At 39.8% G+C, this 121,494-nt stretch overlaps 4 protein-coding genes and 1 pseudogene across 16 annotated transcripts; 3 read left to right on the top strand and 2 right to left on the bottom strand.

Annotated features, from left to right (window-relative positions):
• The first annotated feature begins 31,201 nt into the window (after window positions 1–31,201).
• LOC140505471 (prostate and testis expressed protein 2-like) lies at window positions 31,202–32,928 on the top strand. The gene is made up of 4 exons (XM_072611493.1): window positions 31,202–31,310; window positions 31,424–31,444; window positions 32,158–32,286; window positions 32,587–32,928. The coding sequence occupies exons 1-4, from the start codon at window positions 31,214–31,216 to the stop codon at window positions 32,751–32,753; spliced, it is 414 nt and encodes a 137-aa protein (XP_072467594.1). The 5' UTR covers window positions 31,202–31,213; the 3' UTR covers window positions 32,754–32,928.
• Window positions 32,929–44,371: 11,443 nt separating this feature from the next.
• On the bottom strand, window positions 44,372–64,989 carry LOC140507759 (uncharacterized). Its single transcript, XM_072615695.1, has 2 exons — window positions 63,665–64,989; window positions 44,372–57,776 (listed from the first exon to the last, which is right to left on the bottom strand). Exon 1 carries the CDS (start codon window positions 64,987–64,989, stop codon window positions 64,240–64,242), a length of 750 nt encoding a protein of 249 aa, XP_072471796.1. The 3' UTR covers window positions 44,372–57,776; window positions 63,665–64,239.
• LOC140505470 (transmembrane protein 218-like) lies at window positions 64,736–73,085 on the top strand. 10 transcript variants are annotated; one of them, XM_072611484.1, is made up of 6 exons: window positions 65,251–65,410; window positions 65,687–66,200; window positions 67,035–67,105; window positions 68,444–68,554; window positions 69,337–69,439; window positions 72,288–73,085. In XM_072611484.1, the coding sequence occupies exons 4-6, from the start codon at window positions 68,445–68,447 to the stop codon at window positions 72,420–72,422; spliced, it is 348 nt and encodes a 115-aa protein (XP_072467585.1). In that variant the 5' UTR covers window positions 65,251–65,410; window positions 65,687–66,200; window positions 67,035–67,105; window position 68,444; the 3' UTR covers window positions 72,423–73,085. The 10 variants fall into 10 exon arrangements, with proteins under 10 accessions (XP_072467586.1, XP_072467587.1, XP_072467585.1 ...); XM_072611485.1 differs by lacking the exons at window positions 65,251–65,410; window positions 65,687–66,200 and adding an exon at window positions 64,736–64,786; XM_072611486.1 differs by lacking the exon at window positions 65,687–66,200 and having other exon boundaries at window positions 65,222–65,410.
• A 5,741-nt stretch (window positions 73,086–78,826) lies between these two features.
• On the bottom strand, window positions 78,827–116,058 carry LOC140505469 (glucose-6-phosphate exchanger SLC37A2-like). Of its 4 annotated transcripts, XM_072611478.1 has the most exons (20): window positions 115,627–116,044; window positions 114,574–114,662; window positions 92,951–93,032; window positions 92,056–92,137; window positions 88,538–88,616; window positions 87,847–87,982; window positions 87,464–87,540; window positions 86,923–87,089; window positions 85,841–85,878; window positions 85,271–85,420; window positions 85,013–85,103; window positions 83,696–83,758; window positions 83,275–83,360; window positions 82,691–82,739; window positions 82,329–82,402; window positions 81,815–81,893; window positions 81,501–81,598; window positions 81,063–81,127; window positions 80,698–80,753; window positions 78,827–79,500 (listed from the first exon to the last, which is right to left on the bottom strand). In XM_072611478.1, the coding sequence occupies exons 1-19, from the start codon at window positions 115,747–115,749 to the stop codon at window positions 80,723–80,725; spliced, it is 1,659 nt and encodes a 552-aa protein (XP_072467579.1). In that variant the 5' UTR covers window positions 115,750–116,044; the 3' UTR covers window positions 78,827–79,500; window positions 80,698–80,722. The 4 variants fall into 4 exon arrangements, with proteins under 4 accessions (XP_072467579.1, XP_072467580.1, XP_072467581.1 ...); XM_072611479.1 differs by lacking the exon at window positions 80,698–80,753 and having other exon boundaries at window positions 115,627–116,058; XM_072611480.1 differs by lacking the exon at window positions 115,627–116,044 and having other exon boundaries at window positions 114,574–114,718.
• Window positions 116,059–116,474: 416 nt separating this feature from the next.
• LOC140507758 (reticulon-4-like) lies at window positions 116,475–121,138 on the top strand (annotated as a pseudogene).
• Window positions 121,139–121,494: the final 356 nt, after the last annotated feature.

Below are 121,494 nucleotides of genomic sequence, written 5' to 3'. Positions count from 1 at the left end.
TGTAACACTACATAACTGCTGTTGGTCTCAAGGAAGGCTGCACACCATCTGTTGACCTGAAAACTTGATTAAAGAAAAGGCAACAGGCTAAATGCATGTATTTTATGATTTAATTAATTAATTGATCAATTCCCTATTAAAGAAAACGGTAACATAATGCATTATGCAGCCAGAAAAATGTTCTGGCTACCCAGTACAGAAATCTTTTGGCTTATATACATTTTGCCATGAGAAAGGAACTCTCTTACTTGAACAAATCATAAATTTAGTAAGACAAGACAATTAACAAAGTAGTGTCTCTTGGGCCTTGCGATTCCAGGCTATGTAAACATATGTCTTTGTGACATACAATAAGAAAATCCCACCAGGCTTCCTGTCCTAAACAGGCCTTTGAAGTTGTGGTATCTTAACAGAGTTGACAAAGCTGAAGTTACAACCCAGGCCTTATCACTAAGATGCCAGAAGAAGGGTCAGGTAAAGAAGTCCTTTTTGCTTGCTTGACATCAAAAGGCATTCTCTAAGTTAAACAAAGGAGACTATTAGCTCCAGGCTCATCTTAATTCAAACTTTGGCCCTTATTAAAGTCTAAAATTTATATTGAATATTATCACATCACATGGACCAAAGTGAGTCCAGAGGAAGCCTAGACTCTAATGAGAAAGATTAGAATTCTTTTCTCACTCTTCATTCCTTCTACCTCTCACAACACAGCCCTGAGGAAAGCTATTTCATTGTTTACATTTGGGCTCAGATCTAAGGAATCCTCAAAATGAGAAGTAAAAAGGTAACCAAGATAAAAGATAAATCAGGCATAAGGTAGACATTCATTTCTCCTAAACAAAAGAAATGCTTAATACACATAGAGAACTCTGACCAAGGGATCCAGGGTCTGACAATCTCTCTCATTCAAAATAGAGTCTATCTTTGTATCCATCAAAGCTACAGAGAAGGAGAAGATTCTGGGAAAATAGCAGAATAGGTCAGAAAAGTCCAAACTCTCCAGATTTCCTATACAAATAAGACAAAATGCACCTCAGGGGGAACTTAGAGCAATAAAAATAAACTAGAGTTGGGGTAGAATAGTGGTCCTCCTGGGACACCTGGAGAAGATACCCCTGTGAAATGTAAACACCTCCAGGCTAATTCTGTGGAAACAGCAAGCCCTAGGGCTACCTGGGTTGGGAGTTAACCTTGGCCCCAGCTACAGGAATTTTCACCTTGTGAGATGTGAGGAGTCAGGCAAGCATCTGAATGTGTATGTCTATATATGAATATACTTATAGATATCTAAGTATATGTATAGGTATGTAAGTGTATGTGTGTATGCCTATATGTATGAATATATGTTTGTACGTATGCATATTTACTTGTTTGTATGTGCATATATATGCATATATACATATATATCCACCCATAACTGTAGTCTTCTTGGGGGAGGGGAAAAAAGGGGAGGTAATAACAAAGTAAAAAGTGCAGAATAGAGAACAAAATAAAACCCACAAACAAGCAAAGAAAAAATGGATAGTTCAGAATACAATGTGCAGTATTTATTATCTAGACTTTCCTGAAATGGAAATTTATTACTCTATATTTTGAATTCTCTCTTACGTTCCACTATGCACATGACAATGCTTGTTTTTCTTTTCTTATTTTGTATTTAAGCTTTAGTATTTAAGTTTATAATGTTTCTTTTCTTATTACATATTTGTTTAAAATAAATTAATAAGAATTTTTTAAAGCTACAAAGGAAATGTTATGATCTAGAATGGCTTCTAGTCATCTAGAATCTATCACCTTCCCTAACCACCCTTCACATAGGCCCCTGGAAGTCCTTCCCAGTCATCTATCCTCAACCCTGGCCTCTATACTCCTATCTTTAGGACTTCTTTCTCAGCCAGGCAACATAACACCGGGAGCTGGCCAAGGTATCCTGTCTTCCCAATAACCACATCTCAATAAAAGGTTAAGACTGAGCCTCTTCAATACTAAGAAAGACGTAGTGCCCTAGGGAGAGGGTGATGAAGACTATAGGTTCCCCCTTCACAAGACTTCCACCTTGCCCCTAGACTAAAGTTTTTCAGTGATATATACCTTCCTTACTAAGAAAAAGTCTGGGAAAAACAAAAAGGGATGAGAAGGAAAAGGGTTTTATAAACTTATTAGCAAGAGCCTGGGAGAGGTAAGTCTACAAAATGTCTTCATTGTCCCCAGCCACCTCAACTCTCCATTCCCTACCACTCCTCCCTGACTTCTCTGGTTGTTCTGTAATGCCACCCATCTCATGAGCCAGGATTGACAAAATGCTCCTCACTAGACCCTCTCTGGTCTTCTGTGCGAAGGATGTGTCAAAGGACAGATTGCAAGGGTCATAGAATTTGGAGGTGGAAGGGATCTTTGAGGTGCTCTCATTTTGCAAGTAAAGAAAGGGAACCATAAGAAGTAACTTGCCCAAGTTTCCACAGATAGCAATTAAGTAGCACTGCTAACCACTATACTGATCCAGTCAGCAGGAACCATCAGAGTTGAGTGGTCCCATGTTCACCTGGTGTTCATACACATCTACCTCACTGAGGGAAGTTGCTGAGAAAGTACCTTCTATGGTTTTCAGAAAATGCAAAACCTTCTATCCCTCAGCTCTCTCTACAAGTCAGTGTCAACTCATTTTCTAAGGGTTTGGGAACTTGTGAATTTACCTAATCAGAAATAAGTTCTGATCCTCTATGTATTGGCCAAACTCTACCTCCTTTTTGGACAGGTTATTTTTCCAGAAGCCTAACTGTGTAACCTTAACAAAATGTAGTCAACTCTCCACAGAAGCAAAGAATATGCTTATATGCTACATTCCATTGGAATAATAAAAACATCAAACAATATATAATAATAATAATAAAACAGTGCAATTAAAGCATTTACCTAGTAATTGTGAACTTGGAACTGTCTTTGACCATGTAAGTGCCCACTCATTCAATCAGTCCGAAGCAAGAAATTTAAGGAAATGCACAGTCAGAATTTTCCATGCCCCCTGCCTGGAGAGCAAACAAAGAAATGCACACTTCGTGCTTAACTCATTCTTCCAGTAGGACTAGTCTTCAAATGAAGACTCAAACCCTGGACTTGGAATCTCTGCCCCAAATTAGGGCATGAAATTCCAGATCTGGCTCAAAGTCAAAATCATAATGAATGGTGCTTTCCCTGGTTTGCCCACACTTGGCTTGAATTGGCCTATTTCAGAGCAGAGTAAGTAGACTTAGAAGCTAGCCCTAGCAAGAAGCATAGGACACTCTGACATTGTTCTCCCTGGTCTTGAGTTCAAGATAAACTAAATCCTACAACACTAGGACACACTGCCACCACTCCTTGAAGACATGTTGTAGTTCACTCACTTCAGTTGTGTCCAGCTCTTCATGACTCCATTTGGGGTTTTATTGGCAAAAATATTGGAGTGGTTTGCCATTTCCTTCGCCTGCTCATTTTACAGATGAGAAGACTGAAGCAAACAAGGGTTACACGACTGCCCAGGATCAAACAGCTACTAAGTATCTGAGGTTAGATTTGAACTCAGGAAAATAAGTCTTCCTGACTTGCAGAGATAGGTAGGAGCTAAAGATGGGAAAGATCAGACAAAGTAAGAGGAACATTATAGCAAAGTAGCAGAATTAGGATTTGAACTCAGATCCTCTGACTACAAAACCAGAGTTATTTCCTTCGTATAATCCTGCCTCATTCAGGTCTTGAAGATTGTCATGGCACTAAATATAGTCATAAACACAATGGGAGTCATGAAGGCCTGGAGATTTCTGGACCCAAGAGGCTTTGCATTACTGTAACTACTTTCCCACACTACCTCTCCAGGCTCTTTCTGTTAAAAAGGAGTCTAGGGCTTATATCCCAAAGAATAAAAGGGAAAAGGATGTATTTGTACAAAAATATTTATTGCAATTTTTTCAATGCCAGTCAAAAATTGGAAACTAAGAGGGTGTCTCAGAGGGAATGGCTAAATAAATTATTATATATGAATGTAATGAAATATTATTGTGCCACAAAAAATGATCAAATGCACAATTTCAGAGGAAACTGGAAAAATCTTTTTGAGTTGATGCACAATGGAGTGAGTAGAACTAGAATAATTTACAGGAAGATGACATACACAACTTTCAAAGATTTTAGAACTCTGATAACACAATAAGCCAGGAGTCCAAAAGAATGAAAATAAAACACACCACTCACCTCCTGAGAGGTGACAAACTTAAAATGAAAAAAACAAAGGCATTTTTTGGACACGGCTAACATGGGAATTTGTTTTGCTATTCGATGTGGATAGGCATTGAGAACTTTGTATTTCAGGTTCAATAGTTTGTTTTAATTTGTTCAATGACATTGGGGAACATACTAGAATGAACATATTTAAATTATTACTTTAAAAAATTATAAATGTTTTTAAAAGTTTGTTTGGTTTTTTAAAGGACCTGTGCTGCATCTTATGACAAGTAAAGAAACTTTGCTCCTACCAGCAAGCCCTGAGGCTTAATTATATAGATGTCCCTAGGTTACTAAATTATTTATACCCTTTGGCACACTATCCTTGTTCTTCTGGGCTCCACCAACCTGATTCTCCTCAAAGTACAGTATAGGACAGTAGAGTCAAATCCAAAAAGGAACAGGGACCACTAAACCATTTATAAGGGTACCTGTGGGTTGCACAGTGACTTAGAAAACCATATATTAATATTATCTATATTTTATTGTATTTTGACTTGTTTTGCTCTTTCCCAATTATATTTTAATCTGTCTCAGGTCACACTCAGGAGTATTGTAGACTGTCTGTGGCTTGTGTATTACCATGTTTCACATCTCTGAGTAGGATATGATAACTATATACAATATAAAGACGTCTTGTTCTGTGTATGGATAGACTAGATTTGTGATCTGGCCTGTCGTCTTCAAGGAAGATAGCATTTTCTCTCCACCTCTGGAAGATCTATGAACACCAATAGACCAGTTTGGTAGCATCAATATGTAATGTACAATTAGTCTGTGTGGCACAAAATGTCAATAACATGGAAAATGAAGCACACTTATTTATAGGCAAGTTAATAGTTTATTAACAGTGACACGTCGATAAAGTGGGTCACTCTGGCAACCTCAGTAAATCCAGGGACCCAGATAGTACAGGAAAAGTTGTAAGTGGCATGACAAGTTTAAATAATTATTCTCACTTATTGGACACTGAATCAAGTAATTTTCTATCTGCTGACGGAGTACTATCAGGCCCTCTGAATTTTATTTTTTTTAACTGAGTTATTTTATTTGTTTTCAGTAACCACTTACATATATCTTGGATTTTTTTCCACTCCCTCCCCCTCACTCCCCCCTCCTTCCTCACTCCCTCCCTGAAACGGCGTGCAATCTTATATAGGTTCTACATATACATTCCTATTAAATGCATGTTGCATAGAAGAACTAAAATGAATGGGGAAAACCATAAAACAAAACAAAACATAATACAAAGGAAAATGATCTGTTTCTCTCTGCAATCCAATTCCATAGTTCTTTCTCTGGATGTGGAAGGCATTTTCCCTCAAGAGTCCACTGGAAATTTTTTAAGTCCATGCATTTCAATGAAGTACTAAGTCTACCAGAAAAATTCCTCGCATACTGTGGTTGTTGTTGTGTACAAAGTTCTCCTGGTTCTGCTCCTTTCACGCAGCATCAGATCATATAAGTCTTTCCAGGCTTCTCTGAAGTCTTTCTGTTCATCGTTTCTCACAGCACAATAATATTCCATTACATTCATATACCACAACTTGTTCAGCCATTCTCCAAATGATGCGCATCCCCTTGATTTCCAGTTCTTGGCCACCACAAAGAGAGCTATCGTAAATATTTTTGTACATGTGGGACCCTTTCCCATTTCTATGATCTCTTTGGGATAGAAGCAATATTACTGGGTCAAAGGGTATGCACATTTTTGTAGCCCTTTGGGCATAGCTCCAAATTGCTCTCCAGAATGGGTGGATCAGCTCACAGCTCCACCAACAATGAATTGGTGTTCCAAATCTCCCACATCTTCTCCAACATTTATCATCTTCCTGTTTTGTCATGATAGATGCCCTTCAATTGAGGAACGGCTAAACAAGTTGTGATATATGATTGTAATGAAGTGCTATTGTGCTAATGCTTGGGGCTGTCCCCAAGCCATTGCCTGGTCGCTTACCGTTCCTGTAAGACTACTGATTTCCCAGTCTTCGGGCATCTCCGGACCCTCCTGTGGGGGAGGGGAATGACCAAACAGTGCACCCGAGGAGGCAGCTTAACTTCACTTTATTGCCTACATCACTCCTCCCGACCTTCCCTTGTATCCCCCTTATATACCCTGCTGGAGCTCCTCCCGTTACTTCACCATCTCATGACTTATCTTGTTCCTGCAGCTAGTTCCTGGGTTCCCAGGCTCACTTGTAACTTTACTGTATGGGACATCAGTATCTGCAGGGACATCAGGTTCCAGGGTCACACAGAGCTTCTGCCAGGGTGTGCGTCAGCACCTTTCCCACGGGAACAGGCTTTGCCTCTGACTTGCACCCCCTGGGGCCCTCTGGGCCCCTTACATGCTAATAATAATATAATATAACAATAATAGTGCTAATAAATGATGAGCTGGTTGATTTTAGAAAAACATGGAAAGATTTGCATGATATAATAAAGAGTGAAATGAGCAGAAACAAGAGAATTTTGTATACAGTAACAGCAATATTGTTCAAAGAATAACTTTGAGTGACTAAGTCATTTTGAGTATTACAAATACTCAAACCAACCACTATGGACTAATGAAGGAAGATACCAACATCCAGAGAAGGAACTGATAATTAGAAGTATGGATAATATCATTTTGCATATTTATATCCAATGATAGCTTTCTCTAAGGAGGTATGGGGAGGAAGGGAGAAAAAAATAAAAAGTGCACAGCAGAAAAGAAAAAGAAAACTTAGAAGGAAGCACTGAAAAGCAGGGTAACTTTGAAAATTATGGTTAGTGTTTATTACATTTTTTTTAAAGTAAATAATGTGAAATGAAAATTTATGGTTTTATATTGACTCCTTTTATGTTGTGCTACATACATGGGAATATTCTCCTTTTATTTTGCCTTTTTGTATTTTAGTTCCAAATAAATAGAAATTGAATTAAGTAAATAAATAGAGGGAAGGGCAGGGAAAAGGGAAGAAACGAGTAAGAAATAATCATTTATTAAGCTCTTACTAGACACCAGGTATTGTGCTAAGTGTTGTACAAGTATTGTCTCATTTGATCTTCACAATAACCTTTTTGGAAAGGTACTGCTGTTAGTGAATTTTTATGTTTTTAGATACTTTTCTGTTTCTTGTATCACCATAGTATCCTATGTATCCCTCCTCCTACTCTCCCCAGAAAATCATCCCATATGATATTCAGTATTTTTTAAAAGGAAAAAATAATCTGCACAACTGATTAATACATTGAAAAAGTCTGAGAACATGTGAAATGTGTAACATCTGTGGACCTCCAATGTCCACAAAAGGGTAGATTTGAAGTATTATAGGAGAAATGTCTCCTCTCCAATTAATTTCATATGGCAGGAAACCACTGCCAAACATGTATTTACCACAATGAAGAAATTATGGGAAAGAAATTAAAAACCTAGGTTTTATTATTATGGTCAAGCATAGGTTCAGGGCTCAGAGAAAATCTCAGCCATTATTAAGATTCTAACAAGGTTAGAATAATTCATTTACATATTGCAATCTTATACATTCCTCTTAGGTCATGTTGTTAGTCTTTCATTTTCAAAGAGGACCATGGGTGATGTCTTTACTTGCTCACGAATTAGATTTAAGTGAGGCAGAGGGGCACAAAGTCGTCAGCCTCACTCTCTCTACTACAGTCATCTAAGTCCAAAGGTAGAGCAAAAGTCAAGATAACTGGAGATGGCCTAGAATGTAGTGGATGACCTTGGTGTCTCCAGGGTCTGACCAAGCTCTAAGCATGCCACTGCTTCATCTGCCTTCATGACCATTGGAACAAATTGTTCTCATCTGCCCATTTCCCATGTGGAATGAGAAAATGAGAACATGTAGGATATGCACAGGGCAAAAGGATAGCACAGTTTCTGGTTACTGGAAATTGTTTACCCCCCCTCACAAAGTTTTCTTTAGGTGTAGTTCCATATTAGGATCTGAAGGTCAGTGCCCTAGTAGAATTCTAAAACTGCCTTTTCTCTGTGTGAGTGTGTGCATGTATGTGTGTATTTATCCTGTGTGTCCTTCAACTTCTGATATAGGGACTATCTACTGATGTTTCTCAGAGGCTTCTTCCAGCTGTAGTAAATACTCCTCCTGATATCCATGGGATCTCTCCATTTTCCAGCCTTTTGAAGTTCACATGGTTGTAATCTGACCAGTTCTGACTGAATAATCAGTGGGAGTTTCAAGAGGGACTTTCTATTTACCCTCAGCAAGCCTCTCACTATTCCCACATAGTTCATTTATCCTACTAGTCCAGTCTCTCTGGTAATGTGGTCAATGGAATGGGGAGAAGAAGCGGGGAGAAATTCCTCTCCTACTCTCCTAAGAATGATTTCCTCCCAGGGGAATGAAATCCAGAAGGCCAAACCTTCTCCTACTTGACTGACAGGCTTCAAACTAGCAGGCTGTTTTTTAGACATAGCCCAAGTGTGTCACCTCATACCTCCAGTCCCAGTGACATTATGTATATGACATTATCTTTCCAATGATCAGTGTACTTTTCCCCATCTCAAATTGATGAAGGAATTGTTTGGACTACAGCAGGGGTGGGGAACCTGCAGCCTCAAGGCTACATGTGGCCTTCTAGGTCCTTGGGTACAGCCTTTTGATTGAGTCAAAACAAATCCTATTATTAAGGGGATTTGTTCTGTGAAGTTTATCTTCAGTCAAAGGGCTGCACTTAAGGACCTAGAGGGCCACATATGGCCTCGAGGCCACAGATTCCTCACCCCTGGACTAAACATTTTTGGTTGATTGATTCATTCGAGCCATTTGGGTCTCCTGTAATTAATTGGGGTGGGGTTGGGCCCCCACCTTTCACATCTGTAAAGTTCTCTGCAAAATTATTTTTTAAAAAAAAGAATTTTAGAAAGACCTGGAATCTCATTGCTATTAGGAATTCTCAAGTGAGGAAACTAGCTTTCCCAATGTAAATGTTTTGCATCTTAAGTTGTGGGGAGTTATCCAGGCAACTAAGAGGTTAAGTGACTTGCCCACATTCACACAGCTAAGATGTATCAGAGGTGGGATTCAACTCAGGCCTTACAAAATCCATGCCAAACCCTCAATCCACTCTCCCAAACTTCCTCTGTTGTATATAATATAACTTGCATTATTCACAACAGTCATACGACATAGGTGGTACAAGTATTAGTGTCTCAGTTTACAGAAGAAACTGAGGTCCAGAGTGTGACTGCTTGTAGCCATCATTAAGCCCAAATCTCTTTTCATTACTTCAAGTTATGTTCTTTAAGCAAATATGGCAATGTCTCTCTTCCCTCTGCTCCCCCCACCCAAGGTCCATAACAGCAACTCACAAGTAATTTGGCAGTATAAGTGCTGCAAAATGTTTTCCAGATACTATCTCATTTGATCCTTATGAGAACTTCAAGAGGTAGCTGCTGTTTGTACCCCTATTTTATAAATGGAGGCTCGGAGTGATGGATAACAAGCCCAGGGACCCAGAGCTGATGAGTTCTGGAGCTGAGACTCACACTCAGGTTCCTCCAATTTCAGATTACCTTCCTTTGTAAAAGAAGAGACTAGACTTTGACTTCCTAAGGCAAAATGATGAAGACAAAATCTTTTCATTCAAGATACTGAAGTATGAAAGAAAGAGCCCTGGGTCTGAGAATCAGGGGATATCACTGAGAATCCTTGTGTTATTTATGACCATTGGGACTTTGGGTAAATCATTTAATCTTCCTGGAACTCAGTTTCTTCTTCTGCAAAATTGAGCATGATGACCTAGTTGGCTCCTAAGGTTCCTTACAATTCTAAATCTATAATCTTATCAATTTATAATGAATCATGTCTAATTACATGCTGGACAATTGAACAAGCATTTATGGAACTCCATCTGAGCATGAAGTACTATGCTAAATGTTATGGATACAAAACCCAACCCAGTCTTTTTCCTCAAGAAATTACCTTCTACTGGAAGGGACATACACATCCCCAGATGAGTAAATTCAAGATTCTCTACCAACCTCCGCTCATACTGCCTTTCCAAGAACTCAGACAATGGCTCCTCTGTATCCCCCTCAAGGTTCTTGCTCTAAGTGGGTAAGGGTGGATTTCATTACCCTAATAGTGTGATTATTATTTTATGTTTTTATATAATATAAATATAACCTGTTTATATTATACATAAATATAAATAAATAAGTTATATATATATATAATATAAAATATATTTTATATTAATTAATCAGTCATATTTAATTAGCTTTTATTACAGGGGCATAGCTGGCACACATCTCTCCAAAAGTCTGTAAGAAACCTTCTCCCCACCACTGCATACAAAATTCAGAGAAAAGAAGGCTCAAGTAAGAGTGAAGATGGGCAAAAGACAAGTCACAATTCTGCTTGCTGGAAGTCCTTTTCTCCCCTTTGTAAGGTACTCCTGAAGTTCCCTTCAGTCATGACGTAGTTTTTCCTTTTGGCTCCTTATAGAGCCTCAAAGTATCTTTTTTTATCACTATGTTCATTCTATCACTGCCAGGCCAAACTCTTCTGGACCCAGAAAATTTACAGCATCCTGAAGAGTGGAGCAAAGATGTCAAAGAAAAGAACTCACAATTTGACAAAAGCTACTGGGAAAATTGGAAAATTATATAGCAGAAACTAGGCATTGACCAACATCTCACACCATATACCAAGATAAGGTCAAAACGAGGACATGATTTAAACATAAAGGGTGATACCATAAGCAAATTAGGACAGCAAGAACAGTTTACCTGTCAGTTCTATGGAGAAGGAAAAGTTTTTATAACCAGACAAGAAATAGAGAACATTATGAAATGCAAAATGGATAATTTTGGTTGCATTAAATTTAAAAGGTTCTTCACAAACAAACCTCATGCAACCAAGATTAGAAGAAAAGCAGAAAGCTGGGGGAAAAGTTTTATAGTCAGTGTTTCTGATAAATGTAGAGAGAACTGAGTCAAATTTATAAGAATACAAGTCATTCTCCCAACTGACAAACAGTCCAACAACACAAATAGGCAGTTTTCAGATGAAGAAATTAAAGCTATCTATAGTCATTTGAACAAAATACTCTAAATCATCAGAGAGATGCAAATCAAAACAACTCTGAGGTACCACATCACACCTATCAGATTGGCTAACATGACAAAACAGGGAAGATGATAAATGTTGGAGAAGATGTAGGAGAGTTAGAACACTAATTCATTGTTGGTGGAGCTGTGAGCTGATCCAACCATTCTGGAAAGCAATTTGAAACTATGCCCAAAGGGCTACAAAAATGTGCATAGCCTTTGACCCAGCAATATCACTTCTAGGGTTGTATTCCAAAGAGATCATAAAAATGGGAAAAGGTCCCACATATTCTAAAACATTTATAGCATCTCTTTTTGTGGTAGCCAAGAACTGGAAATCAAAGGAATGCTCATCAATTGGGGAATAGCTGAACAAGTTGTGGTATATGAATGTAATGGAATAATATTGTGCTATAAGAAATGACAAATAAGAGGACTTCAGAAAAACCTGGGAAGACATATATGAACTGATGCTGAGTGAAATGAGCAGAACCTGGAGACCAATATACACAGTAATAGCCACAGTCTTCGAGGACTGCTTCTGGTAGACTAACCCCTTCACAGCAATGCAAGGACCTAAAACATTCCCAAAGGACTCTTGGGGCAAAATGTCATCCACATCCAGAGAAAGAACTGTGGAATAAGAACAGAAAATGAAACAGACTATTTTCTCTTCTGTTATGTTTTGGTTTGGTTTGGTTTTTCTCATGGTTTCTCCAATTCATTTTAATTCTTCTATTCAACATGACTATTGTAAAAATGTATTTAATAAGAATGTATGGTAGAACCCATTTAAGACTGCAAGCCATCTCAGGGAGGAAGAGGAGAGGAAGAGGGAGAAGAATTAAATCTTATGAAAGTGATTGTTGAAAACAAATTAATTAATTACATTTTTAAAATAAATAAAAAGGGAGAAGGACCCCATGTACAAAAATATCTGTAGCAGCAATTTTTGTGGTGGCAAATAATTGGAAATCAAGGGTAAGCCCATCAATTGGAGAATGGTTGAACAAGTTGTGGTATATGAATGTAATGGAATACTATTGTTCCATAAGAAATAATGGATTTCAGAAAAACCTGGAAAGATTTACATAAACTGATGCTGAGCAATGTGAGCAAAACCAGGAGAACATTATGCTCAATAACAGTAACATTGTGCAATGATCAGCTATGATTGACTTAGCTCTTACATGCAATACAATGATCCATGACTTGTGATGGAAAATGCTATCCACATCTAGAGAAAGAACTGTGGAGTCTGAATGCAGATAAAAGCATTCTGTTTTCACTTTTTTTTTTCTTTCTCTTAGTCTTTCCCTTTTGTTCTGATTCCCCTTTTACAACATGACTAACGTGGAAATATGATTGACATGATTGTACATGTATAACCTATATTAGATTGCTTGCTATCTTGGGGAGGGTGTAGGCAAGAGAGGGAAAGAGAAAAATTCGGAACTCAAAATCTTACAAAAATGAATGCTGAAAATTATCTTTACGTATGATTGGAAAAAATACTATTAAGTGCAAAAAAAAAAATACAAAAAAAATGACTAGGCCAAAAGAGGCACAAAAATCCAATGAAGAGGATACCTTGTAAAACAGAATTGGCCAACTTGAATAAAAGGTACAAAAATTCACCAAAGAACTCCTTAAAGAGCAGGATTGGTCAAGTGGAAAAGGAGGTACAAAAGCTCAATGAAGAAAATTATTCCTTAAAAATTAAAATTGGAGACTGTTGATGCCAAAATGGCAGAGCAAGGAAAGAATCCTTGAAACCCTCCCAAATTCTCCTCCAAACAACTAGAAAACCACCTCAGAATTGGTCTAGGAGCAGGGAAGCAGCTTACCAGCATGACAGAAAAAGTCTGTTTCACTTAAATGGGAGGGGAACAAGGTCCAAAAGTAGCAGCAACAGCAGCCAGTCTCACATCAGGGAGCTTGCAGCAAGGCTCCAACCCTGAGGCAATCCACCAGCAAGGCCCCACCCTCTTTCAAATGAGCAGACAAGTAGGCAAGTGATCAGTCTGTGCAGGGCAGCAAGGTTGCACCCCAGTGATCCACCCCCACCACAAGCCACCAGTGAGGCCTTGACCCCATTGATGACCAGTAGTTAGGCCCCATCCCAGGGCTGGCCAACAAACAGTGAGATCCCCTGCCTGGGGTCTACGAGCAGAGAGACTGTGTTTCCATAGCAACCCAGCAGCCCAACACTCCTGGGGCAGACCAGCATCTAAACCCCATACCCAAGGGAGGCCAACAGGGAGACCCCATCCCCCAGTACAAGCCAGAAGGGAAGCTTACCCTTCCAGAGAAAATAAGCAGCTAAACCTTGAAGCCCAGTGAAAGCCAGAAATAAGACCCAGAGCCTCAGGACAAAAAGCCTGGGACAGTGCAGGACCAGAGCACAACTCTCGCATAAAAACATCAAGTCACACACAAAAAAAAAAATTGAAGGAAAAATGAGGGAAAAAAGATAAGAAAATCCTCCAAAAAACGCTTGACTATAGAAAGTTATTATGGTAATAGGGAGGATCAAAGCATAAACTTAGAAGAGTACAACAGTGTCAACATGGCTACATGTGAAGCCTCAAAGAAAGATGCTATTTGGTCTCAGACCCAAAAAGAATTCCTGAAAGAGCTTTAAAAGTATTTTTTTAAAAGCAAAGTAGAAGAAAAATTAGGAAAAGAAATGAGATTAATACAAGAGAATCATGAAAAAAGAATCAATAACATGGGAAAAGATATACAAAAATCCCTAAAAAATAGAATTGGCCAAATGGAAAAGGAAGTACAAAAACCAACTAAAGAAAGTAATTCCTTAAAAAATTAGAATTGAACAAGAAGAAAATAATGACTCTGAGACATCAAGATACAATAAAACAAAATCAAAAAAGAAGAATAAAATGTGAAATTTCTCATTGGAAAACCAATGACCTAGAAAATAGATCCAGGAAAAATAATGTAAAAAATTATGGAACTATCTAAAAGTCATTATTTTTTTAAAAAGCCTAGACAACATCTTCCAAGAAATTATCAATGAAAACTTCTCTGATATATTAGAACCAGAGGGCAAAGTTGAAATTGAAAGAAATTGAAAGAATCACTGCTTGAAGAAGATCCCAAACTGAAAACTCCCAGAACATTATAGCCAGATTCCAGAGCTCACAGATCAAGGAGAAAGTATTGCAAGCAGCCAAAAGGAAACAACTCAAATATTGTGGAGCTATGGTCAGGATTACATAGAATTTGGCAGTTTCCACATTAAAGAACTAGGGAACTTTAAATATGATATACAAGAAGGCAAAGGAGTTAGGGTTCCAACCAAGAACCAGCAAAATTGAATGCAATCTTTCAGGGGAAAAAATGGACATTTAACAAAATAAAGAAATTTTAAGCATTTCTAATAAAAATACTACAGCTGAATAAAAAATTTGACCTCCAAATACAAGACTCAAAGGAAACATAAAAAGGTAAAAAAGAAACAAGAGAAATCATAAGAAATTCAGTAAGGTTAAACTGTTTATATTTCTATGTGGCAAGTTAATATTTGTAACTCAAGTTTCTTACTATAAGATCAATCAGAAGGAGTATATGTAGACAGTGGATATGGATATAAGGTGGAATGATACCCCCCCCCAAAAAAAATAAAGGGGTGAGAAAGAAAAATGCATTGGAAGAAGAAAGAAGAGGAAAAATTGAATGGGGTAAATTATCTCACATAAAAGAGGCATGATAAAGCTATTATAATGGAGGGGAAGATGAGGAGTGGGGCAAAGCTTAAACCTTATTCTCATCAAAATTGGCTCAAAGAGGAAGTAACATACACATTCAGTTGAATATAGAAAAAAGAAAAGCAGAAAACTAGGGAAAGTTTTTTGCAACAAACATCTCTGATAAAGACTTCATTTCTCATTTGAGAAATATAAAGAACTGAGTCAAATTTATAAAAATACAAATCATTCTCCAATTAATAAATGGCCAAAGCATATGAACATGTAGTTTTCAGACAAAGAAATCAAAGCTGTCTATATAGTCATATAAAAATGCTCTAAATCACTATTGATTAGAGAAATGCAAATTAAAACAACTCCAAGATACTATCTCACACCTAACAGAATGTCTAATATAACAGTAAAGAAAAATGTTAAATATTGGAGGAGAGTGGGAAAACTGGGACACTAATGCACTGTTGTTGGAGTTGTGAACTGATCCAACCATTCAGAAGAACAATTTTTAACTATGCCCAAAGGGCTATAAAACAGTGCATACCCTTTGATCCAGCAATATCACTACTAGGTCTATATCCCAAAGACATCCAAAAAAGGGAAAAATTTGCACAAAAATATTTATAGCAGCTCTGTTTGAGGTGACTAAGAATTGGAAATCAAAGGAATACCCATCAATTGAGGAATGGCTAAATAAGCTGTGGAATATCACTGTAATAGAACATTATTGTGCTATAAGAAATGACAAGCACAATGATTTCAGAAAAACCTGGAAAGACTAATATGAACTGATGCATTGTGAAGTGAACAGAACCAGGAGAACATTGTATACAGTAATAACAACATTGTTCAATGAAGAACTGAGAATGGCTTAGTTATTCTTGGCAATATAATGATCCAAGACAATCCCAAAGGACTAATAATGAAGCATACTATCCACCTCCTGCAAAAGCATTGATATGGATTAAATACAGACTGAAGCATGCTATTTTTCACTTTCATTTTTTTCTTTTAATCGACTAATGACTAATATGGAAATGTTCTACATAATTGCACACATATAACCTATATCTAATTGCTTACTGTCTCAGGAAAGGGGTAGGGGAGGGAGGGATAGAATTTGGAACTTAAAACTTTAAATAAAAATGTTTTTTAAAAAATTTGAATTGAGCTAGTAAAAGTTAATGACTGAGACATCAAAAAAAATCAGAAGATTAAATCAAAGGAAATGGGAAATATCTCACTGAAAAAACAACTAACCTGGAAAATAGATCCAGGAGAAATCATTTTAAAATTATTCAATTACCTGAAAACCATGATCCAAAAAGAAAGCTTGTTATCTTTCAAGAAATGATCAAGGAAAACTGCCCTCATATTCTCAAACCAGAGGGTAAAATGGAAATTGAAAAATCCATCAATCACCTCCTGAAAGAAATACCAAAATAAAAACTCCCAGGAATATTACAGCCAAATTCCCAAGTTCCCAAGTCAAGGAGAAAATATTGCAAGCAAGCAGAAAGAAACAATTCAAGTATTGTGGAACCACAGTCACGGTAACACAAGACTTATCAGTTTCTACACAAAAGCATTGGAAGACTTGTAATATGGTATTCCAGAGGGTAAAAGAACTAGGATTACAACCAGGAATCACCTACCCACCAAAGCTGAGCATAATTCTTCAGGAGGGGAAATGGATATTTAAAGAAATAGAGGACTTTTAGGTATTGTTGTGTTTGTTCATGTCCTTTAGGAAGCAAAACAGAACAAAAGTGTTTTGTTCTGTGCCAGCAGGAGTAAGGAACAGGCAGAGGAGAGAAAGGGAGATGAAGAGGAAGAGAAGATGTGGTGATCAATGGCAATATATCCTAGACAGAGGGACAGCTGGGTGGTGCAGTGGGTAGAACACCAGTGCAGGAGTCAGGAGGACCTGAGTTCAAATCTCACCTCAGACACTTGACATTCACTACCTATGTGACCTTGGGCAAGTCACTTAACCCCAATTGCCTCATCCTAGGTCATCTCCAGCCATCCTGATGAATATCTGGTCACTGGATTCAGATGGCTTTGGAGGAGAAGTGAGGCTGGTGACCTGCACAGCCCTCCCTCATTCAAAACAAAGTCAAGTGCAAGTCATGTCATCATTTCTCTGATGGCATGGTCTTCTTTGGCAATGAAGGACAAACACACACACGTCCTAAATAGATGAATGGATGGATGGATGAGAGGTGAAATCTGATGTTTCGGGCCAGATTGGAGATTAACTGGATTGAGCCCTAGGATGGGAGCTTCAAAGATAAATTGATAACTTTCCCTCTATTGTTATGTTTCTCAGCTCTATTGTTGCTAGTGTTCAGTCTTATTTTAGAATCTAAAATAAAAAATGAATAAAAATAAAATAAATCTAAAATTTAAATGTTTTTCTTTTTGATAAAGTCAAAAGCTCTTTATGAGTCTCAATTATGAACATAAATACTTATAATATTTAATGACTGATGAAATACAAATTGAATAATAAGACTTCTAGAACACATGCTAAGATTTCTTTTGTGAAATTGTTTGGAACAATGTTGATTGAATTGCCAAATCCATTGATTTTTCATTAATCTTTCTGGACTTCTATTCTGCATATCACACCTCCTCCTACTGAAAATTCTCTTTTCCACTAGTATCCATAACACTGTGTTCTAGTGGTTCACTCAAACTGCTTTTTTCTCCAACTCTATTACTAGTATGTGTTCTTCCTCCTACCTCAAAACATTGGCATTGTCTAGGGTTTTTCCTCTTCTTTCTTTCAATTCTGGTGATCTCAACCATTGTCACAGCTTCTATTATGATCTCAAAGGGAATTACTCTAAAATATCTGTCTCCTCTCTCTCCTCAACTCCAGAAATGCTGGCACTTTCACCTGGATGTCTTACTGGCACTTTAAATTCATTATGTAGAAAAGCAAACTAATTGTGAAGCAAGCAAGACCAGAACAATTTCCACAATAACACATGATAAAGGCAACTTTGAAAGACCTAAGAAGACTTATCAATGCAGTGACCAACAACGATTCCCAAGAACCGATGAACTATCTAGTGCACATCCTGACAGAAAGATGATGATAACTCAAAATGAAGAATGAGCCATACATGTGGGGACAGTGATAAGGTGGTCATTTGTTTCATTTGACTATGCATACTTACATACATACAAAGCTTTTGTTTGTTTTATTTTGTTTTCATGGAATGAGTAGGATGGAAATATTGAGGTTTGGTGTAACACTAAATCTACAAATTAATTTAGGTAATGCCATTTGTATTATATTGGTACAACCCAGCTACAAAAACTGACTATATTGCTAGTTATTTAAGTTGTTCTTCCCTTCTTTAAATATTGTTTTGTAGTTTTATCTATACAGGTCTTTTGTATGCTGTGCTAGATTGGCTCCTGGGTAGTTTATGTGCTTCATAATTATTTAAATGAACTTTTCTCTCATTTCTTCTGGATGTGCTACAAAGAAATGTTTTTCGTTTCTGTGGATTTTTTTGCAGGCTGCTACTTTACTAAAAACCATTGTTTGAATTATTTCTTTGCCATTTCCCTGGAGCTTTCAGTGTAAACTATCACAACCTCAACAAACAGGAGCAGTTTTGTCTTCTCTTTGGCTGTGTAAGGTATGTGTGTGTCATCTATGTAGGCTATGCATGTCTACGTGGGTTTTTCTAGAGGTGACTCCCAGGAAGGCACAAGTAGATACCTCTAGATCTTCTATCCACCCTTCACTAAAGGAGACTTAGGAACTCCTGCCAGGAGATGAATAGGAAATTGGGGCCTTAAAATTGGTTGCTCTGCTCTCCTCAGAAAGGAGGTTCCAGGCTAGAATTCTATCTATCTACCCTCCAAAATATTGCTAGTCTAGGGGGATTCTAGAAAATTTTTAGGTTCAAGCTCTGATGCTATCCCTTTAAAGGTAAAAGTGTTTCAAGCTCTATTTCCAAAGAGCTGACTCTCTACCAAATGCTAGTTACACAAGATTCCATCAGCGTAATAAATAATTCATTCATGCAAGACAATAGCAAACAGAAATGAAAGAAGTTACATAGATTAGAACCTATCAAGCAATATACAGAGTAAATGAGATCTTCCACTGGGATCAAGATAGTTGAGTTAAACCGTAGAAAGGGAGGAAAGGGGATAGATAGTAGGGGGGAAGAGAGAGAGAGAGAGAGATCACTGGGACCTTCATAGCTGAGGTCTGGGATAAACAAACCAGATTTTATTGTTTCATATTTTATATCTTTCTAAAAGCAGACAAAGAACACGACTCTAAACCAATTCCTAGGCACATATCAGCCTAACAGTTTGGGAGGGTTGTAGGATGAGCTTTTTTCTGAGATAAAGTCCAGGGAGGGTTGTCTGTAAGGTGGCACAACTGGCATTTTTTCCTTTCACATTGTTCCTATGAAAGGAAATATTTTCCAAGAGGCAGATTAGAAAGTCATAACTCCAGAGTTTGCAAAGCACAAAAATCCTGTTAGATAGGGTTTTTATTTACCCCATTTTATAGTTAAGGAAACTGAGGTAAACAGAGTTTAAGTAACTTGCTCAGGGTCATACAGCTAATAATTGTCTAAGGATGAAGTCTTCCTGACTCTAGGCCCAGCACTCTATCCACTGTGCCAACAGCTGCCTCTGAAATCCATGATACAAATTAAATTAAGAATCCCTGGACTAAATGTTCTCAGAAGTAATTTCCAGCGCTTGATCTATAATCCTATTATCCCTTAGGGCAATAATAAAAATCCTATCGCTTTCTGCATCCTTGGCTAGTTTGATTCTTCTCCATATAACTCTAAATCTTAAAAAAAAAAAAAAAGTTGTACTACATTAAGATTACAACCCCCTAAGGGCAATAGCTGGTGCAGAGAGCTTGTGTGGGAGGGAAAAGGTTGAGAAAGGGGAGACACACCCTTCAGCTTTCCAAAGGCTCCAAAGATCTGATGTACAACTCCATGGGCTTTTAGAAGCACCACAGTACTCTTTCCTTAGTTTCCATTCAAAAGTCCCTCCTTCCTGGGGGTCCTTATGGTGACATGATGAGGTAAGGAAGTTTTATCCCTTCAAAACACCTGCCCTTTCTCATTTCAAAGGGCAGGCTCTTCTTATGCCTGTGGTTTACCCCAAATTGAGCCCAATTATCCTGTTAAAGAAAACATTTCATCCTTACTGAATTTTTGTGTGTGTCTGATGTCAGGGTCACAGGATCAACAAACTCTCAGAAAAAAGGGAATTCAGAGGCCATTTAGTCTAGCCTATTCCTGAACATGAATGTCTTTTACGACGCAACCAAGTTGTCAGCTTTTCTCTAAAAATTTACACTGATGAGAAACCCATTATCTCTTAAGGCAGCCCAATCTACTTTTGGATAATTCCAATCATTTGAACACTTTCCCTATTTCAAGCCCAGATCTTACTCTCTGCAATTTCCACCCTTTGGTCTTGGTTCTTGGCTCTTTGAGGGCTAATCACACAAATCTAATTTCTCTTCCATTTGACAAGACTTTCAAATGCTTAAATACAAATATCATCCTCTCCTCAGGCTAAATGTTCCTACTTCCTTCAATCAGTCTTCATATAGAAAATGTAAAATATTTTATGATCTTGATATTCCATCACCCTGTTCACCCTTTTCCTTGTCCTCCATAAAAATGTGATGACCAGATCTCTATATATAGTATGATATGAACAGAATACACTCAAATAATCATCTCCTCTCTCATTCAGCTAGCATTCTGGAAATAATGTTTTTCTTAATGTAGACTAATATTTTATTAGGGGTTTTTTTGGTTTCCATATCACTCTGTTAACTCATATTGATCTTACAATCTGAAAAAACCCTCAGATCTTTTTTTCAGAGAAATTGCTATCTAACCATCTATTTCCTTTGCTGTGCTTGGAAAGTTCATTTTTTTAATCCAAATGTCAAACTTTACATCTATCCTTATTAAAGTACATCTTATTAGAGTTCTAGCCTATCAAAAAAATTTTTTGGATTCTGATTGTCATACAAAATGCAATCTGTATTATTTGAAAACTCATATTACTGAGAGAAAAAATTGTTAAGCACCAGAGTCTGGTCAAGTCTACAAGTATTCACTAAACATCTACTATTTTTTAGGCACTGTGCTTAGCACTGGGGATACAAACTCGTAAAAAAGAAATATAGTCCCTGCCCTCAAGGCACTTACATTCTAATAGGGAAAAGAAAACACAAAAGGAAGCTGAAAAAGGAGGGGTAAAACTGGGGGAAGGAGAATTTACGCCATACGGGGCATGGTGAAGTCACTCAAAGAAGTCTCCAAGTAATACATCCAGTTTCAAAATGAGTAGATATCTAAGCTAAGCTCCTCCTCTTAAATGGATGTTGGAGTACAAAATCCCACCCTCCAATCAGAGAGGCAGAGGCGAGTGATGAGTTGGAATATCTAGGTTGAAGGGATCTTACTGAAGCCATTCCAATAATGAGATTTGATAGAGAAGTCAGTCAGACAAGTCCCAAAGTAGTACAGTCATGTGAGGAAAATGAAAGTTTCTTAAATCTAGGCAGTCAACAAAACAATAAATTAAATGTTGATTTGTAGTTTTGCTGATTTCTAAGGTATAAATGCTCATACAGAAAATTTAACTATCAGGTCACCCAAGATGATTAGATTTGGCCCCAGAATATCCCTACAAACAATTATATGAAGACAAGATAAATACAAAATAAATTAGAGATAATCAACAGAGGAAAGATTCTAGCATCAACAAGGATTGGGAAAGGCTTATTGCAGAAGGTAGGATTTTAACTAGGACCTGAAGGGAATCAGAGAAGCCAGGTGACAGAGATGAGGAAGGAAAGAATTCCAGGCAGTTATTTTGTTTGAGGAACAACAAGGAAATTGGTGATTGTTGTCCTTCATTCTCGAAGAGGACCAAAATGGCATCACTGTTAGAGCCAAGTTACACTGAGTCTAACTGTGAATGATCAAACCAATATGAACTCAGAATGTCCTATAACAGGTTGGGCACAAATAGTCCATGTGGATTTGGGGGTGGATTCTCTAAATTTGCACATCTCACATTTCTTTTTAGCTATTTCAGTTCTGCTTTGCTTTTAGAGCATAATGCCTTCTTTGATGTGGGTACAACATGCGGGGCAGTCTTTTGGCAGCATCTCCCATATCATGCAATCAATTCCAAAGTTCTTCAGAAAGACCTTGAGAGTGTCTTTGTATTACTTCTTCTTACCAGGTTTCAAAGCCACACAAGTGTGAGTTGTCTGTTAAATATTTTTTTAGGCAAGCATACATTTAGCATTCAAACAGCTGGCAGCCTATCAGAGTTGTACTCTCTGCAGTGGAGTTTTAATGATTGTCAGTTTAGTTTGAGAATAGACCTCAGTTTCTAGTACCTTATCCAGCCAGGTGAGCTTCAGAATCTTCTTAAGACAATTCAAATGGAAGTGATTCAGCTTCCTGGCATGGTGCTGATATAACTATGCAGGTTTCACAAGTACGCAACAATGAGGTCAGTACAATGGTTCTGTAGACGTTCAGTTTGGTAGTCAGTCTAATACCTCTTCTCTCCCACACTTTTCTTTGGAGCCTCCAAAACACTGAGCTAGCTCTGGCAACATGTACATCAATCTCACTATCAATCTGTACATCCCTGGAAAGTATATTACTAAGTTAAATGAATTAATTCACAGTATTAAAAACTCCATTTGCTGTAACTGATGGTTCCATATGGATGGTTGGTGGAGCACCTTTGTTTTCTTGGTATTAATTGTTGAAACTAAATTAGCACAAGCAGTAGAGATTCAATCCATACTTTGTTACATCTCAGCTTCAGTGGCTTCATTGAATGCAAAATCATCTGTGAGTAAAAAGTCACATAACACCTCTCCCTCCATTTTAGTCTTGGTTTGTAACCTTTTCAAGTTAAATAATTTACCATCCTTATGACAGCTGATCTTGATGCCCATGTTCCTCCTCATGGAAGGCATCTGTCAACACTACTGGAAATATCATACTAAAAAGCATGGTAACAAGCACACAGCCTAGCTTCACTCCATTGGTGACTGGGAAAGCATGAGAGTATTTTCCATTATGGAGAACCAGGGCAAGAATGCCATCATGAAATTGATGTACAATACTAATGAAATTCTCTGGGCAACCAAATTTTGACGTAATTTTCCATAAATCATCATAACTGACAGTATCAAAGTCCTAGATCACATAATGAACACTATACACAGACCTCTGTTCTGCTCCTGGCATTTCTCCTGGATTTGTCAGGCAGCAAACACCATATACACTGTTCTTTGGTCCTTTCTGAAATCACACTGGCTCTCAGGTAGATGACTATCTTCCAGGTAAAGGACCAGCCTATTAAGGAGGGCTCTGGCAAGAATCTTGCCAGAAATGACCAAGAGAGGGGAGCCCCCCTTCCATGATTGTCACAGAATAATCTATTTCCTTTACCTTTATAGAGATGGACAATAGAGGCATCCTTGAACTCCCAGGGTTCCTATAACCCAGAAAATTTCAGTCAGATTTTGTATGAGCAATGTACCCCTCACCTTATAAATCTCAGCTGAAATAGGATCAACACCAGGTGCTTTGCCACATGAGAGGATCTTAATAGCATTCAAAACCTCTTCTTTAGTTGGATATTTGTCTACAGAAGGATTGACTTCAACCTGAGGTAAATGATCAATGGCTTCGGCATTGACTGATGGCAGTCTATTGAGTATACTATGAAAGTGTTCAGAACATCTCTCTAGGATCATGTCCTTATCATTAATCAAAGTGGCACTGAGTAGTTGAGAAGCACTATATGTCTTTGTCCCATAAATAGCCTTCAAGGCAACATAAAAGCACTTTGGATTGTTACTATCAGTGTAAAACTGAATTTCATCTGCCTTTTTACTGAACCAAGAATCCTATATCTCTCAAAGCTTCACCTATACTTTACTTTTGATGGAGTTAAATGCTGCCTTCTTAGAGATGGATGAACTATCCTGCTGGTAAACCCTGTAGAGTTTTCATTTTCATTTAGCAGCTTCTGAATTTCCCCACCATTTCCATCAACTCAGTTTTAATGTTCATGAGTGTTCTGGTCCAGATGAGTAAATGCAGTGTCTGAAAGCTGTCCACTCCTTTTCTGCTCCATTGTTGCCAACCATGTGTTAGCTCAAGTCTCCCTTCAAGTTAGCAATGAACTGTTCCCATTTAAGGTAGTACTCTTATCTGTTGACATTAAATCTTCTTAGAATTAAATCAACCACTTTTGTTGAATGTGAATAGTCAGCTTGGAGAGGATAAGTCTATGATCAGTCCAGCACTCTGCACCACTCATTGCCTTAGTCATTTTCATATACTGTCTGTCTCTTCTCCTTACAATGACATAGTCTATTAAATGCCAATGTTTGCTGTGTACATCCACAAAGTTTTATTGCCTTTAGGTAAATGGAAGACAGTGTTGGTGATGAGAGGGTTATGAGATGTGCCAGTCTTCAGTAGTAAGTGACTATTGCTGTTGCTATTTTCAACTCCATTGTCCCAAGGACTCCCTGCCATGTCTGGTAGTCTATGCCTACTCTAGTATTGTCACCCAGAATTATAAGCTTGGTCTCTTTTGGCATTTTGATGATAAGGGTCTCCAGGTCTTCATGATAGTTTATTTGCCTCATCAGGGATCATTATGGTGGGAGCTTGGTCACTGATGATGGTGACATGGCACTTTCCTACCAGTGCCATCACATTGTCATGAGCCTGTCATTCACTCTTTTTGGTAGGCATATAAGCTTATTGACTAGATTAATTTTGATTGCAAAACCTACACAAGCTTCATGACGATCCACTTCATTCCAGAAAAACATATATACAGCTCCAACTTCTGTAAGCTGACCTTCATTTGCCAGCCTTACTTCACTTGGGACTGGTATTTGGATGTGATACCTGCTGAGTTCTCTCACAAGAGCTGTTCATCTTTCAGTTCCACTGGATTTCATGTTGTCCATAAGTGTAAGCATATTCCATATACCAATGGTGAGTGGAATCCTCTTTGCAGATATTTTGGTACATTTTTTTTGTGTGTTTCACCTGCAGGGTAGGTTCCCTGCCTGCCATGGTAAACAGGCCAGGGTTGGGTAAAGCAGAATAATTTTAGGGCACCTTTTCTAGCCCACGCTCCCACTTGGAGGTGAGCAGTACAGTCCTTAAAAGGCTTCTCAGATATCCATAGGGCTTCTGAATCTCAATGCTACTTCAAGTGAGAAGACAACCTATGGCCTGGGCCATCTGTGTGCAAGGTTGTGGCTACAGCTCCTAGTGTATCTGCACCGCTGCTTCATCACTTGCCTATCACCACAGAAATCTGAGATAGGTAAAAATGGTAAAATGGTATGGGTAATGTCTTTAGATTTGTGCATAAACTGGATTTAAGTGAGGCAAAGTTGCACAAAGTCATCAGCCTCACTCTCTTCCAGAGTCATCACAGCCCAATGGCAGGACAGTGTCGAGATGACTGGGGATAGCTTGGGATGCAGTGAATGACCTTGGTGTCTTCAAAGTCCAACCAAGCTCTAATCACTCCACAGTACCTACTTCAACCTCCTTCTCGGCCACTAGAACAAACTGTTCTCTTCTTCCCACTCCACCAGGGGAAGTCTTCACGTTTGGGGTAGACACCACTCCTGACTCATCAAAAGATTTGAGAGTCCTCAATTACCCTCAATCTGGTTTAGCCCATCTGCTAAAATAGTTTACCATGCCGTAGCTGCTTCACATGTTACAGCTTCTTGGAGTCACAGATGAAAGTCAGATGGATCAAAGGTGGAAAGCAGGCCTGAAAAGGGTTCAGCAACTCTCACACCCAAAGTATACACCCAACACCCCAACAGCAAGGAGACCAGTAGCACTGAGTCACAGAGTAAGTGGAAAGTGTAAGAAGACTGGAAAGGTAGGAAAGTGCCAAGTTATGAATCACTTAAAAAGCCAAACAAGATTTTGTATTTGATTCTGGAGGTAATAGAGTGCCCTTGCAATTTACTGAATATAAAGTGGAAGGGGGTGACATGGTTAAACCTACCTACACATGAGGAAGATGAATTTGACAGTTGCAGTGGAAGATGGATTGGACTGAGGAGAGATCTGAGGCAGGGAGACTAATGAACAGGCTATTGAAACCATCCAGGCAGGAGTTAATAAGGACTTGCACCAGAGTAGTGGCAGTGACAGAGGAGAGAAATAATATATGAAAAATGTTACAAAGGTAGAATTGACAGGACTTGGTAACAGATTAGATATGAAAGGTGGAAGTGAAGTGTCAAGGATACCTATCTTGCCAGCCTGAATGACTGGGAAGATGATGGTACCCTTGAAAGTAATAGGGAAGTTAGGAAGAGGGGAGGTTTGGGGATTAAAGATAATGAGTTCAGTTTTAAACAAGTTGGGTTTAAAATGCCTACAGGACATTAAAGATGCAAGGTTATAGATAAGGAGAGGAGTTAGGTCTGAGAACCATCAGCATAGAGATAATTGAGTCTATGGGAGCTGATGAGCTTACCAAACTCAATGGAATAACAGGAGAAGAGAGCCCAGGACAGATCCTTGGGGGATACCCACCATAAGCAGGGACTCAAAAAGATCCAGCAGAGACTTTCTCCCAACCAGGCATCAACCCCAAAACTATATTTTGGTCCTCTCATTAAACCAGCCCTAAATCAACCTAATTATACTCTTGTCTAGCCCACATCTTTCCATCTTCCAAAAGAATACAATGAGAGACTGTGTTATATGTTTCACTAAAACCTAAGTTCTACAGCAGTGATGTCAAATTCAAAAAGAAATGGGGGTCACTAAATTATTCAGAAATATCCCTGTGGTTTAAATATTGACCTGAAAAAGCACATATTAACATTACCTATATTTTACTGTATTTTTATTTATCTTGCTAAATAGTTGACAATTACATTTTTAATCTCGTTTGAGCAGCACTCATGAATGTTGTGAACTGAATGCAGCTAGGCACAACTGTGGTGTCATAGTAATCCCTTCAAAAAACAAAAAGGAAATGATAGTTTCACATGAATTGTTCATGATGAAATCCTTCATGATTGCTATTTTCTTCTCTAGATGTTCACTAGCCATCCCTTTAATAAAAACATTCTACTATTTCATGGTTAGGCTACTTGATGCTGTTTGACAGAATGTCTAATAGTTCCTAAAAACTAGAACATTCTGATAGGAAGTATCTGCCCCTTCTCCAAATGGAGACACTCACTCCCAGAGAAAGGGGAGGGAGGAGAGCATAATTTGAATGCCCTAGGATTTTTCCTCTACTCTAAAACACCTAACAGGACAAATTTCATACAAGCACTATTTCTTACTAGAGAGATATTTCATGGAGATATTAGGATATGGATCTAGAAAGGAATTCCAAGATAGTTGGAAGTTAGACAATCTAGTCCAAGTCCAATTTACAAATGGGAAGACTGAGGCCTAGAGAAGTAATCTGAGTTTCCCATCAGACCCTGTGGCAATGGCATTTGCCAGGAACACAGAGGGGAAGGATGAACATTGAGGGGACTTGACAATTTCCCTAGTAGAGTATGAGGAAGTCCTAGCATAGAGGATGTTCTAGGGTTTGTGACCAAGGACTGAGAGCTCCACAATGGAAGGGCCTCAGAGCTGGGGGCAGCCACAGTGACAAGAAGAAAGGTCTAAGTGATATTTTACCATTCACAAGTTTACTACCTCTGGTTGAAGGTTAGTTGCAATGTTTTCTGTGACTACCATTAGTAAGATACTCTGGATGGTTAAGAAGCCTCCAACTCCTATTTTCATCTGAGAGAGATGGTGGGAGTAGACATCAGACCTGGAGACCCTTATCATCAAAATGCCAAAAGAGACCAAGCTTATAATTCTGAGTGACAATGCTAGAGTAGGCACAGACTACCAGACACGGCAATGAGTCCTTGGGACAATGGAGTTGGAAATAGCAACAGCAATAGTCACTTACAACTGAAGACTGGCACATCTCATAACCCTCTCATCACCAACACTATCTTCTATTTACCTAAAGGCAATAAAACTTTGTGGATGCACCCTCACAGCAAACATTGGCATTTAATAGACTATGTCATTGTAAGGAGAAGAGACAGACAGTATATGAGAATGACTAAGGCAATGAGTGGTGCAGAGTGCTGGACTGATCACAGACTTATCCTCTCCAAGCTGACTATTCACATTCAACAAAAGTGGTTGTCCCAAGGCAAGATGACTCCAAGAAGATTTAACGTCAACAGACAAGAGTGCTACCTTAAGATTGCTAATTTGAAGGGAGAGTTGAGCAACACATGGTTGGCAACAATGGAGCAAAAAAGGAGTGGACAGCTTTCAGACATTGCATTTACTCATTTTTTTGAATAAAAAGTTGTGAGAACAAGAACCTGTTACACTATTCACTGTGGACCAAAGTAATTTACCTCTTATTTAACAGGACAATGACAGAATAAAAGTACCAATTTGGGGGTCAAGATCCAAGATAAGTAAGGAATTCCTATCTTGCTGTCCTGGATGAATTCAGATCACCTCACTGAAATTTCCCTCATGCTTTTGCCTCCCACAGAGAAGGCAAGCAAGCCAGGCATCCAAGCAGAAGAGGCAAGAGGCAAGCAGCAGGTGCAGGGTAGGGCAGACCACCACCACTACCTTAGCCACCATCTCCCCTCAGATACTGATGAGAACAGCACAGGATCCTGAACCCAAGAGTCTTCAGTGCTTCCAACCCAGTTCACCCAGACATCATCCTGGGAAGCAGCCCCTGTGAGTATGAGTAGTTCCTGCAAGTGTTGCAACCACAGCTTTTGATGACCCACAAAAGAAAGTTCTTACCACCAAAGTCCTTGGCAATGTCAGATGGCTCAACATCAGAAACTGAAATTATTTTATCAGTGAAAATGATGTTAAAGAAGAGACAATAAGACCAATATTTTATGGCATTTACCAAGATAAGGTCAAAATGGATACATGACCTAGATATAAAGAGATACAGGAAAATTTAAAGAACATAGAATATATTACCTATCAGACTTATAGATATGCAAACAAAAGAGAGTAGTGTGAGATGTAAAATGGCTAATTTCAATTATATCAAACTAAAAAGGTTTTGTACAAATATAACAAATGTTGCGAAGATCAGAAGAAAAGCAGAAAATGGGGAGGGGGGGTTTATAAACAGTTGCTCAGATAAAGGTCTCATATCTCAAATATATAAAGAACTTTGTCAAATCTATAAGAACATGTCATTCTCCAATTGATAAATACTCAAAGGATATGAACAGATAGTTTTCCAATGAAGAAATCAAAATAATTTATAGTCATATAAAAAATGCTCTAATCATTATAAGTTAGAGAAATGCAAATTAAAACAACCTTGAGATATCATTTTACACTTACAAGATTGGCTAAAATGATTGAAGGAGAAAGTGACAAATATTGGAGAGAATGTGAAAAAATTGGGACATTGATTCATTGTTGGTGGGATTATAAAAGTGATCCAACCATTTTAGAGAGCAATCTGGAATTATGCCCAAAGAGTTATAAAACTGTGTATATACCCTTTGACCCAGCAATACCACCACTTGATCTGTTTCCCAAAGTGATAAGGAGAAAAAAGAAAAGAAGTTCTATGTTCTAAAATATTTATAGCAGTTCTGTTTGTGGTGGCAAAGAACTGGAAATTGTGGGGATGCCCATCAATAGGGGAATGGCTAAACAAGTTGAGGTATGTGATCATGATGGAATACTACTGTGCTAAAAGAAATAATGAACTTGATGATCTTAGGAAAACATGAAAAGACTTGCACAAAATAATGAAGAGTAAAATGAGCAGAACCTAGAGAATGTTGTACAATATTGTTTTAAGGACTTTTAGCGATTAAGTCATTTTGACTATTATAAATACCCAAACTAATACCTGAACAAAGGACATATGAAGGAAGATGCTATCCACATGCAGAGAAAGAACTGATAAATAGACATATATATATATATAGGATGGTTTTACATATTTGTGTCTAATGGTAGCCATCTGTAAGGTAGAGGGGATGAAGGAAAAAAGAAAAAGGTTACATGATTACTTTACTATATATTTAAAAGGAATAGCAAGTTATACATAATAGATCTGCAATTTCATGTGCAACTATCTTTTTTTCTGTTCTACTGCATAAGGAAATGCTTGTTTTATTCCTTACGTTCAGAATAAAATTTTAAAAAAGAGGAGACATTATCATTTGCTTTACTGCTGTATTCTAAGGATCATGAGACCTTTCTATCTACCTTGCAGGTGAAACCTTTCATTTATTGTTGTCTCCTCTATTAGAATGTCAGCTCCTTGAGAGCAGGGACTGTCCTGTATCCTTGTATCTTCAGTGTTTTGTACGTAGCAAGGATTTAGTAAGCACTTCATTCATTCAGATGAGAGAGGGAGAGAGAGAGACAGAGAGAGAGAGAGAAAGAGACAGAGAGAGTAATTTGCCTGAGATTTCATAGATAGTAAGTAGCAAATCTGAGTCACCTGGAACCCTTCAAGACCTGTTCCAAAGATCTTTGAAAGGACAAAAATATTTCTCTGCTGCCTCTAAAGCATAGACATTCCTATTCTTAGTGGGATAATACCCCAGTACATTTCTTTTCCAGAACTTCAGTAATTAGGTCTGCTGAAGAGGTAGGTTCTATAGCACTGTCAGGGGCAGTAGACAGGTCACATTTCCTGAAAGGCTACTTCCCTAGATGATAGCTGCAGGAGTAGGCTAGAAGCTGTGATATGGGAGAAAAGAAGGATATGGGTTTACCTGCCCATTCATAGCACTTGATGTTTATTGGTGGTGGCAGGATTGCAGACCCTTCTCTATAGAAATTGCTTCACTGGATGATGGATGGTGTGATACATAGTAGTCATTTAATAAATGATTGATTGTTGATTCACCTGACTCATAATTCTACTGGTGCCTAGCCCTGCCTTTACCTTGGACTGCTGCTGGTTTCCTCCCAATCCTTGGCTTAGGCTACATTCCAGCAGATAGGTTCTCAGATGGCTACAACAGGAAGTATACAAAATGAAAACCTCCCACACACTAGTGCTCTGGTCATTGAGACCCAGGATGGACAAGTTACTGCTACTCAACCTATTTACCTTTGTTTGCCTGGCTGAGGGTAAGTCCCCAGGAAAAAGAAAGATTTGAGGGCTCCAGTCTTGGTACTTGTGGCATCAAGGAAGAGTTCAAGAGCAGGATATTCCAGAGAGATTCTTTTCTCTTTTTCTACAGGAGGACTTGTATCTAGAGAAGGTAATGCCAGCATCCTCATCTGCAATGTCTTAGGGGGAAAGGGTCACTTAATGATACCTATGAGGTAACAAAGGAACCCATTTTCTCACTTATCCATTCTTAATGTTCAACAAGGGTAGGTAGGTGAGGCAGTGAACAGAGCCTTAAGCCAGGAAGACTCATCTTCATGAGTTCAAATCCAGCCTCAGACATTTACTAACTGTGCGACCTTGGGCAAATCACTTAACCCTGTTTGCCTCAGTTCCTCATCTGTCAAACGAGCTGGAGGAGGAAATGGCAAACCACTTCAGTATCTTTGCCAAGAAAACCCCAAATGGGGTCATGAAGAATCAGACGCGAGTGAAAAGACTGAACTACATGTTCAACAAATATTTAAGTGCCTATTTTATGAAAGGCACTGAGCTATGCCCACAAATGGCCCCTTCTTACTCCTTTGCCATTATAGCTTCCTCCTCAAACCTACAAAGCCCTGGGTGAACTCTCTTGTAAAAGTTTCCCTCACTTTTAGAGAAAAAGATCCCCTTGGACGAGACCCAGGCAAAAGCTAAAAGTGTCCTATGCTTTCCTGTTTGGCCCCCTTCATTATTACCTCAAACCCACAGCCTTTTTCTGGGCACAAGGCATCCAGAACAGTGTATGTTTTGAAGGGGAGGAATTAAAAGCAGCCTTCCATGGAAGCACAGTCTCAAAGCCCTGCTCTCTGTGACTGATAGACTCAGAAAAGAATTGCAACCTATGTGCACTTTTCCACTTTGGGTTTTGCTACTCTGGCATGAAGAGCTGCACAGCGGCGATTGGACAGCACTGTGTTACAAAGAACTACTTTGTAATCGAAAATTCAGGTATGTGGGGGATGGGGAGGGGAAGAGAAATAATCATGCACTTCCTCCCCAAGGCTGATCCCATTCTCCATCCACCAGACGCACTGGCAAGTGTCCTGTAGGATTACATAGAGGGAATTATAAATGTGTATTTCTGTGTATCCCAAGTTTCCTGAAGGGGAAGCATTCATGGAGTCACCCATAATGATCAGGCAGAGTTCACCTCTGGGTTACAAAGACAGAGGTTCTGGGTGAGATGCTATTCGAAGGGAGGTATTGGGAGGAGGCTACACCCCTGAATCTTTTTCTCTCACTCCTCAGGCTTGTCTCTGTATCATTATTCAAAACTGACATGTAAGACAGACTGTATGAATGAGGACACAACCTCGAAGAGACAGAGGCTTGAAGTTCTCTGCTGCCGTGACAGAAATTACTGCAACGTGCCTTTTGGGACCAAGATCCCTCCTTCCTCGGAGCCTGGACCCTAGAAAGGACCTCTTCCAGAGCCTTTTATCCTGCTCTCTTCTTCTCCAAACTCAGGAATTCTCTAACTTGTTCCTGTTTTTAGCAGATATGGGAGCTGATATTGTTAATACCTCCTCTCCTCTCAGGCCATTCTGAAGCTAAATAGTTTATCAGCATTAAAATCATTGTTCTATCGAACACATTCTTGCCCTAAACCCTGATTCCCTTCTTGGGATTTTTCTTGCCAAGTGGGACACATGACACCCTCTACTGATCATCCATGGAGGCTAACCTCACAGTCCTCTGAAAATAGAAGGGAAATCCTCCTGTGAAGGGTGCAATGGAACCAAGATTAGAAACAAACAAAAGATTATTTAAGTTAGGACAGGACATTACAAAATTCACAGAATTTGAGTCAGAGGAGAACTCAGATGTCATCTAAACCAACTTATATCTTAACAGGAGTCCCTTCCACCACACCCCTAATAAGTGGTTATGCAGACTTTTCTTGGAGATCTCCAGTGAAGTGACCTGATTCTCTGCTGAACCAACCCATCCTCCTTTTGTACATAAGGAAAATTTTCCTCATAGAATCTAAACCTATATGTCTTCAATCTATATCCATTGTTCCTTGTTTGGGGGAGAGGGGGGCAGTAATTGTTTGTGATGATTGAAGAGGAGAAGGTGGGGAGAGGGTGTATGGCATCTGATATCTGTAAAGGGAAGCTACTTAAAATGGTTGAAAATGGTTCTGACAGAGGGAATTAGAAAATCTGACCTGAGTAAAGCAAAGGAAACATTGATAAAAACCAAATGAAAATGGAAAAGAATGAACAAGATCCACATTATTTCAGATTATAAAGTCAATACAGTATTTTCTAATTAGAGTTTAGATTGCTCTTTTCACAGTAGACTTTTCCCCTGCAGTTTTGGAGGAATAAAATATAAACTTTCCTATTAAAACCAAAATTTTCCAATATCTACCAGAAGAGGTCACTGTTGAAGCAAACATTCACTTTTCTTGTCTTGTGGACTGCTTGCTTTTTCATGACAGTGGAGGAATTCTAGTTGTCAGATAGGATGATACAAATAGTACTGAAGTCCCTTAAAGTTACCTAAGGTCTGGATGAGAAACTCAGATTCTTCCTACTCCTCAACTTTACATGAAGATAGGGGTAATTACCAGAATCCTCTGTTTCACTGGTTCTTCCCCTCCACCTACCACCTTAGCCAGACTCATTGTCCACTAATGACCCCTTTCCTTCTCCTTCTTCTCTACAATCATGCTCAAGAGCAATGCATTACCCCCAAGCTCTGATTTGGAGGATAGTGAGGGTTAGCAAAGGTTTCTCCCACATCACAAATTCTTATCCCCTTTCCTACAACAAACAAATCTTTCCTGAATACTGCTTACTTCTATTTTATTCTAGCAGGACGTGGTTGGAAAATTTGATATTCTTTAAAGAAAAAATTTTGCAGCCTAACTACCTCCTTAGCTCAACAAAACCTTAACCTCCATGAACCAGGACAAATCCAAGAGGGCCAACAATATTTTATTTATCAGCAGCCCACACCAATTCAGCCTGTGTCCAAGGTCAGGAGAGAGAAAAGTCAATACTCTGCTTGTAGGTTTGCCTGCCTTTTGTCTCTTCCCACTCCAGCTCATCCTCCATTTAGCCACCAAAGTGATTTTCTTAAAGCACGGCTCCAGCCATGTCACCTCCCCTACTCAATAAACTCCAGTGGTTCCCTATCATCTCCAGGATCAAAGATAAAATCCTGTTCAGCAGTCAAAGCCTGTCATTGCCTATCCTCCTCCTACCTTTTCACTCTTCTTACATCTTACACCCTGCAATATACTTCAGTTCAGTGACCCTGGTTACCTTCATTGTTCCATGAACAAGACACTCCATCTCTCAGTTCTGGGCACTTTCTCTGGCTGTTCTCCATCCATGGAATATTCTCCCTCCTCATCTCTGCCTACTGATTTCCCTGGTTTCCTTGAAGTCTCAATCAAAATCCCATCTTCTATGGGAAGACTTCTCCAATCCTTCTTAATCCTAGTGCCTTCTCTCTCTTAAAGATAATTTCCTATTTATCCCGTATCTAAGATGTTCGTACATATTTGTTTGCTTGTTTCTTCTCCATTAGATTGGGAGCTCTGAGAAGGCAGGGATCATCTTTTGCTTCTTTTTGTATCTTCAGTTCTTAGCAGAGTGCCTAAAACATAATAGGTGATTAATAAATGTTTATTAGTTATCTGACTGACAGATTTATTGGTTTATTGGTTATCTGAATAATGGAGTGGGCTGAGAAGGTCACAAACTAGGAATTTCAGTTGAATCCCAGAGTATAAGAGACTCAAAGGCCACATATTACATCCCATAACTGAACAAGAATCTTATCTGCGATATAAAGATGTCTTTATCTTTATAAAGCCATCAAGTCTTTGTTTGAAGACTTCCTGTCAGAAGAAAACCATCACTTCCAAACAATTCATTTTCATATTGTTCTAGTTAATTTTTAGGAAAGTTTTTCTTTATATATCAAACCTAAATGTCTCTGAAATGTCTACTCAGTGCTTTCTCTGTGTTATATAGACTGTTGAATGCAGCCATCAGAGGGGCTACCTAACCCCATGGTTGAAGCAGGTTTGAACCAGTTGGAGCCAGTCTTGTGGTTTCTCTGGAAATTCCTCATTCCTGCAACTGGAGCCCTCTGTTCTCAGAAGATATTACCCCTCTCTGAGCCTCACGAGCCTTCTCTATGGACTTGGTTATCTTGTAAACCAACTTAAATAATAGCTTCTCAAGGCTGTGCTTTCCATAGGATTGCCTCCTTGTTGAAGTATATTTAAACCTTACCCTTTCTATCCCTCTCAGGCACTCTAGTACTTTGGTGCTGCATAGTATCCTGAATTGCAATTCCCTTGCCTTGATTAAAGACCCTTGTTGTTGATGCTTTGGTATTCCTCTTTATTTCAGGTTGAAAAATAAAGATAACTATCATTCCCTTTCCCAAGTTTTCTCTTCTGCAGGCTAACAATCCTCATATGGCATGATCCTTGCAATTTCAATTGCTCTTCTGCTCATCAATAACATTCTTAAAATACAATACCCAGAACTGAATATAATATTCCAGATGTGGTCTGATCAAGACAGAGTACATACAAAACAGAACTAGATCCCTAGGCCTGGGCAATATTTCTCTCCTGGGGTGGAGCCAAGATGGCGGGAGTAGAAGGACGGACTTGCTCTAGTTCTACCCCCATAGCCCATAAAATACCTATTAAAAAATGACTCTAAACAAATTCTAGAGCAACAGAAGCCACAGTGAAAGAGATTTCCAGCCCAAGAAAACCTGGAAGGCTCACAGGAAAGGTCTATTGCACTGGGCCCAGAGCAGAGCACAGTGCAGCCTGAGCCCCAGGGCAGTGGCAGCCACTGCAGCAGCAGCATCCATTTTTGGGGCCCTCCACCTAAAGACGCTGGGGGAATCAAGCTGGCAATTTGAGTCACAGTTCTGAGTGGCAGTCCTGGGGTGAGGAGAAGTGTTGGCTTGGTGGAGCGGGTGGTGACTGTGGAGAGGGAATCCTACTCCCAGATCCTGGACAGAAAAGCTTGTGTTTGCTCCCAGACCAGAGCACAGGTCAGGAGAAGAGTAAACTCCTCTTCCTTGATTGTATCACCTTGAAGGAACTGAGAACTTACAGGTCCGTAGAGTATACCCTCCACTTGACAAAGTACTGAAAAGCCAAATAACTGGCTGGGAAAATATCCAAAATAGGGAAAAAAATAAGACTATAGAGTGGTACTTTCTTGGCAAAAAGAAAGCCTTCCGGATGAGAAAGAACAAAGCATACCATCAGACGAAGACATAAAAGTCAAGGCTTCTACATCTAAAACCACCAAAAAAAAAAAACATGCAATGGTCTCAGACCATGGAAACACTCAAAAAGGATTTTGAAAATCAAGTAATAGAAGTGGAGAAAAAATTTGGAAAGAGAAATGAGAGTGATGCAAGAAAATCATGAAAAGTAAGTCAACAGCTTGCTAAAGGAGACCCCAAAAAATGCTGAAGAAAATAACACCTTTAAATGTGGAATATTTCTCTCTTGATGTAGTCTAAGACTACACTAGCCTTTGAGCTCTTGTGTGGGATGGCTCGGATCCCTACTTAAATTAATTACTCAGAGGCCTCTCAAAGTGATGACAGAAAGTTTATTTATTCGATTCTTGAGAAGTGGGACAATCCTATACCAGTTCACCTGGAGTAGGAAAGCCGAAGACGAAGAAAAGGCAGTGATTTACATAGACCCTAATGCAAGTCCTTCCCCCCCCCCACTGACCATTATTCTCATTAGCTGAGAATATGATCTTACATTCTAGACAAAAAATCTAACCAATCCCTTTTGAAATGAAGACATTGAAGAATTATGTAAGTTTTATCCAATCATTGAGACCCTAATGCACTACACAGTTGTATATCCTTATATGGAATTATTCCACTCTAAAAACATTGTAACCTTGAGCCTCTCAGTCTTACCTCACCCTTGGGAGAAGAATTACAATCTGAGAAGTCTTCACTAAACCTATTCCACTCACTCTCATACTACACTCTTGATTCACTGGACTTGTGGTACCTAAGCACTTCCTAAATATGTCTTACATAAACAGCTGCCTAGCCATACCTCCCCTACTTTGTACTTTAAATTCAGTTTTTTTAATTTAACTATAATCAGAGAGGTGAAGAGCCTCATGTTCATGCCATATGAGGATAATTGGAATAAACTGGGTATTTGTGTGTGTGTGTTGGTCCTTCGTTGCCAAAGAAGATCATGCCATCAGAGAAATGATGACATGACTTGCACTTGACTTTGTTTTTTGGGTTTTTTTGTTTTTTGGTTTTTGGTTTTTTTGGGTGAAGTAGAAAAATTTTTTTGTATTTATTTATTTTTTTAAATTAAATTTATTTATTTAACTTTTAACATTCATTTTCACAAAATTTTGGGTTACAAATTTTCTCCCCTTTTATCCCCTCCTCCCCCCAAACACCAAGCATTCTAATTGCCCCTATGACCAATCTGCTCTCTCTTCTATCATCCCTCTCTGCCCTTGTCTCCGTCTTCTCTTTTGTCCTGTAGGGCCAGATAGCTTCCTATACTCCTTTACCTGTATTTCTTATTTCCTAGTGGCAAGAACATTACTCGACAGTTGATCCTAACACTTTGAGTTCCAACTTCTTTACCTCCCTCCCTCTCTTTTTGGGTTTTTTTTTTTGAGTGAAGGAGGGCTGTGCAGGTCACCAGCCTCACTTCTCCTCCAGAGCCATCTGAATCCAGTGACCAGATACTCATCAGGATGACTGGAGATGACCCAGGATGAGACAATTGGAGTTAAGTGACTTGCCCAAGGTCACACAGCTAGTGAGTGTCAAGTGTCTGAAGTGAGATTTGAACTCAGGTTCTCCTGATTCCTGCACTGGTGCTCTATCCACTGCACCACCTAGCTGCCCCGAACTGAGTATTTATAAGCTAAAAGAAAGAAGACTCAGGTGGAACAGGTTATCTGTTTTCAAAGTATTTGAAGGACTGTCCCATGGAAGAGACATTAGAATCATGGTGTTTGACCTCAAAAGACAGTACTAGAAGCAATAAGAAAAAGTTGCTAAGGAAATTTAGGCTTGATATAAGGAAAAATTTTCCTAATAATTAGAGCTATCTTAAAGTGGAATGGGTTGCATTGGAGGTCATGAAAGGCCTCTCAAAAGAGGTTTTCAAGCAAAGGCTGGATGAGAACTTTAGGATATATTGTATACAGGATTCTATTTCTGTTACAAATTGGACTAGATGGTCCCTGAGGTCCCTTCTAACTCTCAAATACCATGACTTGATTTTTTTTTGCTTTTTCTCCAAACCTGTAATTTTAAGTAATAGATAAATTTATTTTATTTCATTTTTAATTTATGGAATAAAACCACCATTTCCATAGCATAGCCTGATAAAAATATGATTGTACATGAAACTGCAAAATTATCACATAAATTTCCTTCTTTTCTTTATCATTGTCTTCCCTCTTCCTCCCCCCACTTTAGAAAGAGCTACCCATTAGATACAAATGTACATGTGTATGTGTATACACATATATCCATATATACACATGCATACACATACATATACACATATATATATGTAAAATTATTCTATACATACTTCTAGTTATCAGTTCTTTCTCTGGATTCTGATAGTGTTTTCCTTCATATGTCCTCAATAGCTAATTTGGGTGTTTAATAATGGACAAAGTAATTTATTCACTCAAAGTCATTCTTTAAAAAATTTTTGCGGTTACTCTTCATTCTGCTCATTTCACTCTTCAATATTTTGTGCAGGTCTTTTCATGTTTTTCTAAAAATTATTGCGCTTCTCATTTCTTACAGCACAGTAGCATTCCATCACAATCATATACCACAACTTGTTTAGCCATTCCCTATAGGTTGCCCCTATTTGGGCAACCCCACAATTTCCAGTTCTTTGCCACCATAAACAGAGCTGCTATAAATATTTTAGAACACAGAGTTTCTTTTCCTTTTTCCCTAATCATCTTGGGAAACATACCAAGTAGTGGTATTGCTGGGTCAAAGGGTATATACAGTTTTATAACTCTTTGGGCATAATTCCAGATTGCTCTCCAAAATGATTGGATCATTTTACAATTCCACCAACAATGAATCAATGTTCCAATTTTTCCACATTCTCTCCAACATTTATCACTTTACCCTTCTATCATTTTAGCCAATCTGGTAAGCATAAAATGATACTTCAAGGTTGTTTTAATTTTCATTTCTCTAATTTATAATGATTAGATCATTTTTATGATACAAATTGGTTTTTATTTCTTCATTGGAAAACTGCCTGTTCATATCCTTTGACCATTTATCAATTGGAGAATCATTCATATTGTTATAGATAGGATGAAATTCTTTATATATTTGAGGTATGAGATCTTTATCTGAGAAACTGTCTATAAAAATTTTTCCCCAATTTTCTGCTTTTCTTCTAATCTTGACTACATATGTTTTATTTGTATAAAACCTTTTTAATTTAATATAATCAAAATTATCCATTTTACACCTAATTTTACTCTCTATCTCTTGTTCAGTCATAAACTATTCCCCTATCCATTAGTATGGTCAGCAATATGTTCCATGGTGTTCTAATTTTCTTGTAAAATCTCTCTACATTTCTAGATCATGTATTCATTTTGACCTTATCTTGGTAAATGGTGTGAGATATTGGTCCATGCTCAGTATCTGCCATACTGCTTTCCAGTTTTCCCAACAATTTTTACCAATAATGAATTCTTATCCCAAAATCTCAAGTATTTACATTGGTCAAATATATGTTTATTTGCTGCTATAAATTATATGTCTATTCTAAGCAGACAAAGCAGGCTTTAACTTGGTGGTAGCATGCAAGAGTTGATTCTTAGGAGCAAGCCCATCATCTCAAGGAAAGGCAACTAATGAGCCACTTAAAGCCACTTGGATTTTGCTTAAATTAAATCTAAAGGATTGTCTTTGCTGCCTCACCCTCACCCTCAATATATCTGACATCAGGGCAATGTGTTTAAAACTGTAAAAAAAAAAAAAAAAAAAAAAAAAGCTGTTGAATCATTCTAACAGTATAATTCTTAATCTAACATCTAGATTGTAAGAGAAATTACTTTTCTAACACAGCTAATACAATTGCTTATCAAATTACACAACATAAGAAAACTTAGAAATACAATACTATAAACAATATTATGATATTTGAAATTTGAAAATCTGAAATACTATTATTTAAAAGGAAGTTCACCTAAAATTATTTGGCTATGACGAAAATTATGAGATTGTTAACTAAGCTATTTAGAGTTATCATTTTAATCAAGTATACCCATAAGTGTTTTAAAAGGAAAATTGGTAATTATGCCCAAAAAAAGTCCTTGTAAAATCTCCTTTGTAAACCTACAAAGATTCTTAGAATCATTTAACCATAAATTCTTATCAACCCTATTGTAACAGTAAGCACACCAACCATGCACGGGGTGGGGGGGGGGGGGGGGGCCTGCTACCAAAGGTTCTTAGATCTGCATTCAGAAAAGGAAAACAACTTTCAAGGGGTTAACAATCACTTTAATCAAGCACATGTATCAATCCTTTAACCAAATACCTATATCATTAGTTAGTTCTGGGAGTTAGCACCCTGAATTTCAAAGAAAAAAACAGAGAAATCAAAAGATCAACAGACATACCTTCCTTTGCCTGAATTCAACAGACAATTGGACCCCAAACTGTCTGACCACAGTTACCAGAGGGGGAAGCACGACATCTGGGTTCTCAAAACCAGGGGGGATCCTTAGAGGCTTCCCAGAGTCATCAGCTGGCACTCAAACCTTCTTACCAAAAGAAGGGAAGATCTTTAATCATATTAACAATACAAATTCATATACTGTTTCTAGGTAAAGAAACTCTTGTTTCTGTACTTTACTTCTAGTAAAAGACTCTCTTGATTGATAAAGGCAAGATTCAATCAGGCACTTGATTATACTAAAACAAAAATAGCAAAAGATCCTATTTTGATTGCCATTATACCTGTGCAAGAGCTTGCTGTGTTGTGAAATTCCTAATTAGTAAGTGGGATACAAAATAGGAATCCTTACACAAAATGGGAGTGAAATTTTCAAGCCTATTTATAATATAGAGTGAGTTTCATCTAAGGTTATTTATCTATCATTTGTGGAAGTTAAGTATACGTTGAAACAATTTAGTCTTAACAAACTCTACTCATAAAGATTAATTTTGCTTTAATGGGTGAATGCAAAATATCTTTAGAGAGAATTATATGTATCTATGTTAATTTGGAAGTTTACAACAATTAGCCAGGATTGTTTTTCTAGGGAGTTTAAGTGAACTCTCTATAGGGAATTCCAGAAGTAATTACTTTCTTATTTCTAGTGACATATTTTATGGCAAAAAGAAGAAGAAGATATTGAGTAAATTTTTAAAGACGGTATACTTTGTTATTGCAATAAAGCTAATTTAATTGGGTATTGACTTAGAAAAAACAATCTCCTCCCTATTAAAAATATCTTTTGACTAGAGGAGGGTACTTGGGAATCTGTGGTAGTTAAGAATATATTTGATTTTATGGCACTTTAGGAATTTATGTATGTTATTTAAAGATATTTTATACCAACTTAGTCTTGAAAAATTCCAATTTTGCTTTAAGTTTGAATAATAAAGATATATGTCATTTTAGATATTTCCAATTAATATTTTTTATGAAAGGTTGGTGATTATCCTTTTAATATCAGGATAAATTTTAAGCTGTTATTAAGAAAGGGAAATGCTTTTAGGAAGGAATGTTTAAGCAAAAAACTTTTGTAAAAATCTTTTATGTGATTTTCAGAAAACCTACTAATTTTTATTTGTAAGTCAATTTATTGCAATAATAATAGTTATGTCTAAACCTACCATGAATTTCTGGGTTTTATTCTTAGGTTTGTTGTATCCTTTGACTGACCTTAAATGGGCACTTTTAGAGAAATTTAAGAAATCAACAACTCAATGAGAGCAACATCTGAGATCTAAGGTTAATGAATATCTGTCCCTGGGAATAAGGTATGGAGGTTACCTTGGGAAAGTTAAGATTGGAGTCTTAATTCATTTTCACGTACAAGAAATATATTTAGAGTGGTGTAGGCCTTAAGGATCAACTTTGATGCTGTTATAACCATATCCCTGCTTATAGCTCTCATAACAAATTTCTATTATTAGAGTAGATGAAGTGGAAGTTTGTCATTGTAATACTGGATCTATTAATTATATTAATACTAAAGCATCTAAATTACTGTAATAAGCTGTAATTGGGGGGGAAAATCTTGCTGTTTTTATCTGAATTTGTAGTCATTCCATGGTCTAAGCAAGAACTTGTCACATGTATAAGATTCAATTCCTGAAGTAACTCATTCTTTCAAAATGATATGGACATAATTAGACACAAGTAAACAAGCTTGTGAAACAAAGACAAACCTATTGAACTATGAGGTTAAAGTCAGGAACCTCTTTTAAGGAATAGGATTTCAGATGAGCTATCTTGTGTCACCTTTACCAGAAATCTGATTTTGTTTATGTTTGTCATTTAATCTGGGATTAGACCTGTAGAAATGCATGCAAACTACTTAAGAATCACCTTAAAGGTGTTCCCATTGTTTTAAAGAATTCAGAATAGTCTATGTTTATGTTCATTTAAACATAGTAATAACTGAACATGTTTTCCCAATCTGTAAACATGCATAAGACAGCAGTGATTTGTTCCAGACCATCTGAAAGTCATAACCAAAAAATAGCCTGGACATAATATTTTAAGAAATCATAAAAGAAAACTACACAGATCTCTCAAAACCAAAGGGCAAAGCAGAAATAGAAAGAATCAGCTAGTCACCTCCTGAAAGAAATACCGAAATGAAAACTCCCATGAACATAATATTGTCAAAATTCTGAAGTTCTAGGTGAAAGAAAAAGTCCACCAAGGAACCAAGAAGAAAGAATTCAAGTACCTAGGAGCTATACTCATCTAAGTCCAGTGCAAGACAATTGTCAGATCAGCTGACATGCAGTATCTTGGTATCTTCAGTGCCTGATCAAACTCTAAGCATTCCATAGCACCTGCTTCAGTCACCTTCCTGGCTATTGGAACAAATTAATCTCACCCACCATTCTTTTAAGGGAATGTCTTCACATGGTTGTTTTAGAAACCCTGCTAACTCACTGATGGGTTTGAAGCCCATTAATTACCCTCAACCTGGCCTTGGCATATCTGCCAAGACATTTTTACTGGGGCATGGCTGCTGTGCATGCTACAGCATCTTGGAGCTACAGATGAGAGTTGGTGAATTGAGTAGACACCAAAGGTGGATAAACAGCTCTGAAAATAACTCAGCAAGCCTTAACACCAGAGGTGTTAGTCCTCCCTGAATACCCCATATACTCCATTAGGGCATAAAAACCTCACAAAGGGAGAAAAACAGAAATACTAAACACCTCTTTTACTGACCATCATGCAATAAAATAATGTTCAATAAAGAGTCAGAGAAATAATTAAAAATTAATTGGAGACTTTGCATATGTTGGCTTTAACTCCACGAACAAGTTGCCTCTCACAGGATAAGTCTCTCATTTCTAATTTCATCACCATGCTGCTAACTCAAGCCTTGAATGACACCACTTCCCTCAGCTTCCTCTCTCTCTGATTGGAGGGCTGAAGGGTAGAGGGCCAAATCCTCTTAATGTCTTCCTTTATAGAAGGCAGAAACCAGACACTCAGTTCAGTCCATTTCCTATCTATCTGGTTTCAACTCCATTAAACAACATGCCCCTGCCCTGGGTACCCCCTGTTAATTTGTCCTTTCTTCCCACCCTCACTACCTTCCTGACTCCTTTTGTGTGTTGTCTCCCTTCATTACATTAAAAGGTCCTTGAGGGCAAGGACTATCTTTCTTTTTATTAATTATATTCCCAGTGCATAGTACCTGCCACATAATAAATGTGGATTGGATTGGAAATAACTTAATCCTAAAGAATGGAAAAGTCAAACAACAAATCACAGGAAAAAAATCTACAGTTTATTTAAACATAATGAAAACAATGAAACAACATACCAAAAATCTAGGAGATATGTCTACAGCAGTAGGACAGCTGGACCTATCTTCCTGAGTTCAAATATGACTTCAGAAACTTACTAGCTGTGTAATACTGGGTAAGTCAACTAACCCTGTTTACCTCAACTTCCTCATCTGTAAAATGAGGTAAGGAAGGAAATGGCAAGTTACGCCAGTATTTTTGCCAAGAAAATCCTAAATGGGGGTCACAAAGAATATGACTGAAATGACGAAACAACACTCCAAAACAGTTCTTAGGGGAAAATTCATTTCTGTAAATACATCTATCAATAAAGGAAGAAAGATCAGATAATTGGGCAATCAATAACAACAACCAAAAATAAAACAACTATAAAATCAACAAATAAGTGCCCCCTCAAAAAAAAACACCAAAAGAGAAACTGGGAAAATCAAAGACAGAAAAAATTGAACACAAAAAATTAGTGAAATAATAAGTAAAACTAGATTTATTTTAAAGATCATAACCTGGAAAAATCATTAGTTAATTTGACTTTTTAGGAAAGATTAAAAGCAAATTACTGGTATCAAGAATGAAAAAGTGAATTCACAATAAATTAAAGGTAGATAAAGGAAATTATTAGGAAATATTTGCCCAATTATATGTCAATTATACTGACAATCTAAATGAAATCGAGGAATACTTGTAAAAATATAAAATACCCAGATTAACAGAAAAAGAAATAGAGGATTGGAATAATCCTATATGGAAAAAATAAATTGGACAAGCCTTAAAATGAGTCCTTACGGGGAGAAATTCCAGAACCAGATAGATTTGCTAATGAAAGCTATCAAACATTTAAACAATTAATTCCAAGACTATAAAAAGCTGTTTGGGAAAAAAAGTGAAAAGAATTCTACCAAATTCTTTCTATAGTACTAATAAACTCAAAAAAATACTAATAAACTCTTGATATCTGCACTAGGGACATTCAAAATAAAGAAAACTTTTGACTAATATCTCTAATCATATTTATGCAAAAATTTCAAAAAAAAAAAACCTATTGTGAGTACTACAGCAACATATCACAAAGATTATATAAATTCTGACCATGATTGTTTTATGCCAGGAATGTAGGGCTGATTCAGTATTAGGAAAACTATACACATAATTAACTATGTTAACAATAAAAATAACATGTAAAATCATCTAATGGTATCAATAGAAAAAGAAACAGCTTTTGACAAAATAAAACATCTATTCCTATTTTTTAAAAAGTACACTAGAAAATGCAGGAATAAATGGAATTTTTTAACTTGATATAGTAGATATCTAAAAGCAAGAATCAGCTTTATCTACAATGGGAATAAATTAGAGGCATTCCTAAGAAAATCAGGAATAAAGTAAGGATGTCAATTATCAACATTCCTATTCAAAATAGTGCTAGAAATCTCAGCTATAAAGATATGAAAAGAAAAAGCAATTCAAGAAATAAGCATGAAGCAAACAAAATGACCACATTTTGTAGAAGATATGATGGTTTACTTAAACTATTGCATGACCAAATGAAAGAAACAGGATCACAGAAGATAAGATGGATAATTGTGATTCCATAAAATTTAAAGTTTTGTACAAACAAATAGCTAAACAAATAGCAGCTAAAATTATTAAAGAATTTGGTAAATGGGAGAAGAAGGGAATTTTTGCAGCATGTTTCTCTGTTAAAGGCATCATTTCCAAGATATGTAAGGAAATGATTCAGATTTACAAGAATCATTCTCCAGTTGATAATCAGTCAAAAGATAGTGTAAGCATAAGCAAAGTGGGATTTTTTTAATTTTTTTTTCTGGAGTTCAGTTTCCTAGGCTCAGGCTAAACTCCAAATATCTGAAGGATTAATCTCCTTTGAACCCTGATAATTCACAGCTGTGCTGAGTCATGTAGGTTTCATGCCTTCTTACTCTAAGCCAGTCAGGGGGAGTTGACATTTTGCTTTGGGGGCTCACTCATGAGAAGGACCTTTTGATTCCCTAGACAGGACTCTGAGTAGCCATTTGTTAAAAGCCCCCCAACTACTCAGATGTTAGTGCTCTCCCAGTCTGATGGTGTATATAGGTAGTTGTATTTTTCTGTTTAGACAGCTAGAGCCCTAAACAGATTCTTTTTTGGACTACTTAGCTATACTTATCTGTGTGTTAATTAAAGTAAGATTATTAACCACTTTAAAGCTGTCTTTCCTTTAGAAAAACTGATCAAGGAATCTGTGCTAGCAGCCTACCCTGTATACTAGTATGGTTGCTACTCCAGATAGGAACAGTCCTTTTTCAAAGGGAGAAATCAAAGGTATCAATAGTCACATTAAAATGTTCTAAATCAATTTTTCCAGCTAATGTAGGTGATAAAGAATTCATTTCTAGAATATATAGAGAACTGAGTCAAATGTACAAAAATACAAGTCATTCACGAATTGATAAATGGTCAAAGGACATTAACAGGGAATTTTCAGAGGAAGAAATTAAAGATATCTATAGTCATATGAAAAAATGCTCTAAATTACTTTTGATTAGAGAGATGCAAATCAAAACAACTCTGAGGTACCACATCACATCTATCAGATTGGCAAACATGACAGAAAAGGAAGATGATAAATGTTGGAGAGGATGTGGGAGAGTTGGAACACTAATATATTGTTAGTGGAGCTGTGAGCTGATCCAATCACTCTGGAGAGCAATTTAGAACTATGCCCAAATGGCTACAAAAATATGCATACCCTTTGACCCAGAAATATCACTTCTAGGACTGTATCCCCAAGAGATCACAAAAATGAGAAAGGGTCCCACATGTACAAAAATATTTATAGCAGCACTCTTTGTGGTGGCCAAAAACTGGAAATCAAGGGGATGCCCATCAACTGGGGAATGACTGAATAAATTATGGTATATGAATGTAACGGAATACTATTGCACTATAAGAAATGATGAACAGGAAGACTTCAGAGAGGCCTGGAAAGACTTATATGATCTGATGCTGAGTGAAAGGAGCAGAACCAAGAGAACTTTGTGCACAGCAATGACCCCAGTGTGTGAGAGTTTTTTCTGGTAGACTTGGAACTTCATTGCAATGCAAGGACTTAAAAAAAATTCCCAATGGTTTTCTAAGGCAAAATACCTTCCACATCCAGAGAAAAAACTATGGAATTCAATTGCAGAATGTAGCAGATGATTTTTTCTTTGTGTATTACGTTTTGGTTTGTTATATGATTTCTCCCATTCATTTTAATTCTTCTACACAGCATGACTATAGTGAAAGTGTATTTAATAGGAATGCATGTGTAGAAGCTATATAAAATTGTATGCCATCTCAGGGAGGGAGTGGAGAAGGAGGGAAAAATAATCATCTAAGTTTATATGGTAGTGATTGTAGAACACTGAAAATAAATAAATTTAATTTTAAAAAAATAAAATGTTCTAAATCGCTACTGATTAAAGAAATGCAAATTAAAACACTGAGGTACTACCTCACAGCTATCAGATTGGCTAACATGACAGAAAAGGAAAATGACAGTTGCTGGAGGGAATGTGGAAAAACAGGAACACTAATGTATTGTTTGTGGAGTTATGAACTGATTCAAACATTCTGGAGAACAATTTGGAACTATATACAAAGGCCTATAAAACTGTGCCACACCCCTACTAGGTCTGTATCCCAAAGAGACTAAAGAAAAGAGGAAAGGACCTATCTGTACAAAAATATTTATGTCACCTCTTTTTGCAGTTGCAAGGAACTGGAAATTTAAGAGATGTTCATCAATTGAGGAATGACTAAATAAGTTGTGATATATGACTTTGATGGAATACTATTGTGCTATAAAAAATGACAGTCTGATTTCAGATAAACCTGGAAAGACTTATATGAATTGATACAAAGTGAAGTGAGCAGAGCCAAGACAACATTGTACAGAGTAACAGCAACATTATAATGGTGATCAACTATGAATAACTCTGAGTAAAACAATTCCAAAGGACCCATGATGAAAAAAGCTATCCACCTCCAGAGAGAGATCTGATCATCTCAGTGCAGACTGAAGCATACTTTCTTCATGTTCATTATGTTTCTTACTTTTTATTGTTTTTTTTTAATATATCTAATATGGAAATATGTTTTGTATGACTTCACAGGTATTACTGATATCACATTGCTTGCCTTCTCAAAAGGTAGGGAAAGAACAGTAGGGATAGAGACATTTTGGAATTTAAAATATTTTTAAATAAATGTTTAAAAAGAAGAAAAAAGAAAAATTCTTATCTCACTAATACAGAAATGCAAATTAAAACAACTCTAAGAAAAAGAAAAATGACAATTATTGGCAGGGCTATAGGAAAACAGGTACATTAATACAAACTGTTCCCCAAAGAGATAAAAGACAGAGGGAAAGAACTCATATATACAAAAATCTTTGTATGTATGTATATACATATATATATAAAATCTCTTTTTGTGGTGGCAAAAAAAATAGAAACTGAAGGGGTGCCTATCAACTGGGGACCAGATAAAAAATACTTTACTGTATATGAAAGAAACAGGATACTATTGTGCCTTATGAAAATATGAAAGAGATGGTTTCAGAGAAATCTGGGAGGACTTGTATGAACTGATACAACAGGAAATGAGAAGAACCAGGAGAATAATGTATGTAACAGCAACAACATTGTAAAGATAACTTTGGAAGACTTAAGCACTTTGATCAATACAATTATGAGCCATGATTCCAGAGGACCAGTGATGAAGATATCCACCTTTCACGAGGAAGGTGATGGACTCAGAGTACAGATTAAGACTCTTTTACATCACCAATCAGATAATTAGTTTTGCTTAACTAACTTAATCTATACATATTTGTAACAGAGGCTTTGTTTTTTCTTTCATTGGAATTAGGGCAAAAGTGGGAGGGAGAGAAAATAGATTTTCATTGATTGAAGAAATTAAATTTTAATTTTTTTTTTAAATTAATGAATATTGCAAAATTACAAAGAACAATTTTAGCACCATTGAACAGATATGAGAAGGTACCTTCCTTGACTCTTTTACAGACATTCCACAAGGGTGGAATGCTTTATATAATATTGTATTTTTTTTCAACGTATTGATGATTTTGCTGAACTTTTTTCCTTTCTCTTTTTTCTTTTTCTTTTTCAATTCTTTCTGAGAAGATTCTGGGAAGATGGAAGAGTAGGTCAGAAAATTCCAAGCTCTCAAGATTTTCCTCCACAAAAGAGATAAAATAGCGCATCTGGGCAAACATAGGGGTGTGAAAACAAATAAGAGTTAGGGGCAGAACAGGGGTCCCTTTGGGACAATCGAAGGAAACCTGAAGAAAAATCCCAGCACGATTCAACTGTACACTGTCCTTGACTCTAAAATTCCTTGATCCCTTGTTATATTGCTACTTACACCCTGACCAAACCCTGTGACTATAAATAGCTAATCTATGGATACACTATCTCTATCACACTCTTCACAATAGCTATTCCAAACATTCTCTCTTCAAGCCTCCCACCTCATCTCCTTTCTTCTCCTTAGCACAGGAGTCTTCCTGTGACAGGAGCATCACCTGTTCTTTTTGTAACTCAGGCTGGTTCTCCTTTAATGGGCAGGGAGGCAGTTCTTGGGATCATCATTTGTTTGGCTTCTTTGCTGCAGGAAGCGTAAAAGACTCAGCCTATAGGGAGTTGGTGTCAGAGGTTTTAGTGGAATTTCCATTGCCCTTCAAGGAATGACTTCCTGACCTTAGCATGGTCAGTTGCTGCAATGAACTTGGAGGCAGATTGGAGTAGCCATCTTTTCACATTTCAATTTATTTACTTAGTTTTCAACATTTACTTCACAAGATTTTGAATTCCAAATTTTCTCTTCATCTCTCCCCTCCTCCCCACTCCATGATGGCATGCATTCTGATTACCACTTCCTTCTCATATTCCCTTCCCCTTCTATTTTCCTGTAGGGTAAGCTAGATTTCTATGCCCCATTGCCTGTGTATCTTATTTCTCAGTTACATGTAAAAACAATTTTTAACATTTGTCTTTTAAAACTTTGAGTTCCAAATGGAGTAGCCATTTTAAATGAATTGCTTTATTTTTAATCTTAGAGTTTTATTTTTTTATCTACTGTTATTAGTAAAGCAATTGTTATTGCATTTTATGGTCAGTACTTTGTTGCATTCTAACAGTGAGCCTCAATCACTGAACTGACCTGAATAGACTGCCTTAGAATATTTTTGGCATGACTGGCAGAGATTACTTTGCAATGGCTCTTTGGTTAAATTCATTGTTGAAGCAGGGAAAAGGGGCTGTGAGGGGAAAAGCGGCCTTGGAAGACTGGATGGCTAGATATGGAACTTTTGTATCCTATGGACCAAGAACTGTTTGGATCACATGGGGAGATTTTTCAGGGTAATAAAGAAGAAGATCCTGTTCATCTCAGTTAGCTTTATGAATACTTAAGGAGCTTGAATGGAAACATACAAAAATAACAAAAGTGAGTATTCTTTGGTTCATATTTGTGGCTTTAGAAAAGCTGGTTGTCAAAAAAAATTAAGATAAATTATCCTTACACATTAAAGGATTAGAAGCTGAATTGACTTTTGATATTAAAGGATCATCTGCCTTTAAGGCAGAAGAGTGACTTATAGATTTAGTATTGGACAGGCGAAAAGGGCAATGCTAATATGGTTGAAGATTAATATGCTATATATGGGAAGTATAATCTCTGATCCAGAGGTATCACTGGAGAATGTGTTAAACCCTGCTGATATTAAATCTATAAGGGAGGAGAATAGGAGAAGGAATGAGGGGGAAGATTAGGAAATGGAACTGGTGTTGAATGTTTTCTTATTCCATTACTACTTCCCAGGGAATGATTTCCTCCAAACCAGTATCTGAAGATGGGAACACTTTTATAACCAAGAAACTTGACAGTTTCAAGAGAAATTTAAACAGCAAGTTAATGTGTCATTTGAATCTAGTTAAGGAGGGTCTGGGCTAATAGGGATAACTTAAAATTTTTGTTAGTTGAAGAGTTTCAAGAGCTTGAAGAGATTACAAAAGGATTTGCTCTTGTAAAGTTAGCTGAACTAGTTAAAGACCCAAGACAGCGACTGCTCTTTGTCTATTTTTAGGTGGCTAAAATGTGGAGTTCTGTATATCAGATTCCACATAAATGAAAAGGAGAAAAAATTTTTTAAAAGATGGGTTTAGTGAACTGAATTTATGGCTCCTCTCTATCATTCCACACTTCTCAAGACCAGCCTGCTTTCTTTTACATGAAATGCCTGTATGACATCAGATATTTAGCTGTGGACCTTCCCTGTCAGACTATCATTAAGAAGGCTAGACAATTAACTGATGAAATTTGAAGATGAAATTGGGGATGCCTAGATGCTGAGCATGTAAGGCTATCCACACAATGGTGACTCTGTGAATAATGGCAGGAAGCAGGGTCTTGTCACTATGTTAATTAAATAGGAGGAGAGTAATGGTGCTTTTTCCTGAAAGAAGCATTAGTATGACTCTTAGAACATTGGTAGGCAAGAAGGTGCCTGGTGATCAGCCTGTGGGAGTATTATTAGTAATATTGTATTGGGGTATATACAATCAGTATACTCAGGGTCCTACCCCAGCAAAATTTAGGACATCCTTGAAATTCTCCCAGTGGTTGATCAGAGCCACTCATCTTTGTATCCAGATTGAGGAGACTGTTGAGATGAATAAAGGCCAAGATTCCTTTAAGGTTTGTACTTTTCTAACTTTAGGGCTGCAGAGGGACTGGAGGTCATATACCAGAACCACTGTGGCCTAGAAAGTAGTGGGGAGGGAGGGGGTGCAGAGCTAAAATGGTGGAGTAGAAAGGCATATATACTTTAACTCTTCCCCCAGAGACAATAAAATACCTGTAAAGAAAGACTCTCAACAAATTCTAGAGCAGCAGAAGCCACAGAAAGACAAAGTGGAGATTTCCAGCCCAAGGTGACCTAGAAGGCAAAAGGGAAAGGTCTGTCACACCAGATGTGGAACAGAGCCCAGTCCAGCCTCAGCCACGTGACTCTGGGAGGAGCAGGAACAGAACAGGCTTTGGGGACAAAATCCCCGGAAGCAACAGCAGTTTGCAGATCCCTGAACCCATAGGCACCAAAGGTCAGTGAGAGGGCTTTTTCAGCCTAGCAAGAAGGGAACAGAGTCCACTCCTGGACCCGGCCCAAGGTGGTAGGAGGAGCTGGGCAGCAGAGGCTTCTGGAGGCTGTGGCAGGCAGGCAGCAGCCAGTGTCCATTGTTCCATTGTTGCAGCACTGAGCATAAAGCCTCTGGGGGAACTGAGCAGCTGATCTGAATCTCGGCCCTGAGTAGAGACCCCACCCCCACCTAAAGCCCCTGGGGGAATTGAGCATCTACCTTTAAGAGCACAGTCCTGGGGTAAGCAGGAGCACTAGGACCCTCCTCTTGACAAAGGATTCAGAAGTCAAGTAACTGGCTGGGAAAATGCCCAAAAAAAGGAAAAAAAAAATAAGACCATAGAAGGTTACTTTCTTGGTGAACAGGTATTTCCTTCCATCCTTTTGGATGAGGAAGAACAAAGCATACTGTCAGAGGAAGTCAAGGTTTCTGCATCCAGTACCTCCAAAATGAATATGCAATGGGGCCAGGCCATGGAAGAGCTTGAAAAGTGAGACAGCAGCTTGCTAAAGGAGATCCAAAAAAATGCTGAGGAAAATAACACCTTTAAAAATAAGCTAACTCAATTGGAAAAAGAGATCCAAAAAGCCAATGAGGAGAAGGCTTTCAAAAGCAGAATTAGCCTAATGGAAAAGGAGGTTCAAAAGCTCACTGAAGAAAATAGTTCTTTAAAAATGAGAGTGGAGTTCAGGGAAGCTAATAACTATATGATAAACCAAGAAGTTGCAAAACAAAACCAAAGGAATGAAAAAATGGAAGATAATGTGAAATATTTCATTGAAAAAACAACTGACCTGGAAAATAGATCCAGGAAAGTCAATTTAAAATTTATGGGACTACCTCAAAGCCATAATCAAAAAAAGAACCTAGACATTATCTTTCATGAAATTATCAAGGAAAACTGCTCTGATATTCTAGAACCAGAGGGCAAAATAAATTTTGAAAGAATCCATCAATCACCTCATGAAAAAGATCCGAAAAGAGAAACTCCTAGGAATATTGTGGCCAAATTTTAGAGTTCTCAGGTCAAGAAGAAAATATTGCAGGCAGCTAGAAAGAAACAATAAGAGTATTACGGAAAATACAATCAGGATAACACAGGATCTGGCAGCTTCTACATTAAGGGATGGAAGGGCTTGGAATAGGATATTCCAGAAGTCAAAGGAACTGGGATTAAAACCAAGAATCACCTACCCAGCAAAATTGAGTATAATACTTCAGGGGAAAAAAATAGTCATTCAATGATTCAAGCATTCTTGATGAAAAGACCAGAACTGAAGAGAAAATTTGACTTTCAAACACAAGAATCAAGAGAAGCATGATAAGGTAAACAGGAAAGAGAAATCATAAAGGACTTTCTAAAGCTGAAATGTTTACATTCCTACATGGAAATATATGTGTAACTCTTGAGACTTTTCTCACTATTTGGGTAGGTGGAGGGATTATACACACACACACACATACACATACACACACACACACACATATAGACAGACTGCACAGGTTGAGTTGAATCAGAAGGAATGATATCTATAAAAAATAAAATTAAGGGGTGAGAGGAATATATTGGGAGGAGAAAGGGAGAAATTGAATGGGGCAAACTATCACTCATAAAAGAGATAAGAAAAATTTTTTTCAATGGAGGAGTAAAGGGAGGAGATGAGAGGGGAAAAGTGAAGCTTACTCTCATCACATATGGCTTAAGGAGGGAATAACATGCTCATTCAATTTGGTATGAAAATCTAGCTTACACTACAGGAAAGTAGGGGAGAAGGAGACAAGTGGGGTGAGGGGGATGGGAGAAGGGAGTAATTAGAAGTAAACACTTTGGGGAAGGGACGAGGTCAAATGAGAGAATAGAATAAATGGGGGACAGGGTAGGAGGGAGGGAAATATAGCGAGTCTTACACAACATGGTTATTATGGAAGTCTTGTGCAAAATGACACATACATAGCCTGTATTGAATTGCTTGCCTTCTCAGTGGGGATGGGTGGGGAGGGAGGAAGGGAGAGAAGTTGGAATTCAAAGTATTAGAAATGAATGTTGAGAATTGTTATTGCGTATAACTGGGAAATAAGAAATTCAGGTAATGGGGTATAGAAATCTATCTTGCCCTTCAAGAAAAGAGAGAAGATGGGGATAAGGGAAGGGTGGAGTGTGATAGAAGGAAGGGCACATTGAGGGAAGGGGTAATCAGAATGCAAAGTGTTATGGGGTGGGGGGAGGGGAGACATGGGGAGAAAAATTGAAACTCAAAATTTTGTGGAAATGAGTGTCAAAATCTAAAAATTAATAAATAAAACTATAAAAAAAAGCAGTAAGAGGGCATCAAAAACTAAGGGTCTGCTTGATACTGGCAGCCAAGTTACTGTTATACCAAAGCATATATACCTTACCAGGTATATAGAGATGTTCGTTTCTATCAGGAGTTAGGAAATGACAACCAAGAGAAGGAATGTCATTACTCAAGTGGATATGGGTGATGTCTCCCTGTTTGGGTCTCAATTATGGTGGCTAATCAAGGAGAGTCTATCATGGATATAGATATTAGAGTTCTGGGGAATCAATATTTGTATGGAAGCTTACCATAGTTTTTATGCTGGTTTTTGTGGGTAGGACTAAATGGAAGTCCTTGGAGTTGCCTAAATGATCCTATGTAGTTGATATTAAACAGTGTCAGACCCCTGAGGGTGAGTGGAGTGTTAAACATATTTCCTCCCTAATGAGGTAGATAGAGAAGACTATAGTACTTAAATATACAAATTATTCCAGAGAAAGAACTGATGGAGTCTGAATGTAGATCAAAGAATATTTTGGGGGCATGGGGGGGGGGTTAATCTGTATTTCCTTTCACAATTTGATTAACATAGAAATATGTTTTGCATTACTACACATGTATAACCTATATCAAATTACTTACTGTCTCAAATTGGAACTCACAATTTAAAAAAAATATAAAAATTGTTTTTACATGTAATTGGAAAAAAACATTTTTAAAAAGTCAATTAACCAAACTCCCCCCAAAAACTTATACATATCAGAGGACCTACAGAGAAGCATGCCCCTTGCCTCTCATCAGAGAAGTGACAGGATATAGGTACAAAGTGAAGCATATATTACTAATGTATTGATTTGTTTGTCATGTATGTGTAGGAGGTAGAATCATCGAAAAGTGACTGTGATATTAAAAGAGAACATCAATAAAATATTAAGAAACAGAGAAAGAAAAAAGGTTTCCAGGAGAAAAGTAACAGCAGGCCAAAGCTGCTTCAGGGAAACTCTAGGAACCCCTAAGCTGGACTGAGAGCTGCAGGAACTGGACTGAAATTATGTTAGTAGCAATGACAGACAGGAAGGAATTCAAGGCCTATACCTGTCATAGAACTGGCAATCACAGTTCTTTCAAGCTTCTGGAAATTCAGACAGATCCCAATTGTTTTGAAAGGAAAGGATAAGAACTCACTCACCTAGCAAGCCCCTAGAGCTGAAATTTATTTCTTATTAGTTTACTGAAGGATTTGACTTACTAACCCCTGTTATGTTCATTACTAATATCTAAATACACATTCTATGATAAAATGCTATTTGGAAGTCTCAAGTTGTTGGTAAGAATGCAATCTAATACCTGTTGTTGTTTGTTCTTCATTTTCAGAGGACCAGTGACATCACAGAGTGATGTCTTGACTAATGGGTGAGTTGAATTTAAGTGAGACAGAGTTACGCAAAGTTGTCAGCCTGACTCTCTCTACCAGTGTCATCAAAGTCCAGTGGTAAGACAAAAGTCAGGACAACTGATGATGGGGATGACACACAGGATGCAGTGGATGAAACTTGGCATCTTGTCTTCAATGTCTGACCAAGCTCTAAGCATAGTCTTCATGGTCATTGAAACATATTGCCCATTCCCACTGGGAAAGTCTTCATGTGCTTGGGGTAGACCCTCCTAGCTCACTGACAGGTGTGATGCTTGTCAGTTGTCCTTAATCTGGTTTAGCCTGTCTGCCCAGACAGTTTACCAGGGTGTGGGGCTGCTGGACATGCTACAAATACTTGGAGCCACAAGTGAGAGTTGAATGCAAGGTAGACAACAAAGGTGGATAAGCAGCCCTGAAAAGGGCTCAGCAAGTCTTCACACCAGAGGTGCTAGTCCTCCTTGAACACCCCAGATATACCAATGCCCCTAGAGGATACCTAAAAACCAATAAGATTATTATTTTTTCTAAAAGAGAATCTGACTGAAGGCAAAAGTCACGATATTATTATTATTACAATATCTCCAAAACTAAAACACCTCTCCTCAATTCATAAATGAGTAAGAACCAATCAATCAGCAGATTTTAGGTAGATTCCAAGTTTGATTATACCTGTGGAGAGATGAGGAGTTTTGAGTACAGCAGGAAACTGAGTTGCTCCCATTCCATCTTGAATAATGTTCCTCAAATGGTTCAAGATGAATAGAAGAATAGAAACAGAAAGAAACCAAGTCCAATAAAGAAAACTATGAAATCCAAGGTACCTGTAAAAGGTGATTAGTGTGTACTGCACAGTGCATGAGATACAAGAGCAAAGAATTATACATTTGGTAGGAATTTTTAAAAGTTTTTACTCTATCCTCTTGTCTTCTGGCAAGATTACATCTTATTAGATAGAAGAAAAAGGAAAAGGGCCCATGTGTACAAAAATATCTATAGCAATTCTTTTTGTAATGAAAAAGAACTGGAAACTAAAAGTGTAAGACAATCTATTGAGGAATAACTGGGCAAACGAAGATACATGGATGTAATGGAATATTATTGCACTGTCGTTGTGTTGTTACTGTTCATCCTTTATTTTTGTCTTGACCTGTGACTGAATTAGATTTGAGGGAGGCAGAGTTGCACACTTCATTCATCACTTCATTCTCTCTTCCAGAGTCATAGAGGTCCCGTGGCAAGACAAAAGTCAAGACAACCAATGATGGCCTGGGATGCAGTGGTTGACTTGGTGTCTTTGATATCTGACCAAGTTCTAAGTGCTCCACAGCATCTGCTTCAGCCACCTTCATGGCTGTTGGAACAAACTATTCTCATCCATCCATTCCACTGGAGAAGTCTTCATATACTTGGGGCAGACATCTCCCCAACTCATTAATGGGTTTGAGGTCTTTCAGTTACCCTCATGCACTGTAGAAATGACAAAAGGAACAGTTTCAGTGAGGTCTGGGAAGACTTCCATGGACTAATGCAGAATGATGTGACATAATATGAAGATCAATTTATACAATAACAGTAGTGTAAAAAAAAACACCTTTGAAAGACTTAAGAGCTCTGATGAATGTAATTATTACTCGATTCCAGAGTATTGATGATGAAGCATTCTACTCACTTCCTGACAATGAAATGACTGACTCAAGATGACAAATAAGACATACATTTTTGGATATGGTTAATGTGAAAATTTGTTTTACTTGATTATGCTTATTTGATGACAGGTGGGTTTTGTTTGTTTTCTTTTGTTTCATTTTGGATTAGAGATAGAGGGAGCTAGGAAGAAGAGAGAGGCCAGGGATAGATTGGGGAAAAAAGAACAAAAGAAAGAGAAGTGAGTCATAAAGCAGGTTTTAATGCACAAAGGAAAAATAAGAAATGTCAGGAGGAATCACAAGCAGGATAGCTTTGAAAATTTTAGATTGAATTTATTATATACTTTAGAAAGAAAAGTATAAAGCCACAAAAATCAGTAGCATTTTGATACAACGATAAAATCCAAGTGGCAATGGTAGAAAGGGAAAGCATGTATAGATTCAATCACAAAATACTTTTTAAAGAAATAAGGAATAACTTAAAGAGCTGGAGTAATATTCAGTGATCATGGCAGGACTCTGCCAATATAGTAAAAATGCAAATACTACTAAATTTAGTTTATAGTTTTAATACTATTCCAATTAAATTGTCAAAGGGATACAGATAGTTCTTGCTTTGCATGAGTAGACTGCCCAGGGAATTTGTCCAGGCATAGAGAAGGAAGGAATAAAAGAAGGCAATAAGGTTGTCGTGTACCAGTGGAGAGAGGGGCCAGCACATGGTTCAAAGATACTTTGGGGCAGGGACAGAGAAAGAAACACAGGAGGAGGAACACACAGATGTGATAGCCAATCTTGGACTGACAGAAGGCAGACACATGGGCCTTGGAACTAGATGTCTCAAGCTAACACAAGCAGGGTAGCAGTCTTTCTGGCAGTGTCTCCATGCATCTGTTCCTCTGCTTTCACTTGGGAGGGTTTTTTTTTTTGGAGGGAGGGGGGCGAGATAAGACAGCCGTAGAGCGCTGAGAGAAAGAGAGAGTAGAGAGCTATACAGTAAGTTAACCTAAGTGGTTTTTTGGAATGCAGATTTCTTTCAGAATTCTTAAAGTAAAATTTGTATAATGTGAATTTATATAAAGTGAGAGTTGTCTTTATAAGACTTTATAAAATAATAAAATTCCTTCAGAAGAACAAAAACCTAGAATATGAAAGAAAATATTTCTCCCATTGGTAAGTTCCTTCTAGGCCTCCATTTTAGGAACAGAACCAGACCTGCCATTCTTCACTCCCCTATTGGTTGTGTTTCTGACTCTACGGACTTTGTTCCTAAAGCACTATGTAAGTACCTTCTTCCAAGCCCTTAATAAATGTGTTGCCTGTTCCAAAATATGTACACACATACACACACACACACACACACACACACACACACACACGAGGATAAAGGTGGAAGAGCACTACCAGACCTTAATTTATATTATAAAGTGGCAGTTATCAAAACCATTTGGCAGCAATTTTAAAATGGAGTACATCAATGAAACAAACTAGAAAAGGGGTCAAAAATTATGGAACTCAACAATCCAGTCTTCAACAAACCAGAAAACATCAATTACTTAGTAAAAAACTCCCTATTGGATTAAAAATTGCTGGGAAAAAAAATGTAAAGGAGTCTAGAAGAAAGTAGGCTTAGACCAGCATCTTGCACCATATTCTACAATAAATTCTAAATAAATATATGACCTGAATATTGAAGATAATAGATAAAAGAGAAGCAGATCATGTACTTTTCACAGCTATGTGAAAAGTATAGAAGACATACTCTAAACAAAGGACACAGGCAAATACAAAAGGTGAACTAGATCATTTTGATTATACAAATTTGAAAGGCTTCTGTACAAACAAAATTCACATTATCTAGGATAAAGAAGGAAGACTTATGGGGAAAAATCAAATTTTTTGAATAAAGTTTGATATCCAAGCTCTATAGACAATAATAGTTATTAAGCTTAAAACTACACTAAGGCTCTTAGGATACCCTGTATAAGACTAAAAGCCACTCCCTAATAGAAAAGTGGTCAAAAGCTATAAGCAAACATTTCTCAAAAGAAGAACTGCAAATAATTAACAACCACATGAAAGAGTGTTCTAAATCACTAATAAAAGGAGAAATGCAAATCAGAACAAGTCAGATTTTACCTCACACTCAGCAAATCTGTAAAGATAACAAAAGAAAAGAATAATTAATTTACAGAAGTTCTGGAAAAATAGGTATATCAATATATCTGTAGATTTGTGGATTACTACAACCATTCTGGATACAATGTTGTAATTATGAAAATAAATTGACTAAAATATGCACACCCTTTGAACCAGAGATTCAACTAGCAAGCTTATACCCCAAAGAGATCATTGATAAAAATAAAACATAAAACACATAAAACAAAGTTGCAGCACTTTTTGAAGTAGTAAAGAAGTGAGAAAAAGGAGATGATCATTACCTAGGTCATGGCTAAACAAATTGTGGTGATGTTACTGTGCTACAGAAATGATAAAGATGATAGATACAGAGAAGCATGGAAAGACATATAAAGTGATGCAAAATGAAGTAGGGTCAAGAAAATGACGACAAGAATGTAAACGGAAAGAACAACCACAAAAAAAGAATGCTGCAAAGCTGCAAACAAGAATAACCCCAAAGAAGAGCTATGAGAAGGCACTTTCTCCTACTATTCTGCAGACATATGTCCTCAAGCGTAGAATATTGTATATATTTCCAGTTTCTCTAGACGTATTTCGTCGGCTTTGTTGACTCTTTTCTCTTCTTCCTCTTTTTCATAAAAACAACATATATGTAAATGTTGACTTTATTTGGTATTTGTTAAGTTCAAAATTTTTAAAAATACTCTTAATGACTATGTGTGTGTGTGTGTGTGTGTGTGTGTGTGTGTGTGTGTGAGTGTGTGTGTGTATATATATATATCTATATAGTCAGCTATATAGTCAGTCCCAGAGCAGCTAGGTGACTCAGTGGATAGAGTGCCAGTCAGGAAGACTCATCTTCCTGAGTTCAAATTTGGATTATCTTAGATTCTTACTAGCTGTGTGACCCTGGGCAAGTCACTTAACCCTGGCTGCTTCAGCTTCTCAGATGTAAGACGAGTGGGAGAAGGAGATGACAAACCATTCCAGTATCTCTGCCAAGAAAGCCCCAAATGGGGTCACAAAGAGTCAGACATAATTGAAATAACTAAACAAACAAAAAATAAAACCCTTTCCATCATCATAATCTCCCATAGCCAACTGTTTCAGTGTTTAACAGTTCTAAAGGTAAGAACGACTTACATTTAATTAACTTCAAAGTCTTAGAATTGAAAGAAATAAAACTATACATTATACATTGTATGAGTACTAAACTGTTGACTAAATGGTAAACTCCACCAAGATAGCTATTGGGAATGACCACTTGACAACTTAGCATTCTTGATTTTTCAGGACACTGTGATATAATAAAAGTTTACTTTGTCTTAGTTTCTCAATCATAAGAAAGGAAGAGCACAAGTTATTATTTGCCTAACACCCCAGAATGCCATGACAACTAATAACTAATGCTTATCGAAGTATTTGATACCTTTCAATGCTATGGAAATGTTAAATAGTCATTCATCAGAAAATGTCTACAAAATGCTCAGGTTGTCTTGCAAAGTTTTTGATAAATACTAAGTATTATAATTATCTACATACAGATAAATATTTGAGATTATTTTTGAAATCATTCCATGTTCTTATTCCCACCACTACTGAGTGCACTTTTGTTTCTCCATCCTTAACAAGCACAACAAATTATTTTACCCATTTGCAAAGAAAGAGACTATTTGGGGATTTTGTTTTAAGAAGAAAAGTTGTGGGTTTTTTTAAGGCAAAACCCAACCAAGTATAAGAGAATGGGATATATGAGTATAGTGTTATATGCACGTGTGAAAGATATTTGACAGGTTACTTTAGAGAACAAAGACACTGTCTACAGAACCTAGCATACTGAGGTCACTGAAACAATCAAACAGGAGGGATGGGCAAGGATTTAGCCCTTTGTAGAGTAGATGCCACGCTGAAGTTCCCCTTTACTGGAACCTAATCTAGAGTTGTCTATAAATTAGTATTATTATAGCTTTGAACTCTCCCCAAGTACAACCTGATAGAATCAGAAAACTGGCAATTCCTTTTAGCAAAAGTTAGGAAGGAAAATCTAAGAAACACATTCATTCCGGAAGACAAAGAAAATGAAATGAGCCTAACTCTTCCACACTAAGTTTAAAATTGATTACTGTTCAGAACAGTATGTAGGGTGATTATTCTAACCAAGAACTTTTAGATGCCTCACTCCTAATACTAAACTGAGCTTGGGACTTTAAATTGACTGCACCCTATATATCCAAGTCATATTCCTCCAAACCAAGTTAATCACCTCACTAATTCCTCCCAAACCATACTGACTGGTATTGTTGGCACCATTCTCTCCATCTGAATGCCCTCCCCACATCTTTCCAAATCATAATCCCTATATCTAGGCCTAGTTTAAGCTCTACCTCATCTATCAAGTTTTCTTCTCTAATGTTGTCTAACACTGATCTCCTGCCAAATGACTTGAGTGTAGCTTGGGCTCCCTTAAATATAAATCTCTAAAAGCTACACTCAGGTTCAAGACCTACATTAGGATAGGAGCAACTCAAAACCACAACTCATGAGCCCCTATCTAGTGATTCTTTTTTATCAGAACTAATCAAAGGAGATATCTGCTGAAGAAAAAAAAGTTATTCCATTTAATAAAAAAGGTAAATACCAAGGAAAATAATGCTCCATATACATGCAAAGGCACACTCTCCCACAGATTCTCACATGTCTGGTAGGAAAGGAAATCCTCCTACAGTTGCAGGCCAACTAGAAAACCTCTGTGCCTTCAAATCTGCCACCTGCAATTTCCATATACAACTGCTGGTGTCATTTTCTGTATTGCTTCCTCCATTGTGCTGCCATTTGCTGGTTCTCTGCTAAGAAACTATGTAAATTATAGATTTTCTGATGGACTGTATGGAGCTGCTATGAAGACTTTTTTTTTGAGACAACTCAAAGTTTCAGTGTTATTTCAGCCATTTTGTGAGTCATATTCCCAACTGCACCCATAGCACAGTCACTCAGGCCAATTCAATACTTTCTTCATTGTTTGAACTTCCCTTGCTGCTCCTTCAGGAAAATTCTTTTGTGCTGGAGTAAATTCCTTTCAACTTTCAACATGCCACTGGCAGCCAGCATTAGAGTCATGCAGATTACCCTAGAGTTAATGTTTCCAGGCCCACATATAGGTGGAGACTGTTGTGTGGTTGAAAGGGAGGTAGAATAAATATCTCTTACCTCTTCTCCCTCTACCCTTTCTCCAAGAGAGACTAATTCCTGCCAAGAGAGTCAATAGGACCTTGGAGCCAAAGACCACTCTTTTCTCCTGAGAGAAGGGATAACCAGGCTAGAATTGTATCTATTTGCTCCCTTAAGTATTGTTTGCCTAGAGGATATAAATTTCAGGTTCAATCCATTCTGATCACAGTTCACTGTTGGGGGAAGGGAGGATCCCAAGCACTACATCTGAGTCTTGAACCCTTTCCCTCCAAATACTAGCTCCACAATAAACATGCATATCAATTATCAATGAAAACCATTTATTCAAATTGGCAGCAAAATAGAAATCAGAGAAAGTATCCATAGAAGAATACCTACCAAATAATGCAGAGTAAAGGAGCTCTGCTTTCTGGAGTGAGGTAACAGCTCAACCAAGTCCTAGATCTCATGCAAGGTAGAGTTCCCTAGTCTCTCAAACTGGGGATAGGGACATGATGAAAATTGCCAGCTCCTCTCATGTCTTCCCAGCATCCTGAAGTGGGGTTGGCCTTTTGCATGTTCCCCATGGAAACTGGAAGTCAGAAACAACTGGGGAGTCCACAGCAACTTGAAGCTTGAAGAGAACTGAAGAGCTTTGCTCTCTCACACTCCTACCAGCTGTGCTCCACCCTTGATGCAAGCTCAGAGTATGCTCTCCAGCAGCAAGGAGAGAATCCCATCCCAATGGGCATGAGGACTGGGATTACCACTACTACCACTACCACTACCACTACTACCACTACTAGTACTACTACTACTACTACTACCACCACTTATAAACCACTTTAATTACACAGGTTATCCCATCCGATCCTCAGAACAACCCTGGAAGTGGGAGGTGGGTGCCATTACTATCCCATTTTACAGATGAGGAAACTGAGGCACGGAGGTTACCTGACTACCCAAACTGCCCCCTACAAATGAGGCCCGTCCCCCCCAGACTGAGCACTTTCCTCTGGGGTCTTAATCCCAAACCCAGCTGAAGCCCAGACGGTGAATGTCCCTCTTAACACTTGGGGTTTCCTTGCTTTCGCCTCCGCCACAAGCTGAGCACAACATTCCCGCCTCCTTTCCGGAGATCCAAGGGCTCCCTTGCTCCTATTCCCGCCCCGCTTATAGAGCGACGTGCGCATGCTCAGCCGGGAGCACGCGCGGGGCGGACGTTTCTCAACCCGCGCTCTCGGCAGCCCCGCCCCCGCCCCCGCCCCCCGAGGTCTGCTTTCCCGGATCCGCCGGGTGTCCGCCCCTCGTCCTCGAAAAGGCGGCTGCTGGGCGTGAGGCCGCGCAGGGAGCAGGGGGCAGGGAAGCCGCAGAAATGGGCTCGAGGCCTCGGTTCCACCGCCGTGGATGTGATCGTATAACAATGGAAGAATGATCCCTTCTCCGTCCTCCACCGGACGGATCGTGGGTAAAACGAGCGGAAGATAATGTCCTCGCCCTCCATTTACCAGAGACCTCGAGATAGGCCCCCTGGGGGGAGGAGGGGGGAGGGGGGTCTGTCTCTGTCCGAGTGTAGGGATGTGCATGGACGCCCCGTCTCGGAGGATCCCCCAGAACTGAAACAATGAGTGATCAGTCTGAAACAGAATCCAGGGAGCCGCGCAGAGGTGGGACGACATACACTTCCGCCTCCCAGGAATGGAAGCTGCTTGGGGAGTCTCCATGGAAACAAAGAAAAGGGGCAAATCACCCCCTTACGCCCAGGGGCCCGCCCACCCTCAAGACAAACTAACCAATGATTCCGAGCAAGCTACCAAAGAGAAGGTGTCATTGACTGAGACGAGGGAACCCGGGTCCGCCGCTGTCCAATCCATTTTGAGATTGGGCCCGGGACTCTTTCCAGGATTAACCAATAGTAAGGCACAGTGAAGTAACCGCCCACCGCTATTGGAGGACGGAACGAGGTAGAATAAGCTTTTGGGCGGCAGCCTCCGATTGGTGGGCAGGGAAGGTTGCGGCTGAAAGGCCACTTATGATTCGCTGTCTCCAGAACCCGGCAGCTACCGGGAGGGTCTAGACCAGAGCTGGAGGTTGTGTGGAAAGGAGGCGGCCTGGGGGTCAGCTCTTGGGGAGAGGGCTAGCCAGGTGAGGGAAGGGGGAAGGAGGCGAGGGTGGACGCTGGACCCGAGGAGAGCGGGCCTGGGGGAAGAGGTTGATGGGGAAGGGAGCAGGAAGTGGCCCGGGATCCAGTGGCTTTTCCTCACAGCCCCCCCCTCCCCCCCCCCCCCCCCCCCCCCGTGCCGGGTGCCGCCCCCCGGACGGTAACAGAGCAGGGCCGGGCCTTGTACGCGGGGCTGGTCTGGGAAGCACGAAGACCGATTCCAGTCTTTGACCCCGAGCCCATCTCTGAACCTCCGTTAGAGCCTGCCCTGCGGACAGTGTGGCCTGCCTGGGCGGAGGGCAGTGTCTATGCGGTCACAGCTCCAGCCCCGTGTCCTAAGGGACTTTGGCATCTCCCAGCCTCGTTTCCTGCCGCCTGGATCCCCTCCGCAGGTGTGCCGGGAGGAATGGAGGAAGTGCTGATTCGGCCCCAGAATAGAAGCTAAGCTCCGGGGGCGCTCGTGGGTGTAGCGGTGGAGACGGACCCCCCGCTGCGGATTGAAATCGGGCTCGGACCTCTAGTCCAGGAGGGGCCCGGAAAGATGCTGACCACTGAGTCCGCAGACCAGAGACAGTCTCCCAGACCTGGCTCTATTCTGTCCCTGCGGAACTTGGGCAGCCTTACCCAGTGATTTTCTAAGGAAATACCTAGGAGGGAAGTCGGGAGGAGCCGCAGCCCCCAAAGGGTGATCCCCATTAATGGCATGGACGTCTTCCTCCTCCGAGGCATACTCATCCTGTAATAAGCATTTACAAAGTGCCTGCTGTATGCCAGGTACTAGAAATATAATACAAGGGCAAAACAGTTCTGCCCTCAGGGCCCTTTCGTTGTATTGGGGGAGTGGGGAGGGGACGCACGGAAAGTAAAATGGAACTATATTTTTTTAACTATAACTGTGATTTCATTAATGAAAGGAGTTTCAGGTGAGAGAACTCCCTGTAACAATGCAGATTTGCAGCTGTTCCGCAATTTATAATCTATAATTTGTAACCTTGCCCAGGGTTACAGTCAGTATATATCGGGCTTGTCTGCCTGACTCCAAAGACTTCTATCTCTGCGCAACACCATTCTCTGTAGTTACAAGTACAATTTGGGTAGGTAAGGGAGGCAAAGACACTAGTAACTGAAGAGACAGGCTTATAAATGTAAACGCTTGAACTTTGAAGAAATTGGACAAAGTAGAGAAGCACGCAGTGGATAGGAATAGGAGACAACACATTACAAAGGAAACTCAATTTAAAATTGCCACCAAAGTAATATACGAAGAAAAAGATTGACTGTTCAAGTGGTGAGAGCGAGGGGAAATAATAATTGAAGGTCTAGCCCACACATTCCATCATGATATTACAGAAAAATGAGAAAGGGCTCCAGCATGCTCGGTGGCAAACTTATCAACAGAAGATAGAGGGGCATGGATGGATTATGATCTGTATTGTTGGAAGGGAATCCCATCAATAGGGTTCACAGATCTGCTGGAGTATTGTATAAAATGACCTAAATTGCTTAGATCAAGTATCATGTTTTATGAGCCTTTCCTGATTACTCTAATTGCTAATGTATTTCTTTTAGATATAATTTTATCTATGTATGTTTTTTTCCCTGTAATAGGATATTGGCTCCTTGAAGACACAGACTGTTGTGGTTCTATGTTTGTACATTCAGAGCCAGGTACTTAGCAGGTACTTAATAAATGCTTGTTCAGTTATATTTACTTAAGGGAGTATATTCTAAGCCTGAGACAGCCTGTGAAAAAGCGTAGAGGATATGAATTGCCATGTTTGAGGAACAGTATATGGGACAGTTTGCCTGGTATAGACAGTAGCCATAGGCAAGTAGTGTGTAATTAGCCTGGAAAGATAAGCTAAAGTCAGATTTTGAAATGCTTTAAATATCTACAGACAAAGGAGCCACTGAAGTTTCTTGAGCAGGAGAATGACCCCATTGGGAACTATGTGGAGGATGATATAGGGAAAGCCTGAGGCACATGTGCCTATAAGTAACATAGTCCTACAGCTGATCAGTGCTTCTTCTAGAGATGTGGTTCAGTTTGGAGAATAGTGGGAAAATAGTCCTAAAATCTTGACTTTAAACTTGGAAGGGACCCCAGAGATCATCTAATCTAGGCCCCTCATTTTATAGATGAGGAAACTGAGGCTCAGAGAAAGGTTGTCCAAGGTCACACAGGTGGTATCAGAACTGGGAATTAAATCCAGGTCCTGACTCCAAATCCAGGGTTCTATCATTGTGCCACCTTACCCTCCAGTATTCTAGTATTTCTTACCCACTGGGGGATCAGCACAGTTCTACCTACCTCACAGGTTTGCAATGAGAAAGGTAGTATGTAGTTAATTTTTTTATGCCCACATGTAGTTTGCCCCATAAACTTAGTTCATCCAATAAGATGGTGACATAGCATCAGTACAAGACTTACTCATATCACTTCACAAAATGCTTTCACCACTTTGTGTTGCTATGAAGAAATTACTTTATGCTTTTCCATTTAGTGAGGTGAGACTTGGACAAGTCAAGAGACTTGCCCATGGTTGCACAGCTAGTAATATTCAAAGCCAGAGTTTGATGTTAGATCGTTTCCAAGTACACCACACTAGAGTCCAGCTGTTACATACTAGTGATGACAACAAGCTGGTACACATGTGCCAGACTCTAAGCAATAAACACAGAACAGAAAAAGCCTTGTGTCCTGAATTCCCCATATTAAGAAGTCCAAGGACAAGACATTTTCTGGAAATTCATAACCTGCCCTAATTTTCCTCACATACTAATCAGAAAATCCCCTCAATCCACCACCACCTCACACACACATGCATGCACACGCACACACACACACACTGCGGTGCTCAAGCATGACCTTTCTGTACACGAATGGTTTAATAAAAACTAGAAATATGAGGAAGGAAGAAGGCAAACGGAGCACATAGGACATTTAATGGTGTTCTTGTGGCAGAGCAGTGATGCTGAGCCAAAGCAACAGTGCTGATGTTTCCTTTTTCCTCTAGAATGGCTGACACTATACTTGGAGTGGGTGCAGGAGTATTCATCTTAGCGCTGCTGTGGGTGTTGGTATTGCTGCTGTGTGTGCTGTTATCCAGAGCCTCTGGTCTAGCTAGGTAAGATGTTCTTGCCAGCTGGGAGTCCTAGGTAAAAGCAATTAGAGGTGAAATCGCTGACACTCATTAAACATTTAGAATTCAGGAGATCATTTTCATAATTACTGGCAGTTTGAATGAGTTGCATTTTAGCCTATCATAAACACTAACTATGTTATTTATGGTCTAAAGGGGAAGATTTATTTTTCAGTTTTCACTGTGAGGTAGAAAACCATTCCAGAAATATTTGGAAATCTTCTTTCTCTGCCTTTCCCAAAGGAAAAAAAAATTTTAATCATTTAGATTTCTAGAATTTGGTTAGTTTTTTTCTCTGAAGCTAGGTATGGATGCAGAGAAACAGAAGAAGCAGTGAATATCCCAAGCCAGCAATGATTGTGAAGCCAAGCCCCCATAGTAATCTCTGAAAATGTGCTAGCCTATGGATGTTCTGCCTATGCTACCAAAGAGAAGGGTTGTAGAAGTACCTGAGTACTTAAGCAAAAAGAAAAAGCCTGCCTTGACTTGAATTGTTATGGTTATTACAGTGTGCATATACAATCATGGGCTTGCAACACCAGAATTGGGATCCTGTTACTTCGAGCTTGTTCCTATCTAAAACAGAACCAAAATGATGACTTTAGAAAAATCTCTTAAATTACTAATCTGTATGGACAACAGGCCTTCTAAGCATTCATTGTTGTGGGCCTAGAACCTACAGTACTGGCTCCTGGAAACAGTCTAAGCCCAGCACATTGGTGGAAAACGTGAACTGTGCTTTTAATGCTTGTATATTTGTCTTTCAGATTCTCTGGCATTTTTGTTTTTCTTGCTGCTCTGATTGTCACGTTAGTTTTGTTGTTCTTTCCCCGGGCCACTGAGGTCCCAACTCCAGAGGTAGAAATTAAGGTAAGATTCTGTTTCTTTTCCCTATATAACTATGATTCTTTTGTCTTTCCCAAAACTAATGGGACCTTCCCTGATGTAGGGTTGATTTGTTATGTGATATTAGAAGAGCTGTGATGGCAGAACAGTGAAGGGGAAAGCACAGAGGGAGTTTTTAATTCCCTTTCTGCCCATTCTCTAAGAAAAATAACCAGGTTCTGAGTCTTTACTGGTGCACCATCAGACATTTATGTGTCTATTATATTTTCTTGAACCTCCATCACATCAGACAAGCAGTATAGCCTTCAAAGCCAGTTCAGACTTTGTAGTGACTCATGCTTGCTGAATTGCCATACCTTTCCTCCTCAGTGTAAATTTTTCCATCTGTGAAGTGGGGAGAATAGTTCCTCATTGAGAAAAGTAGTCAGCAAAGAGGAACATTTTCTGTTGGAAGCTAAAGTATAGGGAAACTCTTTGGAGAGGCAGCAGGATACAATAAAAAGAAGACTCAACTTGAGGTCAGAAGTCCTGGCTCCAGAACCTCCTTAGCTATGTGCACAGTCCTTAACCTGTCTAAGCCTCACTTTATCATCAGTAAAAAGTGAACAATACTTATTGTACCTACCTCATAGGTTTGTGGTGAGGAAGGTACTATGTAACATGTAATGTAAGTTATAAAAGGATTCCATAAATGTAATCTTATTGTGATCCCTCTTTTACCTCATTCTCAGCTAATCTGCCAATAGTTAATTGTCACGGCCCCAAGATCCATTTCATGATCATACAAGATTATAGCTGTGCCATAGAATGATATCTGATATCAGATCCTTGGGCTGTGTTCATGTGGTTTGACTTCCTGTCTCCTATCCTCCCTTGGTGCTCAAATACCTGTTCAAAGCTGTTAGGCTTTTAATTTCATCCCAAAATGGCTACTTCTATCAGAGTGTAGTTCAACTTCCTGAAAAGCCCCCTAGAAATTGTTCTTTACTCTGGTCTTTACTCCTTACTAGCCCTCCCATAGTCCCCAGTCCTTCCAAAGTAACAATTAGTTTCATTATTCCATGCCAGGCCAAGAAGAAGAAATTTTTTCCTTTCCCCTTAAGATTCAAGAGCTCTTACTTCTTAGTCATATCCTAAGTTATGATTTCCCTTTTCTTTTTAAATGTTTTATTGATGGTTTTTGTTTTTTCTTCACTGTTATTTCCCATTGATTTTCCTACCTTTCCCCAATAAAATAACCTCCCTTCCCCACCTACTTCCCCCTCTAGGAAATCAGTACACTAGAGCAAATGACTCATTGGACATGTCTGAAAAGGTAGTTTCCATTTTGAAGCCCATCACCTTTCTGACAAGAGCTGGGAGGCAAGCTAAGCTTAGATTTTTCTCCTTTGCCTGAAGCCCAGTAGAAACAGCAGGAACTATCACTGTTGCCACAGGATCTCTATAGAGAACTGTCCATGGGCTGAAATGGAGCCTCTGTAGTCTTTACAACTCATAGTTCTACCTAAAATGGCCAAGATTAAACACATTAGTTATGAAAACTTATGAGAATGTTTTCTATTAAGATTTGGGGAATTATGTTTTTAAATGCTAGGATCTCAACTCATGTTTCAGAAAATCATTTTGCCATTATAGGTGCCATCTATCTATATGTGAACTGGGGCAAATTTCTGCCTCAATTTCCCCATCTCTGAAATGGCTACTGCAGATATGAATTCTAGAGAAAAAGCCTCATGGAAAAAGAAGATACTATAAAATCAGTCACCCTGTCACAGGAGTCTAAGACTAGAGAGAAAAGTAGAGTTTGGTCAAAATCTACTTGTCAGCATGGCCAGCGAAATTGGAGTTCTCATTTGCAGAATTTCCAGAACTGGCCCCTGCAGCAGCCTGACTCAATACCATATCAATAATACATGACCTGGGCCTTCTGCCACTAAGGCTTGCTAATTGGCTAATTAAAAAGTGAAACATGTCAAATGAGCAAACATGTAGCCCGCAAGAGACTTGTTCTGTACTAGAGCCAAGGTCAAACTTGTGTTAAAGCTGTTTCACCAAACTGACCTTTGTTGTAAGCAGAGCGTGGGACAGTCCCTTGAGCAGCAGGGATGGTTGCAACCCTCTTCTTGGGGTCTTTGGATCTTAGCAGTCATGCTGGTGCTTGGATTTGACAGGTGCTCTGTGTCCAGATCTCCACTCGGATAATCTTCCAGGTGTTATGTTCTAAGAGTTTGGTTGCTGTGACATTATCCATTGGTTCTTATTTGTACTGCTGCCTAGCTAGGTTGGTAGATTATCAGATAACATGATAGTGGAGCTAAGAGGCTAAAATCAGTGTCAAAACCAGAATCTTCCAATATAACTAGTTGTTGGTTATTGATTTCTTTCAATGATCAGCATATGACTTTGGGATGTTGCTGGAATAAATATTTCAGGCAGGTATTGCAAGCAATTGTTATAGTCATGTTTGTCCTAGGAATGTTGGGTGGGATTTATAAAATGGCCAGATATCTTCAGATGAATGCTAGATTATTTTAAAGTTTGTTCTATCAAGGACTTATCTGACTTCAAGTTATGTCAGGCAGTCTTAGATTAGAAAATGGAAATATAGGGTTAATGATCCTTCTAGAACACTTGTAGGTGTTTTCTAGACCCTTAGCCTTTTAGTTCATTAAAACTCTAATTCACCTCAGCTCCAAAAGGGAAATCCCTTTTCTATTTATAGAAGAAAACCAGGGTAGTGTCTGGACGTTAAAAACATCTAGGAAGTGGAGACCTTGGCTAACCAGAGATCTCACTCTGTATAACAAAGATGTTAAAGTGAAAAACAGCCCAATAGCTGTCACTTTTGACAGTGTTTTTCTTTATTCTCTAGATCATGGACAAGTTCTTTATTGGCCGTTATGTTCTGCTGGCTTTCCTCAGTATTTTCTTCCTTGGAAGCCTCTTCCTAGTTCTAATTCACCACATCCTGGAACCAATCTATGCCAAACCACTTCGACCGAACTAAGGACTGTTCAAAGAAATACCATGAACTACTCATTCAGCAAAGCTGCTGCTCAGTTTTGCATGGGCAGCTTCCATGTCTTGGATCTGGCATGAATTCCATGAGTACAGGGATTCAATGAAGGAGCTATGGAATTATGCCTGTGGGAATGGATTCTCATTGACTTGAGAAAAATGGTGATAATTTCACAATCATCCTGAATGATTGCACATCATTTCTCCTTTTTATACTTCAGTTTTTCACCTATTTAGAATCAGAAATAACTGTTTTGGAGTAGGACTTAAATTCGGATAAAATGGAATGATTTATATGAAGAAAATGTTTACCTGTAGCTGGCAGAGACCAAAAATCAGGTACCTTATGATGATCTGTGAAACTACCTTGCTTTCAAAGTCTAGTTTATTTGGAAAGAAAGTACACTTAGATCTGAAGTGTAACTTTAATATTTGGAAAATTTTGTATAATGGTTATTCGCCACTTTATGCTAGAGAACTCTAAAGAAGATACAGGTCTCATATCCTGTCTAATAAAACAGTTAATACGGTCTTTTATGTATTCCAAGTTTGATTAGAGATGAGAGAAGAGGTAAGGAAGCAATAGTAGTCCTCATGTTGGTAGTGAAGTTGGTAGAAGTTTTGGTAGTGAATAAATTGAATATACATTGTATCCCGTGCCCTCATTTTCTCCTCCTTCTTGGGCTCTTTAGTTCCTCTTTTTCTCATTTACTATCATATGAATCCAATATGAGACACTTGTGTCTTCATAGTACTATAATCGCTTTACCAGAGCTATGACTGTACATCTTTGGTGTCTGGCACGTGCTTTTACCTGTTTGAAGTCCCAGACTGAGTGAGGATAGTCATGAAATGGACCAAGGCTCTAAATTTCTTCTGTTTTCAAAATCAAATCATACATCCCTCCAGGGCTCATATTTTAAAATTTATTTATTTTTAGTTTTCAACATTCACTTTTGTAAGATTTTGAGTTCTAAATTTTCTCCACCTCTCCTCTCTCCAAGAAGGCATGCAATCTGATATAGGCTCTACGTATACATTCATATTAAACATTTCACATTAGTCATGTGGCAAAGAAGAATTAGAACTATTGCCCCCAGTACTGTTTAAGGCTTAGTCTTCTGGCTTAAATTCAGAACCCTGAAAATGAGGGCTACAAGTCAAACAAGCTGAAGTTGTTGAAACTTTAAGACTCTGGGGGAGATCGTCATTTTGTAGCTGTGGAGTCTGATTGTGAACACAGAGAAGTCGCAATTCCATCTTAGAAGGTATAGGAACTGAATTTTGACAGGGACACAGCTTAGGGAATCCTCAGGCATGGGGTTGAATTTTCCCCGATTTGTCATGGGTCCTACCTCATTATACAGAATAGTATAGTTAGGACTGAAGCTTCACTACAGAAATAGAGAAGGTTCAGAGGGAACTATTTGTGAGGAATCTGTTTTGGCACAGACCATATGTAAGGGAATAAAAGGGATGACTGGGAGATATCTAAACAGATTGGGAGGCAAGAACAGGCTAACAGATTTCATATTGTGCTTCTGTACTCTGGTTCAGAGCAGTTGCATCTGCCGCTCCTGAGGACCCCAGGTGCCTATGAGCTGCAGCACAAAGATGCTGGGCCAACCCAAGCAGAACACTGATTCCTAACAAGCACAGGCTTTTGCTTGTCACCTTCTCCTGGGAGAGTCCCTGCTGAAAGAGCAAGTCTAGGAAGACTCCTATGGGTAGGGGGTTGGTCATGTATCTATCTCCCTTCCACTTTCTCAGTAGGTGTTTAACTGTCAGATCACTATGTTAACAGCAGTAAGGCTGTCAGTGATTATTAAAATACAATACAATGGTAAACCAGGTTGGGAACTTTTCATTCTCCCTGACACCACCATTCATAAATAGCTATTTCAAAAACAGTACTTAGAGCCTTGTGGATGGCAGGGATGACCTTAAACAAAACTGTAATTTGTGAAATGTATAGTTTTACTATCTTCTAAACTTCTGCTTGCTGGGCTTGAAGTCCAAACCACAGGGCTGGAGTCAAAAGAATTTTCTCTTCCTGTAGCTTTCAGTCTTAAGCTGCTAGAACCTAGGAGAGGCAGATCCAAATTTTTCCTACAGATGTAGTAGGAAAAACTCAAAACAGATTCATGTTGTCAGCTGTTACTCATTTTGGGGCTTTTTAAGCCTTCAAAATGCATTGGATAATGTGGAAAACATGCATGTTTTATGTGTGTGTGTATGTGTATATATATATATATATATATACACACATATATATATATATAGTATGGGGTCTGCCTGCAGAAAACTGACAAGGTAAACAGGGCATGCATCATACATTATGTAACAGGTACCAGAGACATCCCTACCACTTTTAACATTTTAATTTGTTTTACTATGTTCCTATTCAATTGGCATCCTGTCCTGGTTAGTACTCATAATTATGACATAATGGTTGTTTCTCCCCCTTTCCTTCTTTTCTACTAAAGCGATACCTCCCATCTTCTAGGACCACCACCCATCTCTCAAAGCCAACATCAGCAATTTCAGCAAGACTGTCCTAGGACTGAACCTGTCCCCTTGCCAACTTTTCTGTCTCAGGGTCTACTGCATCTGTCTTAACAATGCTGAGTTATCAACCACTGCTTCTTCTTCTCCACCCTCCTACTCTGTAAGCCTCTCAATAGGTCTTTAAAAAGGAGAAATGCAAAGAGTTATTTATTGCTTTTTAATTACAAGTGCTACTGTAGTATCTATAAGGAGAAACACTTTAGGCTTAATTGAGACCAAATGTGAAGCTAAATTAAATGAATGACTAATTAACGTAATGCTCCTGCATTAGCCCCATGTGTGTGCTGAAGCCCACACAGAAGGCTTGACTCCAGGCCTCTGGTGATCATACAGTGCCCAAGGCAGAAGTGGGGCAGGAATCTTGGGGACTGGGGGAAAATTCACTGAGGAAAAGCTAATCCCAGTGCTGGGCTTCCCAAGACCGTTAGAAATTCATAAACATAACTTCTCTCAATTGTACACTTCTATGGTGGGATGAAAAAGTGACAGAGTTAAGAATTAACAGACTTCACACATGGAAACACACATGGAAAAGTATCCCTGGTTCCTGGTTCAGCCCACATATACCAATTTCCTAGGTATGCCCAATTTATGGGGTAGCAGAGCCTCAGCCTGGTCAGACTCCACCTGAATCTGAAATATGGAAAAAGATATGAACAAGACTTCTTAGCAAGTCAGGATGCACAAGATGGCAAGACTAGAGACAAAAAGGCTTTTAGACTAGTCCAAATAAAGTGATGAGGGGATGAGTCATTTTTCAGTTGTGTCCAACTCTTCATGCTCCCATTTGGGGTGTTCTTGACAAAGATACTAGGGGTTTGTCATTTCTTTCTCTGGCTCATTTTGCAGATGTGGAAACTGAGGTGAACAGGATTAAGTGACTTGTTCAGAGTCACATAGCCAGTAAATATCTGAGACCAGATTTGAACTCAGAAAAATGAGTCTTCCTGACTTCAGGCCCAGCACTCTATCCATTGTGCCACCTAGATGCCCCTGATAGTAGGTAGGACTGGGTTTGTGGAAATCAAATGGAAAGAACAGAAATATTTCAAAGAAATTAACCCATATGACTTAAAAACAGACAATATGAGATATAAACTACCATTTCTTCTCCTAACTCTGATCATTCATAAATTTTTTAAAACTAATTTTCCTCCTATTCCTCAAATGTAGAAAGGTAAGATTTAGTTCTTATCTCTCTGCTTGTCTGACTTTGTATTCTTTTCCTGGTAAATTTCACTTATTCTCAGTCTTCAACTATGATCTCTATACTAGTGATTCCCAAATCTGTACTTTTTAGCTTTGACTTCTATGCTAAGCTCGAGGTGCATCTCCAGCTTCTTAGTAAACGGTCTACTTGGGTGTTCCATTGTCTTCTCCATCTCAACTTGCCTAAAGTCAAATTCAAAATTTTCCCCTCCTTCCCCAATCCCAACCAAAACTAAATTTCTATAAATTGTATGATTTTTTTCTCATAATCAAAATCAGTATCACCAAGTCATGTAAATTTTTGTTTATTGTATCCTATATTATCTCTTTTCCATTGCCCCCAGGCTTCTCCTACACACTACCAGCACCAGATTAATCTGTCATCTCCCTTATTCAATAGTCTTTGATCACCTCCCAATGCCTGTAGAATAAAGTTCACATTTACCTGACCTAATCACCACTTCCCTAAACAATTTAATCTATTGTGTAGCCCTGAAGTACACCATATTGGGCAGCTAGGTTGCACAGTGGATATAGTACTGGGCCTGGAGTCAAGAAGATCCATTTTCCTGAGTTCGCATCAGGCCTCAGACACTTACCAGCTTTGTGACACTGGACAAGTCATTTCACCCTGTTTGCATTGGTTCCATGTCTTTAAAACAAGTCAAAGAAGGAAATGGCAAACCACTCTAGCATGACTGCCAAGAAAACTTCAAATGGGGTCACAAAGAGTCCAACACAACTGAACAACAACAAAACACATCATGGGGTTTTCCTTAAAAATATCGTGGTTTTTTTTTGCTTTTCCTAAAACACAAGTGCTTTTCAACCTTTTAATTATACCATCCTGCCTATCGAAATACTACGTATCCTTCCAGGCCTTTCTAAAGTCCCACTGCTTCCATGAAGCCCTCCCTAACCATTTTAGCTGTTTATTTCATTCTCCAAACGTGAATATTTTTGTTTATACCATTCATTAGGAAATAACTGCATTGTAACAGCTGTGGTATGACTGTTATTTAGCGTTCTGTACACATCTGGTCTCTTGAATCTTATTGTGAAGTCAGTAAGAGCAAGGAACATATCCTAATACTTTTCTTATTCTCTAGTTGCTAATATGCATCAAGCAATAAATTATTTGTCATGATAGCCTAGATACTTAGGAAATAGCTCAGTCTATGGCAATTTTGTTTTCTGGTGGTGGGAATCTATCTTAGAATAGCTCTCAAATCTCTAAATAAGTGCCACCTACAACCATGGGAGCCAATGCATTCTCCACAAACTTGAGTAGCGGGAAAATAACTGAAATATTGCAATAGGAGCCAATGCAAATTAATAAGTTAGAGGAATAAGGGAGTCATAAAACAAGTGAAAAAGGAACCATGAATAGTAGGAGATCCACACAGTATTGCTGAATTCCCAAGTCTCCTTTTCTCTGCAGTTTGAGATAGATCTGTTCCTCTTAGAGTTGACAAGTTCCAGGGAAGCCTCTATTTAGGCTCTGGGCACCATGGTGTTCTACCATGGGGTGGTATCACCATCTAGTGGCCAAAGAGGATATTGGAACTGCTAAAATGAACCCCATATCAAAGGGCTCTGAGTATAGGGATCAGGGTGTAAAGTCTACTGTGGGTAAATAAATTTTTCCTAAATCCTTTCTGATGACCCTTACTTGCTTCTTTTGTCTTTGTGGCCAGAGTAAGGTTTAATAAATAGCCATCTTTTTACCACTTTCTGAAACTTGAATGTATTGTTTGGGGAAGACGGTGGAATGAAAGACACGCAGTATTAACTCACTTTTCAAACAATTTATGCCCAGCCAGACTATGATAATGAGGCATCAAGCTCAACTAATACTTGGCTATGAAACCGACCTGCCACAGATGCCATGCCAAAAGACAGAGGTTTCTTACAAGTGATGTCAATATCCTTTATGAATCCCTACTGAAAATTAATGGCAAGGCAGCTCCAACATCACCAACTACACAGTCTCAGAATGCAACCTGAACTGAAGGTGATAAAAACTACTGGACTTGGTGCAGAATGGATAGTATAACAGCAGTAAGCCAATCCTAGATGTTCCTATAGAGGACCAAAGTATGGTGACCATAAAAAGAAAAAAGCACAAGGTTATAAGGATGATGAAGCATGGTTTTAAGTTATATAGTACTGCTACAAACATCCAGGAGACCACAGCAGTCACCAGCCCAGGCTGGCAAACAGCAAACCAACTGTAATTATTTATAGAAGACCTGAGTTCTCTAAATAAAATCAGGTATATTAAGGCAAGGAGGCAGTTACAAAAGTACTTAACATGTCTACAAGCAAGAACCACAGAGGAATAAATGAGTCTTCATTTGTACCCGTGGTTATTGGCATTGCCATATAAATCATTATCTCATCTTCCCAACTATATTTTAAGTTTTTTGAGGAAAGATTAACTCTTATGCCTCTGTATCTTGAACATTACCCACCTCAGTACTAAACATGTGGTAGGTCCCTGAAATATAACCAAATTAGGATAAAAGACATCACACACATTTACATATATACATACACACAAACAGCTCTTTTTGATCGCACAACAGTTGACAAAACCCATCATCTACCAAGACAAAGGTTTATGTTAAAATTTTAATCAAGAATGGAGAAGTTGAGGTGTCATTTATAAACAGAGGCAGAGTGGCACAGGAAGGTAGAGAAGTGGGGAAGTACAGAGATATGATGGTCATAGAGCAGGGAAGCAGAGTAGACCCCAAACTCTGCATCTGTTCACCAGAAAACATGGTAAGGCACTTCTGTTATAGAAGAGAACAATTGATTGTAAAGTCAGTTGAAATACAATGGTATTGGGCAGAGGAGAGAAATAGTGTGGCCAGTTGTTGTGTTTTGTCCCCACAGAATTCTCACTTTCTGTCTTAGCACCTAAAATTTGAGTCACCCAATTCAGCAAAGAAACTAGACCTAGGACATGCCCTTCTTTTCTTGTGATTGGGATGCCCCCTTAGCTCCAGCCCTACTATTGTATGTACTACTTGCAACACACTCCCTGCTCAAAAAATGTATTGTTTTCTTTAATCTATGATTCCCTGAGGCTGTTTAGCCTCTTTTCTGCTGGAAATTCTTTCTGGACCTGTAATAGGTCCCTGGGCTGGCCTGGGGCTAGGCAGCTCAGTCTGCCCCAAATGTCTTTTTATGTCTGTGGGTGTCTAAATTGGGGAATTTTCCCGGGATCCAGCAGAAATCCTTGGCACCTATATTTCAGATGGGGGCCTCATATTTTTTTATACCTAGAAGGAAGAGAGAAACTCAGGTTAGAGACCTACAACAGAGATGAGAGGATCAGGCAGAGTCTTACACCTCCCCGGAAGAAAACTAGATCTCAGTAGTCACCCTTCAAGTTCTACCTTATGCTGATTATAAATAGAGGGTGAAGGTAGGAGCTATAAATCTCCCTTCTACTCTAAAGAAAGAAAATCAGGGCTGGAAATAAGGTTCTACAAGGAACCAGTTAGAGTAGAGCCACCTCATTCCCCTTCCTTTTTTTCAGCACTTCTGAATGTCCTTCTCACCTCTATCCCACTTTGTGTCCAATGAGTGAGAGGGAGACTGACTCATAAATAAACTGCTCTAGTATTAAATGTTGCCTGGCTCCCTCTTTAGAGAGAGTAGCATGGCTCCCTATCCAGTCTCCAAGCTTCCCACCTTTCATATCCACATGGGTGACCAGTCCCTGAAGGAAAAGAGCTCCCCTAATCACCTTTCCCCAGAGAAACAGCACTAGAATAGAGCTGCTCCCCAGGCTTCCTATGAAAGGCAAAAATAAACTTCCTCCCTATCCTTTACCCATCTAGCCTGGGTTCAAAGCATCATCCAGATCCCTAAAACCAAGAGAGAAATTCAGGGGGCCATAGAAAGGGTTATCCCTACCACCATCACCACCACCACCATCAACACCACCACTACCACCACCACAGTCCCAACCTCTGACCACTCCCTTTGCTATCCCCATCTCCTGTCCATGCCATCCCATTTCCTCCCTCCCTTTCTTCTCCCTACAAACCCCACTGCCCATCCACAAAAAGCAGAGAGAGAACCAGGCCAGGTATCTCCATTGGACTTGATAAGAATTAAGTTTCATAGTTTTCTTCACCCCATAAGCCAAAGTATCAGATAACCTTGGATTAGATCAGATAACCTCATGACAGTAGCATTATGACTGCAAAGAGGGGAGCCTTTACTCCAAAAGTTAGCCCCACCCCTAAAGGCTCCAGGAAAATGATCCTTCCCAAAGAAGGCAGAAACCCATGTCCAGGTTCTGCACTTCCTAAGGAAATCCCCATGCACATTACATTGTGTTTAAATCACAAGTCCTTGGAGCTGACCCCTTTAGAAGCAAGCAAGAGAAGTCACACTGGTGAGGAGAGTTGGCATGCAGTCCTGGTTCCAATTATAAATCATTCATGAGACTAAGGGAATATACTCACAATACAAACCACAGCCCACCGGACACTACCTCGGGTGGGTTAAGGCCAGACAAGAGCTATGAAGACATATGGAAGACAAAGATGTTAGTAATAGTTAGCAAGGTGTTGGGAGGGAGGGCAAGAAGTAAGAAGGCTGGAGGCTTCAGATTAGGCTCCCTGGAGTCCAGGTGAAGACTTTTCAGGGAGTCGGGGCTCAAGCAAGCCTCATGGTAGTTTTTAAAAGTCAGAGATTAGTCTCTGGTTCTCTAGCAGCACCCAGGGGTAGACTATAATTGCCACAAAATGTGGGATTTGGGAGAGCCTCTAAAACTGAGTGCCCAAGCAAGCCCTCCAGTTCAAGGACCTTAGATCTCAGGAGAACTCACCCTCTGTTTCTGTTCACATTTCCACTCCAGACCTGGATCTCTTTGTACACCAAACGAGAGAGGAACTGTAGGGGAGAAGAAAGCAGATGGGGAAATATGGAGCAAGGCAGATACCAGCCATTGTAGAAGTCTGGGGTAAAGAGCTAGGATCGGGTGTAGCAGTGCCTTCCACATAGTATACATTCCATAAATATTTGCTGATTAATTATAGGGTGGAAAGATAGTAACCTTGGGTGGTGGATTATATGAGGAATGTAATATAGCTCTGAACTATTCAGAAAAGAAAATACAGCCACTTCTATACAGTCCCAGATTTTCTTGTGCCAATTCCTTCCCTGGAGAGGCCCTGCTAAACAGCCAGGCAGGAGTGCCGTAACATTGGGTTGGGACCACATGTCCCTTCTCCACACCAACTCTTGACCCAAAAAGGTCATTTACCAGGCAAGCCAAGACATCTGCAGAGATAAGCATATAGAAGACATTGTTCCAGCCTGTCGGGGAGATGAGTCCAGCTAGCAGAGGCCCTAAAGCAGCACCTGGAGGGAGAACACAGACAGTGTGAGGGGCAAAGCAAGATGGTCCTGACCTCAGGTGACTGTAGTCTCCTCTGCTGTAACATTCTCCCTGCAACTCAGTTGTTCCTCTAGCCCACCCCATCCTCAGGGTGCTTATCTGTGTAATGGAAGAGATCAGGGCCCAACTGCCTGGGATAAGGAGTAGAAAGGACAAGGACCAAGCCAAAGCACACTGACCTATGGAGCCAGTCCCATCAATAATGGCTGACACAGTGGAAAGCGCCTTTGCATTGCCCTTCAGACTTTTGTGTGTGCCCTGGGGAGATAAGAGACGGTAGAATCAGGTGTCCATCACAAGCAGTTTGCATCTCTGCTATTCAGCCAGGCTGACAGTGCAGTCAAATTCATCAAGAAGATTATCAACCTCTGACTTGGGATAGACTCAATACTAGCAAAAGCTCACAGCTCATAGCAAGTTTGACGCTGGTACTGAGGAGATGGCTGACTTGAAGAACACAATTTATTCAGAAGGGAAAATGTTCCCCAGACAACATGCTGACCTGTCCAGCATTGAGTAAAGAGAGAAGGAATGGACATGAGACCGGAAGAGAGACACCTCTAATCTTGCAAACAATTCCCTCCTCTAATCAGGTAGACCTCATGGGGAGCTGGGACCCTCCATGACATAGGACACCATGAATTATGCTAAGTCAGGAAATACAAAGCCACTTCCCAGGTGCCCTGAGCTTACCAGGTCAGCTGAGACAGCAGTGGTGATGAGAGCATAGGGTCCATTGACCAAAGCCCCACAGATAATCAACATCACTAGAAGGTAGAAACAAAGATAGTGGTCATCCTCACCAAAGGCTAAAGCTGAAAACTGCTCCCAGTCTTAAAGGACTGTTTCCCATAGAAAATAGATTCCTAGTTCTTACTTCTGTACCCCCAGTAAATTTCAGTGCACTGAATTGGTTTCCTAGTCCTTCCTTCCATGCCCCCATCCCTAACGTACTCCTAGATACTTCAAATACTCAGAGAACCAAACCTCTCCCTCCCTGGTCCCTTTCCATGGATGCCCATGGAAATTCAAAAGAACCCAAGTTGCAGCCTCACCTACAGAACTGGCAATCCCATTCTGGCCAAAAGAGTTGTACAGGAATAGCTGGTAGAGGAAGAAGGAAGAAGAAAGCATATGGAATAAAAAGGTCATTATTACTTTCATTAGGTTTTTATAGGGACTGTGATCCATAGATCTTGACATTATCCTTTTCTATCCTGGAATTCCTGTTTATCTTGTCTACCCTTCCTAAGACAGGTAGAAATCTTTGTCCCCAAGAACAGATTCCAAGACCTCCTTTAGGAATCTGAACTAAGAATTCTTAACTCTTCCTATCTGAAAATTCTTACCGAATCTAAATTTACCAACATAATATAAGCCAAAATTGCCTCTTTATCTGAGTTAAGTGGCAAAGTAAAACAGCTGGCCTTCCTCTTTTTCACAATAACCTATTCCCATTTCCTACCCCCACCACACAAAAAACACAACACTCTTTTCCCTAAGCTAGATAGTTCTCCAAGTTTTCCACATTTCTCTTAATACTATGCCAGCCCTCTTGCTGATAAGCCAATGATTTATTCCCTACAAACATCCCCCAAGCAGTCATCCAACCATCCCCTCCCAAATGATAAAGACTAACCATAGGGGCAGCTACAATCAGCATGGCACAGCAGGTAGTGGCCCTGCCATTGGTATAGTCTGAGATGATCCCTGCAAGGATGCCACCTGTAACACATACCCCCACCTTACCACCCACTGCATTTGATCTCCTTATATTACCACATCCTAGAGAATAGGATGTGGACAAAGGATTCTTTCCACTCCACCCTTCCCCACATACCCCCTTATAAATGAAAAAACAAGTATGAGGAGGAACAGGTTTTCCCAAAATCTGCCTGGCCAGGCAGAAATCTCTGGAAATGTATGTCCTCTCCTCTAATTCTCCTTGACTAAGCTAAGCCTTATTGACCATGTACTTCCCTCCCCTATCCTACACTACTCTACTCAATTCCAGGGAAAAGACTCAGCCCTCCAGGAAAAACAAGCACAGAGAGCCTGACCTATTATGCCACCAACATCAAAGAGGGTAGAAAGATCCCCAGCTTCCTTGGGTCCAAAATGAGCTGTGGAGAAATCAAAACGGTAAGAACTGAGAAAAAATCTGGCCTTATGCTTAAGAGTAACACAACTAGCTGACTAAAATGGATAACTTGGAAGATTCACGGAGCATCTGAGGAACAGTATCCATGGAACTCTGCAACTCTCTTTAAAGAAAAGTCTAAACTCAAGGTTTACCATGACTAATTCCCATAATGCACTGCTTAAGCTGCTAGAATGTATAGAAAAAGGCAGCTTTGTAGGAGTCAGAGAAGTCAAAACAAGGATGGTTGCTGATGATAAAAAGAGGCAGGTAAGAAGGAGCTTGGGGGCTCAGGTGGGAGCAGAGGATAACTTAGGGGGACCTCAAGAGGATTTGGAGTCCTCATCGCTGGAGTGGCTAGAGAGGGAGGAGAGGAATGTGGTGGAAGGTATTGGGAGTCCAAAGGGGCTTGGGAGCTGTGGATGAAGGATGGAGAAGGGTGTGCCTTGCTGCAGTTTTTATCGTAAGACACACCTAAGAAAGACTGACAGCTTTGTTTATTAGGGGAAGTGATATCTTGTTCTATGCATGTTAAGGGATGAGAAAGGTTCCCAGTGAAGTACATCTCCTAGCTGAAATAGTCACTGAACACCACATCTTTGCCAGCCAACAGAGAGAAGTATCTACTGTATGCCCAGGCTGAGGACAATGTGACAGAGCAGAGCCAGCACTGGAACAGAACACAGTGATCCTCGCAATGTTGATGAATTCTCCCTTCAGCAGAAAAAGTTATAAACTGCACTAGTGGTTGGTTTTAAGGTGACTGCAGGCCTTGCCCCAAAAGCCTCCATTTCACCACCCAACTTAGAGTCAGGTAGCCTTAAATGGGTTCTTGCTGGGCTATGAAAACAGAAGGTAAGAAGTCAGAACAGGGAACTAACGAAAGGGAAATGCAGTATGTGGTACATTGTGTTATCTTCAATTTTGTCTCAAAAGATGGAATATGATATGATGGAAGATGACTGCATTCTATGGACCTGGGGATATTGGGAGTGGGGGTGCCTAAAAGCCCCAGTATCCAATTTTTAAGCCTCTTGCTTTTTCTCACAAGACAGACTACACAAAAATGTGTTCCCAGACTTGAACCACATGCAAAGTGCTTGAGCAATCCTTTACTCTGCTGAGCCATCCACCCCCATTAACATCTCAGGCTTCCAAAATAGTCTTTAACAACTTCTCTCCTTATTTCTCCCCTCCAATCATCTCCCCACTTTCTCCACCTAGCACATGCACTTACCTACATTAACGATGTAGAGGGGCAACCAAAATAAGAAGGTATAACTGACCAACTTGGCAAACAGCAGGCACAAAGAGAACTCCACTACACCCTGGAGGAAAGTAAAGGGACCATGGAGATAGTGCCAAGGGACTCCTCATCACTGATCTCAGGGCACTCTGTTCTGGTCAACCCCTTATAGAAAGAAATCTCTGGAATAACCACTCAGGCACTACACTCCTTCACCCCCTTCACCCCTGTCAATCCTCCCTTACTCACCGGGATCCTGAGTGCCCCTAGGAAACTGATGGCCTCAAGTTTTTCATTTGACTCCTTGGAACATCCAGCACCTTCAGTTCCTCTCTCCCTCTCAGAGCAATGCCCAGCCACTGAATCCACAGATGTACCCAGGTCTTCAACAGGTCCATTCTGAACACAGTGGGGAAAAGTTACTTAACGTGGGGAATGAGGTTCAGACACTCCCCCTCCCACAGAATGGAAATCCAGGCTTACTCACCATTACCTGAGGGGTGAGGGGACATCCCTGACTGAAAGGAATAGGCCCTAGAGTCAGAGGCTTAAATTCATGGTTATACATAGACCCTCCTATAGAATTCACTGATCAGCTATGGCTGGCTCTGGCTCTGATGGAGATTTAGGTGGTAAAATGTGAAGTAGGAAGTGAGAGGTAGGGATCAGTCAGGTCTGTTTAGTAACTGGCTGGTTTCCCAACATCTCCTTCCTACTAGCCTGCTGCTTCTAGCAACTAAATCTCTGGAAACCAAAATTAGAAAGGAATGAGGAGAGTAGGGTCACCTTTCAGCCTTTTCTGAGAGGGTTCATACTCACATGGTGCTGAGGTGGGGTACAATTCACATCTTCAGGGTCTGAAAGAAAAAGTGGGGATCAGTCACAGAAGGCCAGGCCCTATCATTCCTGAACATCCTGATCCCTTCATTCCTTACTAGACAGCTCAAATCAGTCAGAATTCGGGGACTTAACACCTTAGTTATAAGGAGGAGGAAAAGAAAAACAGTGAAACTAAAAGAAAAGGAAGAGTGTATTGGGAGGCAGGAGTTGTTCAGTCTTTTCAGTCCGGTCCAACTCTTTGTAACTCCATTTAGCAAAGATTCTAGAGTGGTTTGCCATTTCCTTCTCCAGCTCATTTTACAGATAAGAAAACTGAGGCAAACAGGGTTATCCAGGGTCCGACGCCTAGTAAGAGTCTGAGGCTGGATCTGAATTCAGGTCTGCCTGATTCCAGACCCCATGCTTTATCCACTGTACCACCCAGCTGCCCAAGAGGTAGGAGACCTGGATTCTAATCCCAATTGTCTCTAGATGGTTGTATGACGTTAAGTAAACCATTTCAGCTTTTGGTATCAATTTCTTACCTGTAAAGTAGAGATGATACTAACTTCCCTATCTATGTCACAAGACTACTTACAAGAATCAGATGAAATACTGAATGTGAAAGTACTATTTTTTTTAAAAAGCCCCATAAAGAAAAACATTGCCAGCTGCTACATCTTAAAATCTAGCACTTAAACGTTTGCAGAGTGCTTTATATATCCATTGTCTCATCTGATTCTCACAATGATGATGAATTTAAAGCAGACACCTCAATTTCAAATCTTGTCTCTGTCGATGGTTTGTTATATGACCAATGACAAATGACTTTTTCAAGTCTCGGGTTTTATCATCTACAAAACTGAGATAATGCTGGCATACTATGTACCTCACAGGATGGCTATGAGGAAAACACTATAAATTTTAAAGTGCTTCACAAATGTAAGTTAACATCAATCATCTCTTTTTCTCAGCCCCTTAGGTACAGAAAGATCTTCAGACTAGAAAAACAAAAATTTAGTGTGATGCTCATTAGAGAATCCTGGGAAAGGAGAAGACCCAGGAGTTAGTTCTCCACTCACACTCAACCAGGAAGAAGAAGCTGATGATGCCCATGACAGCGATGACAATACCAGGCACGATGAAGGACAGGCCCCAAGCTGAATCCACCCAGATACCTGCAATCAGGGAGCCCAGTATGTTGCCCACAGATGTGTGGGAGTTCCAGATACCCATGATAAATCCACGCCTAGAGACAGAAGCAAGAAGGTGGAGGAGGAGAAAGGAGGTAGAAAGGTTAGCAGCCTAGCCCTAAGTCAAGCAGCTAATTAAGAATTTCATCTGATGAGCTCAAAGCACCAAAGGTGCAACTGAGGCCATAAGCAAGGAAGGGAATTGACCTGTCACCTGTTCAGATAGGAAGAGAATTGAGATATCTTAGCACCTTCCAGATGAGTTCTCTCTCTATTCAGTCCCCTATCCTGGAGTCCCAAATGCAGTTACACCACTATCCTTCACCAGTGAAATCCATACCCAGTTTTGGGTAGTCTCTCTCTCTTCTTCTAAGCACCCTCCAATTCCCATTCCCATTTCCCATCTCCCCTCCCCCAGGCCTATACTCACTTTCCCTTCCCAAACCAGTTACCAACACAGGTCACCACCGATGGCCAGCCTGTGGTCTGTGCCAGTCCATTAAAGATCTGCAGGAAGAGAACAGTTAAGGAAATGTATGATGAGCACAGAGTAACTTCAAGGATCTGGAGGTGAAAAGCAGGGAGGGGAACAAAAAGTTGGGAAAGGAATTCTGCCCATACTGCTCAAAGACCATACACAGAGCTTTCACAGAGCTAAAAAACAAAGAAAACAAAACACAATGCCCTTCTGTTTCCATATCCTCCCAACTAATGATGAAAGAGCAGAGAAGACAGGTTGGGTTTAGAGGAATGGGAACAGGTATGGAGGAAGAATTGGGGCAGGAAAATAAATCTGAAAAAGGGAACCTGTACCTGGACGAACACATAGTACCACAGTTGGTGGATGTTCCAATAATAACCCAGGCCAAACAGTGCAGTAAAAATTCCACTCAGCAGCATCCCAGCAAACAGGTAATAGCGGAGGGGAAGTCTCTCCCCAAAAATTCCACTGAAGAAAATGAATCATTTAATCTCAAAAAATATTCCAGTCATAGCCCATACCTGACACCCAGCCCACTCCTCATACCTGGTCTCCTCCCCAATTCCACCTACCATTAAGGTAAGGATTTTGGAAGTCTAGGTCGTAACAAAAGGGCTCCCCTCAACATATGTATCCAGGTAAAAAATGATTACTCAAGGGCAATCCGTAAAGGAGAAGTCAGAAAGGGGACAGCCTCAGGTGGCAAAGGGACACCTCCACCTGTTTGCCTAAAGATTAAAAATTATTGATCAAAGGCAGCCTTGGAAGGGAAAACAAGTTATAAATAGGCAGCCAGTGGTGAGAAAGTAAAGAAGAGCCTTATGTCTAGGGGATTTTGTCTGTGAGGAATGTTAAAGGGTTGATTTGTACGTATTTGGTCTCTTCATTAGCTGAGTCACCTCCTTTCCCATTTTCCTGTTGCATCCTTAAATAAATGCACTAGAACTGACAAAGATACTTAACTCAAGAAAAATTATCCCAATTTATTCTATGCTAGGGATGGCTCTGTCTCTCCCTCAATACCTGATGAACATGCCAACAGCATAGGCAATCAGAAAAGCATCGTCTACACCCCCCAGCAGTTCCTTGTAGTTGTCCTGATCTGCAAACAAATGAAAAATATGCCTTCTCAATCAGACTGCCTCAGGATGGGCAACCTCTCAACTCCCCCAGTCACCACCAGATAGTTATTAATCAAACACTTATTAAGTGTATATGCCAGATACATATAGGTCTAGGCAAAGACTTAAATCTCTGCCTTCAAGGAACTTACATTCTATACTGAGAGACAAAGATGCACAGAGAGAGAGAATGGATACAAGGTGATTTTGAAAAGAAAGCACTAGTAGCTAGAGGAAGAAAGGGGCAGAAAAAGTCTCCTGTAGAAAGTGGCACTTCAGCTGAGCCTTGAAGAAAATTAGCAATTCTGAGAAATGATGGTGAGGAGGGTATGCACTTCAGTCATGGGTATAGGTGCAGAGATGGAAAATGAAGTAACTTGAAGGAGGAATAGCTAGGAATTCAATTTAGCTGCACTGCAGTGTTCACACAGCAAGGAATACTTTATAAAGGTAAGTCAGGAGGTTGTGAAGGGCTTTAAATGCCAAATAGAGGAATTTATATTTGATCCTGGTGCAAATAGGGAATCACTGGAGTTTATTGAGTAGGGAAGTGACATGGTCATGCCTGCCCTTTACAAAAACAATTGTGTGAAGGATGGATTGGACAGAGATGGTACCTGAGGCCAGCAGACCAACCAGAAGACTACTGTGGTAGTTCAGGTAAGAGGTGATGAGGGTTTAAGGTAATTCAGGTAAGAGGTGATGGGGTGGCTTTGGTTTTTTGTTTGTTTGTTTGTTTTACTAATTTTATTTATTTTCAGTGTTCTACAATCACTACCATATAACTTAGATTTTTTCCCCTCCCTCCCCCCACCTTCCTCCTCCCTGTCTGACAGCATACAATTTTTTATAGGTTCTACACATACATTCCTATTAAATACATTTTCACCATAGTCATGCTGTATAGAAGAATTAAAATGAATGGGAGAAATCATATAACAAACCAAAATGTAATACAAAAGAAAATGATCTGCTACATTCTGCAATTGAACTCCATAGTTCTTTCTCTGGATGTTGAAGGCATTTTGCCTTAAAAGATCATTGGGAATTTTTTTAAGTCCTTGCATTGCAATGAAGTTCCAAGTCTACCAGAAAAAACTCTCACACACTGTGATCGTTGCTGTGCACAAAGTTCTCCTGGTTCTGCTCCTTTCACTCAGCATCAGATCATATAAGTCTTTCCAGGCCTCTCTGAAGTCTTCCTGTTCATCATTTCTTATAGTGCAATAGTATTCTGTTACAGTCATATACCATAATTTATTCAGTCATTCCCCAGTTGATGGGCATCCCCTTGATTTCCAGGTTTTGGCCACCACAAAGAGTGCTACTATAAATATTTTTGTACATGTGGGACCCTTTCCCATTTTTATGATCTCTTGGGGATACAGTCCTAGAAGTGATATTGCTGGGTCAAAGGGTATGCATATTTTTGTAGCCCTTTGGGCATAGATCCAAATTGCTCTCCAGAATGGTTGGATAAGCTCACAGTTCCACCAACAATGAATTAGTGTTCCAACTCTCCCACATCCTCTCCAACATTTATCATCTTCCTGTTCTGTCATGTTTCCCAACCTGATAGGTGTGATGTGGTACCTCAGAGTTGTTTTGATTTGCATCTCTCTGATCAATAGTGATTTAGAGCATTTTTTCATATGACTATAGATACCTTTAATTTCTTCCTCTGAAAACTGCCTGTTCATATCCTTTGACCATTTATCAATTCGTGAATGACTTGTATTTTTGTACATTTGACTCAGTTCTCTATATATTCTAGAAAGGAGGTCTTTATCACAGACACTAGCTGCAAAAATTCTTTCCCAGCTTTCTGCATCCCTCCAAATCTTGGTTGCATTGGATTTGGTTGTGCAAAAACTTTTCAATTTAATGTAATCAAAATTATTCTCTTGCACTTCATAATGCTTTCTATCTCTTCTTCAGTCAAAAATTCTTCCCTGCTCCATGAATCTGATAAATACACTATTCCTTCCTCCACCAATTTGTCCATAATATCGATCTTTATACCTAGATCATATACCCAATTGGACTTTATTCTTGTGTACAGTGTCAGACATTGGTCCATGCCTAGTTTCCACCATACTGTTATCCAGTTTTCTCAGCAATTTTTGTCGAACAATGAGTTCTTATCCCAGAAACTGAGGTCCTTGGGTTTATCAAACACTAGATTACTATATTCATTGCCTACTGTGTCGAGTACCTAGCCTATTTCACTTGTTTACCCTTATGTTTCTTAGTCAATATCAACAGGTTTTGATAATTGCTGCTTGATAATACAATTTGAGATCTGGTAGAGCTAGGCCACCTCCCCTAGCATTTCTTTTCATTAGTCCCCTTGTTATTCTGGACCTCTTGTTCTTCCAGATGAATTTTGATATTATCTTCTCCATCTCTAGAAAACAATTATCTGATAGTTTAATTGGTATGGCACTAAATAAATAAATTATTTTAGGTAGAATTGTCATTTGTATTATATTGGCTTGGCCTACCCACAAGCAACTGATGTTTTTCCACTGGGGTGGCTTTGTGAGCAAAGAGGTGATATATGTCAAAAATTTGGTAAATGAGTGGCTATGTAGGAGTAGAGGTGAGGTATATGGATGACACTGAGGTGAAAATTTAGAAGATGAGAAGGATGGTGGTGATTTTGACAAAAATAGCAGGGAATGGGAGGTCTTAAGGGAAAGAGAATGAGTATTGTTTTGAATAATCTGATTTTTAGATAGCTGCAAGACATCCAATCAGAAATGTCCGGTGATGCAAGACTAGAGATCAGGAGAAAGATTAGACCTGGTTATTGGTCTTAAGAGTAAAGAGCATAGGAGATAGTAAGTAAATCTCCATAAGCTGGTGAGGTTGCTAAGAAAACATAATAAGAGATGAAAAGAGGGCCCAGAGCACCCACAATTAGGGGGCATATTGTGGGTGATAAGCCAGCAAAGGAAACTGAGTAGTCATAGAGGTAGGAAAAAAACCAAGAAAGAGGAATATCATAACCCAGAGAAGAGAGAGCAATAGTATTATGCTGCAGAAAGGTCAAAAAGGATGAGGATTGGGAAAACATAATAAGATATGGCAAGCAATCATTGGAGACTTGAACAATCCATACTACACACATCCATAAAACACACAGTGGTAGATGTTGGGAAATACACAAAGTTAAGACAAATCCCTGTCCTCTTAACACTTAATAGAGGGATAAGACACAAAGACAGATATATAATAACATATTACTTGACAAGTATATTGGATAGGTACCAGATAAAGCACTAAATCTCACCCCTTTCCCTTCCCAGGGGGTCAGCTTTCCATGAGTTATCACAACCCCCATCCACTCCTCTTACTCACGGCAGAGCTGGGAAAGTATTAAGGGTAGAGAGCAGAAAAATTCAACCAGACTCTTACCAAATGGAGCCCAGTTACACCATGTGGTGCTGTTGGAGTTGTTGGGATTTTCTAGCTCTGAACAGTTTCGATGCAGCTGACTCTGAGGAAGCAAAGGGTTAATGTGAGAATCATCCTCACTGATTGAGAGGCCCAGTAACTAAACACTGAGACTCCTTCATCTCCAAGAACTAATCCCACCCAGTCAGATTCTTTAGCCTAACTCCCATTGAAAACATACTGCCCAATGGGCTGATGTGCCTAAATATGCACAAAAGTCTGAACTAACCCCACCCCCTTGCCTCAAGTCCCTGATTACCTCATCTCCCCATCTGTAGCAGGTTTTGCTCTGTAAGAATCCGTAGCCTCCCCTGTGGACTTCCCCCTTAACAGAGGATCCCCCTTAAGTAGGCATCTCCCTTGAGGGGGCTGTTGTTCTTAAGGAGCTCTCCCCACTTAAGCTACATCTCTCTTAAGGGGTAGAGGAGACTGCTTGGGGTATGAGTGTTATCCCAATAAATGCCTTTACTTGATTTAGAGACCAAAACAAAACAAACCCCCCCCCCCCCCCAAAAAAAAAAAAACCACACTGCCCCTCCCGGCTCCCAAAGCCTCACAAAGCTTCCTGGTCTCTTGTGCCTACACCTCTGGCTGACACCTCATGCAAAGTATATGCTTGTGAAAAGTGAAGCAAGGGGAGCTATGCAAAAGGGGACCTAGGGTGAAGTGGGGGGAGCCACTGCCCTTCTCAAGCAGACTGGGAGGACAAAAAACATGCCAGATGCCTGAGAATGTGTAAGAACTTGTCTTTCAGGGCTCTGGGAGTACATCCTGCCAGTCAAGGGTATTCCCAGCATAGGACTGCTTCCTCTCTCAAGTCACTCTACTCCTTACCCTGGCTTTTCCATGGCCTCACCTTGACAACACTGATTGGCTTCCTAGACATGTGGTAACACGTATAAATGAGAAATGTGAGTAGCAGAATAAGACCCCGGTACCTGTAAAAAATGGAATAGGTATCTTAGTCAACAGGAAGCAGTTGTAGTTGGCAGCACCAATCCACCAGAATCCACAGGGCCAGGAATCATGATATATACAACTCTATCCCCCAGCCATATCCTAGGGTTTGCAACATGGTTCCTCAGAAAGAGCTCAGTAAAGAACAACTTGGCCTAGAAATTCACAGAAGCAAATCAGAAGATCTAGGAATACTGAGCTGGAACTCAAAAAGATAAGAAGAGAGAATGTTTATTCCTATCTCCAGAAGTGGGACTCAAGAGTTAGGCAGGAGGAGGAGGATGGTAATAGCCAATAAAGGCTCCCACCTACTGCTCCAACCCCAAATTATATAATACCTCTCAGCTGGGCTGACTCATTATCACCATAGACCAAAAATCCTTTCTGCCCATCCTTTACCTCCCTTCAGTTGTCTCTTTTTCTTTCTTTAAAAGAGAGGAAAGAACTTGGGTTCACTTTTATGGGAGCAGTTTAGAAAAGTAGATTTGGGGCCATTTTGTATCCTAGTCCTGGGGATAAAGGAGGAAGAGTCCCAATATGTCAAGGGAAGACTCCCCTCCAGACATGAAGATAGAATGAATTTCTCCCAGCTATAAGATATACTATAACAGAACTTGGGCTGTTCTCACCAACACTAATACTCATCTTCTTCCCCTTATACCCTTTGGTTGAGATTATTTTCTGGGCCAGACTATTTCCTGAACCTATGTACCAAATTTCCCTGCATCCTAACCCTCTATCCCAACCAAAAATGTACACTATACTCTCCAGCTGTGCTTTTCTGTAACTACAGGGGCATCCACTTTTTTTGGTTTATGGCTCTATAGCTAGAAGGGACCTCAGAGGTTAACTTTTTAACCTAGTCATTTGGTTAAGTGAATTACCCAAGGTCACATAGGTAATAAGTGGCGGAGCTGGGATTTAACTCAAAGCCTCAGAAATTCAGCACTCTTTCTACTATATTATGTTGTTTCCTTACTCTTTTCCTCTATTCAAGAGTTCTCAGGAAACTGAGGCTCAAAGGGGGAGAGGGTCCTGGAATGGATAAAATACAGGAAAGTACTAGAGTCCTGCCTAATCCCAACCCAGTCTACCTTTGCCTTGCCTTCAAAAACTTTTCCTCTTTCCATCTGTGGCTCATGTACCTCACATAGCCCTATATTCTCCGAATTGGGGTTACTGGCTGGGGATAGTAAGAAATCTGCTCAGAGTTTCCACAGTCACTCTCCTGCCCTATGGTGGGGTCTGGAGGAGTGGAATTAAGCTCCTTGGGTCTGTCATTATCTGCTTTCCTGGCAGGGAGAGATCCATAGGAGGGCAGAGGAGAAGCAGTAGACAAGCTGCTCCCAAAAAGGAACACTGTCCCCAAGAGAAGGAGAACATCAACCATACCCGGGAGGGAAGAAGAAGTACAACAAGCTTTATAAAAAGCCTTCTCTGAAGTGAGTAAAGTATGAGAGGAAAGAGATGTCCCCTTGAGATTTCTTTTTATAATTATATGAAAACAGGAGAGAACCCCTAAGTTTTAACCCTAAGGGGTGAACCCAACCATAGGAGACCCTTGCAACAGGGCTCATTTTCCCCAGTGGCATCAGAAGTAACACACTCCCACCTTGAAGGAAGGAAAAAGGTATCTCAAAAAAGTCTGTATTACTGTTTGGGGTGCCAGACCTTCATTATTTCAAGCTTATACTACATAGACAGACAAAGCATTTATTCAGTACTTACTCTGTATCAGTCACTAATCTAAACTAATCCTAAGAGAGTCTCCTAATTGGTGTTCCAGGCTCCAGTCTTACCCCTTTCAAACCATCTGGTACACCATGGTCAAAGTATTTATAATATACTACTGTGTACAAATAACCATCCCCAAAACAAAACAATTTTAAATGGTTCTTCACTAAGCAATCAATCATGCAAGTCACTTAACATCTCTACACTTCAGTTTCCGCATCCGGAAAATTAGGAGGGAAATACTTTTACTTTAAAGCAATTGTAATAATATTAGAAATGTTATCATCACCATTATTAGTGTTATTATTTTTATTGCCATAGGATGAAGTCCAAGGTCCTTAGCCAAGTATTGAAAGATCTCCAAATCGACTACTACCTAACTCTCCAGCCTCATCTTCTATTACTCTTGTACACGACAGACACCCATTCCTCCTTCCCCAACTAAACTATCTGCTTTGTTTCCCAATGAGGTCTGTACATTTTTGTCTCTGGGCCTTGACCTTCCTAGTCTGTTCTCCCCTCTACTCTCCTTGTTATACTACCCTTTCTTTAAGACCACGTTCTCCATGAAGCTTTCCCTCAGCAATCCTTTCCTCCTCTGAAGTTCCAATAGCACGTATTGTCAGTTTCATTCATTTGGCATTTCTCAAATACCTACATGAGCATCTTTCTATTCTCCACTCAATTATAAGCCCCTGCAGGGTAAGAATACACTTTTATACTCTGAGTGGGCAGCCTCTTTGTATGGAGGTCTCCCAGTACAGTCCCCAGCATATGCAATTAGTGTGCACTGAGGAGGGGGAGGAGATGATAGAAGCTCAGCCCCAAGGAACCCAATCTAGGTTAAAAAGAGGGGCCAAGGAGAGCAAAGGTCATGACCAAAACTACCTTAAGAATCTAAGGAGGGGGAGGAAATCCTTGGAAAACTTTTTGACATGATGGGAAAATCTCTGGACTTAGAAGCTGAAATGATTTGGGTTTGAATCTTGCCTCCAGCACTCAGTAGTTGTGTGACCATGGGCAAGGTACTTACCTGTTTGAACCTAATTTCTTCTGCTATAAAATGAAGATAATCATTCTTGTAATACCTACCCATGGGGTTATTGTGAAGAAAGCACTTGGTAAACTCTATAACGTGGGTTATTAACTATCATTTCTACCTATATATAATTCTGGCACCTCAAATTCAGTGGGACCAAAACTGAACATTTTATCTTCCTCCTCCCCCCCCACACACAAAAAACCTGCCTTTCCCCCTAACTTCATGGCAACATCACACTCCCAGTCACCAAGGTCTTTCTTCCCTTACTTGAGTATTGCATAAACAAGCAATATTTTATAAGGTTTCATTTTGTGATAGCAATGATCATTAGTGTGTGCTTCCACTGATATTAGGCACCCTCAAGTCTAACCTTGACCAGGCAAAACTGGATTGAGGCAGTTTCTCTTGACTTTCTTTAGAATGCCAGCTTCTACAGGAAGTCTTTCCTGGTTCCCTCAAGCAACTAGTGCCTTTCCTTCTAAGATTACCTTCCAGATATTCATTCTGTATACTTTATGTATCTAGTTATTCATTTGCTGTTCTTTTCCACCCTACCCCACCTCCATTATAATATACATTCCTTGAGGGTGGGGACTATTTCTGGTTATTCTTTGTATCCAGAAAACAAAGTGCCTGACATGTAAATGTTCACTGATTGAATTTCTAATCCCTTTGCCACAAACTTCAAATACTTGACATGGTCTCTTCTCATGGGTAAAAGTCCCAAGTTCATTTAACTGATTCTTATAGAACATGGGCTCAAGGCCTTTCAACATCCTAGCTGCCCTACTCTGGACATGCTCCAGTTTATTAATATCCTTCAAAAAGTAGACCTAGACAAACAAATCCAAGGCAACTAAAATTAGATGGGAAATAGTTAATTAAGGGAAAAAAATCTTTGCAACAAGCTTCTCTGATAAATGTCTCATTTCTAAAATATAAGGAATTGAAATTGTGTATACCTTTTGAATTAGCAATATCCCTGATAGGCCTATTACCACCAAAGAGATCAAAGATACAGGGAAAGGACCCACATGCACAAAAATATCTTTAACAGCACTTTTTGTCGTAGAAAAGATCTGAAAACAAAGTAGATGCCCATCAATTGGGAGAATGGCTAAACAAATTATGTTATATGAATGTAATGGAGTATTACTGTATCATATGAAATGATGAATGGGAAACTCAGAGAACCATGGGAGGATTTCCATGAATTGAGAAATAGTGAAGTAAGTAGAATCAGGAGAATGATTTATATGACTACAGTAATATAGAAGAAAACTGCTTCAAACAACTTAAAGATTCTGAGTTATTCAATGACCAATCACAGTTCCAGAACATTGATGGTGAAGCATGCTTCTCAGAGGGAAAGCACTAACATGAAGGACTGGGAAAGACTTCCTTTAGAAGATGGGATTTTAGCTGAAAATTGAAGGGAGCCAAAGGTCAGGGATGAGGAGGGAGAGAATTCCAGGCTTAGGGGATAGTCAATTAAAAGGTAAAGTGAAGAGACAAATGAAGTATCTTTCATAACAGTAGGCAGGCACTTCAAAATATTTGATGAATTGAACTGACAAAATGTTCTGAACCCCCACCAAATGGCACCTCATCAATTACTAGAATGACAATGGTGCCCCCACTCCAAAAGTCCAAGGGAAGGACTCATACTGCCTCCTGTTCACCTTCCTCCAAAGTCCAAGCTGGTCTCGCAAAGGAAATCTGAATGGGATAACCAGCCTGGATTCCTTAATGGGACATATAGGCAAAGCGAAAATGCAGTCTAGTGGAAAAAGTACATAAGGGGGTCAAAAGATCTTGAAGAGAGAACTGCTGTTTGCTCACTACATGTGAGCTCTTAGACAAGCCTCACTTCTCATTGTTATAGTTGATAATGTAAGAATCAAATGAGAGATTATACCCTATGTGAAAATATTTTTAAAAGTTAAAATAGATGGTTATGGTAATCATGCCTATAATCCGTGTTCCTGAGGGAGACAAAAGCTGGTAGATCATTTACTTGAACTCAGGAATTCTGAGTTGCAATAGGGTAAATAAAGCCAATTGGGTGTCTGCACTAAGTTTAGCACCAAAGTGGTGACCCTACAAGAGTAGAACTGGGGAGGAACCATCAGGCTGCTTAAAGGGGGACCAAACCAGCCCAAGTTGGAAACAGAGCAAATCAAAGCTTTCAGGTCAATTAGCAGTGAGGTTAGGCTATGAGGGGCTACTGCACCTTCCAGTTTGTTTGAGATAAAGTTACATAGTCTCAAAAGGAAAAAGCATTAAAATGCTATGCAAATGCACAATCATTCAGTCAATATATATTTATTAAGCGCCTACAATGTGCCAGACACTGTGCTAAGCACTGGGGATATAAAGAAAGTTAAAGAACAGTACCTGCTCTTAAGGAGCTCACAGTCTAATGGGAGACAATATGCAAACGACTACAGACAAACAAGCTATGTGCAGGATAATAGGAAATAATCAATATCGGGAAGGCACAGGAATTAAAGGACATCAAGGATTGCTTCCTGTGGAAGGTGGGATTTTAGCTGGGACTGGAAGAAAGCCAGGGAAGCCGGGAGGCAGAAAGGAAGGAGAGAGGTAGCCAGTGAAATTACCCAGAGGTGGGAGATGGAGGGGCTTGTTCAAGTATAGGAGGCCAGTATAGGACTATTCCTTAATATTATCTTAGCTTCATCAGAGTAGATCTAAAAGGGACTTCAGCAGAGTCTAGTCCAACCCCCTTCATTTTACAAAGAAGGAAACTGAGGCCCATGTCTACACAAAATGAGGTTAGACTCAATGAGCCTTGGGGGTCCTACCAGCTCTAAATATATCATCGTATGATAACAGAGATGTTAAGTGACTTGCCCAAGGTCAGACAAGTAAGTACGAGAGGTAAATATGAACCAGGCTCCAGAATCTGTGTTCTTTCCATTAAACTGTGCAGAAGCTTATCATGTCAGCTCAGTTGGGCCTGGCTAACCTTTTACCTAGGAGTGCTTCAAAACAGACAAATTATATTCATTTCCCCTAAGTTTGATCTGTTGACCCTGAGCTGAGCCTGGACTCACCTGTATCCTTCTAGAGAAGGAGCCTATGAGAAAGGAATTTCATTGTTCTGCTTCCACAGCAAATAGTGAAAAAAACAGCCCCCCTCCCCACGTGGGTGCTAACCCACCACGATCTGCTTAATGACCAACCATCCAAAGAGGGAGTTGGGACTACATACTTTAGCTATGGACTCTGACCCGAAGAAAAGGGGCTTAAGAATTGAGGACTTAACAAAAGGGTATTTAAAGTAAAAGCCACTAGGATCAAGGTGTATTTGCTTAATGAGCCTTATTAATATTAACTGACACACCCCACATAAAATTATCCCTCCATTTTCTGAACACGGATCCCATGATCTGGGAGGGGAAACATGCATGTAATAGGAGTGTCAGAAAGATTGTAACCCAGGAGAATCTGGACCAATCCTGACTCTGAGGGGAGGTCCAACTACATTGACACTATTTAGGGGGAGTTTTGCTTCTGTACTATGTGAATGCTCTTTGTGAAAGCACCCATGTCTCCAGACATGTTAAATAAATCACCTTTCTCTACCCACTCTGTGTTTGAGTTCTTTTCATGAGAATGGTGCATTTCTTGCACAGCCTTTGCCCACTTTTGGTACATCCCTATTGCTGAGCTATTGCTCCTCCAATACAAGCTACACTGGGAGTCTTTAGTGTCTATTATCATCTATTAATAAACATGTATTACAACCACGTACCAGGGAAGACAAAAATTTACCTAAGGCCTTCATGGAGCTTGCAGCACAAGCACAGACAAAAAAACACAAAGGAGGCAATTGTATTATGCAATAGTACAAGAGTATACTAGATATATGCAAAATAAAATACTACTAGGTTCAGCCCTGATATGATTTCTGCTGTTCCTACATTGTAGGGAAAACTAGATACTAGTTCCTCCTCCACCTTCTTTGGCTGCATCTCCATTCACTAGGATTATTTCCTCCTTGGTATAGATTTTGGACTCTCTCTCCCTCCATATTTCCCATTACATGACATCCTTCACTTCTCCCCTAGCTCTAAACAGAGTGATCTAAGGCTCTAGCACAGATAACCCAGTGAATGTTGGTGTCCAGTTCCATATGGCACGACTTCAGGACAGAAAGACTGCTCTTTCATTCAGCATTGTTTAAGAAGCCTTAGCATTCTCTTCTATATCAATCTCTCGTAGGAGGCCAGAAAGATTTCTTTTTTTTTTTTTTTTTGAGGTTTATAATTTATTTTTATTCCATCTACACATTTTAGTCAATATCAACCCAACATTTCCTTTTTGCATCATTTAAGAAACTTTTACTAAGTACTTCTTCACCACAGCTAGTTTCTGAGGGTATACATTAGATTTTTACCTGCACTAATAGACAATAGATTACAGGATCTGAAATTGAAAGAGATCTTAACAGTCATACAGTTTAATTCTACCATTTTACAGATGAGGAAACTGAAATCCAAAGAATAGGTAGCTCATGCAATGTCACACAACTAGCTAATGACTGAGCTTGGATAAGAAACCAGTTTCCCTAATGAGTAATCTCAAATTTTTGTGTCATTCTTTATTTTCTCTACACTACATTATAATTCCTTCTATGTCCCTCACCTTTCCATCAGAATTCTGGCCTTGTGCTTGCTAACATTTCTTACCTCAACTTCCACACAGACTCTTGAGTAAGACAGGTAGAAGAAAAAAGATGAAAAAGGAAATCAATAAATTATGTCAAGGTACTGACTTTCTTGTTATCTTTTGACTCCCTCTGAGGGATATCTATTAACCTTTAAAATGTATTTGGGTGGGCATGATGGCATAAGTCTATAATTCCTGCTTCTACAGGCAGAGACTGAAGGATCTCCTGAGCTCAAGAGTTCTGAGTTGCTGGGTGCTAAGATGACTAGTGTGAAAAGGAGGATATAAAGATTTCTTTCCAACTATGTAAGAGACAGCTTCCTAGTTTCCATTCCCAGTACTATGGACATCACTACCCCTCTTCTCCTGGGGACAAAGAGCCAAGATGGATACTTTTGACAATTAAGTTTATAATCATTGTTGACTGACTGATTCATCACCTCAACCCCACCTAAAGCAAAACCTTGATTGTGGGGTTTATAGCTGGTAGTAATGGTTATTAGTAATGGTATAGCTGGTAGTAATGGTTATTACAACCATTAGATAGAGTCAAAACCAAGTGTTACAGACCACTCACAAGTGAGATCCTCCCCTAAAAGCAATCCCAGGGACAGGATTAGAGGAGTATACAGGTATCCTAGAGCATTTGGGTTAAAATTCTGCTTTTGCCACTGACTGTGTAACGTTAGCAGTGGGGTAAAGGTGCCAGCTCAAAATGGAGTTGATTGTTAAATTTTCAGTGTGACTGTTTATACCTTGGAAATAGTAAAAGCTATTTTTTCATTGTTGACCCTCTAAATTTTAGAAAGCAATGGATAAAATGTTAATAATGTAGACTATTTGTTCATTTTTCCCCCAAAAGAGACAGTCGTTAAACATTTACCAGCATACCTCTAGATCTTCAACAAGTCACTTCACCTTTCGGGGTATAACCTCTAAGCCCCTTTCTAGCTCTAAATCTATAACCCTACAATCCTGCCACCTGCCACCCCCACTATAGAACCTGACATCCAAGACAACTTGCCATATGACCAAAAGCCTCGTGATTACACATACTTTGTAACTGGGTCTCCTACATTCGCTTTCTGTTCCTTAAGACTTCCTGTCTGGTCTCATGGTTGGTCTCTCCTAGGAACTGAGAAAGTTTAAAGCTAGAAGGAACCATGAAAATAAGGTAATTCAATTCCCTCATTTATGAATATGGAAACTAAGTCCCAGGGAGTAAAATGACTTGAATTAGGCTCACACAGCAAGTTCACTGCAAAGCCAAGCTAAGAATCCAGATCTCCTGACCATGTGTTCAATTCTCTTCCCATTCCAGCTTTCTGCCTCTTAAAGTCAGGCCACTGGAAGGGAGAGAAGTCAAGATACTGAAGATGAAGCATGATCATGGAAGGAAGGAAGTCTTGGTCAGGCTGGAGGTAAGGAATGAAAGCTGGGTCAGGATATGGCCACTGGCTGTTAGACTGGCTTTTTAACTCACAGAAATATAGCTGGCTCACTCCCTCTAACAAACTGAAGCCCCCATAAGTTTCACTTCTATTTTGACTCAGAAAGCAGGCTTCCCAAAGACTGTCAAGGAAAAGAAGAATCCAGAATGTAGACAACCATGGACCAGCAGGCTCCTCCAGGGCTGCCAAGAATAGTGGGAAGTTTGTCTAGGACCCAATGGGTTCTTCCCTAAGAAAACTAGGCAAATGCCAAGACATTACTAGGTCAAGCCACACTCCATGACCCCTTACTGCTTTGTAAGCAGGAGGTGTCACTTTATCTCCCTCCTCCACAACCTCAGTAACCTTGGGACTAAGGATTACTGAATAACCCAGTCAGATATAGGGGCAACTTGGCTGTTTACAAGTTATAAACTGACAACCCAACTTCCTAGTTCTAGAAAGGAAATTATTTATCATTCTGCTTAAGACCTTGCACTAGAAATGTTTCTGGAGTTGAGACAAGAACAATTATTCTCAAAGTAACAACAGAGAGAAGAGACCTCAGTCCCAGGAGATTAGGGAAGGGAGAAATGAAAAGGGAGAAGAGACTCAGTTGCCCCATGCCTGGGCAAATTAAGCTAGCTCTCCCTGCTAGATTCCTTAACCACCTTCTGTCACTTGGTCAGCTCTGCCAGTATCTCAAATCTTTCTCCCTTCCTCCAGGGACATACTTAATGTAGTTCCCCCAGGCAGCATAAATCTTTGCCTACTAAGCCCTAGGATCAACCAAAATAGCTTCCCAAAGGGAGGCTGGGGGGAAGACGGGGTGTAAAAATTATAGCATAGACTAGAGCAAGCCCTGGAAGTCAAGCACAATCAGTGGCCCAACCTTTAGCTCACCAGCACGATAAGTGGCGAAAGGATTGAATTCAGAATCTAAATCCAGGCTTTGTGACTAAGGACCTCTGCAAGACCTTGGGCAGGTTTTTCTAGCTCTCTGGGCCTCAGTTTCCTCATCTATAAAATGAAAGGGTTGGACTAGAGCAGGGGTGGGGAATCTATAGCCTCAAGGTCACATATGGCCTTCTAGATCCTCCAGTGTGACCCTCTCACAGAATCCAAGCTTCAGAGAATAAATTCCCAGGGCAGCACTGGAGGACCTAGAAGGCCACATATGGCCTTGGGACCACAGGTTCCCTTCCCCTGGGCTAGCCAGATTATGTCTAAAATCTCTTCCAATTCAATGTCCTAAATTCTCAGAATGATTCCTCTAAAGCCAGACCAGGCTAGACAATGACTGGAAAGGCAGCCCTGGTAAAATGGACAAGAACTTTCTGGGACAATCAGCCCAGAGTATGCTCTCCATTCCTATGGCACACAGAACTAGGCTAGATGGAGAAGGCCACAGGCCTAGCCCTGAAGACAGCCTTTCCCAGAAAGTCTACAAATGAAACAAAAGTGATTTCAAGATATTAGGGAGGTTCAGAGGAAACAGTAACAACAACAGCTCAAATTTATATCAAGTTTTAGTGAGTATTAGTCCCACTTTACAGAGCACAAACAGAAGCAGGCAGAGGATAAATGACTTGCCCAAGAGCTCACAACTAGCAAGTGTCTGAGGCACGATTCAAATTCAGGTCTTTCTATCCTGCACCACCTTTGAGGAAAAATTTGAAGAACTGGGAATGATTGTTTTGTCTAAAGAAGGAAAGGCTGCTCTGGAGAGAATCTGATCATAAAATGTCTATGCCTAACTAAGGACTGTCATAAAGACATGACTAACTGCACCACATTTCCATCCAGGACAGAATAAAAGAACTTTAGCTGAAGCTTCAGTCCAAGGATTCAGTTCAGACAACTTGGAGACAGTGAGAGCTGGCAGGCACAGAACAGGTGACAAGAGGCTAAGTCACTGAATCTTTAGATGATCAATTCAGGGCTAGAAGGGACCTAAAAGGCTCTCTCATGAGAGATTCACAGACACAGTGTTCCTTCTGAGGGCTTTAAAATAAGATAAACCTTCACCTCTCTGGCATGACAGTGGTAGGTGTCTGTCTTCAGGCCAGGAGATAAAATGAGATGACTTCTTGTGATCCCTTTCAGAATTCTATAGAAATCTAAGCTCTAAGCTCCAACCTCTGGGAGCATTATCTCCCATCCCACCCCATACACTGTACTCAAACTCTTCTACTATGGTATAATAGAAAGTTCTCGACTCAACAAGCAGTCAATCAATCAGCAAGCATTTATTAAGCACCAACTATATGCCATATATTGTATTAAGAGCTGGGGATACAATGACTGAAATGAAACAGTTTCAGCCCTCAAAGAGGGCATTGTAATGGGGGATACAACAAGTACAACATATATAAATATATACAGAACACACGCAAAATGAATACAAGCTAGTTTAAAGAAGAAAAGCACTAAAATCTACTTTCTGATTATAGGAAACATGTACAGCCATGAGCAAGTCACAGTCTCAGCCTCATTGGCCTCATCTAGAAAATGGATCTTCACTACATACTTCCATAGGATTGCTGTAAAGAAAACATTTTGTTAATCTCAAAACACAACTTGTTATTGTTCAGTCGTGTTCAACTCTTAGTGACTCCATTTGGGGTTTTCTTGGCAAAGATACTGGAGTGGCTTGCCATTTCCTTCTCCAGTTCATTTTACAGGTGAGGAAATTGAGGCAAATAGCATTAAGTGACTTGTCCAGGGTCACACAGCTAGTGTCTGAAGCCAGATTTTAACTCACAAAAATGAATCTTCCTGCTTCCAGTCTCAGCACACTATCCACTGTACCATCTAGCTGCCCCCAAAGCACAGTAGAAATGTATAGTTATTATTATCATCACCTTTATTGTTTTCATCTCCATCATCCTAGGAGAAAGAAAGCTCACAAAGTTTCATTTTTGCCTTTTACTCCCACTTCTTAACATGACACCACACAAAGTAAGCACTTAGTGTTTGTTGAATTTGATTAAAATCATTATCTGTCCTGGGAGGACTTATGTATTCATTCATTTATTCATCCATTCATTCGTTATCATTTATTAAGAACCAACTCTGTTCCAAGATAAGGCAAAAAGGCAGATGTCAAAGAAAGGTAACAGCAGTTCCTGGTGTCTTCCCTGACCCCCCCAGGCCACCCCAATGTCCCTAGCCCTGGGGCTCCTATCTCTCTCTTCAGCAATTCCATTGCCAGCCGGATTCTGCTCAATCCCATCTCTGTTCTCATTACAGAAGAATCATCAACCAAATAAAGACCCTTTTTCCTACAAGGTCACCATAGCTTTTGGTAAGGGCAGGAGAACAAGATTTGACTGGACAGGGTACACCACATGGTCAGTCTCCACCCCCTTCTTCCACAACTAGGGGTGAAGCCCCAGACATTTATGTATATGAATCTCAATGCAGAGTGGAATAGAAAACAGGAAGCTGGAGTGGGGGAGGAGAGGAGAGGAAGTACGGAGGCAGCTGATGGAAATGTCCTTCAATCAGGAGAGTTGAGATGTTTGGGATGCCATAACCCCATCAGACTTTCCATCTTTTCATGTGTAAATCTAGCCAAAAGAAGTCCCTCTCCTTCCTCTACAAAGTACCCCATGATTGTGGGAACACCTAGGCTAAGGAAATCTTTTTTTTTTTTTTTTAGTAGCACTAGCAAGACCTTATCAATTAGGCAAGGCTGTGTTCGGGAAAGAACACAAGACTTGGAGTCAAATTAAATTAAATTAAATTCCAACTCTACCACTTACTGTCTCTATGACTCAGGCAAGTCACTTAACCTGTCTGGGCCTCATCTGTAAAATGAGGGAGTTGGAGCAGATGACATCTAGGGTTCCCTCCAGTCCTGAATCTATGATCCTGAGATCTTCAAAATGACCACAGAAATCAGAGAGGAAACAAGTATGGCTTTTATCTGGGTCCTCTAAGATGAAATGAGATTCAGTATTCAGGCTTTCAGAAGACAGATTCATTTACACCAACTGCCAGACATAACCTTCTCTAAAGAACAGTTAAAATGGGCATTTCTAGTCTCCAGCTATGTCTGTCTTACCTTCTTGCCTCTTCCCTTTACTGCTGAAACTCAGTGAAATTCTTTCTCTCTCCCTCCCAGTCATCTTCTATCTGAACCTTTACAGCTTATCCCCTATGACAGTACACTGGGCAAGGCACACAAAGACACACGAATATCAACCACACAGATCTCCAGAGGCATTCCAACCAGCTCACCCCCAAACAGTGGTGTGGCAGTCAGGCGGCCAGTCAGGCTCAGTATTAATGAATGCCAAGGTCTTCTATTCCTTCCAGATAATAACTGAGGTATCACCAGTCACCCCACTGGGTATTAGGGCTCTCACAGCTGAGACTAGATGCCACCCAACATGGAGACCAAAAACATGAAGAATCAGATCATCAGAAACTGTCCACCTGCCCCAGGTGAGCACTATTGACATACACATGATCTCCACATCTCCAGGGAAAGTATAACAGGGGGAAATCTTCTTGAAAAGAATATTAACTCTGACCTTAACTGGTTCTAATTACTCCTGCATAGAAGAGGACATTCCACAAGCAGATTCCAACCAATTTCTTTTCATCTTTACTCCTAACACTCCCATAAACTAATCCTACAAACTATACTGAAACTCATCTTCCAGCCTTTTCCTAAACACACCTGGCACCTTCAATCTCAGGGGCTTGAGGCATGCCACTCCCTAGGCCAGCATGGTTACTTTCTCCTGGCACCTTATTACAGCCCACACCCCTCCAAGTTCTCACACCATATTTCCATCTACTAAAATTCTATTAATCCTCAATAGTCCAACTCAAAAGCCAAAGAGAATTGGTCTTTACCTCCTCTGAATTCCCCTACAGCATAGTATATATATCCTGGTGCTACTTACCACATTCTCCTTTGAATAGCAGTTATTTAAAATGTAAATGTCACTTCCCCAACTAGAAGGTAACTTTGAAGGCAGGAACTATGGACATATGCATTTCTTTAACATCTAACCCGACCCCCCCCCCCCCCAGTCTTAGCGCATATTAGAGATGCCATGAATACTGATGGAATGAACAAATGAATAAAATGAAGATTAGATGGATAGTTATTTATTTAAATAGCTAGGTTTGCAAAAAGCTTTACATATGCTATCTTACCATCACCCAGTGAGATAGGTGCTATTATTATCATGCCCATTTTACTGATAAATAAACAGAGGCTATGAGAAGTTAAGGGACTAGTCCAGGGTTACACGCCTCTGAAGCGTGATTCAAAATTTAGTTCTTCCTAACTCCAACTCCAAAACTACCCACCGTGCCACCTTGTTGCCTCTAGCTGGGTATGCCCCCTAGAAAACAAAGAGGCCAAGAAAACAGGTACACCTGGCAAGGCTGCTAGTGTTTGCACACAGGAGTGGAGGGGAGAGACAAAATGATGTTGTACATTTTACTTGGAGATTTCAAATTTACATTTATCCCAGTGCTTCTGTATTTACTTCCTGCCCTAGAAAATTTAATCCACTGAATGATTAGGCTCAAGCCTTTCTCCTTCCAACCCAAAACCTTCCTTTAGCTCTTCAGCCCTCTTCCAAAATCAAGAGTTTTCTTTCCCTTCTCAGTGCAACCTTGCCCATCTTCCTAATAGTGCCATTTAGCTGGGAGGAAAAGGGAGCAGGAGGGGGATTTAAGTGGGTCTAGCATTTCCAGACTTCAAACTATATTATAAAGCAACAATCATGAAAAACATGGTATTTGGCTTAAAAATAAGGCGTGGATAAAGGAACAGTCTAGACAAGGGGGAATGAGAAGCAATGGAATTCAATAACCCCAACTTTAATAAAGCAACCAACCAACAAACAAACATTAATAACTCAGGAAAGAACTCCCTATTTGATAAAAACCACTGAAAAGAGTAAAAAGCAATTTGGGAAAAATTTTTGAAGTTAAGCTCACATTTCCATTTATAATTTATTTTGGAATATGTTTTAAGTTATTGGTCTAAGCCTAAACTTCAAAAATTATGCCATAAAATTTTTTTTTTTATTTTTTTTTTTTTTCATTTTTTAACACAGTTTATAAGAGATAAAACAATTCCAACTTTTGGTCAGGTGATACTTCTTTTTAAAACATTTACAATATGGACCACAAAAGAATTTTTTTTTTAAACATTAACCAACTGAGACACAAATAATATTTAAGTTGCTAACTTCACAAGCTCTTGACCTAATTGTCTCCACAGTATTGCTAAGAATTAAAGGACCCTAACTTATTGTTGTTGGTCTAAAGTCCTATGCCTAATAGCTTAATTTTAGACAACCTCGGATGTTCCCCTACCAATAATCTATAATTGAATAGATCTGGTATTAAGCTTGCAAACCTTTTGACTATAGGAAATTGCCACCAAGAGTAAGGACATTGCAGGGATATAATATCTCCCCGACTTCATGTCAGTTCCAGGCAGGATTAGATTATCCACTTGCATTCAGTAAGGTTTAAAGTCTGCCAGGTGTCAGTGGGGAAATTGAGTCAGGAGAATCCTATCTCAGCCCAGGCTGAACAGCCGTTCTCCCATCCTTCCCATGAGATCACCTTTTGCAGTTCATACCAGCATCTCACCAGCTTACTGAAGCCATGGGTTGAAGGCTCAGATCGCATTTCTTGCTACCCATACCTGGAGTTGGACTCAGAAGAACAGTCACTTAATAGGCCCATAGCATCTAAAAAATGGCAAGTTCCAATAACCAGGTTTCAAATATGATTATAATTTCACTTTGGCTAAGGAACGTCTTTTAAGGCAAGTCTTAAGCGGCTTACATGCCTTTCTATACATGTTCTAGTTCCTGATTAAATAGCAATCATAAAATCAAATTTACCATTAAAACCTTAACTTTTCCATCAATGCTAAATTTAGCCTGAGGTTACCTTCCTCTAGGAAATTTAGACTGAAATTCTTTTCCCCAAACTAAAGATGTCATTGATTTATTCTCAGTAATTAATTCAGTCAATTGTTTTGATATTAATTCCTTTTACCTCACTTTGTAACATGTCCAATTTTTCTCCCCATCACTCCCCTCCCCCTGCTTCCTAATACCTTGCATTCTGATTACTCCTTCCCTCAATGTACCCTCCCTTCTATCACACCCCACCCTTCCCTTATCCCCATCTTCTCTCTTTTCTTGTAGGGCAAGACAAATTTCTATACCCCATTCCCTGTAGTTCTTATTTCCCAATTATAAGCAATAAAAATTCTCAACATTCGTTTCTAATACTTTGAATTCCAACTTCTCTCCCTCCCCGCTCCCTCCCTAGCCCCACTGAGAAGGGAAGCAATTCAATACATACTAAAAATGTGTTCTTTTGCAAAAGACTTCTATAATAATCATGTTGTATAGTACTAATTATATTGCCCTCTGTTCTATTCTATTCCCCCTTTTTTTCCCCCTACCATTGACCTTGTCCCTTCTCGAAAGTGTTTATTTCTAGTGACTCCCTTCTCCGATCTAGCCTCCCTTCTAACAATCCCCTTACCCCATTTGTCACCTCTTCTTCTTCTTTCCTGTGGCATGATATAAATTTTCATATCAAATTTAGTGAGCACGTTATTCCCTCCTTCAGCCACATGTGGAGAGAGTAGCTTTATTTTTCCCCCCCTCTCCCCTTCTCCCTTATCTCCTCCGTTGAATAAGACTTTTCTTATCTCTTTTATGAGTTATAGCCTTCCCCATTCCATTTCTCCCTTTCTCTTCCTGGAATTTTCCTCCTTCACCCCTTAATTTTTTATTTTATTTTTTTTGTGTGGATATCATCTCTTCTGATATAACACACCCTGTACTCTCTATGTGTACATGTGTGTGTGTGTGTGTGTGTGTGTGTGTGTACAATCCATAAAAAAAATTTAAGAGAAACAGATCAAATAGCTATGGATAGGACAAGCATTTTTAATCAAATAAGGGATAAAGGCCAAGATAAATAACAAATTGACAAAGATAAAATAGATAAGTGATTATATGAAATTGAAAAGGTTCTACACAAAATTTAAAGCACCTAAGATAAGAAGAAAATGGGGGAAAAAAAGCCTTCATATCACATTTCTCAAATAAGGACTGGATATCCAAGATACATAGACAACAGATTATTACTAAGCCCAAATACTTTTCCCCAGTATATTGGTGGTCAAAGATATGAACAAACACTTCTGAAAAGAAATATAAACTATTAACAACCACAAGAAAAAATGCTCCAAATCACTAACAATAGGAGAAATACACATTAAAATCACCCTGGGGCTTTACTTCACACCCAGAAAATTACAAAGATGACAAAAGACAGGAATAGTAAAAGTTGGAGAAGTTGTGGGAAGATAGACACACAAATACAGGGATGGATGGAGCTGTATGAATCAATACAGACATTTAAAAAGCAATTTGGAATTATGCAAATAAAGGGAGTAAAATGTTCATACTGTTTGACCCAGAGATTCTACCACTAGCTTATACCTCAAGGAGGTATAAGAATAAAGCTCCCACACAAGCCAAAATATTTACAGCACCATTTTTGTGGTAGGAAAGAACTGGAAATGAAGTAGATTATCGTTGATGGGGGAATGGATAAACAAATCATATTACATGATGTAATGGAATATTATTCCGTGCAGCTAGAGGAAGTTAAGTGGCACAGTGGATAGAGCAATGGGTCTGGATTCAGGAAGATTCAAAATCAACTTCAAACACTTACTACTGTGACCAGCCATAGTCTGTCTCAGTTTCCTCAACTGTAACATGGGGATAATAACAGCACCTATCTCACAGGGTAGGGTTGTTGTGAGGATCAAATGAGATAATATTTGTAAAGTGGTGCCAGGGATACCTGTTTTCTTGGCCCCTATATCCTCGGAGTTATTTGGGAGCATACTCAGCTAGAAACAACTGGATAGCACAATGGATAGTTTTGAACTTGGAGTCAGGAAGAACTAAATTTGAATCTTGCCTCAGACATGTGTAACACTAGACTAGTGCTTTCACTTCTTTTCATGGCTTCAGCAGTAAAATGGCATGATAACAGCACCAACCTCACAGGGTTGTGAGTAGAGCCTGGCCCTCAGTAGGCATCAGATGCTTATTCCCTTCTCTCTACTGCAGCCTTCCACCCTTGCCCATCAAGAGACAATAAACATAACAAATACAGAAAAGTAGGGAAAGATTTACATGACATTACACAACGTGAAGTAAGCAGAGCCAAGGAAACTATACGCACAATAAGTACAAAAACGTAAATGGGAAGAACCACCAAAAAGTAATAATGCAAAACTACAAAGAGCAAGCCTGACTCCAAAGAGATAAAAGGATCCACCCCTGCCCAGTTCCCTTGCAGAACTGGGAGGTCTTCTAGTGCGCTGCAAGGACTTCAGATTTTTTTAGTATTTAGTTTTGCTGATTCCCCATTTTTTTCTTTAAAATATGATTTGTCATATGAGATAGCACTTTGGGAGTTTAGTGAGGGAAAACTACTGGAAATTTCAAAAAATCCATAAAAACTCATTTAAAAAAAGCTTTTATTACTCCCTTACTATGTGCAAAGAAAAGAAGCAAGCTTAGGTTAAGGTCTCACAGAGGACTAACCTCCTGCCTCATTTCAGGCTCCATTTCTTTTTTCATGCTGACAACTTGGCCCATATACCATAACCCTTATTATAAGAGGGCATCATAAGAGTTTGGTGGCAATGACTTTGTTGCTAAAGTAGCTAAATCTCAATTTCCTTAAACTGGGAGTAATAAAAGATGTATTGCATTGTCACAAAAGAGCTATATTGTTTCAGCTAGGACAAAGTGTGTACAACATTTCATCACGGTAAAGCTTTATGTAAACTTGGGTTTTTATGCTACCACTTATTTGGCATGATGCAGAATTACCTCATATTTTTATCTTTTGGGGTATGTATAAATGACAAGGACTGTATTTATCTCTTGCATATCTTTCCAGTTCTGTCCTGTCCATAGTCACAGGAGCCACTAAATATTTGTGATACTTAAAGCTCTCCAGGGAGAGAACTTATAAAACAACCTTTAAGAATCTTATCAGGAAATCCATCCTTTTCTTTTTCTACCCTAAATCTGCAGATTATCTGTTCCTTCAAATGTCTGGTCGAGTCCATCAGAATAAGTGAATCTAGTGGATGGGCTTTCCTATCAACTCCCTCTCTACCATTCCATCCAAGTCAAGGAAGAAAAAAAAAGGGGGGGCTAAGCTGCCATAGGACTAGCAGGGCACCCACTCATTTTAAGATAACTTCACTATTGGTTTGGAAGTCCTGCCTCCCTGAACTGGATTTCAGAGCTAATCAGAAAGGTATATTTGATTTGCCAATAACTAAGCTACCCTAGATTTGTATTCACACAAAGTCCTGAAAAGGCCCAGCTCCCCAATCAGAAATTGTCCCCAAACTCCTTCCAGAGATAGAAGAAGGTAGGAAAACCTGCAATTCATTCCCAATAATCACACAGAAATAGTGTGGACAGGTGCCTTTTCCTGATCTGCAGATTATGCTGCCAGAGTTCCTTTGGGCCATGTTGGTCCAGGGGATGAAAAAACAAACCAAACAACAAACAAAATTCCAACTTTCTCTATAGTGTTTTTAAAGTTATAGATTTTATCGTCCAAAAGATCCTAGGGGTCGAACCAGAGGGAAAGATCTAGATAGCAATTTCAGGCTCCCAGGGTGACCACGCCCAGGTCCCCAAACCCTACAGATTGCTGTTTCCAAAGGGGCTAGGTACCCGTGAGATCAAAGTCGGGCCTCAAGTCAAATACCAATTAATTCTAGAATTATATCTTCTTCTTTCTAACTTGTAAACCTTCCCCAAAGCAGGAGCCAGGATTTATTTTACCTGTCTAGCTGTGCTTATGGACTGTTTCCAGATCTGACCCCCATAGCAAAGCTTGAAAACTGAATCCCTCTGTGTTACTATCTTCTAAAGGCTCTTCCCTGTAACAGATGGAATTTACCTCAGGAAATAAATACCTAGGGGCTTTAGAAGGTAAGTAAAACCTTTGCATTTATTCATAGGCTACCCTAGAGGTGGCTCCCTACCTTGCCAGCCACTAGTCCCTAATTCTGCTTATCTCCCTGACTCCTGGTGAGTCTAAATCCTTTTCCAAAATTTGACCAACTCACTTTAACCATCTGAAGACTGGCTAGCCCTGAGGAGCTCCCTAAGGCGAAGATGTATTCAGTTGATCTGACTGAGAAATACTGGAAGACTAGGAATCCTGGAAAGATAGCAGTATGTGCATATGTGCTGGCAGGAAAATCTAGTTGAATATCTTGCCCTACTACTTCCCTGAGAGGCAAAGGGGGGAGGGGGGGAGGGGGGGGGGGGCGGTAGGAGAAAAGTGCTGCATAGCTATGTGAGCAGTGGAGAGAGTACCCTGCCAGGAGTCTGATCTGCCTCATCTTCCCGAGTTCAAATTTGGCCTCAGACACTTACTAGCTGTATGAGCCGGGGCAAGTCACTTGATCCTTCTTGCCTCAGTTTCCTCATCTGTAAAATGAGTTGGAGAAAGAAATGGCAAACCACTCCAGTACCTTTGCCAAGAAAATCCCAAAAGGGGTCACGGAAGAGGCAGACAACACTAAAAACGACTGAACTGAGAAAGGCACTGAACTTCGGAGTCAGCAGTCCTGAGCCAAAATTCAGATCTTTGCTACGTGTGTGATCTCGAAAAGTCATTCCAGGCACACTTTCCTCAACAGAAGTGATATTGTATTGACCTTATATAGAGCTGTTTTGAAGAAAGCACTCTGTAAACCTTAAAGCGCCACATGAACGTGAGCTGCTCCTGTTGCTGCGGCTGCTGTTGCTTCGTCAATTTCCAGTGGGTGATCAAGTGGACGATAGAGTTTTTTCGGGAAAGAGGTTTGTCCTTCCCATTCCCCATTCCCCTGTGGCTAGAGGAGCCAAATAAGTTGAATTAACCAAATACTGGCAATTAGTTGGTGAGGGCAAAAGAGAGAAGCAGGAGCTACAAGACCGGGTGATAAATCTGCGCTCTGTTGGGATCTTCCTGCTTTCTAATCAATAGACACTAGGCTTCCAAAACAGTCAATTCTCGTCACTTCTGCGTCGACCCTCCGCCTCCGTGTTACCCCCTCCTCCCCCATTAAACAGTTCTATGCAATTAGTGGCCAAGAGAGACTTCAAAGAACTGGCCGAGCAGAACTCCAGAGAGCCATCTCAAGCACTTCCACTACAGTTTCCCAGCCAGTAGGTTGTGAATCAAAGACAGTAGCCACGGTGCTTGGAAATCATCAAGCAGAAGGGTGCCTAGATTAACATCACCCTCACCCCGAGGGTTTCCACTACCCGCTCCCAGAGCGCGCTGCACCCGCACGTCCCATCCCAGCAATTCCAAGGTTCCGCCGCGCTGTCTTACTGGGACAGCTGGTCTAGATACCTATCAGAGGACCACGAAAAGCTAAATCTCCAGAGATTTTGGAGCCAGGGCGGGCCACGCCTGGGAAGAGACGGGAGAGGCCCGCCGCTTGCAGACTCCAGATTGCGGGACCCGCGGACTCGCCCCCATCTCCTCCCCAGAAGCCTCACTCACCAGCTGTCCCTGGAGAAGGCACGGAGGAGCCAGATGCCGGGAGCTAGAGAGCTCCGCATGGTGCGTAAATGAGGGGTCCGGCCACTACCCTAAAGTGGAAGAAGAAGTAGGTGCCGGAAAGCCGGGAAGGTTTACAGAACTGAGACTGCAGAGCTGGATTTAAATGCACCGCCGGCTCGGCCCGCCCCAAGCCCACAGCCAAAGTTAGCCGACCCGGCCCCCTTGATTTGTCCCGCCCCTGACTGTTCCCCTAGGGGCTGGGTTAAGGCCCAACTGCCACGCCTCAACCCCAGTCCTCTCTGCTCCCATAACCTTCCCCCATATCCCTACCTTCTTTCCCAACTCTGGTTAATTCTACCTTTATTTTCACCTCCCTGGCTTTGGGGCCTAAGAACCTCTGATATCTGCCCCGGTTCAGCCTAACATACGCTGACCTCTCCCATTCCACACCAGAGCCCTTACACTCCTCTGGCTTGGCTTTTGGGGAGCCTAATGAAGTAAGCCCATTAGCATTCACGTTATCACTTTCCCCTAAATTACTTGCCCTGCATCCAGATCTATGGTCCTATCCCTTTCCAAACTCTCCCCAGAAAAGCAAGACACAGGATGTTGCTGGCATGGGACAGAGGAAACTAAGGCACAAAAACCCGAGTTTGGAAAAGCTGAGTTAAGCCATGATCGAAATGGGATCAGAGTGCCCAGCTTCGCTCTAGTCAAATCATAGAACTAGAACTGAAGGGACTACAGAGGCCATCTAGCACACCCCAACCCCCACCCATTTTACAGATGAGGAAACTGTTAGAGATAGGCTTGACACTAATAAGGTATCAAGGAAAATTTATTGCAGCAGAGTTCAGAGGAATTGGACACTTTGGCTAAAGCAACACTTTGGCCAAAGTGGGCTCCCTCCTCCTGGAAAGAGGGTGGGGGCTTGCTTTGACCAAAAAATGTTCAATTCCTCTGAACTCTGCTGCAATAAATTTTCCTTGATACCTTATTAGTGTCAAGTGTGTCTCTAACAAAACTGAGCCCCAAGAAAGTTAGTGTACGTACCTCCTCAAGGCTGGTAGAAGAATGATTCCTCTTGACGCTACAACACTGAAGATGTTCAGGGACACCAAAAGAGACAAAAGAGGAACCACTAAGGAACCTATGAGTTCCTGGTGAGAAATGCATAAAATGGATTATAGACTGTGGAAGGGGATGTAAAGCATTTAGGCCAGAGGCTGAGTCTCCCACAGAGGAGAAGTAATGGTGACTGTCACACACATATGGGGTGAAGAGGAGAGAAACAATTTGCTACTTTGCTCTTATATTCTCCTTCTTCCCTCCTCCCCACCCTGGAAATGGCCAAGGAAAGTACATTCAGTTAAAAGAAATAAACCCATTTGCAAGAACTCAAACTATCAAGCTTAAAGACCCTGGCACTAGTCCCACAGGGTACAGCAGAAAAAGAATATTAAGAGTTATAAAACTCAGTGGATAAACACCAGAAAGGTAGGACCATGAGTACACATATTAAAACAAAGGAGGCAGTCCAGGAAAAGGAGCTAGTGGGATAGATACGAAAAGAAAGAGTGGACAGAACTGGAACAGGGGCCATTGAAGAAGGGAGGAATCACTTGTAAAATTAGGAGGATTGAGGCAAAAAAGGAGAAAAGGAAGTTAAAAAAGAGTTCTCTTTTGGGAGAGGGAAGATTGCTTAGCTTTGGGTCAGTAGCACCTAATACAGCAAAAAAGTCTAGAAGAAAGTGAATGGGGAAAGGGGTAAGGAGGACATGAGAGGGGGCAGGACACAAATCATTTAAAAGAGTAATGGGCACGGATATTGCATGAAACAGCTTAGTGTCGATATGAAGAATTCCTGGAAGTGCTGGAGGGGACTCCGGCCGCCGCAATGACTTCGGCGCCCTGACGGTCAACGCCAACCCGTAGTGGATTTCGAGAACTAGTTGGTTCCGCCTGCCCCCCGCTGGTCCCAGACCGCCTCGCCCTCCGAAGCGGCGGAGCGGCAGCCCTGGGAGTCCAGCCCAGTGTCCTCGTCCTCGCCGTCCCCACCGCAGTGAGCCGCCGCCACATCCCTGGAGGAGGAGTCCCCTTCCTGTCCCCTGTCCCACCCAAAGGCCAGCATGGGCCCCAACCCAGATCCTGTGCCCCCTGCCGCGTCCACCTCCACCCTGGTCGCGCCCGAGCGTACAGGATCCTTGGGCTCTGCTGCTGCTGACTTTATCGGGAAGCCATTAAGAAGACATATGGTATTTGGTGCCAGCTGGTGTCTGCTACTTTCGTCGACAGTATTCCCGTCTTGTGAGTGTGACAGCATACGTACACTGCCTTGGCACTGCTCTCTGTGACTATCAGCTTCGAGGTACACAAGGGAGTGATCCAGGCAATCCAGAAATCTGATGAAGGTCACCCTTTAGGGGCCTCCTTGGATTCTGAAGGTCCAGTATGTGAGGCGTTGGTTCAGAAGCAGAGCAATTCTGTGCTTGGTCATGTCAACTACACAATCAAAGAACTCAGGCACCTCTTCTTACTTGATGATTTAGTTGATTCTTTGAAGTCTGCAGTATTTATGTGCATCTTTACCTGATACAGATTCTGATTTCACTCTTCAGTGTTCCTATTATTTACGACAGGCATCAGATCCAGATTGATCATTATGTTATCTTGTGAATAAGAATGTTAAAGATGGTATGGCTAACAGGGTTCAAGGACTGTTTGTGATAGACTTAGCCCTTCACAGCAATGCAGGGACTTAAAACATTCCCAAAGGATTCGATGCAAAATGCCATCCACATCCAGAGAAAGAACTATGGAATCAGAATGCAGAATGAGACTATTTTCTCTTGTGTTATGTTTTGATATGGTTTTTCTCATGGTTTCTCCCATTCATTTTAATTCTTCTATGTGACATGACTAATGTGAAGATGTGTTTAATAAGAATGTATGTGTAGAACCCATATAAGATTGCATGCCATGTTGGGGAAGGAGGGGGAGAAAATTTAAAACTTATGGAAGTGATTGCTGAAAACTGAAAACAAATAGATAAATTTAAAAAAAAAAGATGCTATGGCTAAAATCCATGCAATAATCCCTAGATTGTAATGCAAAGCTGAGTAAAATCAGCAATAAATGCCACTAGGAATTCAGGGGGATATTTTCATTCGAATTCCAAGGGGAGAGTCAGGGGAGAATGGAGCCCTGATATCGCAAAACAGTCTCACAGATGTTTCTTTTTTAGCAATGCAGTGTTTAAGGAAAAATACTTGTTGTGACTTCCATATGTTCCATCATCAAAAGTATCATAAGCTGCTATGTCTGGACTTCAGCAGTAATCATCTTTGTTTATCCTTTGTGAGGCACTGACTCCCACACAATGGTCTGAGAAAGCTGTACATTGGAGGTAGTCTTGCTGTATTTCAGGAAGTTGTATAGTAGGAGGAACTGTCAGGAGAACCTCTTCACAGTTTGTGTGCTGTATATGGTGTGTATAGAATGATGGAGATTTTCTTAAATGAAATGTTTGGAAGAGATCATACCACTAAAGCAAGAAAGAAAAAGCTTGCCTTCTCGTTACAGGTCAAGCTGTATTGTGATTTTATTTGTTTTATTATTTGCCAATATATGTAAATATATATAATATACATACATACATAGAGAGAGTGAAAGAGAGAATGTTTCACAAAAGTTAGATCTTTCAGCTGCCCCACAGTGCTTGATATTTAAGAGTTGATAGTTCTATGAGTAGTTGTAAATCACATAAGTTAGAAAAAGAAACTATTTCTAGGAATGCTACCATTCATTTTCAATATAAAACACACCCCCATGCCCATAGAAAGTCCACAACAAACACTTCATTGCTCAGATCTACTGTAGTTAATTTCATCACACACTTGGGATCTATGGACTGAATCTAATACTGAAAAAAAATTGTTTACAATTATCAAATACTGTTATGCAAGGAATTACAAATTAAGATTTACTCAATTGCTGTTTAAGCTGTACCTAAATTAAGTCAGTGGAATGCATTGTGAAATGTAAAACCAACCAAATACCATTAAAACTTAAAGACTTAAAATTAGGAAGGAGGTAGGGGTGGGCAGCTAGGTGGTGATGTGAATAGCGCACTGGCCCCGGAGTCAGGAGGACCCGAGTTCAAATGGTCTCAGACATTTGACAATTACTAACTGTGTGAACATGGGCAAGTCACTTAACCCCAATTACAGGGGGGGGTGGGGGAGAGGGAAAGGAAGTCTTCAAAGGAAGACTGAAGATAGAATACAATTGGTCCAAAGAGGTTGGAAGCTAAAGCTGTTCAATAACCTGACCCTTGGAAAAGGAGGATTATGAAAGAACATAGCTTGGACAATGGAATATATCAATAAAATTCAGAGGAACTATTCAGACATAAGGTGAAATTCTGAATATTTTAAACTAGAAAAAGTTTCAATTCACCCTTCTTATTCTAAGGAACCCTCTAAACTCCCTGAGTTTGTTTTTTTACCTATAAAATGGGGGAGTTGGGCTTCCTCCTTCTGCCTTTTTCTTTTACTAAAGAAGGGAGCAAAAATATATCTGCCCCAGACACACAGGGTAAAGACCCAGATTATCAGCCCATACAAATAAAACCAGAAATTTTATAAGCCTTTTAAGTCTTTAATTATTTTAGACGCTTTGACTAATTTCTTTAACTGCTGAGCCAAGTGGGTAAACACTTATTTCTATTTTTGTCCTCAGTACAGTAAAAGGTTCACTTAAAGTGGATTGAGAAGGGGAGGAAGAACATATATTAAGTGCCTACTATAGGCCAGGCACATTGCTAAGCACTTTACAAATAGCATGTCATTTCAGCCTCATAACACCCCTAAGAAATGTAAGAACTTATGATCCCCATTTTACAGTTGAGGAAACTCAGGAAGACTGAAGCTAAGTGACTTGCCCAGAGTCACATATATTTGAACTCAGGTCCTCCTGACTACACACAGCATTCTATCCACTATCACCTTCTTGTTGTTGTGTTTGTCCTTCGTTGCTGAAGAAGACCATGCCAACAGAGAAATGATGACATGACTTTCACTTGACTTTGTTTTGAGTGAGGGAGAGCTGTGCAAGATCACCAGCCTCACTTTGTCCTCCTGAGCCATCTGGGTCCAGTGACCAGATATTTATCAGGATGACAGACAGGATGCAATGGGAGACCTTGACCTTTTCAGGTACTCACTTAAAGTGAGGTAATGCCCATTCAGTGTATAGGCCTCTTTAAGAAGTAGTCAGGGAATGGCCCCTTTAAATAGAAAAGAAAAAGTAAGTAAATAAATAAAGCTGGGAAGAGCCTCATAATCAGGATGACATGACTTCAAGTCCCATCTCTGACACTGCTGGCTGTGTGACCTTAGAGAAATCGCTTAATTTCTCTGCCAACTAGGCAACTCACTAAGACTATAAATTGCAAAGAAGTTGCTGACCTACTTACATAGAGGGAGTTTTCTCACCAGACCATTTCCCATTCCAGTGAAATCACAAGACCAGTCCTCAACTCCATAATGGCTACGAATAAAATAATTAAGTGACCATCACTAATGGATCTAAGATGATAGTATAGATAGGAATAAGGACCCTAAAAAGAGCCATGGGATGGTTTTATTATTCAGGATTCTTAAGCAAGTCAGTTCTGGAGGGCAGGAACTATGTTTATTTCACGTTGGTATTTCCAGTGCTTAGCAAGATGCATTATACATAGTAGGCACTTTAGTCTTGTGTCTGGCCATGATACTGAAGTGACACTAGTTTTTCAAAGGCAATACCGGATACCATAAACTCTGGTAGCAGAAGGTGGAAAAATATAGACCTGACAATGGCCCATATGTGAGCAAATTTGTCATCCAAATTCCAGTCTAAGTTTGGAGAAATCCTCCAAGAGCTTCTGAGTGTAAAGCTCTTCTTGACCAGCTATATTATATCTGGGGTTTTCGTTACAGAGTCTTCCTAGCCCTAGTCTGTCAATGGGCAATGGAGTGTTTTGTTTTCGTTTTATATTGTTGTTGCTTTGTTTTGTTTTGGCTATAACAACTCATTAAGGCACGGAGGGGGCTGCTGCCTGCATTTGTAGGAGTACCCATAGATGAAATTATAGATCCTTAAAGTCATGGTATGAAAATGTGTTCATTCAGATGCTATCAGCATTAAACTTCATCTCTTTCTTGCCACTGAATTTGACCCACCCAGGGCTCTTGACAGCTGAATGGGCAAGGTAATCAAGCATCCAAAACTAGGTTTGATTCAAATGAGTTCTAAACCCAGGACAGAAAGGTTTTATAAAGAAAACCCCAGATGATGATCCTGGTAAAGAGAAGGAGTAGGTGGCACAGTGGATAGAATGCTGGCCCTGCAGTCAGGAGGACCTGAGTTCAAATCCAGCCTCAGACCCTTACTAGCTGTCACCCTGGGCAAGTCACTTAGCCCTGTTTGCCTCAGTTTCCTCATCTGTAAAATGAATTAGAGAAGGAAACGGCAAACCATTATTGTATCTTTGCTAAGAGTTGGATATGACTAATCAACTAAAAATCAATAACTGCATATATATATATATATATATATATATATATATATACATACATACATACACACATATTTTCTCTCAGAGAGACATCATTGATAGCAAATATCTGTGGAAGCACACTAAAGTGAGGTAATCCTCTTGAAAAGGAATGGAATAAGTTACATTATTTCAAGGTACTGAAGACAGGGTCTGTTTACCCATCTATAAAAATGAGACGCCTGGACTAGCTCATCTCTAGGGTCTCTTTTAGCTATAGATATTTCTCTCCTGAATTCTAGTATTACATGGTCAATTGCCTGTGAGACATCACTATCTCAATTAGCATCTCAAACTCTGCATGCTCAAAACAGAACTCAGTG

Source organism: Notamacropus eugenii, chromosome 5, assembly GCF_028372415.1.
Source record: "Notamacropus eugenii isolate mMacEug1 chromosome 5, mMacEug1.pri_v2, whole genome shotgun sequence".
Taxonomy (NCBI): Eukaryota; Metazoa; Chordata; class Mammalia; order Diprotodontia; family Macropodidae; genus Notamacropus; species Notamacropus eugenii.
The sequence above is the reverse complement of the archived record's forward strand: the minus strand, read 5'-3'. Positions and strand labels throughout refer to the sequence as shown.

Coding starts and splice junctions, on each gene's coding strand:
- LOC140507759 (XM_072615695.1), bottom strand. CDS start 64,989: ATGGAGACTCCCCAAGCAGCTTCCATTCCTGGGAGGCGGAAGTGTATG.
- LOC140505470 (XM_072611482.1), top strand. CDS start 68,424: ATGTTTCCTTTTTCCTCTAGAATGGCTGACACTATACTTGGAGTGGGT. Junction 68,555..69,336: donor AGAGCCTCTGGTCTAGCTAG/GTAAGATGTTCT, acceptor TTTGTCTTTCAG/ATTCTCTGGCATTTTTGTTT. Junction 69,440..72,287: donor CTCCAGAGGTAGAAATTAAG/GTAAGATTCTGT, acceptor TTTATTCTCTAG/ATCATGGACAAGTTCTTTAT.
- LOC140505471 (XM_072611493.1), top strand. CDS start 31,214: ATGAAAACCTCCCACACACTAGTGCTCTGGTCATTGAGACCCAGGATG. Junction 31,311..31,423: donor CTTTGTTTGCCTGGCTGAGG/GTAAGTCCCCAG, acceptor CTTTTTCTACAG/GAGGACTTGTATCTAGAGAA. Junction 31,445..32,157: donor AGGACTTGTATCTAGAGAAG/GTAATGCCAGCA, acceptor TGTGACTGATAG/ACTCAGAAAAGAATTGCAAC.
- LOC140505469 (XM_072611478.1), bottom strand. CDS start 115,749: ATGCATTTCTCACCAGGAACTCATAGGTTCCTTAGTGGTTCCTCTTTT. Junction 88,617..92,055: donor GTGTAACTGGGCTCCATTTG/GTAAGAGTCTGG, acceptor ATTTGTTTGCAG/ATCAGGACAACTACAAGGAA. Junction 81,599..81,814: donor TGATGGGACTGGCTCCATAG/GTCAGTGTGCTT, acceptor TTCTCCCTCCAG/GTGCTGCTTTAGGGCCTCTG.